Source organism: Onychomys torridus, chromosome 23, assembly GCF_903995425.1.
Source record: "Onychomys torridus chromosome 23, mOncTor1.1, whole genome shotgun sequence".
NCBI classification, from domain to species: Eukaryota; Metazoa; Chordata; class Mammalia; order Rodentia; family Cricetidae; genus Onychomys; species Onychomys torridus.
In genome coordinates, this window is record NC_050465.1 from 13,674,396 (window position 1) to 13,818,574 (window position 144,179).

A 144,179-nucleotide genomic window follows, 5' to 3' on the forward strand; every position below is an offset into this window, starting at 1 on the left:
CACCCAGCCTGGATCTCTGTATCTGCTTCCATCAGTTACTGGATGAAGGCTCCATGATGACAGTTAGGGTATTCACTAATCTTATTACTGGAGTAGGCTAGTTCAGGCACCCTCTCAACTCTTGCTAGTAGTTTGAAGTGGGGTCATCCTTGTGGATTCCTGGGAACTTCCCTAGCACCTTGTTTCTCCTTATTCCCATGATGTCTCCCTCTATCATGGTATCTCTTTCCTTGCGTTCCCACTCTGTCCCTGTTCCAGCTCGAACCTCTTGTTCCCTTATGTTCTCATCCCCTATTCCTTGCCCTTCATTACCAACTTCACCCCCCAGTTTGCTCATGTAGATCTCATCTATTTCTCCTTCACTGGGCTATCCATGCATCCTTCTTAGGGCCCTCCTTGTTATCTAGCTCCTCTGGAGCTGTGGGTTGTAGTCTGGTTATCCTTTGCTTTATATCTAGTATCCACTTATGAGTGAGTACATACTGTGTTTGTCCTTCTGAGTCTGGGTTACCTCATTCAGGATGATATAGAAACAGCATTCTTTATGAAAGGACAGACTTGCTTTCACCTTCTGTCATGTGGATATGAGTTACTTCAGGGTATTTTAATCTTACAGCTGAACATGCAAGAAATCTGTGGTCTATGTCCAGGATATGGGGCTTCCAAAATGCGTTACAATCTCCTCAATACAACATAGGGGTCATTACACCAAGAAATACAGCCAAAACTTTTTCTTGCTTTCTTCAGATTTTGCTCTCCAGGTCTAGAGTGGTTCATTTTAGTTTTGTAGAAATTCACATGGTGAGTCAGATCCATGTCTTTGAGATTTATCACTTAGATTCAGTATATTACCTTATTTTATTTTAATTTTTAAAAATAGCTTCTAGAAATTCTTGAGGAGAACTCTACCTGAGCAATCCTGGGGCAGTGCTTAGGACTGTTCATCATAAGAGAGCCTAAGTAAGATGACTTCCTTTGGTTGAAACACTCACTCATACTCAGTTGCTCCAACTTTTAACACATAAGGAGTTGATCCATTTGAAAACTGTACTTCAGAAATGTTTCCTTTCTTTCTTCAAGTTGGGGACACCCTCGTGGAAACTGTCTTTTTATTTACAGTTTCTTTCACATTCTGGTCTCCTCTAGAGGTCGATTCATGAACTCTTGAATGGCCTGGTCCAAAGGAAGCCATTTTTTGATGGATGTTTTCAAAGCTGTAATCCAGCTGCAAGAGAAAGAAAAACAGAACAGATCATTAAACCTGTCAGGCCCTGGGGAGGTAAAACATGACAGAACTCTTTAATTTATTTTCTAATTGTTTCTCTTGGTTATTTAGTTTGGAATTAATGGGAAAAACATACTCTATAGATTTCAGGTTGAATGAGAAGGCAAAATGTAGAGATGGCTCAATAATAAAAGTAAGGGGCATAAGTAGAAGAGAGGAAGATGTTCATAAATAGTGATCAATGGAACCATATCATCTGAAAAATTGTTAATAGTATTTTGTTAATTGTTAATTTCATTAGTAATTGTTAATAGTATTTTATTTTCATTTAACCTTAAGCGTTGTTGATCAAACATGAAATAAATATTGTTGTATTGGCAAAAATATTTCTTTGTTTAATTCCAGAAACCCTACATACCTTCTATCTAATTAATGCTCCTTTTCTTTGTCTTGCTTTCATTTTCTTGGACATGTTTTATGAATCATTGTTTCTAAGGGTAGGAGCTGTATTACTAGCCAAACAGGAATAACAACCAGAAACAGTTCCCCAAGAATATTTCTAACAGGCTATTTTAGGAACACTAATAAATGAATTTGTGGGTCTCTCTAGGTGTGGACTCTTAACTTCTATTACTTTCTAAACTTACTTAAGTGGAATATAATGAGCTCTAAATTCTATCCAGTTTTTGATTTTCCACTGTTACTCTTTGAAATATTTCTCCAATGGTTCAATATTTTTGTTTGTTTGTTTTTTACTGTCAAAGAATGGCCTATGAATCTAACAGCCAGCCCCAACTATTGAGCATGCTGTAACAGAGAAACTAGTAGGTTTTATCAGATGGGACTTAGATCAGTTTCAGTGACCCTTGCTCTGGTGTGCTAGTTGAAGCCCTATCATTTGTATCTGCTGGCCAGATGTGCAGAAGAGAGCCATGGCAGCATACCTAGCAGCAACACACCTGCCTCTGACTCCAGTGCCTCCTTCAAAGGAGAGGCAAAGGAATGTTTACATAGTGGGAAAAGACAGATGAGGTCCTCAATCTCTTGTCTACGTGGCTATTTGAGGACGATCCCTAAAGTCCTACCTTTGGAATTTTGTGTTTAAAACATAATTTCTTATAAATGTCCCTAGAAAAGTGATATCAGGTCATCAACTGGCTTTAGTAAGGAATTTCTTTATGGGATCCTTGTAGTTGTAATAAAAGGCCTGGGACAGGTGGGAGATTATTGTGATGCAGGTGAGGGTAGGCATGGAGTGCAGAGGGCATGGGCATCTTGGGGAGGCTGGAGAGGTGGAGGAGGATGCTGAGTAACTTGCTCTCTACAGTGTTGTGTCTCATAACTTCACCTCTCTTGTATTTCAGAAGCATTTGAGCTCAATGTTCACTTGTGAATGACAGCCTGAGATTGAACACACCACCAATTAAATCTGTTTTATTTCCTTCAATGGCTTACAATAAAACAATCAACCAAATATAAATGGACAAATCCATGTAAGTTACGTGAAGAAGTCAAATGACAGATCTATTTTTTACACAATTAAAATGTACTAATAAATATAATTAAAAAATGTATGGAGTATTTCATTGGTGAAATTACAGTATTTACAAATTGTAAACAGTGGAGGTGTGTTTGTTCCTTTGTTTTTCTTAATGTTGAAGCCTGAGGTACCCACTGTCTTGGCAGGAATTCTGGTTACTCTATCTTCATTTGGGGCAAAAAAGTATTTCTAGAGAAGTCACTGAAAAAGGGAAGAAAGAAAAATAATCCGGGAGAACAGTCAGTATGAAACCTACAGAGAAAGGATGGATTTCCCTTAAGGAGTGGAACTGGAAAATGAGGGGGTGAGTCTACAAAGGTGACCTTGTCAAGGTTGACACAGAGGGAGGATGGGGAGATCTTGGCTGACCACTTGTGGAGACTAACACACAGAGAAAGAGGACAGGAGGTCTTGGCTTACCGCTGATTTTCTGTTTTATTTTCTGCACAGAAATAGAAAGTCTTGAACTCTTCTGATGGAGGTTTGAGTTCAATTACTGATTGTTCGAAGCCATGGGTCTGTTCAGTTACCCTATATCCTTGGAGATACAGGCCGCCTACACAGGGTGAAATCAAAGATGCGAGGAGAGAACAGGGAAAGTAAGGAGGAGAGAGCATCAGAAAAGGTGTTAAAATTCTGTGTATGAAAGGACTGCTTTTCTCTCTCTGTCATCACAAGTAAGGAAAGTAACTTCAAAAGAGGCCACACACTGAGTAGTGCCCAGCAACAAGAGTGGCAGCAGAATTTGAACTTCTCAGTTCCATTTGTAAGCGATCAAACTCTGTGCATGGATAAGCTTCTTCACCAAAAGGATATAGTTTTGAAATAAAATTTCCATTGTCAAAGAGGAATAGCTGGAATACCATTAGAAGAAAATTAAATAGTATTTCTTGGGGTGGAGTCATTAAAACATACTTCCTGAAGTATGATGAAGGCTGCAGGCAGTTTCTACAACCAACACAGATTCTCACCCTCTTTGTGTACTGCAAATCCCACCTAAAATATGTATCCACGGGGTGACAACTAAAGTACCAACTTGAATTGGTAATGAGAATAGATAGATTTACTGGTGGTAAAAAGTGAATTTCCTCTCATGGTCCTTTAAATCTAAGAGTATTGCTTGGTCTGAATTTTGTTCCCTTTTTGTTTGAGGTTTGTAAGGATCATGGTCTAGGAGAAGATTCTAAAGGGTCAAAACTCTTGTCAGTTTCTTCTGCTCTGAGGTAGCCCAGATCTCGTCCAGAGACTCGGCCATTATTAGTAATAGTAGTGCTAGGATGTTTAGAGGTTCACCACTCCCATGTCACCTTGTTGTCATCCCCTAGCACCTCCAACAGTGACCACAGTGTACTTCATTACAAATGCAAACAAAAAAATGCCACCGTCTACTTGATAGCCTCAGCAATGATGATGTGCAAGTATGAAAGGGAAGCTTGAGTAGGGTTGACTCTGGCTTCCTTTAAGTCACTCACTATCCGCTTACTGTGCGAGGAAGACAGGCATTTTCACAGAATGAAAGGTTACGCAGAATGAAGGGTTTTATACTTTAGAAGTTAGGGAAGGGTTGTTTATTTTTATGGGGGATGCAAAAGGTGATATTAAATTCCCTTTTTAAATTTTTAGTTGAAAAGAGTCCATTTTGGAACTCTTGGAAAAATATTGAATTCAGAAATGGATAGATATTTTCTTCTACCTTAGTTGACCTCAGGGATATGGTGCTCATTCTCTGGGATAGGGATAGGGTAATACCATTCTCTGAGATAGGCTGAGAGATGAGGAGTGGATGGATGGAAAAACTTACTGCAGCACCACTGACTTGCTGTGGGATGTTCTGTATGTCAAATATGTTGCTCTGATTGGTTAATAAATAAAACACCAATTGGCCAGTAGCCAGGCAGGAAGTATAAGCGGGACAAGCAGAGAAGATAATTCTGGGAAGTGGGAGGCGCTACTCTGCCAGCCACCGCCATGATAAGTGAGGTGTAAGGTACCGGTAAGCCATGAGCCCTGTGGCAACTTATAAATTAATACAAATGGGTTAATTTAAGATATAAGAATTAGATAACAAGAAGCCTGAGCCATTAGGCCAAACAGTTTAAATAATATAAGCATCTGAGTGATTATTTTATAAGTGGGCTATTGGACAGGGCTTGGTGGGGGCTGGAGAGCTTCTCTCCAGCCACACTGACTCTTCATATGGAGGGTACAGATCAATGGTCTTACTTTACTTACAGCATTTGTATAATTGTCAGCTTAACTTTCCTCGTGTCAGACAGAAATACCACCCATAAACAGTCACTCATTATCTGAGGTGCCACCCCCAGCTGTTGATAATCTCTACCTACAATCCTCTCTACGTAGTTGCTCGTTTTCCTGCAGAGCCTAATAGAAAATCCATCTCACAGCACACACTTCTCTGTGTTTGCTTGCTTTCACTTAGCAGAGTGTTTCCAGGGTTCACCCGTGTTAGACATCAGTTCTTGATTTATTTCTATTGTAGCATGATGCTCCATTGTGTAGACATAGCACATCTTTTGTCTCTGTGCTCACAAATTGATGGCAGCTGAGACTTGCTCAGAGAGGAGAAGTCACTGTCTTCAGTGGTGTAACTATTCATGCTAGAGTGGATGGCTCCACACCCGGGCTGATGAAGACATCAGTGGGTCACCAAAGCAAAAGACAGGAAAGTGTGATGGGTATTTGGAGGAAAGGTGCGTGGGTTGGTGTGCAGGGAGGAGGGTATGAGAGGATGGAACTGTGTATTGGTTATTATTCTATCGCTGTGATAAAGTGCATGACCAAGGCCACTCATAGAACTAAGAGTTTAGGGCTCGGGTTCCAGAGGGATATGACACATCACAGTTGGGGAGAGCAGACTGACATGCGGCTAGAGCAGAAAGCTAAGAGCATATAGCTTGAACCACAAGCAGGAAACAAAGAGAGCTAATTGGGGATGGCAGTAGTTTCTGGAACCTTAAAGCCCACCCCCAGTGATGCACTTCCTCTAGCAAGGCACACTTCCTAACCACACTCAAACAGAACTAACAACTGGAAACCAAGGATTCAAATGCCCGAGACATAGGGGAGACATCTCATCCAGACCACCACAAGGTGTATGACCAGAATGTATTATATTCATGTATGAAATAGTAAAAACAAACGGATATTAATAAATAAAAGAGTGCAAAAAAAACGTTTGTTGCTACAAACAACAAAGCCTTGTATTCATTCATCTTCCTAGTCACTTGCAGGGCTTGCACGACAGCAAAGCTTGTCCTGTCAAGCCCAGGAGCTCACTTAAGGAAATTTCTCTGGGTCTACGCATCTTCGTTAGTAACAGTAGTTATCAGTCCAGTCCCATGTTAGCTGAAAGAACTGTGTGAGCATGGTTTGCCCTGTTTACTGTAACAGGGCAAAATAATCTTTCTGAGAACTGCACACAGACCTTGATGTGATTTAGTGACAAACAACAGTCAACCATCATGATTTGCTACTTCTAGCTCTGGCTGGAGGGAGACAAAAGGGAATATGGGCACAGCTTCATGTAAAGGCCCTTGACCAAGGGACTTTTGAAATAGTCTTAATATTAGCAGGCACATAGAGCCAGAGGTACATTTTGCTAAAGGACAAATACCTCTCTTGAGACTTAGGCAAAGAAAGCCTTCCGGGAACAGAATTCTCTCCAATTCACCCACTGTACCCTAGAGGCATATATACCTAGCTGAAAGAGAAAATGTGGGTTTAGTGCCTAATATAGTTCTTACAGGAAACCAGGGCTACACTGTTTTCCACAGCTCACTCCCCCCTCCTTTCTACTTTTATTTTTTCCCCCTCACTTCTTATTATCCTCAGTACTTTCTCGGCACTGCAGATAAAAAGAAATAGCATGCCAATATAACTACAGCTACATTCAGGAACAGGTAGTATTACATGAGGTCTCCCAGCTCTACAGGAGGGTCAGTGGACTGAAAACTATTTAGAATATAGAAAACAGTGAAGAAACTCAGATGGACAGGATTTGACCACAGGAGTCTAGTGTCAAGCTGGAAGCAACAAATGACAGGTGTATTACAGTGTAACCCAAAAGCAATGGCTAGCTTTATATCTCTTCTTCTAAGATTCTGACATAAAGCTCACCATTGGAGCTGGGTAGTGGTAGCACACATATACTTAATCCCAGCACTCAGGAGGCAGACTTGGGTAGATCTCTGTGAGTTCGAGGCCAGCCTGGTCTACAGAGTGAGTACTAGGACAAGCTCCAAAGCTACACAGAGAAACCCTATCTTGAAACAAACATACAAACAAACAAACAAAAACATTACCCACTGGAGTAGGCATGTACTCAGAGACTAGAGGCTTTTGCATATCAGTGTTTTTCTAATTATTTTGGTTGTGATCCAAAGGTCTTACAAATGAGTATTATTCTATGTTTTAATATAATTGATGAAAAGTTTTGAGAAGCATTACAATATACAATGTTTTTTCATTTAAAGAATTTTATTTATTAAGTAGTATGTGTGTGTGTGTGTGTGTGTGTGTGTGTGTGTGTGTGTGTGTGTGAGTGAGAGAGAGAGAGAGAGAGAGAGAGAGAGAGAGAGAGAGAGGCAGAGAGGCAGAGAGACAGAAACAGAGACAGAGAGAGACAGAGAGACACAGAGAGAGAGTATCAGGCATGTAGAGGTCAGAGGGTAACTGTCATGAGTGTTTTCTTCTATCAGGGTTTCTGGGGGTGGAACTCAGGGCATCAGGCTTGCAGCCTTATTCACTGAGTCATCTCATTGGTGTGTACCATGTTTCTAATTCAGTTGTTTTAAAAATAACCACAACTGACCACACTGTTTCTATGACTTAGAAACTGACGAAGAGCCCTTAGTATGAGAAGCCCTGTAGTAGTAAACAGTAATCATGCTCTGGTTCAGGATTATGTCTGCCTGGGGAACGAAGACACGGAGAGTTGTAACTTGTATTGAAGCTATGCAGAGCTCTTCGTGAGCACAGATAAAACAATTATTATAGATTACAGCATGTCAAGTGTTACTTCTTTGGCATCTCTGGCAAGAACTAAATATGAGTACTGGACCTCCGGTGTGTGTGTGTGTGTGTGTGTGTGTGTGTGTGTGTGTGTGATAGTTCATATTGCCAACTTGAAGGACCCATTTATGAGCCAAGCCTCTGGGCATACCTGTGAAAGGTTATCTAGCTTAGGTTAGGATTTTCTTGATTAGGGCTGAGCTGAGAAGACCCCTGCATATATATATGAGAGGCACTTTCTGGCAATAGCCCAGATATGAGGAAGCCCAAGGGAAGGTTTCTGCCTTTGTGCCTGCTTGCTGTCACTTCTTGCTGGTGAGTTGTTGCTGCTGCTACCGCTGCTTCTGTGGCTGCCATCTTCATTGACAACAAAACACAGTTTCTTCAGCTTTCCAGTGTGGACTGAAGACCAGTGGCCTTCAGAAATCTTCCAGGCCTCCAGCAGCTGACTGGGACTGAGGAGGGATCCAGCCTTATTGCCTGAGCAGCTGCTGGGTTCCCAGTCTCCCCAGTAAGAGACAGCTACCACTGGACTCTTTAGACTGTACTGTGCAAGCCAGGCTAATAAATCCCTTTATTATAGAATATATATATGAATTATATATATGAATGAATCAGTCCCCCAGGAAAAGAACTAAGACCTGCTGAAGTGCTTGCTGAGGGTGGAAGAAATACAGAATGAGTAGTAGAAGAAGGTAGTTATAAATACCAACCAAGGCCATATGACCAAGTGAAGAAATGAAGATTATAATCGACATGAGTGTTTCTGTCATATTTTGTTAAAAATATGTTTGCACAGATATTTGTGTTTTCTTTCCTATTTATATATTGTAACATCAATTATGAGACTATCAGTGGTTATTTATATATTTAAGTTTTGAGATACTAACAAAATGTTACATTATATCAGCTATAGTTACTGTCACTGTTTTCATTTGTAAATTAAGCACAACATAAGGAGATATGACTATGTGATGACTATACTTAGTTGTCAACCTGACTACATATAGATTTAAATAAAATCAAGAGGCTGGATACACTTATGAAGGATTTTTCTTAATTAAGTCCTTTGAAGTCAGAAAACCCATTTTTAAGCCAGATCTCTTGATTTTGCCTTCATGGTGCATACTTATAATAATTCTCAGCCCATTAAGGATATCAGTATAAAGTTCTCCCACATGGGATGTTAAACAACCCCATCCTGTGCAATAGCCTTTGGAAATGATTCACAGTTTCCTCAATTTATAATTTATAGTATATTATATGGATGATATCTCACTAGCTCATAGTATGCTGTCCAAATTGGACAAGCAAGACACAGAAGAAAATGACTGCCGAACTTTGCCAAGACCAAGTAAGATAGCCCTTCAGAAAATCCTGCTTCATAGATAAGTCTGTCAGATATTCTAGGCCCGTAGACCAAAGATGGATGCCCCAATGTTACAGAGGAACCTAGGGTGTTTGTCCAGTCAGCCAGCCATTTCTGTCATTTCTTAGTTTTGAAAGTTGTTTACTTTGCACTTCCTGTTTACTCAGGTAATATTATTTTTGAAGAAATAAAGAAAATTTTGCCTTATTGGGGATTGTAAATTGCTCCTGAAAAAATACAAAGAGGAAACTATTAATTACCTAGGATATAAAATGGTTTTCAACCTTAAGTGATAAGGACATGAACAGTCCAAGATTAATTAGATTAACGCTTCAGGTGTAGGCTCCATATGAAAAGCCTGCTCTATCAGTTCTGAAAGAGGCTGTTTATCAATTCCCAGTTGCTGCATGTTCATCTGGGTCATGTCAAAAACAACTTCTGTGTGATTAAGAGGAGAGTCATCACGCTGTTCATCCTGATTGATAGAAAATGGGCCATGGAGTGATGTGAGCTTTTCCATCTCTTTAAATACCCAAGAGAGTCAGAGTTGTCACTAGAGTCTTCCTTCCCATTTGGCATGTCGACAAGTATTAGCTAAACATGAGTACTAATGCTAAACGTAGAAATCAAACAGCTCAGGTTTCAGATGTCCACTATTGCTAATTATTAAATGATCATTCAAATAGCAGAAATTTCAACCAGCAATATGACAACTGATTTTCTTAAAAAAATCACAAGACAATGGGAAAATGGGGCCAATTTAATTGTTGGGTAGGGGAGAGGTCAATATAGAAAGAGAGGGAGGAAGGATAAATAACACCGAGGATGTGTAAAATGGCCTTAAAGAGTCATATTATTGGATGTTTGTCTCAAATTACTTATAATACATATATGGTATACATACTTTTGTTCAATGAATGTGCTGGATAGTTTTATGTCAATTTGACACAAGTTTAAGTCATCTGAATGGAGGGATTCTCAATTTAAAAAAATGCCTCCATAGACAGCCCCTGTCCCCACTGTTAGGAATCCCACAAAAGGACCAAACTATGCAACTGTAACATATATGCAAAGTCACAGACTCATGCAGGCTTCCTGCTTGTTGGCCCCATCTCTGTGAATCCCTATGAGCCCAGGTTAGTTGATTCTGTGTGTTTTCTTGTGGTTTCCTTGACTCTTAAGGCTCCTACAATCCTTTCTCCCCCTTTTCTGCAGGATTCCCCAAACTCCACCTAATGTTTGGCTGTGGTCTACATCTATTTCCATCAGTTGCTGGTTTTTGAGACCTTATTCCTCATACTGGGTTACCTTCTCCAGCCTTAATACATGGGGAGGTGATTAGTCTTGCTGGAAATTGATATGCCACGTTTTATTAATACTCATGGAAGGCCAGCCCTTTCCAAAACAGAAAAGGAGGAGGAGTAGATTGGGGGTGGGGACAGAGGGGGTTGGGGAGGGACTAGGAGGAGAGGAGGAAGGGGAAACTGTGGCCAAGATATAGAATAAATAAATTTATTTTAAAGAAAGAAAAGAAAATGCCTCCATAAAACTGGACTACAGGCAAGTCTGTAGGGCATTTTCCTAATTATAGATAGATGGGAGAGCCCAGGCCATTGTAGGTGGTGCTATACCTGAGCTAGTAGTCCTCAGTTCTGTAAGAAGGCAGGCTGAGCAAGCCATGATGAATAAACCAGTAAGCAGTAAGACATCTGCATCAGCTTCTGCCTCTAGGTTCCAGCCCTGTTTAAGATCCTGTTCTGACTTCCTTCAAAGGTGAACATCAATATGGAAGAGTAACCCAAATAAACCCTTTACTCCTCAAGTTCCTTCAGTCATGGCGTTTCATCATAGCAATAGTAATCCTAACTAAGACGATGGAGTTAAGCCACTTTAGGTGATAATGCTATGATTGAGAACCATGGAGTGCCTAGCAAAAAACCCAGCACGAGGTGATAAACCTCCTTTTGAATTGTTGGTTAGAAGATTCAAGGAGACTCCCCAAACAATATAGGTTACTGCTGTTGCCCATGATTGCCTTCCAGAAATTGAAAGTAGGTCCTTATTGCTGAAAACACCAGGAGCTTTGGAAACAGGGTTTGATCTGGATCTGTCCTGAAAGCCTGCTTCTCTGGAATTAGCTTCTAATTAGTACCAGAAGATGCTATGCAAGATGCCAGTGGAGGGAAGTAATCAACAGTCCTACCCAGATGTGACACCTATGAAGCACAGCAATGACTGAACATGTCAAGCTCTCCCTAAATTTACAGTAGTGGCACTCATTTCACAGCACTGTAACTGGGCTTAAGGCCTGCACAACTCAGGGATAGTGAGGGCATAGATCGCAGAAGAACCTACCTCTGCCACTTTAGTAAACAAGTATAATTATGGATTGCATTCTAAAGCCCATACTTACATCTGCAGGTAAGTGCAGCTCTCATCCTTTATCAAAGAAGACCCTCTTGGCAGCAAAGTGAAACCAACCGTAGCTAAAATGTACAGAATAATTATTCCTGGGTGCCCAGTGCCAATAGAGCTATCTACAATGTAAGCCCTACATCTTTGGCTCAGGGAACATCATGAAGGAGAGAGCCGCAAGGTTTTAAGAGCTGGAGGAGCAGGAATTCTGTTGTGAGAGCATATGTCCTAGAAATGAAAGGGCTGCTTTGCCCGTGATACCTTGACGAGATGGTTGCCTAAATAGGGCCTGCCTGGTGGTAACACCAAGAGACACACTGACATGGAAGGGGGACTCTCACTGCTAGACAAAGAACTAGAGCCTTCGCTAAACTAAACAACACTAAACTAAAACAACTAAAGACTGAGAGGGAGAAGTCGTCCTCATCATTTAGTCTTCACCATGGATGAAATCCTAATTGGTTATTCAACACCAAGTGGTCAGCCCTGAAACCACACACACATGCACACACACACACACACACACACACACACACACACACACGCACAGCACTAGACAAGCTTAGCTTATATATGTGCTTATATCTATGTAACAATAGTAATTAAAGAAAAAAGGGCCATTAGTTTGAGAGAACACAACAGGGACATGGGAGAGGTTGAAGGAAAGAAAAGGAAACAGGGGACTGACATATTTGAATTTCAATTAAAAATTTGAAATAAATAACTTAGATAATATTTTTTTAATGCGAGAGAGTTCTTTTGTAGATTTCAGGTATATTTATTTTATTATCGATATGATATTTTTATATCTATATCTTTTAAATACACATATTCTATATGTATATTCTATTTCAAATACATATGTATGCTGTGGGATATTTGTACATTATGTGAAGGTGTATTGCTGTGATTGGAGTAATAAAAAGCTAAATGGCCAATAACTAGGCAGAAGGCAGAAGAGAAAAGAGGAGGAGGAATCTAGGTATGCAAGAGATGCCAAGAGATTTAGAGAGGAAACAAGAAGTACAATATGGAAGAGCAGTAATGCCACATGATAAAATATAGATTAATATAAATGGGGTAATTTAAGTTATAAGAGCTAGTTAGCCACAAGCCTAAGCTATAGGCTGAGCTTTCACAATTAATGAGAAGTCTCTGTGTCATTATTTGTGAGCTAGTGGCCCAAACAAAAATCCAACTACATATATAACTTCATAAGAATGTAAAGTAATGCTATGATAAATGCATGTAATATATATGGCAGTAGCTTCTTACATTCAGACCACTAAATGCAGAACTAATGCTATTTCAGTGACAATGGTTCAGTCTTCACAGCATTCTTGTACAATAGACAGCTGCTATTTCCATTACTTCCATTTTATAAGTAAGAAAAGTAAATTGTGGGAAGTTGAGCAAACTGACCACAAACAAACAAGCAAACATACAAACAAACATACAGCCAGCATCCAAGTTAGGAATACTTTGGGGGAAAAGATGATGTTTCTACCTAGGAAAATGACTAGGATTCCCTTTGAAGGTCATCAGTGACCAAAGGAATGAGGAGCTGGTCTTTTAACTTCTAAACATCAAACATGAGGCATTAAGGCTCCAGGCTCCAGGGTTAGCCTGGCTGTTAAGACCTCAGTAGATTGGTTACAGTAGCAGTGCAACAGTGCCTCTTCTGTGGAGCATCTACGGGCTATCTTGGGTGAAGCACTTGTACAGGGCCTTACAAAAGTTCGATAAAGCTAAGGTGTCCTCTCTAGTACTGTAATTACAATAATTTCAAGGGACGTTGATTCCTTACCTGATGCCTGAGTGGAGCGAATGCTAGCATAGAAATACAAGCAGCCATCCTTCAGAATGCAATAGTGTTGGAGCCACTCCCTTGTGCTTCTCTCCAGCTGGTGCAGAAGGCCCAGACATTCAGGATGTTTGATAGCAAGAGGTGGGAGCCTACTGTTGTGCAGTGTAACATCTTCCCAGACATGGTTCTGCAGGTGTGGTACAGCAATATATAAGTAGTCATCTTGCACCAGATGCCTTTGACCCACAGAGCAGTGACCTGGGGCTAAGTCTGTTTGACTTTAGGGAGCCACTGCTCTAAAAGAATTCTATTGCTAATAAAATCTCACTGCTCAAGTCACAGCCATTTTATCCTTTGCCTAATAGAGAATTCCCTCTTCTCTTTGGTTCTTTGGTTTCTATTGCATTCTAAAGAGATCAAGAGCATCAACCCCCCCTCCAAAAACAAACAAACAAACAAACAAACAAACAAAAACCCAGGAGATTGGGAATAGAGAGCCAATGGGAATAGGTACCTCAGCAAAGAGTTGCTGATGTGCCTGCTTGCAAAGCTCTGGCCTGCCATGGGGCTTCTCACATCACACTACCCTCCAAGGCTGGATCCTGGTATGTCCACTATGAATAATAGCAGCCCCTGGCTCATGCCTTTCTTTATCTGAACCCCCACTTGTGCAAATTAAATGCTCCAGGCCAGCCCCAGCCTTGGGCTCTCACGGTCACTGATGTGGAAGGCTGATGATAAATGGAGCCCCTCTAACCTGGAGGGCAGCCCTCAGTCCACAGGCCTGGGAAACAGGCTCTTTCTGAGAACTCTGACCCGCGGCCAGGAGCACTGCGCTTTATCTCTTCATCAGTACTGCCCTGCGCTTGCCAGTTTCTCTTTGTTCCGTTTTGGTTTTGCCCTTCAGTTTTAGTAAGGCGGTGAAAAGATATCAGAATGCAGAGCTTGCTGTATTCTGTGCTGTGAAGTGGGAGCCTGCTGGGAGTTTGGCTGTTCATTTTTTTTCACTTGCTGCTGACACTCTGAGTGCATTAGCAGAATAGATAGCTCTTAAAAGTATTCAGGCTCGTTAGGGTGGTGCACTAGAGAGACGGGTGAGACTACTTAGTGCTGTGTTCCAGGTAAAATGAAACAAAAGCCCTGCTGTTCATTATATGACAATGCTTATGATTGTTCTGAATGGACACTTATAAGGCAAGGACTTCCAAACTCCACCCTGAACTTCTGCCAATGCATAAACTCAAAGTGCGCGCGTACAGACAGTACTAAGTGAATGCCATCTTATGAAGGAATGATCTTATTAAGTGCAGTTAATAACTTCATTACAAACCATATCCACAGTGTAAAAATGAAACAGCTGGGCTTTAGACAGTGGCCCTCACAATGTGTTATGGCACAAACTCAGAAAGGGGGTACTCAGTGCCTTAGGCTCTCAAGTGATGGCTTAGCTGATTATGTAACTAAATCACTTAACATTTTGTAGGTATATATATATCAGAATGATATTGCTCAAAAGTTGGAGATCATGAGTGTGGAAAAATAGTTCAAGGTGACTAACACATCTATATAACAGAAACGAACATGTCTCTCCTGGCACTGAGAATCTGAATACAGCGCACACTCTCTCACAAGCTGCTTAGACAGCCACAGCAGCCCAAGACATCCTGGAGATCTTGAGAGCACAAAGACCCAGCAGCATTTGTTTGCCACCATGGTGGACTACTGTAAGGCTCTGTGTGCATCAGAAATTACACTCCACTTTGTGACTCCATCCTGATTCTTCCTGCAAGGGATGTCATACAAACTTCGGAAAATAAAAAAGAGCAGCAAGACCAAATGCTCCCCTCTTGGATCCAAGCAGAACCCCTGTTGACTCCGAGTCCCTTCCCCAGCATTTAGAACAGACCTAAGATGTCCCAGACTGGGCAGCACAACATCTACCTTGCTCCCTTCTGTACAGAAACACAAACCTCAAACAGAGACCAGGGCTGACGAGGAAACCTTACCTGGCAGACAGGATGGGCTGCTCTGTGCATTGCTTCAAGCCACCTGAAAGACAATAAAATGAGAGGGACTACCCATGGGGACTGTGTAGTGTCCCATAGAGGAGCTTGCTCTTGCTTAACCTGTCCTTCAGGCAGAGCAGTCCAGAGCCTCAGATGTGTTTCCTCACTGCTGGCAACAAATTCTTGCAAATGTAAGGTTAGTTTGTGGCAAAGCCTTATACTGTTAGGCATATCTAAAGCAAGATTCATGGTATACCCCACTACTGTCATTTAATCAGTGCCTAAGAGAGAATTCATTCACTATTTCTGAGGTTTGGAATTTATTTACAAAAGCATGAATGCTAATAATTGCTATACTAACCATAAGGCACAGTCTACTAAAATATGGAAATACTGGTGAATGGCTAGTGCCTAGACTCCCTTCAAGTGTCCTTCAAACATAGTGGCTTTGTTGGTATGCCTTAGTGGTGTTCCATCTGGAGGCCTGAACTCTTCCAGGCTTGCTTCTTAGCCTAGGATCGGCAGATGGACCCTAACCCACTTGCCAACCTTTTTCAGTTTCGTTTCAAACTCCCCAACTTCCAAACATTGCTCGCTGATATCCCCACAGTCCAGTATATTTCCCCAGATCCCCTCTGCTCCATTTCTTCTTCCGTATGTGTATCTCTTCCATAAATAACTCCTTCATTCCCACATTTACAAGCCCCTGCTTCCTGTTCTCAGTTGGTATGTCATATAACTTCTCTTAGGATACTTCTCAACTTTTATTTTGTATTCAAAAGAACAAATGCCCTACCACTTTAGTTCTGACTTGGCATTTTGTTTTGTTTATTTTTTTTTCATTTTTTGAGATTATAATTTAATTACAACATTTCTCTCTTCCCTCTCTTCCTACTAAACCCTCCTATATACCACTTTCTGCTCTCTTTCAAATTCACGGCCTCTTTTTCCCCACTAATTATTATTAGATGTACTATATAGACATATATATATATATATATATATATATATATATATGTATATATATATTCCTAAATCTAACAGGTTCAGTCCATATAATGTTACTTGTGTGTCTATTTTCAGCACTTACTGTTGGACACTGGATGACCGATGGGTGTGCTTTTCTCGGGGAAGACTGTTTCTGCTACTCTCAGCCCTCCTTAGCTGCCTGTTGTGTTTTTGGGGTAGAGATGAGACCTCTTGGTCCTTCTTCTGTCTGCTTTGCCATGTCTATCAGTGTCCTCCCTGTTCAGCTTACATTTAGGCAGTCACGTTGATGAGGTTTCATGACTGTAGCCTCTAATGTTACCAGGGGATACACTCTCACAGCGAACTCCCTGATCTGCTGGCTCTGACATTTCCACTTCCTCTTCCACAGTTTTCCCCATTTATTTACTTTTGGGGCCAAAGATGGCTCCTCATTATGCAGATAATCCACAAAATCTTTAAAACGGTGTCTTAGGCATGTTTGGTGTGCACAAATACTGTGAGATAGGGCAAAGTTGTTATCATATTATCCTGGTTGTCCTTTACCATATGTTTATTCAAACATGCAATATTCCACAAATAGGGACAGAATACTTTTGCCCAAGATGTTACTTATCTAGTGCCTCCTTTAAGGTTGGAAGGAGGTATTTGTTAAGACTAGACACATTGATGTGCTGCTTTTCCCCATTCACTTTCTGTTCTGTAGCCTGTTCACCCCTTACCTTAGCTTGTCAGGTCCTTCCTTACAGTTTTCATTTGGCTCACTGAAATGGCCAATGAACTGCATTCCCTCAGTGGAATGGAATGCATATCTAATGGCCGGGAACTTTTGCTACATTTTAGAATGCCAAAACATTCTCCCTCTTTGTGGAATATATGCTTATACAATGTCAGTGGAGTCTCTGTTTATTTACCTCATCTGACTCAACTGTATTGTTCCTTCATTATTTTATACTGATAACTATCCATCTTATCATGTATACATCTAGTAATTTGTTAGGAATGAGAGATATAAACAGGGAGCTACAGCTTTATTGAGCTTTTGTCTTTTAAAGAAAAAAAGGAGAGTTACAGTAGTGATGTTAACAGAGTATGCTCATGTTCTTTGGAAATTCTTTTTAAAAATGAAATAATGACATCTTAAACTTCTTGAACTTAATAAAACATATGCTACCATATTTTGTTCTCTGTTTATTTCTGCTTCCAAGAATATGAAAGTCTACTGCTCATGAAACATTCTTCTGACTGAAAGTAAAACCAGAGAGCCAGGAGATTAATGTATTACCTTTTCATCTCTTGGTTTGAAGTTGCACAGAGGCAAAATATTCTACTTCCAGACTGAGGCATACAGTTAAACACAAATGGTTTTCCCAAGCTATTGTCAACATCAATTTCTGCTCCTTCTAATTTTATTATGTCTAGAGGTGGCCACTTCTCTTCATCCTGTAATTGATAAAGAAGATGGTCAGTTAGTGGAGAAAATGAAGAAAGCAAGGAAGACTATGATGATTATGTTTTCCTTAACATGAAAACAAAGTAAAACACACTTTGAAAATGATATCTTCCTTAGCATATATTATAATATTTCAAATTATGTTTGTAATTTTTAAACTCCTTTGAATAGCTGTTATTAATATGAGCTTTATTTATGCTCATTTGGGAAAGTATTACCAGTGCCAGCTTCCCCATAACCAAAAAGGACAACAAAAGAAATCTGTATCACGTGATATACACTGTAATGATGTGATACCTCTACACAGCACCAACACTATGAGTTCCAGCACCAACACTATGAGTTCCATGCTTACTGTATGCCAGGCCAGCTTTTAATATCATTTCCATCAACCAGTTGGCTTGACAAATTTTCATAAGATTTATGAATCTGCATATAATAGATCAAACACAGTCATACAAAAGAATAAAGAATATTTTTCTATAAAGGACAACACTTTAACATATAATGATATTCATGTAAAACTAAAGTAATTTAGTAAAGTAAATGGTCTTTATTTTTGTTTATTTTATAGCTATTTTTCAAAATTTCCTTTTCATTATTAATATCTGTTTTTACCACCTCTGCATTGAGCTATAACTTACTTACTTAGCATGAAGTCCCTCACTGCACAGTTACATATCATTGATGTTTACTAAATTTATGGAGTTAAGACACTACCACTGCAATCTAGATTGGAAATATGCCCATTAACTTCTAAATTTACTTTGAGTACATTTACAGTCAATTGCTACCATTTCCCAAATCACAGATGAACAGGCACATTTTTGTGTCCTTATGCATTTAGCATTCTTGGATGCTTAATAGAAGTGGAACCATATAACTTGTGGTCTCTTTACTTAGTGTGGTATCTTTAAACTTCTAAGTTGCAGCAGGAATTAGCACTTCATTCTTTTTTAAGACAGAGTGATATTCTATTGTAGGAGATGTGACAATTTGTTTCTTCATGGGTAAGCTGACAAACTTTTTTTTTTCTGGTGTAGGGCTATTTTGAGTAATACCTCTATGAATACTTGTGTTCACGTCTTTGGCACATAGGTGAATGGATGCAAGGAAATTCTTTAACTATAAGTATTATCTTATACATTTTCATGAACTATATCTTAATATTCACCTTTTTAGAGAAGACTATTAGATCCAGTGATATGCTCCAGTACTACACAGATGACACAATGGCAGAACATGAACCCTGTCTTCCAGAAGTGTCTTTTCACACTGCATCTATCAAATGTCTGGCTTCTTGGATCACTGGGATATAAGGGCCATTGGTTTTTGGAATCGATGATAAATGCTTGTATTATTCAACATTTTGGCTACTTAGTTACATTTTCAGGGACATCTTAAAAATGAATTAGAAACAGAAATAAAATGTAATGAACTTATTCCATTGGGAAGCAACTGATGTGTTCACTGAAAGCAAATACCCACTGAGTCTGCCTTGTGAGGGCCCATTATACAGATCAGGTGATGCTGGCCTGAGTGTCAGAACTCTTTGGTCACTCTTGGAATGTCAGGGTCCTTCCACATTCTTGGATGTAGGCGAATTCAGCAAAGTTTAGTCATGGCACACTCTACAACCAGGAATACGGCCTTTAGTCACTTAAGAGGCTCTTCCCTTAGAAAGCTGTGGAGCCCCCAGCTGGATCAGGCCCTCTGGATAAGTGAGATAACTGAATATCTTGAACTGTTTGGGAGGCACCCAGGCAATGGGACCTGGACCTGTCCTTAGTGCATGAGCTGGGCGTTTGGAACCTTGGGCTTACACAGGGACACTTTGCTCAGCCTGGAAGGAGGGGACTGGACCTGCCTGTACTGAATCCTCCAGGTTTAAATGAATCCCCAGGGGAGTCTTGTCCCTGGAGGAGATGGGAATGGAGGGGAGGGGATGGGGGGAAGGTGGGTGTGGGGGCGGGAGGGGGGAGGACAAGGGAACCCATGGGTGATGTGTAAAATTAAAACACAAATATAATAAATAAATATGTGATGTCACATAAGAAAACTTAAAACAAAAAAACAACAACAAAAAACAAACCAAGAGGCTCTTCCCTAAAGTGACGTGTGTGAGAAAAATGGATTGGATTTAAAAGGGATACTTTCTCTTACAAGCTCTGCACCACGGCCAAGACGGCCTTTTAACTAATCTCAGCTGCTGCCTCATGTTCCCTCCCAATGAGCCTTCTGTAGCCCTGGTAGCAGCTGCAGTGACACTTTGGTCATGGGGCATTGTAGCGCATGTGGATTCCCCTGCAGCTGTGCTTTCTAGTGTATTCTTTTATCTAGGTTTCCCTGGTACAAGAACCTTTAAACCTGCCTCTTGGTGAGATCCAGATGTTGAAAAGAGACTCCACTCGATCTCATCTTAATACTGCCAGCACTGGGGTGCCATGCTCATCAATGAATGTTTTCTAGAGATAAAGGACAATTAAAACCTGGCTTCTATTTTACTGTCATGACTTAAAAATCAAAAAACAAAAAGCCAAAACAACAATAACAACAAAAAAAGCCTATTTCCTTCAGAAAAATTCAGGCATTTAGCTTGGCGATGATCATAAAATTGACTCTGTTTGATCCCTTCCCTAAAGTGCTGCCAAAAGTCTTTCTTCGCTGGCTGTAATGGAACAATGAACATTTCTTCAAGGCTGCATTCCCCACAACTTTATATTCTTTTGTCCAAGGCACAGAAATCCTCTCCACTGCTGTCTATTCTGGAGCCAGTTCACAGGTCCAGCTGCTGCCTGTGTGCAGGATTGATTAACATAGCACGGATGCTGAGGGGATTTAACTAGGAATTGTTTAGTGACGTCCAGAAGCTATAGACTGAGAATAAAGGAACCCGGGCTGCTTGTGCCAGAAGACCTTGGGTGATGTTGGGGTTGTCTATCATGGAAATGGTATTTTTTTATAGAATGAATTCCAAAGGTCAGAGTGTTCCAAGACGGGAAACATCAACCCAACCTAGAGTGAATGCACTTCTAAAATAGATTGTCTTTATGAAGAAGGAGAAAGACAAGGGCATTTGTGTGTTTGTGAGGCTTTCTGTTAAAATAAAACTACCCATGGATGCCTTTGAAATCTTGCTTTGGTCAAAATTTTGGTTTGAACATGACAGAAATTTGTTGTTGCCACGTCTCCTAGTCTTTGAAAAGGAGAAAAAAAAAAAAACACTGAGAACACTGTGTGTAATTTTCACTTTATCTGGGAGTACAATCCTGAAAATTCACAGACTTTTAAGGAGGCAGGGAAAGACATCTTTACCATGAGAAAGAGATCATTCTGAGTGAAGAAAAACAGAGACAAGACAAATCTAGACAGAAAAAGACTGTCTTAAAGGGGAGCACCCCATGAAAAGATGAATACAATGCAGAGCTGAGAAGCTATGAAACTGGAGGATTGGAGCAAAATTGAGAAGTGTCCATCAGAGCTTTGTTAATGACACTGGGCACCCTTTATCTCTAGGTGGTCGTTTGGAGCACCTTCTCTCTGTCAGCAACTAAAACCACCATTCTTTGATGGTTGTGATAAGAAGCATATGGCTGACCAGGCCCTAGGGTCAGAAGGGCATGAGTGAGAAGGAAGGAGAGAAGAGAAAGGTTTTCACTGCCTTGCCTTTTGCCCTCTTTGTATTGTGGAAAAAATAGAAATCATGACTCTTGAGGAGCTACAAGCACCTCCCTAGATTGTTTCAGGTCATTTATGTATGCATTTATTTATTTGTTCATTTGTGTTTAATTTTTCTCCTCCAAGCAGGTAAGATAGGATGAAAATGACAGAAAATCGAAAGTCAAATGAACATGAAAATCATACCCCTCGTTGACGAGTAATAATAGTTTCCCAGTTAAAGCTTCATGATTTTTGACATTCCCTTTTACTTTGATCAAAGAAAAAAAGAGATGAAGACAATTTCATAAATTTCTAAATTTATAACCACTTACGCTTCCAAGCAGGAGTATGCCCATAAGGTCTTTCATCTTTCCATAGAGCTATGGCTCCTTCCTTGCTTTTATAAAAATCCCTGGCTGCAGATGTGACATCAACAGAGGTAACTGGCTGCCAACTGAGAGTTTTGTGCTTTCTTTTTCAGTTTGCCTGAAGTGAGGAATCAGGTTTTCAGTGTGATAAATACAGGCTGACTGCATCATGTTGTTTCCTGGCAGCGGCAAGATTCCAGGCTCCAGGAGGCCCTGGGAGCCCTTGCAGCTAAAGGAACTACTTGTCATTGGACAAATCCTGATGTTCTGGCCAGAAAAACAGGTATCTTCATGAAAGTTAGCCCAGGGGAGGGTTTCCAACAGTATTTGAGTTTGGGCTACCCAACTCTACAGCTTTGAAGAGAAATTTATGTTCTCAATTGAATGGCTCAGCTGTTATGTTTTTTCCTTGGCTCCTAACTTACTCTTAGATGTGTATGCACAATCATGCAATACTTACCATTACAAAAGGGGACTGAAGGACTGAAGGACTGGATATGGTGGTATATGCCTTAAATAGCAGTACTCAGGGCATAAAGACAAGATTATCATGAGATGGAGGCCAGTCTAGACTAGACAGAGAGTAGAAGGAAAACCTGAGGTGTATAACAAGACCTTGTCTCAGCACTTATGCTTTAAAAAAAGAAAAGGCTGTGAAGTAGTGAAACTGAGTGAACAGCCTGAAAGCTGTGAGTCCAACAAGGGCATTCTGTACCATGTGACCTTTGACAAAAATGCTTGTTTTAAAGTGTCCTTCCTGTCTAAATGCACAATAGGGCTCACATATCCTCAGAGGGTCTATTCTGAGGACTCCAGTGGATGTGTGAAGCAGAGAGTGCTGGACCCTGATTATAGATGTTTTTCTGCATGCCTTGAAATGTTGCCATGTAGTACAAGACTTGGTTGGTCCTTCTGGGTTTTGTGTCACTCATTTGGATCAATACTTCTATACATTATGAACATAATTAACTAAAGCAATAAGCACAAAAACCATGACACTAAGACAGGTGATCTGATAATTGAAATGGCCAATAAGTGACAAATATGGAATGTAGATACAATACAAAAAGTCATGCTTTATGTCAAGAGTGGGATGCAGTGGGATGATAAGATATATCACATTACTCAGAAAGAGTTGCAATACGAGATGAATTGTTTGTTTCTGGACTTTTCCATTTAGATTTTTTTAAACACAGTTGACCATAGGTAATGGAAACACTAAATCCTCAGAAGGTAAAATCATAGGGAAAAGGCACTATGCGCTCTCTCTCTCTCTCTCTCTCTCTCTCTCTCTCTCTCTCTGTCTCTCTCTCTAAATATATATACATACTCTACACCCAGAGAAGTGGAGGTGGAGTTTGGATCCCCATTATACTACTTAGTGAGTCACTTAAATGATTTGCTATTGACATCATAATCACCCTGTGCCTCAATTTCTTTTTTGCAAAATAGGGTTGTTTTGAGTTAATCAGATGTATAGTGTTTAAGATAATGCCTGACATTGCATAAATGGTGTATAAATGTTTGGGCTAAGATGTTCCTGCCACTCCTAGACAGAGGCCTGCTCCACTACAGAGGACCAGGCTCTTATTGCTGAGTTGCCTAGAGGGGATAAGTTCTGGATCTTTGTCAAGCCCTGCCTCTCCCATGCCTGGGTTAACAACCTGAGCATTGATGAGGTTCTTTGTGTTTTCCTTCTTCCACCATTCTGTGGTTCTTGTATCATCAGCTGGACATTACATTGGACACTCAAGTCCTACCTAGAGTCAGACTGGTTTTCTGATTAGACATCTTTCTTTCTCACAGTTTAGGAGACTGAACACAGGGCTTTGCAAAGACTAGGCAAGTTCTCTGCCACTGAGCTACAAGTCTTTTCTTACTCTCATCAGCTTTCCTGCTCTTTTGGTCATTTTCTCTGATGGCTGGATATTTCCAAGTCTAATGTTTCAATTATTTGTCGTCACTGGTTAATCGCGGTGCCATTGCTGTGAAAGAATTGCCCCAGTTGAGAGTTCTAGTTCACAGATTTTGTCTACAGACACGATGGCTTACCCTACCCTTGGCGCATAGGACATACGGCTCCATGCCTTCTTTTCAGATTCCCTCCTCTTCCTTCTTGTTCTGCTTTTGCTCTTTGTGAAATGAATTGATAATGTATGTAGAAATGAAAGAAAAAAAAACCTGCTTTTCTTCTGAAATCTTCACCTCAGTTTCATTATTTTCTCTTAATACTGAATTTGCTCAAGTCCTTGATATTTGGTACCAGTGTCTCAGATCATCCGGTGGTTAGTGTTGACTCTTTTGCCTTTCAAAGTATGGACTAGTATTACGTACCCAATAGGCTTTACCGCTCCATCTCAGGGATCTAGACAAAACAACCAACCACTTATATATAAAGACTGAGCTTCTCTGTGTTAGTCTTTTGATAATTTAATATAACAATCCTTCTGGATTTGGATGTTCAAAAGAACCTAAATAATGCTATTTCCTACCCCGGAGCCCTTGAGACTTTCTCTAGTGCTAAGTACAGCTTGTCTATGGCTTTCCCTGGTTCTCACCTTGGACAAAAATGACATAGTAGGGATTCCCAGGCAATTCCGACCCAGGGGCTAGTCCAGATTTCTTCTCTGTATGCTGTTCTATGATCTGTGAGGATGGGCATTTGAGGATGTGATTTTCCTCCACTAAGCGTTACTCAAAACACTGGCCTCCTGAAGAAGAAGGTTTCACCAGCTGCCAGATCAAATAGAATACCACCATCCCTCATATGTCTTACTGCATTGGACTTCCTCCTGGGCCCAAGTACCATTCATGGCTTACTTAAGTGCTAAGAGTTCTGATGGCTGCCATGATGCAAGCTCCATGTTCTCTGGACTTCACACCTGTATCAGTAACCCGATGCCCTTCGTACACCTGACCTGCTGCATTCCTGCTTAGCACCCTTGGTTCACCTGAGCACTGTTACTTTGCTTTTTGTTTCATATGTGTTTCCTCAGAGACTATAGGTTTGTTCTGACTGGGCACCCCAGCATCCAGTGAGCCCAAACAAACCTTTTCAGTGATTTTTGAACTCTCACCTCCAAACGTGTCCTTTGTGAGCACTTTTCTTCTGTCCTAAGATACCTTTTAGGGATCCCTGTTTACAGATATAATTACTCTTTCATGTTCTTAGGCAATAGTTCTCTGCATTAAATTTCCTAGTCGTGTTACTTTGTGTGACAATTCGTTTCTTTTTGTTAACGTTGTAATAATTATTTGGTCAAACCATTCTAAGTGTTCTAAGGAAGCTATCTTTCAGACACGATTGATATTTGTATCAAGAGAATTTGAGTTAAGTAGCATAGCCTTCATAGTTTGGAAGAGTTTCATCCAGTCCATCGAAGGCCTCAAGAAAAAATACTAGAATACTGACATTCTAAAACAAAGAAATCAGTATTTTCAACCTTCCTTCCTCCCTCCCTCCCTTCTTTCCTTCTTCTTTCCTTTCTGTCTGTTGTCTGTGCCTGGGATCAGTTCCAGAGACTTAAGCGTGCTGCCCGACCACTAAGCTACATACCAAATTCCACTACATGCTGTCTCTCTACTGTATGTGCTCAGATTGATATACTATGAGAACATCAGAAACATACAGTTGAGGCTTTCTCATGGTTTCCCAGCCATCCTTTTTATGAATGTCACTAATAGAAGAGTGGGCAAGTGTCACAGGATCACACCATTCTTCTCTCTGCCTCTTTTCAAGTTTCCCATCACTTTTCCATTTCCTGTCTTCCATTCCAGTCCCAACCATCCTTCAAGGTCTCTGTTTAAATTCCCTTCTTCCTGAAGTCTTGCCTTTGTAGCCTCCATCAATCTCTGTCTTCTCACAAAGCATGCTTGTGTCACATAACTCAGTGCTGAATTATGTAGGCTGTATGTGGACCTTCTTCCAAGAAAAAAAAAAATGACGTGGAGCTCTTCTTGTGCACAGGGATTCTGCTAGGTACTTTTTTTCCCCCCATGGTGAATTTGAAGTAGGAAAAATGATGCTGATAGCATCAAATGTGAACTATTTGCTAGCTGTTTTTACACGATCCTGTTTAATTCTGTGACTTAGTAAAATACTCTCCATTTTTTATGTATGAGGAAAATGAAGCACAATGCCTTGTCTGTGGGCATGAAGTTGAAAAGATCCCCAGTAGACAGAAAACTCAACTCAAGTCAGCCTGATGTTCCCTTTTCAGGAGGTCTGAACACCTGAAGTTTGTTGAGATGGACCAGTTAAGGGGACAGAATTAAACTTTTAGTTTTAATTATTAAGGACAATGGTAAAAATAGATATTATGTAGAATTTACCACTTTAAAATTTTGAGTGAAGTTATCACCATCATTCTTCCTCGGAAATGCTCTTCGTCCTCACAAGCTGAAGCTCCAAGCTGCCTTAATTGAGTCCCCATTTCTCACCCCAGCTCCCAGCAGCCATCTTTGTATTTTCTCTCTCCATGACCTTGACCACTTGAGCAACTTATGCAAGGGCAGCGTACAATATTTGAACTTTTGTGACTAGCTTATTTCACTTAGCATAGTGGCTTTAAGGTTCATTCATGTTACAGAATGTGTTAAAATTTCCTTTCTTTTAAGAAAATGTGATAGGAGCTATATAGACGGCTTGGCAGTAAACATCACATATTGTTCTTTCAGAGGACCCATGTTTAGTTCTCAGCACCCATGTTAAGTGGTTCCCAACTGACTGACTGAAACTGTAGCTCCAAGGGAATCCACTATGCTATTCTGGCTTCCGGCACTCATGTGCATACATGCTCACACAGAGACACACATACACTTGCAAATAATTAAATAGGTGAATATGTTAAAAAAAGTAATAATACTCTACTGAATATATATGCACATCTATCTATCTATCTGTCTATCTGTCTATCTATCTATCTATCTATCTATCTATCTACCTGTATCTATCTATCTATCTATCTATCTATCTATCTATCATCTATCTATCTATCTATCTATCATCTATAATCTATCTTCTATTTATTTTACCTATCAGTCTGTCAATATATACTTAAGTTGCTTCTACCTCTTGATAATTAAGAATAATGCTGCCTTGTACATATATGTACAAGTAGTTGTCCAAGCCCCGGATTTTATTTCTTAGGCTATAATCCCAAGTGGAATGGCTAGGTCATTTGATAATTCTACATTTTATTGTTGAAGAACTGCCATCCTTTCCCCATAGTCATTATATCATATACCATTGTCACCAGCAGGGTACAAAGGTCCCAGTTCATCCTTATCCTTTCCAATAATCAATACTTGTTATTTCTTAGTTTTTAAATAATTGTTATTCTAATGGGTATGGAATTATCTATTGATTTGTTATTTATTTTTATTACTCTAATTATTGGAGATGAGACACTGAGTGGCTTCCCCCCATGCTTGTGGGCAATTTGTACATCGTTGGAGAAACTGCTACTAAATTTCTTTGATCATTTTTTAAAAATTAAGTTTTTATCAATTAATTTTAATAAACATGTGCCACATAAAAGGTATTACTGTGAAAATATGTATTTATTGTAAAGTGGCTACAAACACACACACACACACACACACACACACACACACGCACACAAACACTGTGGTGGTTTGAATAAGTATGGCCCTCATAGACTCTTGGGTTTGAATGCTTGGCCATAGGGAGTGGCACTGTTATGAGGTGTGGCCTCACTGGAGGAAGTGTGTGTGTGTGTGTGTGGGCTTTGAGATCTGATATGTTTAAGCTACACTCAGTAGGACACAGTTGCTTCTGATGCCCACATATCAAGATGTAGAACTCTCAGCTCCTTCTCCAGCACTATTTCTGCCTGTACGCCACTGTGAAGATAATGGACTAAACCTCTGAAACCGTAAACCAGCCTGAATTAAATGTTTTCCTTTATAAGAGTTGCTATGGTCAGGGTCTTTTCACAGCAATAGAAACCATAACTAAGATACACACACACACACACACACACACACACACACATGCACATCACTTTCTGTGAAAAGAATATTTAAACTCTATTATCAGTGATTTTTATTATTTAATCATCTCTTCTGAAACATTCTCCACCATAACTCTATGTTTGGGCTTGTGTACTCCCTTCACAACTACCATATAATTAAAGATTCTCTTTTTTCCCCCCTCTGAGGCATCAAATGAGATTAGCAAATTGGAAGTATGGTTTATTGTTCTCAAGTAAGAAATCATAAGATTAGCGTAACCCCTTAACACATAAATATAAACAAAGCAAGAGAAAATAATTCATGCTAAATTCCTATGGGAAATCTTAGTGCATCTGAAAATTATAGTGGCCTGCTGATTGATTCAGTATCTTTAGTAAATGACAGAGAACCCTTTTACAGATATCTCAGAAGAGAGATCCTATCTGTGACTTACAGCGAAGCCCCTGTAGGGAGGTTAGAAAAGGTCAGAGTACCTGTCTATCTTTACAGTGGTTGTTTTGTCATGGCCAAAGTCCTGGCTAGGAATTTCTACCAAATTCTTTTGTCTAATCTCAAGAAGTTACCGAAATGGTTCAGACACTATCAATTATGAAATTTTACTAGCCCAGTGATTAAAAATAGTGCAGATAGTTTCTGCATGGTATTTAGCTTTTCCTCCAGTGAAAAATTAACTCTTCTGCCCAGAACCTTCTTCCTGAAATATTTGTCCTAATATTTCTTAATGATTTTGACAACATTATAAAGGAATACTATGAGCACCACATTAACTGTGTTCTACAAACAAAGAAACAGGCCAGTGGAGTTAAATCATTTGGCCAAGGAAATGCTGCTAATAGATGGAAAAATCAGGATGTGAACCAAAATTTACTCAACCACTGTCTCCATGAAATGAGATTTCTTTTATAAATGCCTTACACAGTAAATGTCACATTCACATGAACCCTAGAGGCCAGAGATGGCATTGTCCTGATCTCTTAGCTGAGAGCACAGGTTGCATAAGCTCCTTAGGGACCCATGGCAGAGCTGGGGCTTGTAGCTCAGTCTTGACAACATATCACTGACTGCCTTAATCTTTTGTTATACAACCTGCTTCTTCTGGGTCTTGTGGATTCACATGTCCATAGGCCCATCAGAGTAGGATTGTGCTGCTCTCCCTACACTAGAGCTAAGGCAGTCCTAGGTCCTGAGGAAAGGCTTCGTTAGCAGTCGATGAACTGTGAAGGAGACTATACTCAAGGGAACCAGCATGCAGCTTTCTTATGAATAAGAGTGAAGAGATGCTGTCAGCCACCGCCAGAAAAAGCATGATGTAAGATACCGGTAAGCCACGAGCCATGTGGCAAGGTATAGATGTATAGAAATGGGTTAATTTAAGATAGAAGAACTAGATAGCAAGAAGCCTGCCAGGGCCATACAGTTTATAAGTAATGTAAGTCTCTGTGTGTTTACTTGGGGGACGCGAGTGGGAGAGATTTGTCTCAACTGCCGGCAGGCTGGGACACAGGAAAACTTCAGCTGCCCTGTGTTACTTGGCAATAGTGATTGTCACTCATTATGGAAGTATACAGGTGTAATTGTTAATCTCACCTCTGCCTGAAGCTCGGTGAGGGGTGTTTCTAGTAGTGCTTTACTACTCATTTTAATACTCAGGTCCCCACTAAGATGGAAGCCAAGTCTTGTAGGGCGTTCTGCTTACAGCAGGTTGTTGAGGATGGGAGACTTCCGAATTTGTGAAGATGTGGCCAGGGTGTTTCAATTACTGTGGGTAGACCAAGGCTTTGGGATATGTTATAGATTTAGTGTGTATTCTTTTCAACTTTGGTACAGACGCAGAAGAATTGACTGGTTCTAATTTTCCCTTCAATGAAAAACATGTTGAACCCCAGAACTAAGTGATACTCTTTTACAAAATACCTTTTAATTCTAATTTTAATGCGTTATACTTTTATTCTACTAGCAAAAAAATTAAAAGGAAAAAAATCAGGATTTCTGTGGCTGGCATCTGGGGAATATATAGTTTAGGATGGAAAAAATGTGATCTGGTGAAAATACTATCAAACTTATTAGCAATAAGAAGAGTTATTATTTAGTTTTCTACCTATTTTTCTCTCAATAATTGTACTACTTTACATATGTGGACTTAGATTGTCCCAATACCTTTAGGACTCCATAGTCACCTTTTATCCCAATCTGAATTATGCGAATTTGGAACAGTATTATGCAAACATCAGGCACAAAATTAGAAATAAGGTAAATAAATATTTACAAATTAGTTTAAAAAAATCAAGAAACTTACAACATGGGCTACAAGAACTTTGTTCACTCTGTGGTCTCAGATATTATTACTTTAATTTTTTAAACTGAAGTACTTACCATTCTTTTTGAAGATTAGTCTCAATTTTTTCAGCACTAAGGATTTTATGCCATGCATAAAATGCTATCACATGGGTAGGGCATTCCTTCTATAAGAGGGTAATAGGTAAATGATCACTTGGCAGATGTAAACAGAGTAAAAGGAAGGGTGGCCAGAAGAAAGCTGACCAGTCATTTACTTTTGGCATCCCTTCATGGCTTCAGGACAAGGTCTCTACTTCCAGCTGAGGTCACATGATACCTTGTGATGTCTGAGTGAATACAGCTGAGAGCTGTAAATTTTATCTTCTGAATCTTGCTCTTGCATTCTCTCCTTCCCCTGTGCTTCCCTCTGTCTTTTCTACCTTTTAAGAAGTATCATACCTTTATATATAAATTATATATAATGTTAGGCTCACAGGAAGCTGGATAACACACAGTCACCCTCCATATCGACAGGGAGTTATTTTATGGTCCACTTGTGGATAGCAAAATCCAAAGATTATTAAGTCCATCAAAAATGATGTAGAAATTGCATGTAACTTATGCAAACTCACCTGCATATTTCAAATCACCCTAAGATACCTAATACAGTGCAATATTGTATAGCAATCACTATGTTGTATTACTTAGATAATAATGAAAAGAAGAAAGTGTACATGGTGAGTAAAGACACATTTTTTTTCAAATACTTCTGATCTTGATTGGCTCCAGACAGAGGTATGGAGGGCCAACTGTAATGTAGAGGAGCTCCACATGTACACCCTCTACTCTGTCCCCCACAATGGTAACATTTTATTTATCTATAGCCTACTATGTTTTAGTACCTAGGGAAAAAGTCTAGACTGAGATGCAGTTTCTTTTCTTCTGGCCTAAACACAAAGCAAGTGTCACGGTTTGCTAACAATGCCACAGTACAAGGCCCAATAAGCAGAATGATGTAGTCTGTCTCCTAAAATGTTTTGATTATTGTATTTCTGAGTTTGTGTTTTAGAAGTAAGTTATTGTAGAGAGTAATTGGAGTGTGGTCCATTCCTGTGGTCCATTCCTCCATTAATGTGTGGTCCCAGCTCAAGTCACCTTTCTTGCCTTTGTGGGACAGTCTACCCTCTTGCTTCTTGGTCTCTGCCTCATGCCAAGCTACCCTCTCCCCTTGGTCATGGGTACAAGAGGGTTAAAGTATGGAGGAGGCAACAGGTACCCATGCAAGTGCAACACTAACTAATAAATATAAAACACAACAATACATCCAGACTGAGATAGTGGGTGGCAAAAAGAAAAGTTTTTAACCTTCACCTTAAGTGGAGAGCCTGACATTTTTTTATGTTGCACTAGATTGGAGACAGCATACTTTAAGCCAAACTTAGTTCTTTTATAGCCCATCTTCTTATGTCAGAGTTAGACATGAAGATGGGTAGTTATATCACTCAACAAGAATGTTTAGTGGCCTCCTTCTCAAAGATAACAATAGTTCCCACTATGGTCATGGAAATCTTCCTTAGGACTCTTTTTATAAAAAAAAAAAAGGACTTGACAAAATTAAGTTGCAGACTGTTCTAAACTGCAGTGGTCTGTGCTTAGAGCCTTTACCTAGCCAGAATCTGGCTTTAAGCTCCCCCTACCCAATGTAAATAATATAGCCTCTGATTTTTAGGTTTCACAAGATTTTGATTCAACCTTCAGCTTTCTGCTTTGTTATTCATTCCTTGTGGTTGAACTAGCATATCGCCTAGGAGATCCCTAGACTGTCACTTTGTGGCCTTCATAGTTTCTTCATTGTTCTGTGCTGGTCTTTCTCTAGGACTTGACTGGCTACCACTGTCCCATCGTTTAGGGAGATGGTCTCTCTCCAGAGAGATGTACCCAAATGGCTGTTCTTAGACAACATCCATCCAACACAATCCTGTTCTACTAACTGTGGTTATCACTAAGGTTAACATTCTATTTAACTTTCTACTGATGTAAAGATGATATTGCCCCATGAGAATGGGAAACTTTCTTTTCTTTATTACCTCTGTATCCTTGCTACCTTTAACTATGCCTAGCATACATTTGTTGAATTCAAGAAGACCCCTTTTTAAAAATAAACCCTTGGCATACTGGATGTCTTGTTTTGCTCACATGCTTTCCTCTTTATCCATGCTTCCAACTTCTTGAATGAGGGATGATTCCCTTTCATCTCCCACAATATCTAAGAAGGACAGGCTTCCATAAGACTTTCTGAGTGAATATGTAATAGCAAATGGTACTGAGGCAGAAAACTCCTTTTCTTTTATAAAACAACTAGGCACAGCATAAGCCAGAGAGATCAAAATTCATAACTGGAACAAAAATCACGTTACACTTAGCATTCACTTCATCTGAAATGTGGCATCCCATGTGACCTTCATGTTCATCAGAGTCATTCTCTTTAGGCCTTTGTGGCCAATGGGATGAAACAAACATCTCTTAAATTAGAAGCTAGGGATGAAGTGGGTTTTGTTTTTTTGTTATTTTTTTAAGAATGATTTATCTTTAGTTTATATGTGTGTTTTTCTGTATGTATGTAAGTGTATCATGTGCAAACAGTGCCTGAAGATGCCAGAAGAGGGAGTAGGACCCTGGGGAACTGGAATTACTGATGGTCAGGAGCCACTGTGTTGTTATTGAGCTACCCTTCTATCCTCTAAATCCCAAGTCTCATCCCTAGCTCTGCAACATAGCATCTGCTACAGCCTCCCATCTTCCCCTGCCCACATCTCCTGTGGATCCCATAGACCATACCCTCCTAACATCCCTCCTCCCACTTGGTGCTTTATGCCAGCCTCCAGTGCCATTCGGCACTCCCTACTAACCCACAGGCCACTGGTGAATTCTACCAGACTTTCAAAGAAGAGTTAATGCCAATACTCCTCAAATTATTCTACAAAATACAAACAGAAGGAATACTGCCCAAATCATTTCATGATGTCATAGCTTACCCTGATTCCCACAGTATATAAACACTCAACTGCTGGGGGATGGTGGCACATGCCTTTGATCCCAGCACTCGGGAGGCAGAGGCAGGCAGATCTCTATGAGTTCGAGGCCAGCCTGGTCTCCAAAGTGAGTTCCAAGAAAGGCACAAAGCTACACAGAGAAATCCTGTCTCCAAAAACAAAAACAACAACAATAAAAAAAATACTCAACAATGAAAGAGAATTACAGACCAATTTCCCTTCTGAACATAGATGCAAAACTGCTCAATAAAATACTTACAAACTGAATCCAAGGGGCCCACATAGCTTGCTGGTGCTGATAGAATTGGATGATACTATGAGGATGGGAACCTGGGGCACTTCAGGTAATCCTGTATGCAAGGTCCTGACAGGGCTTTTTAGGTGCAGTCTCTCTGAGAAGTCCATGTTTATCATATGGCTTGGCAGCACTGCTGGTCCTCTCTAGGGATTCCTGTCTGTTTCTCCTCTATCTTCCAGTTGGGATTTTAAAGACCACAGCCTGAAATCTTGCACACAGAAATGCCTCATTACAGTCAGCCAGGTGGGTCCCTCATTGACACAAAGCAATGAGTGGAAAATAGTGCCCAGAGAGGTCTGAGAAATGGCACTTCATATGAAAATTATTGCTTTTCGACTATGAAGAATATCATGCTCACTTCATACAAAGAAGTTCTATGCACCTGGAGTTATTTTTTACCCATACAGGCATCCACGTTTGTTCTAATTGCTATTCTTGGTCGTGTTTTTCTACTTGTTAGGAAGTGCAGAGCAAAGTTTGCTGTAGAGTGGCAGGTTCTGGGCTATGAGCAATGTTTCTCCAGTGGCTAGATGTTTCTGGCTGGGTAAGTAAGTTTCTTATTTGTCAAATCAGTCACCTAGTAAAGCATAAAGCAGCACTCACTGTTGAAGACTGATGGCAGCAGTCTGCCAAGTAGTACCCAGGGCTTCCTGCTTCTGCCAAAGCAAAGAGTGCTTTAGGAGCTAAGGGGATCTGGCAAGACCAGCCAGCCTTGCTTCCAAAATATACCTCTAAGCTGCTTTCCTTTCCTCAGTATGCATCACTGTTACTTAACAGAGGTCAACATTGTTAGGGTTGCTGGAGTCACAGGCCTACAGGCCTTGCAGTTTCTTTGATCCCTCTTCAAACCATCCTTACCCTGGAAACTATAGGAATTTTATTAGTTTCTGGTTGCTGCTGAAATAAATACACCACAAAACAATGGCTTAAAATGACAAAGATGGATTCTCTTATGGTTCTGGAGTCAACGTCTGAAATTAGTTTCAGTGGGCTAAAGTCAACATACTGATGAAGGATTGTGTATCTTCTGGAGATGGTGCAGGAGAAGCCACATCTTTACCTTTTCCAGTGGTAATGACTGCTTGAATGCCTAGGCTCCTAGGCTCATCAGTCAACCTCTGTGTCCCTCATCAGTCACACTCATCTTTCACCTTCCCTCTCATAAGGACCCTTACGATGACATTGAGTTTGTCTGGGAAATCCAGGATAGAGTCTCCATCTTGACACTCTTAACTAAATTGATCATATCCACAGACTCCCTTTTGCCCTAGTAGGTAACATACAAACACTCTAGACTAAGTTGTAGACATCCCTACTGGGCAGAGAACTGTTCTCCCACATAGACACCATAGTTCTTGTTTGGTTATGATCCACTGCTGACTTACTACTGTAAAGCAAAACCCATAGTCTTTCCCATAGCATGCCTGATTCAGCCCACTTTTCCAGAAATTTCTCAAACAAAATCCTGCATTCCTATGAACGCTTTCTTTGCTGAGTGCCTGTATCTCATGAAACTTCAGACACATTCTTGTTTAGGATGTTAAACACAACTTTTCCCTCTGTTGAGTTTCCCTGCCTCATGTGGTTGCCTGTTCACTTACTTTGGGTCTTTGGCCAAACTTCTAGAAGAACCTTCTTGAGAAATGCTGTATAAAGGAACCACTACATCGGTCATTTGAACTGCTCTGTCAGTAGGTTAGTTTGTTATCCACTTCTCTAGAATGTAGGCTCGGTAAGTGCAGGCACAACTTCTTTTATTAGCTGTATCCCCAGTGCCTACCATGTTTAGCAAACAGTTGGCATCCATCAAATTTCTGATTACTGACACAGGTAGTGTTAGCATCTTAGGAAGAAGCTCAGTATAAAAAGTATTTCTCATCTTTCTATGTTACTGACTTATGCCATGCAAACTAGCTTGCCGAAGTCATAGTGCTAGATTAGCTGGTGAGAAAGAGTGATGAATCCCAATAGTCACTATAGCAAATGAATCTTATGTTGGTTGAGTAGCTCCTCCAATGACTCTGGTAGTCAAAAATTCTGAGTCCCTCTTAAAGAAGAAATCAAGGCTCACCGTAACCAACTTTTCTAGATTTATGAAACTAGTGGAGTGAAATTCAAATACAGATTTTCTGAAACCCAATCCAGTACTATTGTTTTTTATAAGTCTCTACATGTAAGACATAATACAGCCAAGAGGAAAGCTCTAGGACAGTGACTTAGACCTAAGTCCTGACCATGCCACTTAGCATTTGTGTAACTCTGATTACTTCTATAGCACATATTATTCTTTTAAAGAACAATAAAATAAGCCAAGTGTCCAATACAATGCCTCATGATAAAGCAAATGCTTCTCATGTGTAGATCCAAGTAACCATTAATAGAAAGCTATGACCCAATGGGGGTTATTTTTACTTCTTAGCTATCCTCTAATTTATAGAAAAAAATTGAGGGAGGAACTTGATAGGTATACTTGGCCAACAACTTGTGATATTTTCATCATTACTTCTTGTTACATTTGTGCTCAAACTCGAACTTACTGAAACAGGTTTCCTCATCAGTAACGAACATTTTACAGCTCACTCAGAGCCTACAGGAAGAGACCAAGTTTACCAGCACCAAAATACTCTTTGGGTAAACAGCTCATGTGGATGGCAAGGAAGGGAGAAAAGATGCTGGGGAGCTTTCTAGGAGAAGGACAGAAAATTGCTTTTCATTTTCCTAAGACTGGCATCCTAGTGAGACACTTCCAAACGGCTACACATTCTCTGTGCACCAGTGGGTGAAGCATACACCTCAAGGCCCCATGCTAGTAAGTTCTTTCATGCTGCCAGGTTTAAGAGTCAAATCTGTAAATCGAGAAGCCCCAAAGAGTCTTCATGACTTTCAGAAGACTTCCATGCTTCCTTTTCAGATGGCCTTCAGAGCTCCATTTCTTGCCTCTAGTTCCCAATTCCTGTTTTCTTGATACACTTTGTTCTTCATGGAAAAGGTTCTGGTAGCAACTTCCTTACACTGGGGATTAAGTGCACCTTACACAGAAACCTCTATGTTCACAAGAACTTCATGAACAAGAGATGTCCATTTCAGCAGAACAGAATTCTTGAGACCTAGATTCCACCAGCATATGTTGTGGATTGATGACCTATAAGTATTTTTTTTTTTTTTTTTTTTGGTGGAGCTGAGGATCAAACCCAGAGCCTTGCACTTGCTAACACTCTACCACTGAGCTAAATCCCCAACCCTTGATGATCTATGAGTATTAAGAGCCTTTACAAGCTGTTGGCAGGTCTAGACTCTACAGAGAATGCCAGAAAAATAAGAGACCTTGGCAAGTTATACTTAAAGTTTTTACTCATTAGTAAATTACCAAATACTCAAAGAAGTCTTTCTTGGGGAAATTTCAATCATTTAAAATTGTTTTTATTCTTTTAAGAATTTCACGTAAGATATTTTGTTTATAATTCCCCTCTTCTAACTCCTCCAAGGTCATCCCTCAACCCTATACAACCAACTTCATGGTCTATCCCTCTCTATCTAAAACAAACAAACAAACAAACAAACAAACAAACAAACAAACAAAACTAGAGCAAACCAAAGCACAAAGACATGAAGGAATTAAACAATTTCAATCATTTTTGAGCAGGAGTTTAAAAAAAATCTCAATTTCCTATGTAGAACCTCCTGAGACCTGCCTAACTCCCAGATGCTCACAACTCTTTTCTTTCATAAACTTTCTTTATCTAACATTTGCCAAACAACTACTGTTGGTGTAAGCATTTTCTTGAGGACAAAGGTACAGAGACTAATGGGGTAGGAATATATATGACCTGATGATACTGAGGTCTCGTGCAGGAGGCTGTGTCTTAACAACTGTAGAAACTGAAGTTGAGAAGTACCAAGCAGAAGGAAATGGCCAGGATTTTTGTGTGCTGGAGTAGTACCATATGCAGTGGGATAAAAATTAGAATAGAGACATGCCTAAGGCAGGTTTCAAGGTTAGGTTCAAACTGTGGAAATTATAAACGCCAGATTGAAGAATTTGACTTTGTTTTATAAGTGAAAAGTTATTATTGAAACTTTTTAGACAAAGATGTGATACAATTTTCTGTTATTTGTAAAAACTCATAGAGAGGAGCCATTCAAACCCTTAAGGTACAACAAACCACATTTACCATTTATGTCCCTTAAAGAACACATTTTAAATTTTTTTCTGAGAAGGCATTGTAAACTCAAACAAATGGGTTCCTGAGGAAATACGATTAAAAATGGAGCATTATCTGCAAGGCAGAATTTTGTTCCTTTGAATCTCACAATCTAGAACAGTGTCAATGGTTGCTCAAGATCAATTTTATGTGAGTCTGAAGAAGGGACCAGCTGTCTTAAAGCCATAGCTGAGTTCTGCTCACACAATGGGATTACAGTAATATCAATTGATTTGTAAACAGAGCGAATTCTGTATTGCATAGAGTAGCAGGGCAGTCTGATTTTGCATCTAGATAGAGTCTGGGTTCAGTTAAGAAGCACATAAAAGAGTGGGGGTACGACTCCCTTTTAAAGCCTCGTTGTTCCCCAAATGGGGGAACAATGTTAACTATCCTGGTAGTTGTTAGAGTTAAATGTTTCTTAAATGCTTCCTGGGTTCCTATTTTGTGTATAATAAGCCCTTAACATGTTATTTTTACTATTGTATACCTCTTTTTAAATAAAATATGATGAAAAAACTTTTACATTTTTAGCTTTTTAATTTAGTACACAGTGGTTCATAAGGAGCAGTAGACGTTTGTTGTCTGGGGATTCCATGTTTATGAATCTGCCTACTTTCTAAAACTTATTTGTAAACTCCCCAGATCAATACTCATGCCAATGTCATGGTGGCTTTGTTTCTTGTTTATTTTTTTCTCTGCATTTTTCTTTGTTTGCTTGATTGGTAGTTTTACTAATTTAAAATGGTCCCCAAACTATGGTGCCAGTGTCCTGTCTAGGGTTCCCAACTATAAAAAGGTAGCACTGTTTCCTGTACACTGTCTATGTGAGGCATGCTTGACTCAGCCATGAGTTAGAGTACTGAAAGCTGTTATGTTCAGTATAAGAAACCCACATATGTAAATGGGGGCATCTTTGAAAAAAATGACCGTAAAACAAGGCTGGGTATCGATTAATTGATGAAAAAATGTGATCAGTGCCTTGCAGGAACCCAACATTGTGCCTTCTTGAGAAGCAGTGATTCTATTTTCTCAAACTGGCTTTTCAGAAGCCAGCTCCTGAAAAGAGTGAGAACATGGTATTTAAGACATTTTCCCTGGTCACAATGATTATACTATATGATATGTTAGCATTGTAAAGAAACAAGCATTATTAAGGACATATATTTTTAGACATATAAGAATATTCCTTGAAATTTTTGGCATTGTGGGGTTTTTTTTGTTTTTTTTGTTGTTTTACTTTATACAGTCCAATTACATTCATCTCATTTGATTTAGTTTGTCTGGCCATTTATTAGAGGTTCCTAATTTTATACTATCAACTTCATGGTAAAAAATCAAAACAAAATGTAAAAGGAGAGTGTTTTCAGTATATCATTTCTTGTATATTGCTTCAGACTGTTCATAAATGTCAGTAACAGTTAAGTTCATGCTTGTTTTTAAACTCAGTTGACAGAGCGATGATCATACACAGGCAAACCAAAACAGGAGGCAATGGTGGCCTTGATAGCCGTCAAACCCTTGCATTTAATTAGGCCATGTAGGACTGTGTGTCTGACCCAGGAAGTGCTGTGGAGCAATTCACCCTGTGGACACCCAGGACACATAAGCTCAGGGCTGTGTCTCAGTGAGTCAGCAGGAAAGCTGGTTCAACACTCTGTTGCAATGGCTGCTTTCTTTCATCTCCGGCAGCTAGGTATTTCAGAAACAGATCTCTAAAAGAACTTCCCCCACCCCCACAACTTAACAATGCTCTTATAAAACCGCATTTCCCCCCCTAGTCTTCAACTTTTGCTTTGTTTTTGATAGAACTGCAGAATCCAGGAACACACTGTCCATGAGAGTCCCTGTGTCCAGGAAGAAAACTGAAAACATTAATAAATGGATCGTGTCACGGACACCACTAGCCCTTGGCAATCATTTAGATTTTTAAACTATCCAGGTTAAGCCCACAGCATCCTTGCAATACATGCCCCAGAGCCTGAGAGATAAAAAAAAAAAAAAGATGCAACTTCCATTTTTATATCTAAAAGTATTTGCCTAAAACACATTAATTCATTAAACTTTAGGAATATTTCATACATGGCCTGTCTGTGTTATCATATAGTTTGTACTTCTGAGTCACAGATTCATTACTGTGTGCCTGTAACTCTACTGACTGAGAGCAGGTTATGAATTCCACAATGTGGAGGTGTGACTGTGTAGTCATAGGCAGATGTGTGCTCACTCTCCTCAGTAGAGTGTTAAATCAGTCTGTGGTTAAGTATATGGATGAATTACATTTCCTTATTTAAAAAATACAATGCATTTTATGGTGTGGAGCCATGATCATAGCAATGTTTTTTGCCTAACATAGAAGTGTTCTGTGGCATAACAGAAAGATTGCCAAACTTAAGGATGAATCATCCGTTTATCAGTTTCCTTATTAATGAGAAAAACTTAATAATAACCAGTCCTCCATGTTTACTGATGAATATGTACGTGTGTGTGTGTGTGTGTGTGTGTGTGTGTGTGTGTGTGTGTAATAAGTACTTATCAGTCATGTTGTACAATGAAGATATTTAAGGGAAAATGAGACTTGATCTGCCCATTGAAAGTAAAGGCTATCTTTTAATTACAGATGAGAAAAGAATTCCTTTTGAAGGAAATTCATGTTATGAAGAAAATATTATGGAATATTTTTAATGTTAATTGCTAAGTTGGCTTAAATACTGGGACTCATTCATGAAAAAAACATTTCTGCATAATAAAGGCATTTGGAGCTCTTAAATACGATTTTTTTTTTCCAAAATCATTCCAACTTCCCAGTTAGTTTGTATGACATCAGGGAGGGTGGAAATTTACTACCTAAATTTAACACAAAGACTATAAAACTTAAGAATGAATCATATGCATATCTCTTTCCTTACTACTAATGAAAATATGTATAACCACCAATCCTACACATTCCCTGCAGGAAAAAAAAATGTTTCATAAATGAATCAATGAAAAATGATTGAGACAAAGTGAAATAAAAAATTTTTTGTATCCTAAAAAAAAAATCTTGGGATAATTCAAACCAAGCAAGTGAAAGACATATAATAAAAATCTTAGGACATTGAAGAAAATATCATAAGATGGAAAGCTCTCCCACGCTTGTGGATCAGGAGGATAAATATTGTAAAAATAGCATCCTACCAAAAGCAATATACAGATTCCAGGCAATCCCCATGAAAATTCCAACACAATTCTTCACAGATCTTGAAAGCACAAGTCTCAGGGACACATAATAAAACAAAAACCTAGGCTAACTAAAACAATCCTTAAAAATAAAAGAACTGCTGGAACAAATGTGCTTTGTACTACAGAGCTATAGTAATAAAAACAGCATGGTATAGGCATAAAAGCAGACATGCTGATAAAACAGAATTGAAGATCCTGACATAGTTCACACACCTATGGATACATTATTTTTTTTTTAAAAAAAAGATGTAGACTATGATCTAGCAAAGCACTCCCTGTGTTTGGATGTCTGCTACCTCTGTGAATGTTTTAGTCAAGACATTTAAACAATTATGTAGAAAAATAAACTAAACTTTGAATTTGACCTTGAATTCCTATCTAACAAAGAGTTAAGATGTTTAAAAACAATCAGGCACATTCAATAAAGTACTTTTAATTATAACATTTTAAGACGAGAGAGAGCATAAGATATTTTAGTTGTGCTTTCTGGATGCTTAATAGCTACATTAGTCCTTTGCACTTCTGTCCTGTACAGATAATCATCTGTCCCTTTCCTCAGTATGAACCCCCACACATCTTCAAAGGCAAAAGTCATCGCAATGCTAACCCTACCTGAGGTGACCTGAGGCAACCTTCTATCTGTGGCTCTAATCTTCACATCAAACTTCTCTATCAATTTTCTTGGTTATGACCTAACAATGGTATGTTACAGACTTTCAGAACAACGTCAGAACCAATAATGCAAGAGAATATTCAGAAAGTTTTGTGTGTAACTTTGAGCTGTTTGTTCGTTAGTTACTTTATGTCTATATTTAAAAGAAAAGTAAAATGTCAAAGCAGTGAGTTCTCTAGTAAGTCCTAGAGTATGCACAGTGTTTTCTGCCACCAATGTCGTCTTACACAAACAGGAAATGAAATGAATGCATGAGAACTCCGTGAACACAAAATCTGTTGAAATTATCTTAATTTTCAGCACAAAGTCAAAAAAAGAGGATTTATCATGCTCTTCTTTTCAATTTCTTTGGCCTAAGCTGTGGCCTTTGGTAAGTTACATAGCAGAGGCCACCAGTTTGTGTCTGTGTGTCAGTATCTGCAACACACAGTTCATGCAGGAGAGCAGTCAACAGTCAGTCTGAGAGGAAATCTGGCACAGCCCCTGCCCTTCCCCCCAGATATCTTCTTCACAATTTTCTGTTCTGCCCCTCTCTCCACTCCACTGGATCATCAGCCATCTTCTTAAATTCCTTATGAAGCTTTATTGCCAGCAGGAAATTGCCAGTTCCCACCTATAAGGAAGTCAATCAATGGGGACTTGGCATTCACCTTTGAGAGAGGTTAGCTTCTGTCATGCAGTAACAACAAATGAACTTTGATCCAGGAAGAATGGAGCATATTATTTATTATGGAACAACTATCCAGAAGAAAATTAGAAAGACACAGAGGTTAAGATTGGGTTTAACTACAAAGTCAACAATATCCTAAATGCGTTTCAAAGACATGTTCATAAAACAGGGAAATTCAAAGAAAAAAAAGGAAGTAATGAAATTAGTAAATTGATGGTAAGAGATACCTCTGAGGGTGATGGGTAAAGGCAAGGCTGCCTTCAGAAAGTGTGAGTGATGTCACAATATTCTCCCACAAGTTTAAACCTAGACATTGGTGATACAGAATCTGAGCTCAGCCATTACTCAAACAATGACCTAGACCCTTGAGGAACCTACAGAGTCCTGATCTTTCCCATCCTGGGGATTTCAGACACACATTCTTAAATGTGTGAGTCAAATGATGTAAGATAGCAAAGCAAACCAATTGTAACTAAAATACCATTATGCAGACATTAGAGAGAATGTGGAAAATGTGATAGTATATCTACTTCATTGATAATGTACCATTGGTGCTGTGGGATGTTCTGTATGTCAAATGTGTTGCTCTGATTGCTTAAAATATATAAAGTGCTGATTGGCCAGTAGCCAGGCAGAAAGGATAGGGTAGGCGGGATGAGGAGGAGGAGGAGGATTCTTGGAAGTGAAAGCTGGGGAAGAGACGCTGCCAGCTACTGCCATGACAAGGGTACTGGTAAGGTACTGGTAAGCCACAAGCCATGTGGAAAAGTATAGATTAATAGAAATGGGTTAATTTAAGATAGAAGAACTAGATAACAAGAAGCCTGACATGGCCATACAGTTTGTAAACAATATAAGTCTTTGTGTGTTTACTTGGTTGGGACTGAGCGACTGTGGGACTGGCGGGTAAGAGAGATTTGTCCTGACTATAGGCCAGGCAGGGAAACTCTAGCTATACATTGGAACTGGTTCCTTGTAGTAGTCAAGGAATGATATAAAAGGGTATCTAAGTGCTAGAGATGATTTATGACAAGAAAAAGGAGCTAGAAAAGGAGGAAGAAGTTAGATGAACAGATACCAAAATGAACATAAGCTTGAGGTCAGTCTTCTAGCCTGAGTTCTTAGTCCTACAACTGACAGTCAGCCTCTTCTCTTTTGGATTATCTCTTGAATTATCTTATTTGACTTAATTAGAGGGTCCCTAGTTTACCCTACTCCCAGGCACCCAGAGTCACTCCATGGCACTAAAGAATCACTTCACTTATGCTTCTGGAGTCACAGCCAGCACTCAAGTACAGTGCAGCTCTTTAGTCTGCATTCAGCTTCTTCAAAACCTGGCTTTGGTCTGTCCTCCCTCATAATGCAACCAAAAGAACCCATTTATGCCTCTCTGGTTGGTCGCAACACAAGCCTGTCTAGCTTTTCCTCATTCTGTTCTATCTATTTATTGTTCTTTTTGGCCCATTTCCTGATACCCTTGCAAATCCTACTCACATTAGAAGTTTAAGATCAATTACCTCTGATTATGAGAGGACAAACTTTTATCTTATTTAACCTTATTTCTAAAATAATGATTAGTTGTATCCTTCACAAATAAAAGATGATCAATAAAAACATTTAAAAATTAATGAATGAGAAGATTAAACATGGTGTTTTGGAGAAGACCTAATACCATAAATTCATAAATTGAGGAGAGAAAGTTAAATATACTGTGTTTCAGCAGACTAAAACTCATATTTTAGGTTCATATGCTCTTATTTATTAGCCCTTGTTTCTACATCATAATTTTCCAATTACCATTATCTCCTCACTCAGTGATGATATTCTGATGAAAAGATCCAATATATTGGTCATAGTCAATTTCACAGTGGTGAAATGAATATCATTCCTTTTCATTTATATTTTTATATTTTATTTATGTATATTTATATTTTATTTATATTTTTTTAGAGTGAGGGCATTTTAAAGGTTATTACTACATAGTTTCAACTTGGGATTTTCTTTTCTAAAATATTGCCTACCTGTATCTGGCATGAGATTCTGGATTGGAATTCTCATACTCACCAACTTGAGCTTTGCTGTTCCCATAGCACCCATTATAGAACAATGCAATCTCACGGCTGCTGATAGCATCAGATCTGATGAATTCACTGTTCCCCATAAATTATTCAAAAGCAATTTCAACTTAGCAGAAATGAATTTCCCTTTCCATGAAAAGGCAAGTTTAGGTCATTTTCACTTTAAAATAACCTAATGATATTGAAGACTAAATAGACAGATACAGAATATTTATCAAGACATTTCTGCTTTGAAGGCTAAGCTGACCTACATTCATAACCCTTTGCCAGATTCAAATGCAACTTGATATCTAGATGAAAGAACTGGGGGAGAATTAATATTAAACTGACCTTGAGCTCCCTCTATTTCTGATAAAAAGTTTCAAATGACAGATGTTCTCCTGGTGGTTTTTGAACACAGTTTTCATAGCTAGATTAGGCACTTCTTTTGCAACATTTTTACTTAAAGATTTCTTGAGTAGCATTTTGTGTTACTCATTCAATACTATAATTTCTCACAATATAATAAATTCATCTGGCCACCACACACAATGGCAGTGTCCAAAGAGATTTTGGACTCTCAGCCTGGTTTGCCTTGTCATTGTATTTGGCCGAGGCAAACGGGAGATGGCAGACTGCGCCATTATGCAATATTTAGGACAAAGATGACTCAGTTGAAATGGAAATATTATCTTAGTTCTGAAGTAAAAGGGCAGATCTGCAAGCAGATACTCTTCATGTCAACAATGAGGACAAAACCTATCCCAAAGGGGAAAATGCAAAGGACACTTGTACCTCATGGATAATTTATCTTAATAGTCCACTCCTGAGTGTTTCCCCCAAGATTTTTTTTTTTTGATGACAAATAAAGGCATTTTAATGGACTGATTTTACCTTCCATTGAAGTAGCAAATATTTTCCTTAAGTGAGAGAAGGGCATCCTCACAAGAAGTAGAGTCATAAAATACTTTCTATCCTGATGACTTTGGGGGTTGAAACCTCTGAAGAAGTATGCATAGTGGTTTAATAGTCTTTGAAAAGTGGCTTTGGGGTATCTGGACCAAGATTTGCAAAGGCACTACTGTGGCTGCTGTCAGTTATAAAACTCTAGAAAGTTCAGTCCAAGAAAGAAGCCAGGGCCTTTCCCTTTATGCTTCTGAGGATGTAGAAATGAGAAAGAAAATAGTCATAGAGTTTGTCTGATGACAACATACAAAGCAGGCAGATAACCCTGACCTCTTCTTTGATTATTGGGGTTGGGTAGAAGGGTTAGCAAACATCCCGATACTTAATTAAGAATAGGAGGTAGGTAAACAATCCAAATTTACATTAGCTTATTTTGCTCAGAGCCTGCCTTCCAAGTCAAATATGAAGACACCAGGGCACACAGAGAATATGGCAATTTTCTTTATTATCCTGAAAGCATCTGCTACGTCATCAGTGTTGCCCGCAGCCAAAGGGGACAGTGCAGCTGCTCTATGCAGCGTGTCACCGTCAGCAGCATCAGAACGTCTCCTCAGTGTGCCCCAAGAGCAGGCTGATGTGAAGACTTAATGCTCTGAAGATTTAGGCATGGGACATTACTGACCTCAAAGAGTGCCTAGTACCCCAACCTTGTTCAAGTATGGAAAGAAAACTGCTCCTTTGCAGGACTAGAAAACCACAAATCACCAAGAACACCTGTCCTTTAAAACAGGAACATTCAGATTCTCTTAATATCACTAGTATTTTTGAAGTTTTTCATGAACTTACCCCCCCCTCTCAGAATTGTACTATGAGGAAGAAGGCGATTTTCTCCTTCCTTCCTTCCTTCCTTCCTTCCTTCCTTCCTTCCTTCCTTCCTTCCTTCCTTCCTTCCTTCCTTCCTTCCTTCCTTCCTTCCTTCCTTCCTTCCTTCCTTCCTTCCTTCCTTCCTTCCTTCCTTCCTAAGAGCTGAAGGACTGGTAAAAACATAAGGATTCAATGAAGCTTCAGTAGTCTTTGGGCAGACCTGAAGTGACCCTTGAGATGTCTGATAAGCACCTGGTTGGGTCTAATTGTAACTTTCAACCAGCATTTCAAGACATACTGAGGTAGAGAGGAGATGGAGCAGGCTGTTTTTGAAGGCTCTCTCACACATCTGAGCACCACAGTTGTTGTTGTTGTTTTTTGTTTTTTGGGTTTTTTTTGTTTTTGTTTTTTTGTGATGTTGCCCTTTCCTTCCAGTGTGTCATTATGTTTTGACACTACAAAGCTCGTGTCAATTGCTTGCTTCTGCCACAGTTGGAAAAGAGACATCGTCACTGGGTTTCGGAAGAATGCGTCTCTCCACTTGATTTCTTTGTGCCAGGTGATAACACTTGAGAAGTAACTTGGTGAACTTTCAATACTTATTAAGAAAATAATGACTGAAATAGTTCCAGGTTCTACCAGTTTCTTCCAACTACATCCTTTTCTCGGATCTTTATGAGACCCACACATTCTTGTCTGAGCAGACGGCTTCTTGGATACCCGAGGAAGCCCACTTCCGCTGTTATGCCCCATCCCCCAGTGCTCTGTGTCTCTAACGTTCGCGTGTTTCTCTTCTGTATCTTCCTATAGAGATGGTTCGTGAGACCTGGGAGCCCTTCCTATCATCTTCACAGTTCTATCCCAGGAGTAAAGTAAGCTCTCAGTGAGTATTTGGTGAATAACTAAGCAAATGTCAATTTCTTCAAAGAATAAATCTCTTAAATATAAACAGGGAGTGAGTCGTGGGCTTGTTTTTGTTCCCGGAATTCCAGGCACTGGTCAGTCTGGGAAGAAAGTCATTTAAGAAAATATCCTTCTTATAACTTGTAGAAGCATACATTTTGTAAAAGGAATACTGTAAAGGAAAAGGCAGAAGGTAGTGGAAGAATGTACTGAAGACCAGGAGGGAAGGTTTATTCCTAACCCGAAATGTCCGCTTGCGGGGAAGAGCCCTCTTAATATTGTATAAGTACCCCTAAGCGAGCATCACCACAGATACGTGCTTATCCCATCACCCACCACCTGACACCCTCTCCTACCAGAACTGGCTGCCTGTGTTACTGCCAACAGGGGATTCACAGCAGAAGGCACCTGAAGCTATAAGCTTGTATCAGCAAGGGGGCTCGAGCGGGCAACTGCCTAACTTACTTAACAGGTTTTATGTCGTAAATCCTATCATCTTTAGTCTTCATTTCCTTCGTTTGTTGGTAATTTCTCATTTTTTCTTGCAGCATTTACAAGGCGTTTGTTTCTAACTGCTGTGTACCGGTAACTTTGAAAACTGTGGGTAAGCTACTCCACCTACTGGGCATCTCTTAAATTACACCAAAGGTTCTAAGGAAGGAGGATAGATAGACTTGGAGATGGTCTTCAAGATTCTTGGGCACACACATAATATTCGAATCTACTTGCTCCCTTCGTTCTGAATGCTGCAAGTTTTTCTCCACTGTGTGCTTCTCTCGTTTATTACTATGAGCTCAGCAAATGACGAGCTTAACTTTTACTTAGCAGTTTTCTAACTTCCCTTCTTGCAGTCTAACTTAAACTACCCGAATGTGGGAACTGAAAACCAAAGGCAGGAGGAAAAGGCTTCCAACTGCACAAAAACAAAATTTTATAGGAAAATCAAGCATGGCATGCATCTGGGTGTCTCAAGTAGGGTCTGCCCACATCTGCAACTTCGTGGTGATTTGGTTCTGAACACAGATGAGCACTTCGTTCTGCACACACCTTCACGGTATGTGCAGAACATTGCCCCAAACACATTAGCCTCACATTTGAGACTTTTGCATATTTTGATTTACAGTGTATTTACTATAAGCACAGAGTTTTCTGCTCTCACAGAAATAAAAAGATTTAATTAAAAAATGTAATTTTTTAAACCATCATTCCTCAGGTAGAAAGTATCATATGTTATCTTTTGTATTGTATTAGAATATCTGATTATTAATTTTTTTGCTTTAGTTACTGACTTGACTTTCATTTTTAAAATGTTATCTCAGTGTTGGTTTATGATTAAGATAGAATTTCCAATAATTCTGAATGGTCCTAACTATACTTTAGCCATTTTGAACTTTGCATTTTTATGAAGCAACAATCTCTCCATTCATCATTATAAACTCAAAATATCAGTCAACCCTGAAAAAATTAAGGTGTTCTATACACTGGAGCTCCATACATTCAATTCTTTTTTCTCTTTTCCTTCCTTCCTTTCTTCCTTCCCTCTTTTTTCTTTCTTTTTTTTTTCCCCAGAGTCTCAATTTGTAAACTTGGTTGGCCTGGAACTCACAATTTAGATCAGGCTCGTTCTCACTCACAAAGATCCAGTTGCTTCTGCCTCCCAAGAGCTGAGATTAAAGGAGTATATCACCCACCTGCCTCTGTAAGATTAGATATTTTATGTAAAAATAAAGGATCACATCTATCTTATTGGTATCAAAATTTGCTTTCATCTTTAGTAAACAGTAAAATTATATGTATACGAGAAATAGTTTTAGAATGAATTTCTTTAAGATTTATTATCATTAAGTGTTTGGTTGTGTATTTATTTTTATATATTTCCAAATCCAGGGTCACACAAAAATTTGGGGGGTAAAATTGAGTCCTGGTTGGAAAAAGTTTAAGAAGCCCTGTTCTAAAGGATGCCATCAGGGTACGCAAGCATGTGGGATAGGCAACCGGAGAAAGCTGAGATCTGGAGTAGAGGCATATACAGAAACAGAGTGATGGTAAAGTCTTGGAATGTGACCTTGGAGGGTTTCACGTCAGGGCTTGGAGTCTGCAACTACAATTTATTTCCATGTAGGCCCAAAATTGGAACAAAAGTTCTAGGTGGATGCTTGGCACTGTGAGAAGAAATCCACAATGATACATCCTCTGTAGACTGCTGGCAATGGTCGAGAGAAAGCCTGATCTGACCTAGTCTGGTGATCAGATGGCCAAACACCCTAACGTTCATGCTGGAACTCTCATCCAATAACTGATGGAAGTGGATGCAGAGATCCTCAGCCAGGCCCCAGGTGGAACTCCAGGAGTCCAGTTTTCGAGAAAGAGGAGGGACTGCAAGAGCATGAATTGTTGAATCCAAGATTGCAAAAAGCACAGGGACAAATAGCCAAACAAATGGAAGCACATGAATTATGAACCAAAGGCTGTGGAGCCCCCAGCTGGATCAGGCCCTCTGGATAAGTGAGACAACTGAATAGCTTGAACTGTTTGGGAGGCATCCAGACAGTGGGACCTGGACCTGTCCTTAGTGCATGGGCTGGCTATTTGGAACCTGGGGCTTACACAGGGACACTTTGCTCAGCCTGGAAAGAGGGGACTGGACCTGCCTGAATCCACCAGGTTTAAATGAATCCCCAGGGGAGTCTTGGCCCTGGAGGAGATAGGAATGGAGGGGAGGGGATGGGGGGAAGGTGGGGGCGGGGGCGGGAGAAGGGAGGACAGGGGAACCCATGGCTGCTGTGTAAAATTAAAACACAAATATAATAAATTTTAAAAAAGGAAAAAAAGAAAAAGAAATTCCTAGGCCTTCTTAGAAAAGCAAATCTAAAGTTATTTCAACCTGGCATTTATCTGTAACAAAAACACAGGCCACGCGTGTTTTGAGAATGGGGTCAAATGGAGAGAGAAGATGAAGTCTAGTCTGTATTTGGAGTCATGCCCCCTGCCCTGTAATAATTGGTTTACCTGCTAACTTAGTCCACCTGGAACACTTCCCAGGTCAGCATGATTTCCTGTTACACACTGGCTTTTCTTACTCTCTACTCTTTCTGGACAATTTGAGCATGCTTGTAACTTCAACAGCTGCCTGCCCTCCTCAAGTATTTGATTGCAGGTGTGGAAAGGCAGTAGGGAAAAAAAGGTGTTAGATGGCTCTTTGGAAAGTTTTTGCCTTAGAAGAAAAGATAAATAAAACAACTAATTAATTATAAGAAGTGTTTACTCAAGGGAATTTACTCCTTTCCCTGGGGGATGATAGAGATGACCATGTTTTCAGACTGGAAGGAAAAAAAAAAAAAGAAATTAAACACAGAGAAGGCAAGGCAAGAAAAGGCCGGTCAGAAGGACAGATCCACACCTTACTGAGCTTGTCTCACAGAGAGCTGGATCACAGCAGCGACCACTCTGCTGACCTGTGAACTCTACATTGCTCCCGTTTCACTCAGAGACTGCTGATGCAGCCTTCTCCCATCGCCAGAGACTTCCAACTGGCTTTGGTCTTTGGCTCTTTGCTCTCGTAACCCACACACATACATTGTTTCTAGGTGACCTTGTGGCATGTAACATATTTTTCTGGTAACTGTTAATTAACCTGGTATTATGACACAAATTCTTCATTGTAAGATGGTGGGCTGCAAAGCTAGACTGACCTTTAGGGCCCACACTAATCTGTTTCTCTACTCTGCCCATCTGTAGTCTTCTAAGTTGATGGACTTGGAAAGTATTACACAGAAATGTAGTTTATTGGCAGAGTACTTGCCCAGCAGTCACAAGGCCCTGGATTGGATCCCCGGAACCGGAGCAATAAGTGAATTGCATCACTCTGTGATTCACTTTGCTTGGATAAAAGAAAATACAAATGAGTAAGTCTAAGTTACAAGAGACATCTAAACTACACGGATGAACTGGTCCTATTTCTGAACTTTAATTCCTGTTCAGAATAAACTCTCCTCTCACTGTGTGCTGTGACACCATCCGACTGCTCCCCCAACGGAGCGAACAAAACAGCTTTTGAAACAGAGACTAGCATTTGAAGTAAAACAGTGTTTTTCTCTCTAAGTATCCGCAAAGCCTCATGTACGCCATGCCTCCCAGTCCTACACACACGCCCACATTCGGTTTTGAGCATAGAGATTCATAAGACACAACAGTGGCTTGTTCTGTGTAATGCACAAGGAACGCCTCCTTTTGTTTTGAGCCTGTTTGAAAATTCAGTCATATCTTTCATGTAACCTAATCTTCTGCTGTCAGTGAGGGGCTAGCTACAACCTACTGTTTTGATAGATGGCAAATACATCTACTTGCTATCCTTCTTCTTTGGTACCTCCATTTTTTTTTTTTCTTCTGCTAGATTTTAGTACTCTCTGACAGCACTCCTTTTTAAAGGAATATCTCACAATTTAAAAGCCATTACAAAAACAGCTCTGTCCTCACACCACCTCCCCTCTCAGCTGTCACTCAAGTTCTCTTTTTAATTATGCCAGACTAGATGAGGATCAGTACGGCTGCTAGAAAAGAAACGTGGGAAAGCTTGAGTATATAAATACTCCTCAAACATCTCACTGAGTTAGGAAGCCAAAGTCTAGCAGAAATTAGCTTAATATGAGCATTACTTCCATCTGAAAAGGCTAAGAAATGATTAGAGCATTCAACAGACTCATAAAGTTGAGAGACTATCCAAGAGGTGGTCCTGCAGACCCTTCAACTTGGACAACACAAACATGACTCCATGGGGGGGGTACTCAAAGGTGACTGGGTAGGAAGGTGAGGGGGCTATGGGAAGACTGGATGTAAGGAGGACATTATGAAATTCTCAAAAGAATTAATAAAAACATTTCTTAATGGTAACTTAAAAAGTAGGTGGTCCTGGTAAACAAGGCTCTAATGAATAGCCCCCGGAAGTAAGGGTACTGGGGCAAAGATCAACGCTCACAGGGACTGAAGGTTGACTTTTACATGCTTTCTTACTGATAAGATTGAGGGGAACAGAAATCGCCAGCACTCTTATCTTTTACAACTGGAACAGATTTGCCAAGAATACAGAAGAAGAAAGAAAGACTTCTGGAGACTCTAGATAAAGGAATGTTAGAAATAGACTTTAATGCGACTATGATAAGTGTGCTCAAAGAACTAAAAAGGCCAGATTGATAATTGCAGCATAAACAAGAGGCTGTAAAGGAGAATCAAATGTGGAATGAAGTAAAAATGTAAGGTTTAAACTAAGAGCTTTGTGGAGCAAATTAGCTATTAACTATAGCTTGGAAGCAAGCCAAAGACACACAGCACATGGAGGAGGCTGCTCTTTTGGATTTCCTTGTTTCTATGGATGAGTTAGCTTCTTAGTGTCATAGAAAGAGACGCATTCAAGATATTCTGGAAAGAAATAACTACCAAATCAAGGATCCTGTAACCACTCCAAAAATCAGACAGTACTAAGGAAAGATAGAGTAACTGATGGTTACTCACTAAATAGTGCTATATCAGAAGAAAAATGATCCAAGGTCAAATTGTTTGAAGATCGAGCAAAGAAGGAATTATCATAGAATGTGGTAAAAATATAGTTAAAAATGAAGTGCATATAGTGTTATGAAAGAATATTAACAATCTCTCATAGGTTTATAATCTATATAAAACTAAAATACATGACATTATGAACATATTGTGTAAGATATGGTTAAATTAAATGCCAGAATACCCATAAAATACTCTATGTAGCCAGGTGGTGGTGGCACATGCCTTTAATCCCAGTACTCAGGAGGCAGAGACAAGCAGATCTCTGTGAATTTGTGGCCAGCCTGGTCTACAAAGTGAGTTCCAGAAAAGGCACAAAGTTACACAGAGAAACCCTGTCTCAAAAAAACAAACAAACAAACAAAAAAAAAAAAAAACCAAAACCAAAGCAAAACAAAACAAAAAACCAAAAAAAAAAAAAAACCCCACAAAACTATATTTAGTATTACAAAATACAATACTATTTTTGTATTGGCTTACATTGTTTAAACACTGTACAGTAATCTTTTAGACCGGCATTCAAATAATACAATGAAAACTAATTTGCTGAAAGGAAGAAAAGGAAAAGAAATAAAGAGCAGAAGAACAACGTGGAAAGCAAAATGGTAATAGCATTTTAAAATTCAATTGTGTTGGTAATTACACTAACTGTAAATGGAATAAATACTCTCCAGTGACCCTATTATTCCTATCTCTTTCATTGTCAAAAATTTTCAAAAGTCTGGACTTTGAAGGTTGTTTTCAACTTTTAACTCATGTTAATGAATTGCTTCCTTCCAAACTCACTTTATATTCCCTAGACAACTTTTGGCAAAATGATTGATGTATGCTATGTTGTATAGTGAAACAGATGTTTTTTAAATTTTCACCTAGTGGGGCCTCCAGGTAGACTGGGAACTCACCACTTTCCTTCCTAAAACTTCAATCTTGTCTTATTTTAGAATACATTCCCTCTGGATTTTTCTTATGCTTCTCTGGTTGCCTTACCTACCTCCTTCTCTGCAGACTCTCAAAGCCCAAGTTAAAGAAATGCTCCCTTAGGACTTTGATTAACTTCTATTGCTGAATATATTTACCATCTACCATATCATAACATATTCATTGAATATATATGTAATTTTTTCCTACCTCTAACCTTGAATACCCTACAGAGACATGCCAGTCACAATAATACATTAGTTTAACCTAAACTTCAGATCACATACTCATTTCATCTACTGTTATTTCAGCAAATCATTAGAATTTTACTTCATCAATCATTCTTTCCAGGAAACTCCATACTACTTCACCTAGGCTATGAACTAAACATGTATGTTTCTGTATTCACATGCTAAAATCTAGTCCTCAGTGCATAGGAATTTGGAGGTGGGATTCTTGGAAGATTAGATCACAAGAGTGATACTCAGGAAGGAGATTAGGACCTATTAAGCTACCAAGAATCTCTTTTCCCTTTCTTCATGTGAAGACACAGTGAAAAGATGGCACCCCCAAAAAGCAGGAAGTGAGCCCTCACCAGCTGTTGAGTCTGCTGGTGATTTTCTCTAGAACTTAGTCCACCCCTACCCCAGCACTGTGAGAAATACATGTCTTCTGCTTGTGAGATGCCTAGTTTGTGGTATTTGGTAAAAATGACTTACCATATTCTGTCAATTGTAATCGGATATTTCTCTCCTGCCTACCAGTTCCCAAATACCCAGCAACCACTTCCTAAATTACCACACAGAGGCTTAATTTAAATTATAAATGCTTGCCCAATAGCTCAGGCTTATTACTAACTAGCTCTTACATTTTAAGTTAACCCATATTCCTTATTTATGCTCTGCCATGCAGCACTACCTTTATTAGCATGCTACATTCATTACCATTACCTTCTCCCTCTGTGTTTGGCTGACTCTGCCCTTCTTCCCATCATCCTTAGTTTGGTCACCCCACCTATTCTTCCTACCTGGCTACTGGCCAATCAGCGTTTTATTAAACCAATTCAAGTGACAAATCTTTACGGTGCACAAGAGGATTATTATTATTATTATTATTATTATTATTATTATTATTATCAATGATATTGATTCTTGTCCGGAAATATCTTTGGAGAGCATTCTGTCTAGCCTGTTGCCTCGGCTGCAGCCCTGGCTTTCTCAGGGCTGCTCCCATCCGACTTTTGTCACCCTCTAATTCATTTTCAGCAAAATGGTCAGAATAAACTTTAGAAAATCCTGTGACCTAGGGCATTTTCTGTTGTAGTCAAAAGAACATCACAAAGCAGCTTTTTTTTTTTTTTTTTTTAATCTTGGGCCCCTGTGAGGCTGCATCCTGCTTCTTTTCCAGACTAACTTTCCTTCTCCATTCTCCCCCTTGGGCCACAGTAGAGAGTTTTAAGTTCCTTAAACACACCATGCCTTTTATTCCTTCCTTCTTTCCTTCCTTAGTTCTTCCCTCCCTCCCTCCTTTTCTTTCTTCAGCTTAGAGATCCCATATATCTTGTTTTCCTCGCCTGGATAATGTTTATCCACATTTTCTGTCTAGCTCACTTCTACTAAATTCTTTGTTCTCCATTGAAATGTTATATTCTTCCCCTACACACACACACACACACACACACACACACACACACACACACACACACACACACTGCAGAATTAATTATATATTCACATCTCTTCCTAATTTATCCAAGCTTTTCACTCTTTTCCCAGGTGTCAACCTGGCGCTCTCGGTGTGTCTCAGCTTCTGATCACCCCTCACTGTCCGCTTTTGTTTCTTTTTGAATGAACTCATTTCACGAGCCAGTTCTGTACACAAGCATTGCGGTGCTAAGACTTCTCAGCAGAGGGCGCTAGAGGAACACCGCAAGGGAAGGGAGGCGCTTGCTCTGCCCAGTTGCTGCCGGGTGGATGAGGATTGTGGGTTTGTGACCAGCAGAAGGGGCTTTATTCCGGCCATGGGCCTAGCACATGCTGTCGCTCTGTGACCCTGCTGCTTTAGCAGGGTCTGGTGGTCACCTTTCTGTGACCCTTACCCTAGGGACAAACTGTGCAGGTCCGGTACACTCTGATGCCCTGCTTTTTCCGGGCTTACTTCCCTCTTTCCCAAGGTGTGTTTCCTACAGTCCTTCTGAAACTTTATCTTTTGACAGAGGCTTTGCGACAAGGACTTCTCATGTTCCAGGCCTTTCAGCAGCACACCACGCATCCTCACTCCTCCGGTATAACTCCGCACCAACCACCAACTGAAGGTTTCCTGCCTCGTGGGGTCCGGAAGGGTTGCTTCCTGTTTATACCTGGACTGTAGACTTCTCCGGCCTGGGAAGCCAGTGAGCTGCAGGCCATCCAGTTGCTTAACCTCATCTTTCCCTTGAACCCTAGCTTTGGAAAGGGAAAACTGAGTTCGTCCTTCCTGGAATATGCCTTCTTTGAAAAATTCTGAGTCTTCTCATATCCTACAGCTACTCTTGTATCAAGGTTTAACAACTTGGCAGCTGAGAGCAGCGTGCTTGAACTTGATTCAGAATGCTGTAACTATTCTCTCTAGATACACTTTTATTTTTGATACTAATCAAAACTACATGTTTACTTGTGGTTTTACTTTCTTACATTTGTTTCCTACATGGAGCTATAAGCACAAACAGGGCCTGCTCCATATTTGTTTGCTTTCTCTCTGGTGCTTACATAAGGCGTGGTGTGTAAAAAGTATCCAATAAGCATTTGTTGCATGAATGACTTCTGAAGGGGTGAGTGCACTTTCTGCTAATTTATTCAGTTATGTTCTTTGTATGCCTCATTAGCTCTTCTCAGACATTGCTATCTGTTTTACCGATCAGACATGGTGGGTTCTGGAATGGGTAGCAGTATAAGGCACCTGATTTGGGCTCTTTAAAAATGAAATAATGTTATTTTTTTTTTATACTCTCCTATAGTTGCATCAAAAGCCGATGTAGCAATGATGGCCACAATTACATTCTTCAATAACAGCTTTTTGTTACCTGTGTGCTGATCACGAGACCCACATCCCCACCCCCAAAGAAGACTAGAAATAGATAAAAGTATTCTAAATTTAAATAAAGTTACTAGCATAGTTTAAAAGTTGCACATACTTTCCACTCCCCTCATACTTTCAAATGCCAAAGTTTGGGAGGTGATAAAAATAAGTAGATAGGCAATGAAGAATAGTGGGAATTGTGATAAACTGGGTTGCACATTCTTCATCTGAATGCATTTAAATCAAAGATTCACAAAAGCACCACATGAGCTAAACACAGCACCAGTCCCTGATTGCTACCTAGCACACCTTCAGCACCACCCACTGACGGCCACCTAGCAAAGCCCCAGTACCAGCCCCTGACTGCCACCTAGCAAACCTGGCTGGCCCTTCTGAATCTCAGCAATCAGAGATCTTAAAATAAGAGATGTTTGACTCAAAGATATTTCTTATACTAGTTTGCTGAAGAAGAGCATTAAAAACTAGCATCTGCTATGATCCCTATTTTATAAGGGGAGATAGAAATTGATTACCAATGCAGGGCAAGACAGACTATTTCAGGATTACAGTCTCCAGAGGACAGTACGCAAGGTCAGTTGTTGTTGTTGTTATTAATTTTAAGTTGGAATACACTTGACTGCAATATTTACTCAATTACAATTAGATTTACCTTAAAAAAAAAACTTTAAAAAAGAAACTATCAAATTTCCAGGGCTATACTCTTGCCCATTCAGGAGGTAAGGGGAAGGAGAACATGGGTGTGCTTCTAGGATTCCTACAGGTTTCTGAAACATAAATGTTCCTGTTTCCATAGATTGGAAATTGGTTTCTAGTGTTTCTGCAATGCTCTCTAGATTGAAAACTTCTTGTCTGTTCCACTTTAACTCAGAAGAATAGAAACCAAGGACAGATAATATCTTCTCATCCTGTTTAGAGGAAGTCCTATTTTCCCCGCACTGGAGGGAGACAGAGTTTCTCAGTGGAGCTGTACGGTTCTCTTTCCTATGAAAGACAGAGCAGTTCACAGAGCAAGTGGCTGAGACTGTCGGAATAGAAAGTCCCCTCCAATAATTCAGCATTGGACCGTGTTTCACTTTCACATGCACTCATTTCTTTACTAGATATTTTCAGGAAGAAATTAAGTTTGTTTATACGTACACCCAAGTACACACACACACACACACACACACACACACACACACACACACACACACGAGAAATGTAAAATAAAGACAGAAGGAAAAAAAAAACAAGATTATGTCATGAATGAGGTAAATAGCCAAAATTCTTGCTTTGAACCCTGATTAGAGGTGGGTCATGACTGTCCCTGGAGGGAAGCCAGAAGATCACAAGGCTGTGGGACACAGTGCATCCTTTGTTGAGTGGGAGAGTGCATGTATTCTTTAGGATAGGGAGTCTGTTTGACTACTGACAGCTGTTGAGAATATTTCATGAGAAGTCAAAAAGTAGGACTTCTATATGAAATCTCTGTTGTTATTGTTAAGTATGTTTGCAGTCACTTAGCAAAATTAGGCACTGGATTGCATCTGGCTGTAAAAACACACATGATAACAAAATGTGAACCGTGTTTTATATTCATCTTAAGAAGGTCTCTCCAAGCGCATGGAGACTGACCCAGTCCCAAGCATCTGGGAGGAGGACAGCCTTAGCACACCTTTGGGGACATTTCCTATGTGGTCCCAGCCTTCACCCAGAGTTAGAAATCACCGTTCTCATGAAACCTGGAAAATGAAATAGGTATTCCAGGTGACTTGCTCAGCTCTCTGCCTCAGAAGCCTCAGCAACCCTGAGTTCTGCTGACCATGGAACAACGCTGCCTGCACTATGGCCTGGAGAGCTATGTGCTTCCGTGGGTCCATTTTGATTTACCCCTGGTACTAGAAACTGATCTTTGGTTCCTGTTCTCTTTACAGTGATAAGGAAATCTGCATAGAGGATGGAAACAGAAGTAAATGAGGAGAAATGTGTGCCTTGATTTTTGCAGCAGAAGAGAACATAAGTTCCGATTCTTTGACTTTGAAGGAAGACCAATTCCTGGGCAGTCAGAGGGGGAAATGACTGTTTCCAGAGTCCTGCCATATAGTTCTCTGAAGGACACCTCTTGGTCATGGAAGGTTTTAGTCCAAGGGGGTTTGACTTCCCAATGTTCTTTATTCTTACCCATGTCAGCCATTACCTTTCTGTGTTTGTAATAGAGGAGACAGCCGTCATGCTTCAACACAAACCACCTCTTCCTCCAGCCCTTCACAAAGCCTGAGTGAGTCCTCTTATGCAGGTAGCCACGACAGGTGGGCCATGGGGTGTTGGGACAGCGGCTGATGTCGGATCCCACCACGAGAGTCAAGATATCTGGACCTACAGGTGTGAATTTAGGATATATTGTTCAATGGATGAACGTTTTATAACCTTCCGGAGGTACTGTGACTATGCAGAAGTAATAGATGGAGAAACAGTTATAGTTTTTAAAACAGTGAAGTGGAGTTCTACCACTAGATTAAACCAAGTCTCTTTGAAATTCAAACCTATGTATTTAGGAAGACTAGAAGAACCGGGCAGTTACCTTGCTGTTGACTCACAGCTAAGTAATTGAACTGATGTGGGATCCAAGTTCCCTGAACTGTATAACATTCCATCATAGCCACGATGGTTGTGATTACAGTCAAGTCTGTGCAATGTCACTGGTTGTATTATCAACCTAATTCCTTAAACATCTTGATTTACTTCCTAGGAGGAGTGTGTGTGTGTGTGGGGGGGGTGTATGCCTCGATTTTCTACCTCACTTTTGTTTGCAATAATTAGCCTCTTTGATCTGGTTTAGCCAGAGGGAGAGTCTGTGCCAAGAGTTAACTCTCTTGCTCAAACTGTAGCTTATCAAAACCCTCAAGTTTGGAAATAGCAGTTCTGGGAGGTCTTGAGTACTGACCTTTTTCTGTTTCCATGTTAAGTATGACTTTACCCTAAGCTTCCAGTTCCTGTCTCTCTCAGAATGTCTTCTTGGCTGGACAGGACTTGGTAACACAGGGCTGGTATATAGTACAGCTTTGGGAAATTGTCTCTGTCCCTGTTAACATGAGGTCATTACTTACCTACTGTGCTTTGTTGCTGCCAGCGTGGACACCACACACCTACCTTTTGATGCTTTAAGGCAGCTCTCTGAATGCCATGCAGACAGACAGCAACCCTGACACACTTTGAAGCCTGCAAATGGGCTATGACTTCATTTACAATTCCTCTGAGAGGGAGGCCACATCCCTGAAGGAGGACATTTGGCCTTGGCAGCGCTGACTTCATCATGATGTCTGACATTGAGATTACCGATCTGTTTAGAGCTGTCTATGGAAATGGGGGTCAGCAAGGAGACTCATCTTCTATAACTGACAAGCTCCAACCCAGGGGATCATTCCTAGCTGAGCCACATGGCCCTGAAAATAAAGATTTGTCCCAGAAAGGCTGACACAGTCTTAACTTTAGCAGCACGTAAAGCACCTTGGTAATTAAATAACTCTCAGTATGTCAAGATAATTCTTCATTGCCATGTAAATACATTTTAATTTATTGAACTGCCCTTAAGCTCCTGTCAAAAACACATCCAGAAAAATTAAAAGAAATGCTCCAGATTGACCGGCAACCCACAAATGTCTTTGTCTTTGGACTGTAGTCCCCAAAGTACTGCACTCCTGGACTAATGCGCGCAGTTGACACATCTGCCAATTTATTTATGGACTGCTGCAGTGGGCTGCCCCCGAGGTCATTTTCCTCTTGCTTACACAGACTGCATGCGACTTTCTCTGATACCGATCAGACTAAGCTTGTGCTTCCGCCTGGTCAGAAGCATAACTTGGTGCACCATGAAAAATTCTCTCTGGGGCAAGGATGCAGCTGGCCCTGGTGCAGCATAGTTTCATCATGTTAGAAGGAAGTTTCTCATGCCCACAGTGAGGACATGAGCCTGATGCATGGGGAGTTCTTGAGCTCCAAACAGCTGTCGGGAGATGGTAGTTTTATACTCTTTACCACATGCTACTCTGGGCCCAGAGGACTTGGGCTTGACATTCACATTGAGTGAGAGTTTAGACTTTGGTATTATGTTTTGTTAAAAAGAAAATCTGCCTCTGTAGCTACTGTAGTTTGTACACTAAGAGAACTAAAATTCTACGTGTTAACATTCAAAACTTCCTGTATTTATTAATTTATTAAACCTAAAATTAGGAAATGTCTTAATTTGGTGCTTAAAAAACTAACACACATCAGCCAGTGGTTCATTGAACAGTGTACCTGTATCAGGAATCTTAAAGGTACTTATTAATTAAATCAAACCTGAGGCCAGTTATTGGGGTGAATGCTAGAAGATCAGAGAGACAGAACAGGCCACAGCTACCTCACCTGGCCAACTTCTCAGCTGATCCTTTTTCCTCAGACTGGAAGCCTCTGTGTCCTTATCTGAATAGGTCTCAGCTGAATTGCTGCTCCAAAGCCTAAAAGCTTAACCAGCCAAATGCTTTCTACCATCACTCCCTGGGACTAAAGGCGTGAGTCACCATGCTTGGCTGTATCCTTGAACAGTTGGATTTCTACTTCTGGAATGCTAGGATTAAAGGCGTGTGCTACCACTGCCTATCCTCATGTTTAATATTGTGTCTGTTCTGTCTCTGATCCCAGATAAGTTTATTAGTGTGCACAATATTTCAGGGAACACAATACCACCACATGTACCTTCATTCAGCAGGGCAGGTTGGGAATGCACCTTGACATGCTGTGTTTGTAGCAAGTTCTCAGATGATGTCCAAATACAATTTCAGTTTCAAGTCCCCAGACACTTTTGTTTCCATGTGGCCCTGCTGCTTGGTCTTTGCCACCAACTACAATATTTCTTCATTTCTTCAACTATGATTTAGTTTCTTTTGATCAAATTTATTTTTAACCCCAACATATCTCAGTTTAAAAGAAAAACAACTCTTAGTTCCCTCACCCCCATATTACTTTGGCTTATCAATTTCATGAGCCTGGGAATGGAAGTACACAACCTTTGCCTTTATCTACTGGGCCATCTTGCTTGCTTTGGGTGGTGGGTGGGATGAAGAACACAGATAGGAGATTGTCTACAGCCTGAGATGAAAGAGTCAGGCAAATGATCAGCTTCATGAGATAAAGAAGTTTTCAAACCACATCTCTACCCACCCCAGTTCTTTAGTGACAAAGTCCTTCAAAACAAAAGCTCCCCCAGAAAAACCTTTCCTCGCATGTTGGCCCATGTTTGGAAGTGTAGAATTCAGGGAGGTTATTTACAGCTGCAGAAAACAGAAAAAAAAAATGTCTTTTTCTAATTCACACTTTCTCCTTGGCTCACTGTCTTATTATGCCACCAATCTTAAACTGTGTCAGAGTCACACCTTTGCTGTCAGACAAGCTCTACCACCCTCACAAGTGCAGAAGAGAAATGTGCAAGATGTGTTCTGTCCCCCAGGGCTTGCACTGTGTTCAGCAGCTGAGAACCGGCCTCCAGAGGCACTTTTGTGTTTGATTTTTACTGACGTCTGCACTCAGTGAAACTAAGTCCTGATGGGGCAAAGACTTGCCGGGTCCGTGAGCTTCAGTGTGCCCTTTACTTTTTACATTGGTGATTAAATCTCCTCTTTGAGTCGGCCGGGATCCAGCCCTCTAAAAAGCCGAAACCACTGTATTGGGGCAAGCTAATGAAATAAGGACTCAGCAGAGAGTGGTGTTGTATACCTGCAATCCCTGTACAGGTGGCTGAGGGTAAAACAAGAGGATCCCAAGTTGAGGGTCACCCTAGGCCAAACAGTGAAAACTTGTCTCAAAAAAGCAAGCGAGCACACAAGGTTCACATACAGATAGCCATCTTCAGTATGGCATTGGATGCCTTTCAAAAACCAGTTTGGGTTTCTCATCGACAGACTAAAGCTCAGTTGTACAGGTGTGTGTAGTACTGAGACTAATAACGTCAATTACAAAACAAGAGATTTTTAGTGGTGTCTCCCCCCTTTTCATGCTACTGTGTTGAGATAAGATAAAAAAGTAAGACTTCCAGTCACAGGGCTGTAACTGTTGGGCTAAGTCTTTAAGGTTCTGGGCTGAAGAAGAGGGGTCAGAGGGAGAAAGGGGATGAAAACAACAAGGGTCATATATACATGTATGAGACTGTCAAGAAACAAAAACAAAAACTGAAAGATGCTGGCTGTGTCCTGATGCCAGGCTGGTGGTAAACGATTCAACACAGAGAGTTGATCTAAACTACAAATATGGAGGCATCACTGGACTTCCCACATTTAAAAGAGTTGTGCACTGAGTCCCGCACACAGCTAGACCTAGGACACAGTGTTCTCTGAAAAGTAATTTGATGTCCATAAATCTGAACCAGTATCACCGCCAGGTATGATCTTACAGAACCATTTTCTTGGTGACCCTGTTTGTTTTGCTCATCTTTCCTTTACCATTATTGCTGACGTATTTCAGAATAAGGTTCTAGCTGCATTTGTGTATGGTAGGATCCATTCAAGGGACATCTTTTGTTGCTGTTAAAGCAAGAACACGGTGCCCAACATAACACTCAGATCATGCCACAGGATTGTCTTTAGAGTTGTGAGTTTCTTGCTTTGTTTTTATTATTTCTTCAAGCACACCACTTTATTTTCTCTTTCACAACAGGGACTCACGAAATGGGCTTGATATAGGAACATGGTCATACTATCTTGTGTGTGTCTGTCTTCTTATGACACATAAATGATGTCATGGTGTTTTTCTGTATGTCTGCATGATTTTCTCCCCATGTCCCCTTTTGTTTATCCTTGTCTTTTCTTTTGTTTTCAACTTGAAACCATCTTTTAAAAATCTATTCATGATGCTTCAAAGTAGAAATGTGGAGTATGTATGCATTACAACATAGGTTTACATATTCTCTTAGTGATGGTTACCCAGGCTGACTCTAATTCCTTTCTACCACATAAAATACTGCTCAAATGCCCTTGTATTTGTCCCTTAAGTAGCTTTTGGGTTTATGTGTCCAGGAGTACAACTCTTAGGACATAAGATTTATAGGTACTTCACTAGAAAGTGCAAATTGCTCACTGAGCATCCTATATCTCAGGAAGAGTACATGAAGATTCTCATTTTTTTTAAACCATTATGCCTCTCTCAAAGCTGGCTATTATATGACACTTTAAAAATATTATTGAATCTGAAACATCATCTTGTTGACAATTTACATTGTTTTGATTAGTGGCAAACTGGTCCATAATTTCTTTTATTGATATTGCTTTTAACTTTAAAATTGAGGTCTGATACAGATGAAGTCTGCCTCTCTATATAGAATAATCTGTAAAGAGCAATGTATGACACCTTTGTCAAAGTTTGGATGAATGTTGGGGTATGTTTTTGAGGTTTCTAGTTCTTTGCAGATCACTAATCTATTCTGCATTCCTACAAAAGAACTCCATTCTTATCTGTTATTATGGGTTTGGAATATATCTTCATAGCTGATATAAAGTGTTCTTTTGCCATCATCTCATCATGTCCTATTTATGAATAGTGTATCCATTTAAAGTCATTTACTCTTTTGTATGTTTGTAGGTAAATTTTCCAAACTACCCAGACATTTAATTAAATTTTATTGTGATATCATTGAATTTTTATAGTGATTTTTGGAGAATTAGATATTTGTATAAATATATTATATATATATATATATATATATATTACCTATAAATGCATAAGAATAGTGTTTATTTCCAGACCTCTAGTCCTCCTCCATGATACTGGATTGAACCCAAGGCCTTAAACACAGCACACAGTACTTTATATTGAGCTGTATATCTATCCAGGTTCTTCTTTTACAGACCCTGAGAGAGTCATATTTTTCCATAAGTTCTTCATTATTTGGTAATTAATTCTAAACACTTAGAATTTTTGTTGTTATTGTTAATCACATGTAATTTCTCCCTTTCTTTTTTCTTGTTGTTAGCATAAGTACATCCTGCTGACTTTTAGAAAGTTATGTTAATTTTGAGATTATAATCACATCATTTCCCTCTTCCTGTTCACTGCCAAAACCCTCCCATACACCCATCTTCATCTCTTTCAAATCCATGGCATCTGTTTTTATTCTCAGTATATATTTGTGAACATATACATAACATGCTCAGTCTGCATAGTGTTAATTGTATATTACATGTTTTTAGGGTGGTCCATATCAGATTAGACAACCAATTTGTATAGAAGATCTTAGTTTTGTAGTGGATAGCCATCCCAGCATTGGCCTGGAAGTTCCAACCCCCATTGAGGCTTCAGTAATGGTCATGCCCACAAGGCAGGGCGGAAGAGGAAGCGGAAGACCAAGGATCGGGAAGAGGTCACTCTCTTGGTTCCCGGACTGGACTCTGGATGCTGGAGGTAGACCGAGCAGAGTTCTCCAGAAAACACGGCCGGACTGCACTATACCCTTGCCAGACCCTGTAACCTACCCCTTCATTTGTAAGTTACCCCACAAAATAAACCTCCCTTTTAACTCCGTGGAGTGGCCTTAATAATTTCACCAATATAGTTTAATAAGCCATTCTCTTTTAGTTGTAACTTTCTGTCCCTTGTAATCACATAATCTTCAGTAAGAATGGTAGCTTCTTTTTTCTCAGAATGTATACTACTGTTTCCCTTGCAGGTATTATATTGGCTTGGCCAGGCCTTTTGTTATTATGACGAGCAGGTCTGTTATAATCAGCATTATTCTCGTCAATTGCAAAAGAAATATTTCCAAGATTTCTCTGTTAACTGTTTCTGTTCATATGTATATGCCTTTCTTGTTTTAACGGTTGGGAGTTGGGTTATGTAATGGTTTAGAACTTAAATGTTCTTCAAATTCCTGTATGCTCAGAGATCAGTTGTTGCTCTGTGACACTGTTTATAGATGGACAATCTTAGGAAGCAGGTCCCAGTGGGAGGAAGGTAGTTCATTGATGGTGGATCTTTGAAACATTTACTGGGATTGCAGGCCTTTTTTCTCTTTGTGTGTTGCCTTCTGGCTATTACAGGGGGAGCATCCTCCTCTAGCATATGCTACTGACACAACTGATAGCCCCACAATTCAAAGCATCAACATCAAATAAGCATGGAGTGAAACCATGGGTCATAGTAAAGCTTTCCTCTTTATGGTCTGGCTATCTACAATGTTTTGTCACAGCAATAAAAAGCTACATAGTTAAGTAGACTTTATCAGAGATGAAAGGAAACTGATTTTTTTCTCTCTATGTTTGGGACATTAAAATTATACGAATGCATTTAACTCTATTAAGTAATTATTTTGGTCAATGTAGGACCAAAAGAGTTAATAGGGAACTTTAAACTATTTTCTTGCACCTATTTTTCATGCTTAATGTAAAGTGGTTGTGGTTTATATTTCTCCTTGGCAAAGTGCTTTATCTGAGATTCCTCGAGATAATCTCTCTAAGGTCATGAATGCCAATAACCCTTTGCCATAAATACTTACATCAAATTATCCTTTAAGTGGATATTGCATTTGAGTTTCTTTAGTATTTTGAGAATATTACTCTATACTGTTGTAGAACCTGCTATTTTTACAAAGTCTGATTGCATTTTGGTTCCTTTAAAGATGATACAATGCCTCCTTCCTAAAGTTTAAATATTTTCTCTTTCTCTTTACTATTCTTAAATTTCACTATAGTCTGCTTGCCTAAGAGTTTTCATGCCCATCTATCTGATAACCTTTTTTTCTGATTTCTTTTTCTTTCATTGATCCTCGAAATATCTTGTTTTGTTCTGTTTCTAATCATTTTCTTGGTTGACTAGGGCAATAGCCTGGTTGGTAAAGCGCTTGCTATACAAGCATAAGGACCTGAGTTGATCCCCAGAAATCGTATTTTAAAAGCCACACATGGGTAGCGTGTGCTTACAACTCCAACGCTGGAGAAGCAGAGATGAGCAAGTATCTTGGGCTTATTGACTAGCCAATAACTCACAGGCCGGTTTCCTGCTGCTAAAAGATCCTGTCTCACAAAATGAAGTGGAGAGCACCCTGGGAATGACAACTGACATTGATCTCTGGCTTCCCCACACACAATCACACAACAGTCCACATACATGTGCACCCCCACCACAAACACATGCATGGATGTACACACACATGCACTAATTTCTCCTTTTTATGTATTTAATTTTTTTCTCTCAGGAATTCTTAATTAGGATAGTTTTATGTTATTCCTCTGGTTTTATCCTTTGTGTATAACTATTTTTATGTCTGCCTGACTTTTATCTTCCTTTATTTCCTTCCTTTGTTCCTTTTTTTCTTTGTTCCTTCCTTCCTTCCTTCCCTCTCTCCCTCCCTCCTTTCTTTCCTTCCTTCCTTCCTTCCTTCCTTCCTTCCTTCCTTCCTTCCTTTCTCTCTTTCTCTTTCTGTGACAGTTTATACACTAGTTTGGATCACCTTGGTTCTTTCCATTTTATTTATTTTATTATTAAGGTCACATACTATTTCCCCCCCAACATTTGTCTTCTTTATACTTAGCACTGACACCTGGCTCTTCTTAACAACCACTCTTCTGTTTCATATCCTACAAATGTCCTCCATGACCAATTCAGTGATGTATATTGATCTTATTTTAAATTTTAAATGTCTGCTCTCCCAGATGTATTAATTCTACCTTGCTTCTTACAAATTGTTCCTACACTGACATTCTCTCCCTGCACTGTTTCCCAAATTCTGTAGTATTTTGACAAGATAACATCTTTTGCTTGTGGAGTGTGAAAAATATTTTGGGAAATATGCACTGGAACAAGCTTGAAGCTACACTTCTTCCCAGTGTTCCTCCTGGTGAGTTAGGTGGTACTCTTCATGACAGCACACCTCTTGGGCTGCTACCTTGGTCCAGCTGCTGTGTTTGTGTTGTTTGCTTTCATGGCAGGTGACCAAGAATCGCAGAGAATCTCTCAATTACTCTGTCAGAGATTTCACTGTTTCTGAGCTCAAAGCTATGCTATAGTCAGTTACCCCTAAGTATATGCAGGACATCATCTGTGAGTATGGAGAGATCTATCCCTCCATCCAGGTGGGCACATGTCATTGACTGTCCATAACAGGTGCTGTCAACGGTGTAGTATTCAATGATATTGAGGTAAAACAAGGCTTGCCAGGAGCACATGAATGACTAAGTCAATAATAAATATCCCACCCTCAGCCTATTTCTCACACAAGATACTGAGCCCTCATCTGCTATTTAGTGTAATTCCCACCCTATAACAAATACAAGCATGACATCATCTTTTCCTGTCTCTTTCCTTATTATTTTTTGATATCTCAGATCCACAAATCTTCTGCTTTGAAGGTGTCTCTAGTGTTGAGTCTGAGGATTGGCAAAGACAACTGGCAAAGACAAGGGGTTATGGGTTTTTTTGTTTGTTTGTTCTTTTTTGTTTTTTTGAGAGGAAAGTTAAGTTTGAACCAGGATTATAACAGAGTATAACCCACTCTTCCAAGTAACTCCCAGGAGCAATGAGCTCAAGCTAGGATGTACAAGTCACTTTTCTCCTACTGTCAATGTCATGTGACCATTTTATCAGGAGCCAGAGACTCCTGTATTCAAGTTTTATAGATGTTCTCTGTTTTCCTTTAATATCCAGGAATGGTTAAGTGTTATAAACAACATTAAGCTTTTTGGAACAAAATTTAAAAAAACCCCACTAGGAATAAAAGTATTACTGCTGGGCAGTGGTGGCGGACGCCTTTAATTCCAGCACTAGGGAGGCAGAGCCAGATGGATTTCTGTGAGTTCAAGGCCAGCCTGGGCTACCAAGTGAGTTCCAGGAAAGGCACAAAGCTACACAGAGAAACCCTGCCTCAAAAAAAAAAAAGTATTATCAAAATATTATTTAACACAAAAATGTAAATTACAAGGAATCATCTTTGAGAACAGCTAAGTACAAAAGTAATGCATAACATTGCCTTACTGTCCTCCACTATCAACTCATTAGTGTAATTATCATAACAAAGCTGCATTCTAAGCCGTGCTTCAGAAAGGGTAACAATTAGGGTAAGACCTTTGAGAGTTATTGCACATGCTAACTGATAATGACCTTGCATTCCTGGCAGACCCAGTACACATCTCACAGAGCAATAAAGCACCAAGCCAAATTCTACCTGAAAACAATTCGGAATAGTTAAGTAGAACACACTTGTAGGTGGTTTTCAAATGTTAGCCTGTATGGGAGAATTCTTAGCTCTGGGTAACCCCAAAGCATGAAAGAAGGCTATTGACACAAGCCGGGGCACCTGAGGCTTATTCCCAATGCACATTTTAAGTAACATCTCATTGTCTAACAATGATTCAGGAGCATCATAGCATCTGTATAACTTTCAGGAATAAGATACCACATCAGATAATTCTGTGACAGAACAAAGCATTTTCTAGTTGAATGTGTTTATCTTTGAGACTTGAAGCACTTCTAACATGGTGATGAAGAAAACTGTTTTTCAGAAAGAACAATGGCATTAATCTCTCCACAAGTTTACTGTGAATGGATGCAAAGGTTCAGGGAATGCGCCACTCCTGTGGTGGTTCCATTTGTGATGGAACTGCTTGACACACAGTTCTCAGGTGGTCCTATGAGAATCTCTAAAAGCTTTAGTCCCGTGATATCTCTCTCTCTCTCTCTCTCTCTCTCTCTCTCTCTCTCTCTCTCTCTCACACACACACACACACACACACACACACACACACACACCCCACAGTAAAACCCTGAGATTTTTACCTCTACAAACTTTCTTTGTTAAGAAATGGAAAAAAAATGAAGGGAAGGAGCATGTATAAAAAGAAATGAAAATAAATAGTAAACAAATTCTTATGATGAAAATATCTTTGTTTCTTAATTAAAGACATGTTTTAGTAGTAGAGTGTATTTTGTCTTCTGACAAAATATTTTATGGGTGATAATCAATACAAAGTGTGTATGGCTTCGAAGTGAGATTTAATTACTAGGATAAAACATCATGTTGATCGCAGCGCAGCAAAGGCATCCCTCCACATCTGCCCTCTTCTCACATTCAAACTTGCTGTGTACTGAGCTCTCAGCATTTCCGTGAACTCTGGAGTCTGTAACAGGCCCACTTACCTTTCTTTGCAAGGTGCACAGCTTCTGCATGCTCAACACTGGTGACCTCAGTGCCATTGACAGACAGCACCACGTCTCCAATCTGGAGTCCAGCTTCCTCAGCAGCACTGTCTGTAAGGAGACAGATGACAACAGTCTCCTTGACAGAGGGTCCCAAATTGAGTGTCCTGCTGTTTGTACTTTTTTAAAAAAGGCTCTTTTTCTACAGGGCCTTTCCCCTCTCCCCAACTTTAGACAATTGCTTGTGTCATTAATGAGAAAGAAAATGTGCTCCTTGCAGCCTCCCTTTCATTTCTAGGACTTAGACATTCAGCCAGGCATTTGAGCGGCTCCTTTGCAATACAATAAGAGCAAAGCTGCTCTGAAACTCAATCTATTCATCCGCAAGAAGGTTGGACTAGTGCTTCTCATTCCCCATTGCTGTGAGGTCTCTTTGTAACCCTGAGAAAATCACTTAACCTCAATATCTTCATCTAGAAAAAGGGGGCTGGGGGCAGAGCCTCTCTGCAGGACCGTTCAGGGAACAAGTAATTGAAATACTTAGGAAGTTGTGGCAAAAACAGATCTTGGAGTAGTTGGGAGGCGGGTGAGGAAAGAGCGAGGGAAAGAGCTGCTTTTACTTGCATTGTTTAGGCTCCTTCCTGAGTCTTTTCAGATAGAAAACAGAAAACAGCCTCAGCTTTATGGTCCTTAGCTATAGAAGACTAGAGGCCCTGTCCAGTGGACATTTTGTTCCTTGAATGTCTATCACGTTCATTTTGCAGGACACCCATAAAAGTCAATATGCTATTTTAAGGTTAATTTATTTTAAACAATATGGTCTCCTATAGATTTGGCCAAAATTCTTCCGACAGCAAGCGGTTGCATTCTACTTTTTTTTTTTTTTCATTCATTTTAAACTTCTTTTCCCTCTCTTTGATGTGTAAGCTGAGCAATAGCAAGTTTTAAATATGTAGAACATCACTGACCTCCTCAAAGAGTATTCATTTTAAATATTACTTTTCAAGTTTCATTTTATTTTACTATGTTCTATTTTATTTTGCTGTAATTTTATGTATGTGGATGTTTTGTCTGCATGCATGTCTGTGCACCAAAGTGGATGTTTGATGTCTGCAGAGGCAGAAGAGAGTATCAGATCCCTGGAACTGGAGTTACAGATGGTTGTGAGCCAGCACGTGTGTGCTGAGAATCAACCAGCATCATCTGAAAGAGCAGCCAGTGTTGTTAAGCACTAATCCATCTCTCCAGCCCCAAAGAATATTAATTTAATTTTTTACTTTTTTTATATGTTGGTTCTTTAAAATGGGGTTTCTCTGTGTACCCCTCGCTGTCCCAGAACTCCCTCTGTAGATCAAACTGGCCTTGAACTCACAAAGATCTGCCTGCCTCTGCCTCCAGAGTGTTGGGGTTAAAGGTATGCATGCACCACAATGCCTGGTCAAGAATGTTATTTTTACAATATGACTCAGTTGCTGAGGGCCAACATGATGTAGAATATTTTCATTAACGAGTACAGTTTGCCTGAATCTGTTTTAGTGGTGGGGAAGTCTCAGAAAGCAATCTTTGACACTCCCATTCATTTATATACTATTCTGCTTGGAGTAACATTACATCGCACGGCATAGTTGATCATTTGACTCTACTACAGTAAATACATCATTCTGCTTAGAGAATCTGTTTATGGCATTGCCAATAACAACTTAGATCCACTGAAGTTTCTTATTATTTTCTATGTTCCCCATAACACCAGCTACTGTCTTACAGGATAACAGTCATTCAACAAACACACATTGGATGAATAAGTGAATCACTCCAAATCATACGCTATTGTTCTTTTCACCGAGCACCTTCAGTCCGACTGGTACTGACAAGAGAAGCAGAACTAAAAAAGAAAACCACACTAGTAGAATAGCAAGTGACAGATAGTAAACACCCTACAGAGACCGTGTGCGCTGCGATCTGGGGAAAAGGAGTTCTCACTCCAATTTGGAGTATTTATAAAGTGTTTTCGGAAAAAGGAGAATCTGGTCTGATGTTAATGAATAAGTGAATTACGTTTCATGAGTATTGGGTAGACCAGAGTGGTGATGGCTGCTAGGTTTACATGAGCCTAACTCCTCTGCTGTCTGGGCTCACAGTTGGCCAGTTTTTGTTTTTGTTTTGTTTTGTTTTGTTTTGTTTTTTTTTCAGATTCCTATGCAGTTGGGCATGCAATCTGGAAAAAGGCCTACCCCCTGGAATGTGAACAGAAGTGGTGTTTCTAGGCCTAAACCCTGACGACACAGGAAGGCCACCCTTTCCTACTCCTTTTTCATCTGTCTGGTAGGTGCCAGTGACTTTGGGCTTCCAGGGTTGCTAGATTCATAAGGAAAATGGAACCCAGATTATGCAACATTGTGTGGGGTAAAACTATCTCCAATTAAGAACATCTACATAAGACTACTACCACGACTAATAACTTTTTATTTTGTTTGTCTTGATGAAGGCATATTTTATTGCTAAAGTTAGCATCATTTCAAAATACCAACATACCCCAAACAGTAAGTATTCTGAGCAAAGGTATGCATAACTTTCCAAAAGTTAGTGACTCAAGTCAGCTGATGTGGAGGCTGTGGGTCAGTGGGCATTTACCTTGGTGATAATATAAGGGATATGGCCAAAGGAGAAAGGGTGTTTTAGGTGAAGAATCAGAATTGTACTGGATCCTCTGACATTATAGAGATATGAAATATCATAAGCATAAAACATGTAAATTGTTTTATACTTTAGGCTTTAGGAAGATTAATATAGGATAGAGAGATTAAGTTAAACAGATCAGCATGGATATTATTACTAGAATTTATATAAGCCTGTAACATAACTCTAGAGATTAGTGGAATCATAACAATCTTTCACATGACCTGAAATACTCTGCAGAATTCATTTGGATACCTGTCAATCTATCCTTAATGAAACATAAACGTATAACCAGCAAGTAAAATTTCTCATTTGTTTATTGTGGCATTTTCTATATTGAGAATAACTTCCAATATATGGAGGGAAAAAAAAAAAACCACTGGTTAAACGTGTGTTTGCCTTTAGATACACTGAAATAATCATGGAGTATATAATCTTAAAGGTTTATTGGGATGAATTAAAAATATTTTGGGGAATGGAGGGGAAGCACAGTGGTAGATTGCTTGTCCAGCATGAGTGAGCCTCAGGCTTCAGTCCGGGTAGAATAGAAAAGAGAGAGGATTTAATGCACAGATATTGAAGAAGCATAGGGATTAAGATTGAAGAGAACAAGGAATAACAGAGCATGATAAATGAAGACCACATGAGAACAGGAAGAAGCAAAGTGCTAGAGAGGTCCCCAGAAATCCACAATGATACCTCCACTTTAGACTACTGGCAATGGTCAAGAGAAAGCTGGAACTGACCTAGTCTGGTAATCGGATGGCCAAACACCCTAGCTGTCATGCTGGAACTCTCATCCAATTACTGATGGAAGTGGATGCAGAGATCCTCAGCCAGGCCCCAGATGGAGCTCCAGGAGTCCAATTGTCGAGAAAGAGGAGGGACTGTAAGAGTGTGAATTGTTGAGACCAAGATTGGAAAAAGCACAGGGACAAATAGCCAAACTAATGGAAACACATGAATTATGAACCAAAGGCTGTGTAGACCCCAGCTGGATCAGGCCCTCTGGATAAGTGAGACAATTGACTAGCTTGAACTGTTTGGGAGGCACCCAGGCTGTGGGACCAGTACCTGTCCTTAGTGGATGAGCTGGCTGTTTGGAACCTTGGGCTTATACAGGGACACTTTGCTCAGCCTGGAAGGAGGGAACTGGACCTGCCTGTACTGAATCTACCAGGTTGAACTGAATCCTCAGGGGAGTCTTGGCCCTGGAGGACATGGGAATGGAGGGAAGGGGCTGGGGGGAAGGTGGGGGAGAGGTGGGAGGGGGGAGGACAGGGGAACCCATGGCTGATATGTAAAATTAAAACACAAATATCCATATAAAAAATAAAATAAATATATTTTTAAAAAAAGATAGAACCAAGAAATAGATTCGACACTCAGACAATGTTAGTAGAAAAATATAGAGCACTGAAGATAAAGTTAAAGAATAGTTACTATTAGTAAGAGAGAGAAAGGGGACTGGACAGAGAAAAACAAAACACAAAGCAGATAGATCTTTTAAAAAAAAATGGTCAATAGAGATCGCAATGCAGACAGGGTTTAGCTGGTAAAATACAGACTGCAGACCTGATTTTGGATCCCCAGCATCTGCGTAAAAAGCTAGGCATGGCAGTTTACAGCTGTAATCTCAGTGTTGGGGACAGATACACAGGAAATATCTCAGGGGCTCCAAGCCAGTCAGTCTGCCCAAGCCATTCAGTCTATCCAAGCCAGTGAACTCAAGGTTCAGTGAAAGACTTGTCTCAAAAAGTGAGGTAGAAAAGCAAGTGAGGAAGACATGTGATACTGACATATGTGCTTGCACAATTATACACACACACATGTATGCAAGTGGACACATATGGGGGGGAGAGAGAGAGAGAGAGAGAGAGAGAGAGAGAGAAAGAGAAAGAGAGAGAGAGAGAGGCAGAGTGACACAGAGAAAAGGAAAAAATCCAAGATGAAGAAAATGTCATTGGTTCTATATTGAGGCCATAAAGGTAACTCTAACATCATCATTGATCTTAGTCTGTTCAAGACATTAAGAAAATGAGGACCAACTAAAGCTTATGGGAGAATAAGGATAGCAGAAGGAATTTGAGAATTTGTACTAATCAATATGTTAAATGATTGACTAGGTAAGTCATTCAACACTACAAAATCTAAATCCAAGTACATGTCTAATTGGATATTTTCTAAGTAACATTTGCTTTAAAATAATTTTTTACTTAAAGACTCCATTACTATGAAGATTGCTCTATTCTGATTATACAATTTGAAGTTTTTACTGTATTTTTGCATGGGTATTCTGGATTCCTTTGTAATCTTGGCAGCATTTTTTATCTGGCCTTTTATTATAATCATACTTGTGAGAAAAATTAGTAAGTCTGCGGTTTTCCTTTCTCTGGTGAGTACTGATGCTGAGCACTGTCAATTTGCTTATTGATTATTTGTTTATCTTATTCAGGTAAATATCTACATAACTCCTCTGTTCATTTTAAATTGTGTTGCCTCTATATTATTGGTTATGATACTGGTATAATAATTGTTGACAGGGGATTATCATGGTTTGCCACTCTTGTGGGTGGTTTATACAACTGCTTTTAATTTTGAATAACGGGTACTGGTGGTGGTAGTCTGGACAGTCATGCATCTTACAGAGTTCCCCTCTATCTATTATTGATGCTGGAGTTGTAGTACAAGGGCTTCATTGAGGCCAAAGAGAGTTCAAAACAACCAGGAATGCTTGTACTATTTGACTCTGGTCTTGGTACGGAAGTGTTCAACATAAACTGCTCGGGAAGGTATGAAGTAGTAGGAAACAAGAGTCTGACTTTCTAAATTTGCACTTCCCTCCAAATAGATACACTTCTAAGTTTATTAGGAAAAGCTTGATGAGAAGTTACTTCATGAAGTCATGCATATTTACATATAATGCAAATTCTGAAAGCCTTGTACTTAAAAAAAAAAAAAAAAGAGCTTGTACTTTTCATGTTGAAATTTGTAGTCTAATGGTAGCACTTTCAATTCTGGAGCTGCAGAAACATGGGCCTCCTCATCATTTCCTCCCTTGCTTAGCCTGTCTTAAATGTATAGTTTTCTTTCTGAGTTTGCTTGCTATCAAAGTTGAAACATCTGTTTCTTTTGTTTATGCCAACAGATCTCACAGGCACTTAGGCTTTCAAGAAACCGTTCATGCAGATGCCAGCCGGGTGTGGGCAATTAGTTGCATAAGTGCCAAGCGAGCTCACACTCTGTATACTTATGGATAATCATTTCCACCCCACCTACAGGTCTCTTCTCTTTATCTTTTTTATCTTTAGTGTGTAATTAAGCCTCTCTACTGCATCCAGAACAATGTTTTGTAGTATGAATAAGATTCTCAGAAGGGCTGAAAATATGTGTAATTTTAAAGTCCCTCAACCCCTCATTTAGTAGATTTGAGTAGACAATGGATTTCAGAGGGATTCTCAGCACTGAGAAATACATTTAAGAAAAAAAATGAGAGAGCTACACTCAGCAGCTAGGCGAATCCCTGCCAGGGCAGTACTTTCTGATGTTGAATAAAATCCTGGGTTAACTGTGTATTGTCAAATCTCTGTGACAGAAAAGACACTTCAGCCTTCTTATTGCAAAACACCTTAGGGCCCCCTGATTTAAAAGTTAAAAGAGTTATTTGTTTTGTATTAGAATAACAAGGATACAATTAACCATTACAATTGAATAGTTAAAAAGATTTCAGAAATTAACTCTGTGATGTTGAATGTTCATGATGAAATTGACTGGAATCACCAAGGAGACACAGCACTGGGGTTTTGATGAATGTGTGCATACTATTCCATCCATTGGTTTGGATCTCAAATTGAATAAAGTGGAGAAGGGGGAGGAAGGAAGGGAGAAGGAAGGAAGGAAAGAAGGAAGGAAGGAAGGAAGGAAGGAAGGAAGGAAGGAAGGAAGGAAGGAAGGAAGGGGAGTGAGAGGGACAGAGGCAGACAGAGATAGACAGACACAGAAAGAGTCAGACAGAGAGAGACACGTCAAGCAGCTAAGCATCAACTCTCATCTTTCATTGCTTACTGATCTGCCCAGACATGAGGAGTCTTAGTCCCATACTCCTGCCTCTGTGGCCTGAATCAAAACTTCCCAGCCACCACAGTCACTATCATGCCTTCCCAGCTACCTTGGCCTGTAGCATGGCCTTCCCAGCTACCTTGGCCTGTAGCCTTCTCTGCCACCGTGGACTGTACCATGCCCTCCCTACCACCATGGACTGTACCATGCCCTCCCTACCACCATGGGCTGTATCAAGCTTTCCTGGCTACTATGGCCTATGTGTTGGTCAGAATTCTCTAGGGGAATATAGGGGAATAGAACATACAAAAAGAATATGGGTTTTAGATGAATGTGCGTAGTACTAGTCCATCCATTGGGTCTCAAGTTGAGTGAAAAGAGAAGGGAGAGGAGGGAGAAGGGAAGGGGAGAGAGAGAGAGGAGAGAGAGAGAGAGAGAGAGAGAGAGAGAGAGAGAGAGAGAGATATCAAGCAGCTAAACATCAACTCTCATCTGTCATTGCTTTCTGGTCTGCCCCGATACCAGAAGTCCTAGGCCTACTCTCATACACATACATGTACATTTATATGGCTATGTGTGTGTTCATTTATTATATACAACATATTACTCATTCAGTACATGTATATATTCATTTATTTATTGGTTGTATTTTGATTTTCTTTTTATTTGAGATCTGCAGGTTGTCACTCTTCTCACTTGCCAGAAAATGTGTTTTGTTCAACTGCTGTTCTAGCATCTAGAGAATATCATTTATTTTGAGATGAATAATTTTGCCCTGAGATTGAGTAAACTCTAGTTCTTTCTCTTATATATATGGTAGAGAAAGCACAAGCAGACAAAAAAAGCAAGCTTCCTTCTTCTGTTTCCTTTATATAGATTGTCAGTAGAAGATTACAAGTACATCTTCCGACCTCAAAAGATCCAGATTAAAAGTGGTTTTTCCCACTTCAAATGATTTAGTTAGAAAAAAAAAAAAAACAAAAAAACAAAAAACTCTCTCACAGGGATATCCAGCTATTTGGGTTTTAATTAATTCCAGATGTAGTCAAATTGACGACCAAGAATAGCCATCACAATTCCACCCCTTGTCAACTTTACACACAGTCATATCTCCTTATGTCATGCTTAATTTCTAAATGAAACCAATAAACAAGTCATAGTTATGTCAAACAGGATATAAGTATCCCTTGTATAAAATACAAACACACTATAAATTCTAGAGTAGGTGGCAATGCCCTGTGAGAGACATTCTTTTAGTATGTCAAACTTAAGTATGATAACCACTGATACTCTCTTGCTTGTCGTTATATTGTATGATAAAGATTCAAGGACAGAAAACATAAATATCTGTGCAAAACATATTCTCAACTAAATATAAAAGAAACAATCATGTCAATTATAACCTTTTTGCGACTGGTCACATGGACAGCTGGTATTTATAACTACCTTCTTCTACTACCCATTCCGTATTTCTTCCACCCTCAGCAAGCACTTCAGCTGGCCTTGGTTCTTTTCTTGGAGGAATGACCTATACCGTCAATTCTGAAAGGTCTGTAACATTGCCATTCTGGATTAGGCTGTTGTAGTTTCTTAATGACTTTAATCAAATGATATGAGAACACAAAGAGATACCCTAAAGAATTTCCTCTACCCCAGTCATAATCTTTCTTACATCAATTGTGGAGGAGAAATCCAATTTCATCTTGGTAATATGGATCAATCACACACCTCAACTCTGTTGTTCCTTTCTTGGCCTGTTGGTTTGCGGGCATCAGAAGCCCAAGGTGGTTAGGGGAACATGTGAGCTTCCAGTTCAATGGATGTTTGTTGTATCTCCTGGCAGGAGCACTGCCTCCCTCTGGAACCAAAATTTCTAGGTCAGCAGAGCTTAAGGTCACAGAAACAGGGAGTAAAAACTTGGTAGTGATCATGAGTGGAACTATTCCCCTTTCCACTCCTTGACCAGTGGATCCTTGCTGTGGAGAAATTTTCCCATATCTTAGATGCTGATTCAAAGAATATACCACCTTCTGGAGAACCCTACCCAATCCTTCCAGGCTGCTGCCACCTAATCAGCATTATAACTGTGTCACTGTGTCTCACAAAGACCACTACATCTTTGTATCATGGCAGCTCCTTCAGGAGGATGGGCAACATGGAAAGACCAGTAGATTCTGTAAATCATGGGCCCACTAAATCACTCTTCTGTCTGTGAAGTGAGTTCCTTGGTCAGAAGCAGTAGTGTATGGAATATCATAGATGGTGTATAAAGCATTCTGTTAAGTCCACAGATGGTGGTTTTGGCATAAGCAGTACATGCAAGAAAGGCAAACCCATATCCAGACTAAGTATCTACTCCAGGAAGGACAAAGTGTTGTCATTTTCATGGACGAAGTGGTCCAATGTAGTCAACTTGTCACCATATCACTGGCTGGTCATTAGGAGAAATGGTGCCATATCTGGGGCTCAATGTTGGCTTCTGATGTTAGTAGATCTGGCACTTAGCAGCAGCTGTATCTATATCAACCTTGGTGGTAGCAGTACATTTTGTTGAGCCCATGGCTCAATCTCTGCTACCATTGCCACTTTGCTCATGAACCCATTGGGTTGAGCAATGGTAGGGATAGCTGGGAAAAGAGGTTGATTGTTCATAGAACAGGTCACCCTATCTATATGATTACTGAACTGCTCTTCCGCTGAAGTCACCTTTTGATGAGCATTTACATGGAACATAAGTATCTTCACATCCTTTGCCCATTTGGAGAGATCAGATCTATCTGCATACTTCTTAGCCAGATGTATTTCTCAACAATTTTCCAATAATGCTCTTTCAAAGTCCCTGACTATCCAGCCAATCCAGTGGTTACAGTCCATGAATTAGTGAACAATCTCACATCTGGCCATTTCTCCTTCCAAAGAAAATATATGATCATGTAAATGGCCTGAAGTTTTGCCCACTGTGAAGATATCCATGTGCTGGTATCTTTCAGGGTTTTCCCAGAAAGGACTTGTAATTCCGTAGCTTTCCACTTTTGGATGGAGACTGCTAAATATTCAGAACAATAAGTAAACCCACCCTCGCCTTCTCTTTTTCAGTCAAAAGGTTACAGGGAATACCCCATGAAGCTATAGATGCATGCTTCACAGCAGACGACATTGTAATGGGAGTAGAAACCATAGGCATTTGGGCAACTTCAAGTAACTTGTATGCCTTTAAGTCATGCTTGCACCTGACCATCTATAAAACAATTCCATTTGCTAATGGACTGCTGCTGTGTCCATTCTACTTTATGTCTTGATGGTTCAGAAAACACCCAGATCATGATGAGCAGCTCAGGTTGTTTGCTAACTTGGAGGCTCATTGTCAAACAATCAGTTTCCACTAAGACCTATACCAGACCAAGAGCTAACTCTCAAAGTGGGAATAGTGGACTGCAGATGATGATGGAGTCCTTCTCTAAAATCCCCAAAGTCTCTTCTGTGATTCACCTATAGGGCCTTCCAAAGGCTCCAAACAGCATCCCTAGCTGCCATTGCCACTTCAAATACCATTGGGTCTGCTGGATCATATGAGTCAAGTAGTAGAGCCTTTTGTTGTTCCTGGGCCCCACTCAAAGCTAGCAGCTTTCTGAGTAATTTGGTATATATGGCCAGACTTAAACACCCAAGTGGGGAATGTGCTGTCCCCAGAATCCAAATAGGCCCACTAAATGTGCTTCTTTTTTGGTGGTGGTAGCAGCCAGGTATAATAACTTATCCTTTACGTTAGAAGGAATATCTCTGCATGTCCACATCCCTGGACTCCTAAAAGTTCCGCTGAGGTAGAAGGTTCTTGAAAGTTGGCTGGATTTATTTGCCATCCTCTGATGCACATATGTGTTACCAACAAGTTACCAAAGTGATTGTTCTTACTCATTTGACCCAATTAGTTAAATGTCATTAATATAGTACATTTAATGTGATTTTTATGGAAGAACAGATGATCAAGATCCCTTTGAACTAAGCTATGACACAGGGATAGAGTTACTATATCCTTGATGTAACAGTGTGAAGGTAGACTGTTGGCCTTGTCAACTGAAAGCAAATTGCTTCTGGCAGTCCTTATGGACAGGTACCAAGAAAAAGCCGTTTGTTAAATCAATAGCTGCATACCATGTACCAGGAAATATGTTAATCTGCACAAGTAAGGACATCACATCTGGTACAGCAGCTGCAATCAGAGTCACTACTTGACTGAGCTTTTGATAACCATCTGTCATTCTCCACAATCCATCTGTCATCTGCACTAGCCAGGTAATAGAGTTAAAGGGAGATGTGGTAGAAACCATCACCCTTGAATCTTTCAAGTCCTTCATAGTGGCACTAATTTCTGCAGTTCCTCCAGGAATTCAATACTGTTTTTGATTCACTATTTGGCAGCAGCAACTCTAAGGGTGTCCAGTAAAAGCCCTCACTCCACAGGTCAGGGAATCAATGTGAAAATTCTACCAACTTCTGGAATATATCTATATCAACTATATATTCTAGAACTGGGGGAATAACCATAGCATGAGTTTGGAGACCCACTCAATCTCCTGTGAGTCAGATGTGAGCTAAAACTCCATGAATCACCTGACCTCCATAAGTCCCTACTTTAACTGGAGGGCCACAATGTTTCTTGGGGTCTCCCCGAATCAGCATCAAGTCAGAACCAGTGTCCAATAGACCCTGGGAAATATGATTGTTTCCTTTCTACCAGTGTCCATATACTTTTGTAAAAGGTCATAGGTCCCTCTGGGAAGCACTGGAGAAAGGCTAACAGTAAACTTAGTTTGGCAAGGTCCATTCTCAGGGGAATCTAGCCCTCCTTTTATTCAAGGTGTTCTGGTTTGCAAATTAGCTCAAGCCAGGAACCTAGCCCACAGGCTAAGATTCCCTTTTGCCACAATCCAATACAGGCCTTCTTCCATTTGTTTGAGAATTTTTCTGCTTATACATATCAAACCAAAATATAGCAGGCTTCTTATCTGTCCCGTGCCTGGAAATACCATGATTGATAATCTAGTACCAAAGGTGCATATAAGTCATGCCACCATTACATTTGCTGTGCCTGTGCTGACCATGATAGGTTAGGCCATTATAGACATTGCTTTGTTCACACTGTCCACTACAATAACTAGGACTGCCTTGCCCTTTGTGACTCAGTGCTAGTCTCTGCTGCTTTGGAGGCTCAATAAAACCCATTGCACTTAATTCATTCAACTGCCCAGCACCATCTCCAACCCTAAGGTCTAGCACAAGGAAAGGGGAGACAACAAAGCTCTTCAAATGTGCTGGTGCCCCTCTCACCATTTTGTGTTTTATAGGATTAATGAAGGGTATGTCTTCTGGCCCTATTGCAGAGGATTAGATTTTACAGAGTGTACTAACTCCAGCATTGCAATTCCCTGAGCCTTAAAATCTCATCATCAACACTAAGTCAAGGGAAATCAGGCATCTCCAACTCCTTTTCAGTAGGCCATCTTTTGACAAAGGCTTTAGACAACCATTCAAATACACCTTGACCCATTTCTTGTAAACTGTGAGCTTCTATATTAAACCTAGATTCTTCACTCTGTGGGATCATATCAATAAACTCAGTCTGATCCACATTTATGTTTCTTTCATCATTATCCCACACCCTTAAATTCCATTCTCCAGACTGCTGTTTGAATGAATGAGCAAACTAATTAAGCTCTTAACTGTAACACATCTCCTCATGGACTACACTTTGTATCTCCCCTCTAGAAGCCTGATTAGCCTTAAGTATGATTATAGGACTAGAGGCAACTACATCAGTATTGTCTTGCTTGGCATTTCCTTCAGAGAAAGTTACTGCTGGTTTAGCAGACAATGAAGGATTAATTTCCTCAGTCAAAGGCAGAAAGCCCAATATATCAGTGGTCGGAATGGGAGCACACCTGCTGAGTATGTTTTCTTCCAGAAAGTATTTCTTCAAGTGAGATAAACCCTTGAGAATCTGAGGGTTCAAAGTTCTCAGTTTCAATAGGGTCCTCTAACATATCCAAGTTACACATCCCATTCTTTACCAATTAATGACTTTAACCACTGATACCCTCCAAGTCAGGGACTTGAATTTTCACTGTATTTTATAGCAAAACTTAGGATGAAGCCTCCAGTTAAATTCTTCTGCAACTTGAGCTCTGTGGCTGCTAGAGAGAATATTCCATTTCAGGGTACACTTAGAAACCTTGAGACTGTTTATGAGCATCTGGAGCTGGATAATTTTATCATTGAGTTTATTGTCATCCTTCACTGTGTTCTGAGATGTTAGAAGTTGGTTAATTTTACCATAGAGCCCATTCTTTTCCTTTGTCAATTTGTCCAGAGATGCTGGGAACAACCAACTACCATCATCATTTTCCTTATTTTTCCACAAATTGTCAAAAGTTTTATATACAGAGTTGGTAATTCCATTGCTTCTAACCATTGGTGAATCAAGACAATCAAATGCGTTTTGTCTCCTTAAGTTTGTAAAATAGTCTACACCATGAATTTTTCAGTATTCTTTGATCTGCTAGGAGATACTTTAGTAACTGGAGAGGCTTTAGCAGCTGTAGATGTTGGCAATTGGAAAGTCTATTAAAGATTATTAAGAAATCCATGCTTATACTACTACTCCTGATACTAAAATCTTTATAAGTCATTGTTCTTGAGATCAACAGAATTTATAGAATCTATCTATCTATCTATCTATCTATCTATCTATCTATTATCTATTATCTATCTATCTATCTATCATCTGTCCATCTATTATTTATAAATCATCTGTCTATCTATGTATCTACCTACCTATCATCATCATTATTATTATCTACCCAGAATGTAATAAGGACTTATTAGAATGGCTTACTGGTCTAGCTAGTCCAACGATGACTGTCTACCAATGGAAGCTCCAGAATACAGTAGTTGTTCAGTCCATGATGCTGGATATTTCAGCTGGTCATTAGGGACCTGCAAAACTAGGCTCTAATGCCAATGGAAGGATGGACTTCCCAGTGAGAGCATTTAGGCAAAAAGAGCAAGCTTCCTTTTTCCACATCCTTTATATAGGCTGCCAGAAGTAAGTGTGGCCCAGATTAAAGCTGAATCTCAGCCAGGCAGTGGTGGTGCACACCTTTAATCCCAGCACTTGGGAGGCAGAGCCAGATAGATCTCTGTGAGTTTGAGGCCAGCCTGGACTACAGAGTAAGTTCCAGGAAAGGCCCAAAGCTACACAGAGAAACCCTGTCTCAAAAAACTAACAAAGAAACAAACGAATGAATGAATGAATGAATGAATGAATGAATAAAAGATGAATCTCCCCACCTCAAAAGACCCACACTAAATTTGTATCTGCTCACCTCTAAGGATCTGGGTTAATATTGGGTCTTACCACTTCAAATGATTTAATTAAGAAAATCCCTTCACTGGTGTACCTAGACACTTTGGTTTTAGTTAGTTTCAGTAGTGAAGTTGACAATCAAGAATGGCCATCAGAGCCTATATCAGCATGGCTTCCCAGCCACCATGGCCTGTATCATCCCCTTCCTGCTACCATGGCCGGCATCATGTCTTCCCTGCCACAATGGCCTGTATCATGCCTTCCTTGTTATGAAGATTATATGCCTATAATCCAGGAGCTAGAATAAACCCTTTCTTTTGCTTTTGTCTGGCATTCAGCCACAGCAAAATTAACAATAGCAAATGCAGAAAGTGATGCTAACAAATGAGCTCAGTGCTGTGAGCAACCTTGTCTGCAACTCTAACAATCACCTATACTCATTTTCTCAATAAACTGCCCATCCTGTGTGTCCTGGGGCTCCACCTGCTGCTCTGTCTCTCTCAGTGTAAAGCCTGGGAAAGAAGCATGTGAAGTGACCCACCCCGTGACGGGCTGGAAACTCTGGTTTCTTCAAATTTTCTCTGCCGAACACCTGAGTCCATTGCTTTTGAACTTGGCCTCACTTGAATTCTTAGGACCCTTCACATTCCTCACTCAGGCCAGGCTCTGTGTGGCTGCTTCAGAGAGTAAATGAACTTTGTTGGGATTGACAAAATCAGGCTATTGACCACCAATGCAGGATTCCTCAATGGATACTCAGTTCTGGCTAATATTTGATTACTATTAGCCTGTTTCAGGATTTGTCATTATTACCCTAAGTTTAGAGGTTTCTCCAATCCAGTCCTGCTTTTTTTCTCCTCTCAGCTTATGGGCTTACATCATGGGCTGGAGTCTCTCTGCGTACTCACCCTCTTCCTTTGGTCAGGCATAACAACTGCCTTCAAACTATTGGATATTTGATTTCACTCTGTTCTCAGGTGGTAGGATCTGGGCAAAAGGAACTTCTTTTATTATTTTAAAGATTTTCTCTGCTTTTTACTTATCAATAGTTTGTAAATAAAGAGAAGGGGAGAGAAAATAGACCAAGGCCACAGGTGAAAAGATTGTCTTTAAATTGGAGGAGACAGGAGGAAAAGGTACAATTTGGAGGTGTCCATAAATATAAATTAGAAACAGAGAAAATAGGAAGATGACATATGTTTGCATGCCTAAGCCAGTTTCAAGCTGAAGGAGGAGGAAAAGAAACTGGAAAAGAATTCTGAAATATCTGTCACTTTATTAAATTGATTTGTAGTTCTGGGATTATGAGTTTAGTCTGGATTTTTAATCACAAAACAGAGGAACAAAGTCATTTATTGCCTAGGAGAGAAGACAAAAATTTAGATTCATTTTAGACCTCACAGGATGGGAAAATATGTTGGTAAGTAAACTGGATAAAGAATATAAAGAAAGCTATTTTATAATAAACAGATTGATCTATGTTAATTCCATAAGAATTTATATATTAGAGACATTGTTAATATTTCTGTATGGCTAGTAACAGATGATAAAATGCTTAATGTACTTATTACTCCCAATAGCTGAAAATAAATTAGGTCAGTATCTAGCCAAGAAAGATTCAAGTTAATTATTTAATAATAGGATTATTGTTTGTTTGAAACATTGGTCATATATAGTGCAAGTCAGCCTTGAACTTGAACTTTCCTGCCTCATTCTTCAGAGTGCTGGGATTACAGAAATGTACCATTATGCCTTGGATACAATCAATTTTTTTTAAAATGAAAATGATCATATACCAAATACTAGTATGTTAAGAAGAGGCAAAAACTCATGTTTGAATAAACTGTGTGATGCTATTTGGGTGGTTCTTTTTGACAACTCATTGGGTACCAAGTGCCCCTGTGCCAGTATGTCCTGAACTGCAACTTACATTTCACAAGACCACCTCTTTCTGTTTTCTAGTCTGTGGAAACTTGTTCAAGGTGAAGGGCATCACTCCATCTTCTGGTCTATGGAGGACTTGGATTTCTAATAATTCAGTCCAAACAAACTCATTTGACCCAACCAAGCCAGTTCAGTGTGGTCCCCCAGGAGTTATTTGAGGCTGCAAGCTTGTCCTCTTCCTCTGACTCTGTAATTAGTGGTGGGAAAGCCAGAGTTGCTGAGATTATTTAGGTTTGAGTGGAAACTTGCAACAGCAATGAAAAGAATAGAACAAGTCATGCTTCGGATGAAATGACTGCATCATTGAAACAAACCCAACATCTGTGCTATCTCAGACCCTCAGCTTTGTGAGTCAGATTCTCTGCTCCATTGTGTAAACCACTTTGGGTCAGGTGTTTGATTGTGTACTACCTGAAGAAACTCTGTTTCAGTAGCTTGAAATTCTAAGACTTGAATTCTGGTGCTTATAGACATAATAATTGAGACAAGTAGTCTAGTGATGTTGATCATTCATACAGCCATTTGTAAAATGATCATGGTAATATCAAGTTTTAAGTTCATATATATATACATATATGGAGAACAAATATAAAATACTTTGTTCAGAATAGTTATCTATAATGAATATGATTTCTTTCATCCCTGGTGTACAACATGGTTTTTATACATAAATGCCAGTTCATCAATTTATACTCTGAAATCATGAGAAATTTAAATTATTTTTTTCTAAAACAACCATGAACATGAATGGAATCAATATCCAAACACATGTCACCCCCTTAGGTTTATAATAAAGATACTTGTGGTGGTCAGCCCTGCCTGACACTTCTACAACACGACTCCGACATACAAGGCTCAGGAAACAGTGAAGAAGGGGTGGAGAGATTGTAAGAGTTGGATATCAGGAAGTCTGCTGGGAGCGTGTGTCTTCTAGATACGACAAGTTATGACATTATGGTTGCCTCAACAAGATCTGGAAAATTCCAGCTCCAGTAGACATCACAGCATGGATGGAAGAAATTTCACAAGGCTCCCACCCATCGATGAAGAGCTATAGGCAATTAATGACTGTTGAGAAATAAAGAATTAGTCTTCTGCAGAAATGAGCCCCTGACTTCATTATCTGATACAAATTACTAGTCCTCAAAACGTGTAAAAACAACACAAAGTGGAATCAGCAGATTGTATTTACATATGTATTAACACATTTGTAGCAATAATAATAATAATAATAATAATAATAATAATAATAATAATAAAGAATACTAGAAATTAGAGAGGGAGGGCCTGGGAGTTCAATGGAGGAAAGGGATGATTTAATACTTAAATTAAGAATAAAACAGAACTCCCAGAATCCTTTGCATACTGACAAACAGTCAGCATCTGTGTGTGTGTTTATCAGAAGAGTGCATTGCATAATAAAGCCTGGACTTTAAAATAATATGTGGTTATGGTACAAGCACTTCTCAATATTGTTTGGTAACCACTCTTAGAATTTGTTTCTACTGCTCATGAGTACGTTACAAGATGGAGACAGGGTTGGTTATCTTGTACATGTTGACAGGGTTGAGAGGACTGCTCTGGGATGAATTAAACTTGTTATGAGAGCACTTACTGGTATCCACTTCGGTCACCACAATTGGTTTGGAGAACTGAATCCGGAATCCCCAGGGGTAATCTCCAGTTCCTTTGAATAGTCTCACAGTTCGCTCACGAACTGCAAGGAAAGCAAAGCATACATTGCTTTGAGTTGACATTAAATACTACACACTGTTACAGTACTGTAAAAGTGGTGTGTTTGCTTGTTGAGATTACATGTCAAGCCTAATAGAAAGGTTCCAAGACATACTAGGCAACAGAATGCATAAATTATACAAAATTCTGGGTTTCTTTGTTACGTTTTTATACAATGTGGTCTAATTGCATCTTTACAACAGATGATGATGATGATGATGATGATGATGATGATGATGATGAATATTTAGAGAAGCTAATATTGAGATATAGAGAGGTTAAGTACTCATGTCAAGAAAATAAAGCTTACTCCTGTTAGGCAGCAGTATATCTTTGGATTCATCCTTAACCACTCTGTCATAGCTACCCAAACAGCATACAGATCTTGCAACCCTGAGTTGCTTAGATCTGTACATAAGAGACTTTATCACAATATTATTCGTTGGAGCATATTTGGGCTTTACCCAGCAGGTCTGCATAGAGAGGATGATTGGACCATGGGCCGGAGTGCAGGTGTCCGGGATGGTCTGCACTTGGCTGTGCTAGAGGGAGGTCTTTTGCTCCACCCCTTGGCATTTCTATAAATACCCTAGGGCAGAGACATTTGAAGCTCGATGGAGTAGGATCCAGACCCTCCCATGTCTATCCTGTATTTTCTATCTTTTTCTCTCCCATCTTCACTTCTAACTAAGTCTTTTATCCCTCATTCCTCAAGAGTCCCTGGGGTAAATAAATATGAGGATTGGTCCTCCATAATTATTCATGGGAATAAGAAAACTGAAACACATTCCACAAACTGATGTTTTACAAGAAGCCAAGAAAAGTAACAGACCTGGCTCACTCAGAAAAATACAAGATCAGTTGGTTTTGAAGACATTGGAAGTGTTAGGTTTGGCTGTACTGTCACTGGAGAGTCCTAAGATCTTCACAGTCAGGTTGCACAGACTGTCATCAAGATAACTTTCATTACTGTAGCCCAGTTATTAATCCACTTTCCATCCTGCTGCCTTCAGACCTTCTTTTCTGTATCATACTCATTGCAGTGTGTGTGTGTGTGTGTGTGTGTGTGTGTGTGTGTGTGTGTGTGTGTGTGTGTATGTATGTATGTGTGTTCCTCATAATTACTGCTTGTTAATCAGTTTAACTTATTCATAACATTAATCAATTCAGTGACCCTTTTGACTCCTCTCTACCTCAAGGCACTTTCCCCCTATATCTACTACAAAGAACAGCCTCATAGATCACAATCGTCTGTGTTCAAAACGATTAAGGGTTGTTACTCCTCAGAGATGGGGGAAAAACATGATTCCAGATTGTGAACATCATGGGCATTTTGCCTTGGAGACTTGTAAACAGTAAGGAAAAATAAAGTATAATTGGTAACATTCCTGAGCTTCAGAAGTAGGTTCTAAATAGCAGTTTGGCTCCCAGGTACTTGTGAAAATGCTAGGCAATTATAAGGATTTCAAGCTATTAAAAAGAATAGGGTAACCTAACACCTTAAGATGGAAATTTAATAGGATTCCCTTTCATAAAAAGTATAAATGTGTTAGAATTTCTAAGTAATAGATTTTGCTGCTTTTTTTCAACCTGCTGCTTCCTTTTCTTCTGTGGATGTTACTTGTTGCTTCTTAGATTAAAATCTTTCTCCAGGTTACAGTGGAAAGATGTGTCTTTTTTGTAGAGTTGCCTTATCTTCAAGTCCACATCCAAAGGCTCATTTGGAGTACACATGTGTAGGCAATATATAGGCAGATTTAAAAGCACATAGGAAGCCACAGGAACTCATGAGACTTTGAAGTGAGAGATAACACTGCTCTCGAAGGTGGTGTAAGACCTTAGTTTTCAGCTTTTCACTTGCTGTGGAGTCTCTTCCTCAATATGGCTGACAGATGGCATTAGCAAAAGTATCATTATTATATATTATTTTGCAGAGCTTGTAAGATGATTTACGTGATTTTTCTTTCAGATATTTTGAGAGGAATGATTATATTTCACACTAAATTTCTTGTGAGATGTAACAAATATAGGAGAAGGCAACGCATTCTGCCCAGGCATGCTCTGTTGTGAACACCTGTTTGGTCAGATAAGGAAGCCAAGCATCTGATAGAAACAAGGAGACATCCATCCTTTTTCGCAGGTTCATTGCAGTCCAAAGAAGGAGTTGTTAATTTACAAACACTTGCTGCACACTGCCTTTCTCATAGGCAGTATCTTGTGTAATAGGATTGTACTAGAAAAGTCAAAGAAGCATCATTTCCTTTTGACACTTAAGTGTTTGATACTTGTTGCATGGGGGGGCGGGGAAGATGGAAGGATACAATTTCTTCATGTGGATTCCAGAAGGGATGTTTGCTTTTGTAAAATGCCTGAAGAAAACATGTTGTTCTTTTCTTTTTAAAAAAAAAAAAATCAGGAAAATCAAAGCAATATTGCTGAGAAGGTGTTCTGTGGATTCTAGCTCTAAAGTTCTGTGTTCTGCAATGCTTTGTGCCTCTGGGAAAGTTTGTTACTCATTAAGGGAATTCTCTCTTGGCATAACTATTTGGAAAGTGTCTTACTGGATCTCATAATTTAAGAGGCAGAACTGGGAAATTCAAGGACTTAGGAATTAATATTTCAACACTCTGAGATGGGCTGGTAGCTAATCAGGATGAAAAGGAAAAGCAGAAATCCATTTCTGACTGCTGTAACAATAATTTCTAACATCTCTACTTGTCAAGGTCTCTTGTTCCCTCTAGGTTACTCTCTTGGAACTATCTTCTGCTTTTGACGGATCGATTTACCCAACACATATTTGATTAATGGAAGATTTTTATGTGTTGAATCAAATCAAATCACATTTGTTGTTTTGTTTTTACATTTCATGAGACTAATAAAATACCTATTGCTTTCAAGGCCATGTTTCTGTGGTTTTGGTTTTTCAATCAAGCAAATTGAATGTCAACAACATGTATGAAAGAATAAACATTTCAATAAAGTCTTTAAATGGTGAGCTCAGCTATAGAACTCTCCTGTGGGAGGACACAATCAACATGTTTGTAACATGTTCCTTCCCCATTCTGAAGACAATTTTCTCATATTTTAAGATTTATAGCCTTACTTTCCCATGTCTATTGAATAATCTGTAAGTGCCACGCAGCTGCTGAGAAGCCACAAATGAATGTCATTGTTGTTTTGCAGAGTGTGGATGCATCGTCAAGTAATTTATCCCTCTAGACAACACTTCCTTAGCATCATATTGTTGGTTGTAAAAATCCAAATAAAGGTCAAACATTTCCATAAAAATAACAAAACCCACACACCAAAACACTCTACATCCTTAACATAGCTACAGCAATGTGGCTTTGCAGGGAGAGCTCCCTTTGTTTGACTATTTTCCAACTCAGAATGTCTAGGAAAACAAGGATTGAGTTTTGTTATTTAAGTGTAAAATTTATTTATCATAAAAGACATTGCAAGACATGTAAATTAGCATTACAGTATTTTGGAAGTATTATTGGATTATTAAAATATTTTAGTTAAAAATTGCCCGTTTGCTGTGGCTCACTTTCCTAATTAATGTCTACATTCGTTCCTCGCTATCTCAGTGCTACTCAGTCAGGAAGACATGCATCCCAGCAAGAGAAGTAGGACAGTTTCAGGTGGAGGTTAAGTTTGATGAAAGGCCGCCTGGTGCTCACTTGCAAAATGTAAACAGATTTCATGCACGTTCATATATGCACATGCATACAAGCCTATATATTCATGTGCATGTGTGTGCAAGAAGATATATATATATTATTGTATTTTATATATATATGCGAAAGAGGTTCAATTCTTTCTTTTACCAATACAAGAAATTGCACATTAAGGAAAACTCTTGTTCTTTGATGACTGGGAACATAGTAAACAGTAATTGCACTTTTCTTTTAGACCTCATATATCATGGTTTACACTACACATATGAGAGGAGTAGTTGTGTTTCATTTATTGTTATGTAGCAGATTCCAGGGGGAAAAAGATAGTCAAAAATATTTGTTCATTTAGTAAGTGTATTATGTAATTAAATTGTATGTAATTTACACATGAATATACAAATATATTTATAATTCTGCACAAAACAAAGTGAGAGATAGAAACGGCTAAGATGTATAAAAATAGCTCATTTTAAATTTCATGTCCATAATTTCAAGTTTCATAATGTTATAAACCAGGGAGAAAAATATCAATGAGTATTTTTTATATAGTAACGTGGCTGGTGAGTTACTCAGTACTCACTCAGCAGTACTTTTGATTTTCCCTACTTACGGTGTTTTATTTATCCATTCAAAAACATGAATTGCTTTTCTAAGATGAGACAGGTCCATTGTAGGTGCCTGGAATCCATCAGTGAGTTGGCCAGATTCCTGGTCCTGACATTCCTACTTTTAATCTGGGGTTCTCCCATTATGCCACAACTCAAGTAAAAATTATACATAAAGACTATTATGTTTTTAATATTAAAAATTTAATACTAAAATTTGATGATTTATTTTATGTCCTTCTTGTAAGAAAAGTCACTTTAAGATTTGTCACACTTAGTGTTCTTTTGTGAAGCAGGTTTTATGGACCCCAGGCTCAGCTGACACTCTTGTAATCAAGGCTGACTTGGGATTCTTTTTAATAAAAATTATTTTTACTATTTATAATCATGTGTATACCTGTGTATTTGGGTGGGGTGTGTGCATGTGTACATAGATGCCTACAGAGGTCAGCGGCTTTTGGGTCTCCTGCATCTGGAGTTTCAGGGGAGCCATCTGACCAGGCTGCTGGGACCCTAACTCCAGTCCTCTGTAAAAGCAGTGTGCACTCTCCTGAGTCATTTCTCTGCCCACAACCCTGCTTCCACTTGCTGCAAGCAGGATTTCAGGTTTCCCCTGCTTATATTAATTTTTACTCCAAATCTGGAATTACCACTCTGCAGTAATAGCTCTTTTAGTTTTTGAGAATTTTATATGAAATATATTTATGTAATTTCTCCTCTCCCTCTCCTCCATTCAACTTGTGCCTACTTCTCTAACTCCCTTTCAAGTTCATGGCCTTTAATTATTATTATTTAATTATTATTGTTGCACATATATACACATACAGATTTATAAATACAATCTGCTAGGTTCTTTCATTTAGTGCTGTTCATATGTATGAATGTTTAGGTCTATCTACTTGGAATTATATGACCGATCAGTGGGCTTGTCCCTGAAGAAGATTGATTCTCCCTCTTTCAGCAACCATTAATTACCTGTAATTCTTCATCGGGGATGGAGGCCCTTGAGAATTCCTCCATCCACGTTGGCATGTTAATCCCTGGTGCCGTAGTTAGGGTGTCTATTGCTGTGACAGAATATCATGACCATAAAGCAAGTTGGGGAGGAAAGGGTTTATCCAGTTTACATTTCCACATTGCTGTTCACCACTGAAGAAAGTCAGGGCAGGATCCTGGAGACACAAGCTGATGCTGAGGCCGTGGAGGAGTGCTGCTTACTAGCTTGCATCCTATAGCTTGCTCAGCCTGCTTTCTTATGGCTGGTTATCATGGAGGCATTTCCTCCTGTGAGGCTCCTTCCTCTGTGATGACTCTAGCTTGTGTCAAGCTGACACATAAAACCAGCCAGTACCACTGAGTCTTCTGTCTAAGTTAGGATTCCTATTGCCATGAGGATATACCATGACCACGGCAACTCTTACAAAGGAAAACATTTAATTGAGGTGGTGGCTTACAGTTTCAGAGGTTTAGTCCATTATCATCATGGTGAGGTGTGGTGGCATGCAGGCAGACATGGTACTGGAGAGGTAGCTGAGAGTTCTACATCTTGCAGGCAACAGGAATGGCTTGAGCATATATGAGACCCAAAAGCCTGCCTCTACAGTGACACACTTCCTCCAGGAGACAAGGCCACATTTCCTAATAGTGCCACTCCCTTTGGGGGGTCATTCTCTTTCAAACCACCACACCTGGTATCATTTTTTGTTCCCCCAGGAATAGCTCTTAAAATATTTTTTATTTTAGTTATTCCAGATTCTTAAACTCATGTCAACTATCCATATTTTTCAATATTCAGGGCTGGCAACTTCAGAGCTCTAGCGATGAGTTTTCTAAGGCACATGCATCTTGCTATAATTTGGAAGTCCTTACCAGCTACTGGTCTTGGCTTTTTACTAAGGCACCTGGGGCTGTCTTCAGGATTTCCATCATCACCTCGGAAAACCCATGCTGTTGAGTGAAAATTCTCTGTGTAGAATCCTTTCTCTTCAATATCAACTCGAGAGCCAAAATCTGGAGAATGAGCATCATCTGAGGTAACTGAGGAACAGAAAAGGTGAGAAATTGAGTTATATTCTGGCAAGAAAGAAGATCCAGTGCTCTTGTGGTCAAGGTGAGAAAGCTTCCAGATATGAAGAGGTGAGGTCCCAATGAATATAGCACATTATCCTTAGATATAAGTAGCTAAGTTTGCTGTGCATTTTTCTTGGGAATAATTTATATATATTTAAAATATCATAATCAAAACAAATATTCCAGGGAATTGTAGAAAGGGTCAGCAATTAAGAGTGCTTACTGCTTATCCAGAGGACCCAAGTTCAGTTCCCAGCACCTACATCTGATGGCTCAAAACTGCTTGCAACTTTAGCTCCTAGAGATCTTTTGCCCTCTGCTGGCCTTCACAGGCACTGCACTGGTGTGCAAAGAGATACAGACACATGAACAAAAATAAAATGATTCTTAAAAAACAAAAACAAACATTGCTTCAGGTTCTGGGTTGTGGGAGTCTGGGTACAGGACAAAGTATGGAAATATTTCAGTTAAAGAAAAATGTTTGCTTTGAAAAACAATATATTACTATTTAGAGGTCAAGTTGAAACCAGGGAAGATTAGGAATTAACTTTCAGAATCCATTTCAAAAGGATTATCAAGTACAAAATCATGTCACTGTCTTTGTGCTTGAAGGAGGCACTAGAAAGTGTATTTCTAGAAATCTCACCATGGGCTTACATGAAGAGACAAGGAAATGTATAAATAGCTTCATCTACCAGTTCTTCTATAGAAGTTTAGTGTTTTCTCTGTGTGTACAAGTGTCTTAGACCTTGTGGAAAGCTGTGTCCATAAAAGAAGTGAGCTTGTCTTCCCACATTATCTTCCATGTTTCTTTGTGCCCTGGTTAGAAAGTTCAAAGCTAAATAAAATCCTGCTCCAAGCCTTTCAGTCTTTCAAGCAGGCAGAGTTTAAAAAAAAAAAATCACACTTTAGCATCAAAAGTTATTTTCAAGAAAACTCCATCATTTATTTGCATTTCTTAAATAGCATCAGGAGTGGGAGGGGGATATAAAGAACACAATGATTCTCTCTATTTTGTAAAATACCAAAGCACAGGCTGATCTCCCAGTGTCCTGATCATCCTGTCTCATCTCCCCAAGTCCTAGGACTGTCCTGGGATTACAGGTAAACACCTCAACAATACTTAAAACACAATAGAACATCTTACTTTTCTCTCTCTGATTCTCCTCAGACACTGTGGTTGTTCCTATGCCTTTCTCAGAAAGTCTCTGGGTGAAATCTCTTATTCCCATCCTCACTCAACAAAGCAAGGCAGACTTCTGCTGTGAGTTAGGTATATAAATATTCCATCCCACCCCCTCCCCCGCCCCAGCCGAGGATTGGTGCTCTCTCTGAGTTTTCTCTGGAGAATCATTCTTAATGGTTCTCGTTCATTTCCACTTTCACTTTTGTAGTACTAGACTGAAAAGAATAATTATTAGTCATTGTCCTGACACATAGACAAATGAACAATAGATTTCCAACTTCTCCATTTGCTTAAGTTATGTAAGACTGCACTAGACATTTGATGGCTTGGGTGGTTTCAGGTACATTCATTCACTCGCTGAATTGATTTGAAATAAGTGCTCTTCTTGCCTGAGCCAGGTGCGATGTTATGGACATTGGAGGTAGAATGATGAGTAAGACAGGAATCCTGGTGCAGTGTGAGAGTTCAGAGAAAGGGCAGCTAGCTGTGAGCAGGGGCATGTCTAGGAAGTCTATCATATAAATCCATCCAGTGGGTTCCATGGGGCAGAGGAGGTGACAGTGAGCAGGGGAGCACTCCTATTATAAAACTTTAAATCTAAACCGACAAACTTGACCCGTTTTGAGTGTTAATATAACACCCAAAGAATGAAAATACCACATCAGACAGGTCCCAGTCAGAATGTAGGTGCACTACAAGTGGTGTATAAAATTATCTACAGGTTAAATAGATATTTAGCCTAAAAGAATTTTGCTTTTATATTTGGACCCTATCTCCAGATACCTTATAATGTCTATACCAATAATATAAAACCCCATAAAAACTGAAATCTGAAATACTTGTGGCTATAAGCATTCCAGCTCAGGAATAGTCTACTTATACTTCCATAGGTGATGTTGACTGAGTAGTTTTACTATTCTACATTTGGATGTAAAAACAGACGACATATGGCAATATAATACAGTTATAAAGTTGGAATGTAAATAATATGAGAACTTTATGGGACATGATTCTTATTAGATTAAAATTATGAAAAGTTTAGGACAAAATAATATAAATAGTATAAATCAGAATATGACACTTTCACATAGCATATTCCAAGCACTTCAAGATTGTTTTAAGTAAATCCAAGTGTGACATTTGATTGCAAAAGGAAAAGTACACTAAAAATTTATAATAATTTATTGAAGTGCCTTTCTGATCTCTAAAGCTAAATTAAAGATTTTTCTTTTTTAAGCTATAATAGGGCTTTCTAAAGTTTTAGGTTCATTTTCTACATTCTCTACCTTAAAAATTCAGTTGTTGAATGTTCATTGATGTAGGTCACAGAGATTTATGGGACCACTGGTTTACCTTATGATACCTTCCCTTCAGCAGTAAATGCCAGTATTGGATATGCAGTGGGTCTGAGGGCAGGTCTTTATATGGGTCTTTGCTTTTATCAATATGTATGAGGCTGATCTAACAGCTCACTTATTTACCAACAGATGTGATTCTGTGGATGAATGGCTCTGTATTCATTCAGTTAGCAAGACATAGCTAATGAACATACCCTTACATAAGCTGAGACATAAAATTTGTGTTAAACTCCAATGAAGCAGCAAGCCACACACCTGCTGAAAATTTATAGCTGCTAGAGTTCTCAGCATCTGCTCCACGTTGAACCTTGACATAAGCAGGCAAGTCCAAATAACTTTGTCAAAAAAAGTTTGTTACCAAACTAGATTTGCTAACTTAAACACGTCATAAATGAGCATTTCAAACATGAGCTATTAAATGTTTTGATATTATTGAAATCGCATTTTAACTCTTTCTTTCTCAAAAAATACCAGCATGTTCTTTTCCTTTTCATTTGTAGTTTCTCATAATAATAATACTAATGATTAGTAATAATAATAATAATAGTTTTTAAAAAGGACTAGAACATGCACAAGTTAGCTCTGAGCACCTTAGGTATCCTTACATTTCTTTCAACCTAGTGTATCATTTGAAGAAAATGAAGAGATGGTATGCAAAGATGCAAGGCCCTGTTTGATTGTCCCAGAGGGACCAGGATTTTATTTGAGTTCAAACAGATGTAGTAATTTTCTATTTTATGAAAGAGTGTGAGTTCCAGTTAGACTGTCTGTAGTCGAAACTCAGCTCTAAAACTAATTATATATAACTGAATGGCTTTGGACCCATCACTTATCCTCTACATGAGGCCCTGAAATGACTTTGGAAATACAGTAACATAACTCATAATTCTACTGGTAATATCAACAAGAAAACACACTTTAAGAGGTTTAGCATAGAATCTGGCATCAAGTAGGCACATCACAATCTTTAGGTCTTACTCTGAAATTTTATGTATATATATTAGATAGATTTTTATTTTACTTTATGTGTATGAGTATTTTTTATGCATTATGTCTGTGCACTATGTGCATGCCTGGTGCCCACAGAAATAGAAGAGGGCAGAGAATCTCAGGGGAGTTTCAGATGATTGTGAAACATCTTGTGGGTACTTGGAACTAAATCTGGGTCCCTTGAACTAACTCTTAACCTCTCAGCTACTCTTCAGTCCACTTAGCTCTTATTCTTAGGAATTACAATTAATTCCCTTCCTTCCTCCTTCTTTCCCTCCCTCCCTCCCTCCCTCCCTCCCTTCCTCTCTCTCTTCCATTCTTTCTTTCCTTCTATCTTTCTTTCTCAATGGCAACTAATATTTAAAAAGTACATTTCCATAATAATTTTATTTACTGAGTGAAATATGAGAAATGCTATGAGTTATTCTCACATGTTTAACCCCAAATTCCTGCCACATCTGTTTATGATACAGGGACCATTTAAGATGATAAAATTCAGAGCCTCCTTTTGCAGTCCCTCCCCATGCCTGTTACTAGTCTTCAAGTTACTTACAGAGTATACCTTAGTCAGCATTGCCCACAGTCAGATGGATTGATCAACTGTGTCAACACACATAAACATGCCATTCTTAATGTCTTTTCCAGTTATTACATAGGAAGTCAGAGATGAGTGAGATTAACAGAGAGTAAACGCTAGCTGTAATGATGGTCTATAAAGCTGTCAGGTTTTACGTCATATATTAATAGCGTGTGCTGACTCTCTAAATAAGAAAAAAATTCAAACCACACATCAAACAATACTCATCTAAGCAACTCTGAGTGAATGGCAGGCTCTACCTAAAAGAGTTTCTCCAGAAATACAGTGTGTTTTCAATGTGTCTGTGGCTGGATAAGCTGAAAGAGAAGTGGCAGACACTTGTTCTCATGTCTAACAGGGACAAAACTGTTAGGATAAGTTTTCATTCAATACAACGTTTGCCTCAAAGAAAGCACAATCTTTGTTAAATTAAAATTATTATGCTTGGACATTAAATTTGAATTTACATTGAAATTACAGATAATCTTGTGTTATTTCAAGTGGAGTATTGGTAAATGTTTTAAATAGCTTTCAAAATTGGAAAAAAAAATATCTAGGCAGTTTTCATTGCATAAAGATTCCCAACATGACCAGTATAAAGCTAACAACCTGCTGTCACTGAGCTGCGGTATAGAAAACACACATAGCCGGCTTTGTGAACTACCGTGTGACGGATCCAGCACACATGTGATTGTTTCTTATTTCAAGAAGTGCAAAGCAGACATGAATGTCTAAGAGCATTCATGTCTAGTATGGAAGGATTCGCCATTACAGTGAAAGAAAAAGACCCTTGCTATGATTTCAAGTCACAATGAACTAGAAAGAATCAGACCTAATCTCTATGACACTTGGAGGGCATTTTCAGTTAATGAAACCAGTGAAGTTCCCACTAGGTTTGTTTGATACATAGATGGTTGATTACAGAGAAGGACTGTCTTATAAAGCAAGAAAAAAAGGATTTTGAATATTTTCACTGCAAAGAATTCATAAACTCATGAGGAGATAGATAAGCTCAACTTGATTTAAAAATTATATCACTATTGGGATTTATAAATATATTTTTATGTCAATGTTAAGAGTAAATTTAACTGAAAGTTTTTCCATATGCAGTAGAAGCTTTACTATATGTAATCAACTTATTACAGTTAGTTACTACATGTAAATTTTTGCCTCTTCTTTTCACAAGTATAATATAATTATTCCTCCCCCCTATTTTATTAAGATGGATAGATGCTGGTTACTGTCTTGGTGGACCAATGTAGAGCTTGATGGTTTTTGATACAGGTTGCAGGTACAAATTGCAGATGAATATTGCTGACACCCTCCTCCCAGGACACACACACAATTTATTTCAAGGTCCAAGAAAATCTCAGAAAGAAGAAAACAGCAATAAATAAGTATGGGTTTTACAAGGGAAGCCCTGCTGTAAATGGGATGCTGCTGGTAGCTACAAGGCAACACGGTGCCTCATAAAATTCACAAATAAATGATGGAACTAGAAAAATTATTATGATTGAGGTATCCCAGACCTAGAACGACAAATATAGTATGTATTCACTTACATGTGGGTATTAGCTGTTAAGTCAATGGCATCCAAACTACAATCTATAGAGCCACAGTGGTTAGATATAGAGCAAGGTCCTATGGGGGTGCAGATAGATCCTCTTAAGAAAAAGAAATAGGATAGATAATTATAAACAGATGGTGGTGGGGCTGGAATGGGAGGAGAGACAGCTGAAATTAGGGTCATTTGATGGGCAGTATGGAGATTTTATACAGTAGAAGCTTCCTAACGCATATACATATATGAAAGCGACCTAAGTAAAATTGCAAAGTTATGGGGTTGACAGAGCCTAACTGGACATGTTTGTCACCAAATGAAGCTTTCTGACCCAGGACTGGGTTATATTTAATTGAGTTATTAGCCATAGGAGTCCTGTGGAAACCCCCAACAATTCAGGCCATTGTTAAGACTATAGGTTCATCTCCACAAACAAAGGCAAGGTCCCATGGCTGAAGACAACATCAGTACAATTCCTTGAACATGAAGAAGCCAAGCTGGTGTCTATATGGAGCTTTTACCCCTGTGTTCTAGCATTTTGGTACAAGAACATAACCTCTATTCTACCAAAAGAGAAATATAAATCTAAGCCACCCCCCCAAAAAAAATCTTTGATCTACAATGGTATCCTGCCTGAAAAATATGTTTCACAGTAGCACAAAGCTCCTGGGAGTAACCAACCAATATCTGATTTGACTTAAGAACCACTATCACACAGGCTGTGCCTGTGTTGACTACCCAAGGGAGACCTTATTCTCTATGAGGAGGGGATGGGGGTAGGTGAGCAGGAGAAGAGGAGGGAGGGGGAATGGGCTGGTATGTAAAAGGAAAGAAAATATTTTTTTTTAAATAAAAAAATTATATACATACATATATATATATATATAGAGAGAGAGAGAGAGAGAGAGAAGAGAGAGAGAGAGAGAGAGAGAGAGAGAGAGAGTGTGTGTGTGTGTGTGTGTGTGTGTGTGTGTGTGTGAAACCACTTTCATAAGATGGAACCCATGACTGACACTGCTTGGCAGACCAAGAACTTGAGTTCGGATATCCCAGAGACCTAAGGTAAAACCAAATACAAACCCAAACCAAAACAACAACAGCAATAACAAAACTGTAGCAGTAAATGACCACTAATGACATGCTGCTGTACTCATAGATCAGTGCCTTGCTTAGTCATCACGAGAGAAGCTTCCTTCTGCAGCAGATGGGAACAAATACAGAGACCCACAGTAAGACATTACACAAAAAGTGAAAGACCTTGGAGCATTCAGCCCTAAATGGAATACCTCCATCAAATCCTTCCCTTTAGTGCTTGGGGAACCCTGAGGAAGAGAAGGCAGAAAGAGTGTACAAGCCAGAGGAGATGGAGGACACCAAGGAAAACAAGCCCTCGAAATCAGCATCAGCATAGCTCATATAAACTCATAGAAAATGCAGCAACATGAGCAGGGCCTGCAGGGGTCTGCACCAGGTCCTCTGTGTATATTTTATGGCTTCCAGTTTAGTGTTTTTATGGGATTACTGAGTGTGCAAGTGAGCCTCTGTTTCTTGTGCCTTCTCTTGGTGTCTTTTCCTTCTGTTTCTTAGTCTTGTCCAAATCTGATGTGTTCATTTTGTTTTATCTTATTTTACTTTATTATCATCTCTTAGAAGCCTATTTGTTTTCTTTTGTTTTTTTTTTTGTTTGTTTGTTTTGTTTTGTTTTGTTTTGTTTTGAGACAAGGTTTCTCTGTGTAGCTTTGGAGCCTGTCCTGGAACTCGCTCTGTAGACCAGACTGGCCTCAAACTCATAGAGATCTGCCTGCCTCTGCCTCCCAATTGCTGGGATTAAAGGTGCGTGCCATCACTGCTCAGCACCTATTTCTTTTCTTTTTTTTAATTAAACTTTTCATTCATTTTACATACCAACCATAGATTTCCCCCAGTTTTCCCTCCTCCTATTTAGGAAGCTCCCTAACCCACCCACCACCATTCCCTCCTCCTACAAGGTAAGGCCTCCCATGGTGAAGGAGAGCCTGGTACATTCAGTTGAGGCAGGTCCAAGCTCCTCCCCCTGCATCAAGGATGTACAAAATCTCCCACCATAGGTAGTGGGCTCCAAAAAGCCCCCTCATGAACCAGCGATGGATCCTAATCCTACTGTGAGGGGGCCCCTTATGCAGATCAAGCTACATAACTGTCTCTCTTATGCAGAGGGCCTAGTCCAGTCACATGGAGGCTCCACAGCTGTTGGTCCAAAGTTCATGAGTTCCCACTAGTTTGGTTTGGTTTTCTCTATAGGTTTCCCCATCATGATCTTGATGCCCCATGTTCATAGAATCCCTCTTCTCTCTTTTGGACTGGACTCCTGGAGTTCAGCCAAGTGCTTGGCTCATTCTATTTGTTTTCTAATGAGAGATAAAGGGAGTGAGTCTGGATGGGAGGGGTAGTAGGGAAGAACTGAGAGTACTAGAGGGAGAGGAAACTGTAATCAGGGTATATTATATGAGGAAAAAAACTATTTCTAGAAGAAGGAAAAGAAGAAGAGGAAGAAGGAGAAGGAGGAGAAGAAAGTTTCTTATTTGATCTGAAAATACTCCCTCCAAAAACTGAAAACCACCTAACTAACACCCTAATATGAGGCATGTGTGGCCATCTTTTGAGTTGTTGGTTAAATTTGTCCAAGGTAATACCCAAACATTATGGTTGACTACTATTAACCTTGGTTGCCTCCTAGGGGTGACAGGTAAATCCCTAATGCTTTAGAGAGAGGTCCCAGAACTGGAACTGATCTGAATGCCTCCTCCCTGATAAATGGCTTTCATGGTTCCAGAAAGTACCATGAACATTTCCAAAGGAAGGAAGCAACAAATAATCTTTCCCAGATGTGATGCCTATGGAGCACAAACAATGACCTGCATGCCATGATAATTTAAGGTACAAAAGTGAGTGGGACATTTACCGTGATGGTAACCAACAGGTCTCTAATCATACTTTAAACTCACTTGACATGAACAAAACTTTGCCTGGTACTGGAAACCTACCAAACTACCCAGAGGTAGTGAAATCACGGACCTCGGAAGAGAACCTACAGCCACCACTTTACTAAACCCAAATAATCCCAACTACGTTTTTAATATTTGTCCTTATATTTATAGATAGGTGTAGTCCTCACCCTTCATCAAGGAAACTTGTCTTTTGTAATAGATAGAGACCATTACTGAAGACCATGACCAGTCAAATGTAGAGTTGTGGAGCCCAGTCTCAAATGAATACATCTATAAAAAAAAAAAAAAACTCCTGCACCTAAAAAGGTTCTGAGAACATTGCAGAAGACAGGATGAGAAGATTGTAAGAGTCAGAAAAATCAGGAAGCTTTCTGTGAGATTGTATATTCTAGGAGTGTCAGGAGCTACATTCATTCACAAAGTCTCACCGACATGACTGCCTAAACATAAGCTGAAGAACAACAAACATGCTATAGTGGATGAAGGAAAGTCCAGGAGGACTCAACCCTTCACAAAGAATGACAGACAACTAAAATAATGCTGAATAGGGAAGAGCACACCAATTGGTTATTCCATTACAAAAAGCTAGTCCTGAAAACATACACAGAAATAACATTAACATAGTCTAAGCAAGTTGTATAGGGAGAATATACATGAGTAGAAATAGGCAAATATGCATGTAACAACAATCAATGAAAAAAAGAAGCCATGCATTTGAAAGAGAGCAAGGAGTATATCAGTGGATCTGGAGGGAGCAAGGTTAAGAGGGAAATGATGTTATTGTATTATAATTTCAAAAATAAAAGAAATTATCAAAAAATTAAAAAATAGAATAAACAAACAAAACCAAACCAACAAAACTAAATAAAGTAAAACAGCCTAACAATTCCTCAAGAGAAACCAACAGCAGACAATATATTTCTTTAGACATTTTTAACCTTTAAAATCCTTACACTGGCGTTCCTATTGCTTCTAAAATGTTAAAACATAACTCTTCCCCATTGTAACCAAGATCTCACACTGACAAATCTTAAATCAAATTTCAAATTTCAATAATTTTCAACTTTTTTCTTCTACTGCTGAGTAACTATAAAAGCTATGTTGAGGGAGGAAATTCCTTATTCTTATAGGCATAATAACTCAGGGCTGGCTTACTCATAGGTGGCTTACAACAGCCTCAGAAGGTAAAGTGCTGGTACACTATAGGATTATGACACAAAAAAAGATGGTTCCCTCTAATGGTTAACTTAAAGTTAATTAATAAGGACACTAGTAACACAATTTGGACAGGCTTTAAGGAAACAAAGTATGCTAGATTCTAATTGAGAATAGCTTATCTAAGGACAAAAGGAAGTGGGTGCCTTCAGGCCCAAGAACTTTGCATCATAGAAAGCAGTATGGCGTGGGTCACTGTGTGGGACTGTGCCCAGAGACACAGCCAGCCCTTGGCTTCCCACACAGAAGGACCAGGAGCAATATGATTTAGACCTTGTCCCCACCAGCGGTCTCTTGATATTACTACCAACCAAACCTAATAAAAGTCCAGAGAGCCCCTTGACATAGGCCAAAGACGAGAGACTCTTGTGCTAGAGAAAAGGAGTTAGAAGAGTAGAAAGGGGACCCAAGGGGCAAATGAAAGACGTTTTCAGAGATGATTTCAAGAGCGTGAAGTAAGCACAGACTATTGCCTCTCAGTTTGATAGAAACATGAATGAGATTATGTCCTAATTTCTGTAGGGTTTATATTAGGCACACTGGTATGTTCAGTTCTATATGTTTAGAAGCAGGATTTACAATTGAACTTTATGCATGATAAAAGACTTGGGTGTTTCAAAGTCCAGATAAATATTAGAAAGAGGATAATCTGTCCTCTCTCTCCCCACTCAGTATGTGTGTGTGTTTGTGTGTGTGTGTGTGTGTGTGTATGTGTGTGTGTGTTTTGTGTGTGTTGTGTGTGTATGTGTGTGTGTGTGTGTGTGTTTGTGTGTGTTGTGTGTGTTTGTGTGTGTTTGTGTGTGTGTTTGTGTGTGTATGTGTGTGTGTATGTTTGTGTGTGTGTTTGTGTGTGTGTGAATTTGTGTGTGTGTGTGTTTGTGTGTATGTGTATGTGTGTGTGTGTTTGTGTGGTGTGTTATAAGATGTATAGATGAGTTTATGAACAGGAAAAGAATTCACATTATGCCATGAGCTATGTAACACCTGAAACCCAGATGCAACACATAAACCATGATGTGAAACCACAGCATAGAATATATTTGAGGGTTTTGATACAGGATTATATGAATATCACCAAGAATGAAAGTGTGGAAAGACAAGAGCGACCCAAGATACAAACACAGTAGTGATAATTGGGAGAAACTGCAAGGTATTTTATGCTTACACTATCCCCACTTTAAAGTCCACCATGATACAAACAGCAGTAATAGCAACCCCTAAGCTGGAAATGCAAAATGGTTGATATTGAGGACAGGAGACACTGGATGGGATATGGCATCTCCTGGATCAGAGCTCAGCCAGTCACTGCAACAGAAGAATCATTGTTGTGGATAAAGCAGAATCAATCCAGGATGTTTCACTACCTGCCCACATAGTTTGCCAAGTGGAGGAAGACACGGAATGAGCTAAATAATTAATACCCAACTGAAACCCAAAGAAACTCAGCCCACGTGAAATGTGCATTAGCAGAAGTAGTTTAGTAGTTTATCAATAATCAGCTTAAAACTTCATACAAATCAGTTAATATTCTCAAAGGCATAAAAATGAGACTTATCCAAAAAGTAGTTAGTCTATAAAAATTGAAAACGGAACTGTGGCAGGAGGATCTCTGTGAGTTCTAGGCCAGCCTGGTATACACAGAGAGACCCTGTCTCAGAAGACTAACCGGCCCAACAAATAATTTTAAAAATATGGAGCTGTGAAAAAGGAGACAAACATTTTAAAACAATAGGCTAAAAACCAAGAAGGACTTAGATGGGGGCTGAATTGCTATGGTAACAGAACATCGGAATTGTCAGGGACTGTGGCAAGGGCAGATGAGGATAAACATTGTAGAAAGGTGTTAATGTGTGCAGCGAATGGATCCAAAAGTTTGACTGTCCATACACAATATGCCAGTAGGACACAGACAAGAAGAGAAAGGGAAGAAAGCAGTAGAAAAACTAATAGCTGAGAATCTATAAGTTGAAGACTGTTATGAATGAGGAAATATGAATGAGCTCATGGGGCCAAGCATGAACATATATTTAAAATACATGTTCTGAAATTCATAAGTGAAGATAAACAAAATAATAAAGATGAAGAGAAAAATCCTTAATTTACCTAAAACAAAACTGTATTAACGACTGAAGTCATGAAAATCATATTGAACTGAAATTTCTCGCTAGCATCACGGTTAATAGGGCAATGACCCAGTTTCTTCCATGCTTTGAATCTAGAATTCTATACCAAATTGTCACTAAAAATTAAGAGAGCAATAATATCTTAAGATATATAATAAATCAATTTTTATTTCTACATGATTTTTTCCTGAATGTTATTAGGCTTTTACTAAAGAAAGAAAACTAATAAATTCTGTTAGAAGTAAAAAAAAAAAAAATGATGAGGGAGAGCTTTGAAACATATTAAGCATTAACAATATATTTTTTAAAACATGTGTAAGATTGAATAATATATAAATAAAACAGTTGATAAAGTAAAAGTGGAGCAGAAGGTGGAAGAAAATAAACATTAGAACAAATTAGTGATGTGTTAAGATCAGAGCTTTGGGAGTCTAATAAAAGATGTGCATTCTCGGGAAGATATTTCAAGTGTTACAAACAATAACGGAGATTAGAAGGCTCAAATGCAGCAGCATATTCAGAGTATAAATGCTACAATTCTAATTTTAGTTCCTTCCTGCCCAGCACAAAGAGAGACCTGGAGAATTAGGTACAGATCAAAAGAATAAAGTCTCTCACCACAAAATAAAACATCTACAATTTCATCCTTTGTGGCCACATGAATATGAAGTTTTGTGCTGGAAATAACATAGTATTTGATTTTTTACATTACTTATAATCTCTTCCCAAAGATATATGGCTTCTTTCAACCCTTAGACTTTGTCAGGCTTCTGTTTTGTTCTGGGAAATGAATGACAGCTACCTATGTTGACATGTGGGACATTCCATCCGCTTCTCTACAGGGCACAACCCACTATTCCCACTACTATCTATTCATAACAACATTTGCTGTAGCACAACAATGTACCTTTTTATTTTCTTCCTTTTAAAAAAATCAATCATAGTTCCCTGAAATTTTGGTACAAATGTTTTCTCAAAAGCACTTTGCTTTTGTAAATAATTTGCAAGTAGCACATACCTACTAGTTAGCCAAGCCTCCTTTAATATCGATGGTTGCAATCTCAGATCCATATTAGTTGTAGTAGCTACAAAATGTACTACACCCCCATGTATGTATGCATGTTTTACTCTAGTCAGTTTTCATCAATAATAGCTTATCATCCATTCTCAGCTGCCATTGTTTGTGAGGCTGCTTAAGTAACACATTATAGCCTGAAGAAACTCTATCTCACAAAAATATAGATCTGTTTGAAGACATTTCATTTACGTAATATTAAAATGAGAAGACGTTTTTCACTTATAGTCAACAATGTTGATCTTATCATTTTATGTTATGCATATTTCATATACAAATGTAGATTTTGTTAAAAGTAAAGCACAAATTTAACTCTATAAACAGCCCCATAGCTACCTATTCTAGTGTTTAAGGAGAAAGGAAGCCTTAGCAGTCTGCTGCAGGTGTGTTTTCTGAAGGCCACTTACCAAGTAGAAATTACTTAATGGGTAATAAAGAGTTGATTATTTTAAGAAGTATCTTTCATAAATAAAAAGCATATAACTGCCACATCACCATGTTCTAGCAATCAGAATGTATGTCCTAGAGACGAAGGGAAAGGAATTCAATTAAGACAGTGAGCTGCTGCCTTGGCGGTTGCTTAGGAACACAGGGTACTACTACTCACCAGAGCCTTCAGTGAAGTTGCTGAAGACAGAACTGCCCCCAGCTGAGCTGCATCTCTTGCCGTCCTTGAACTGCTGCCTCCTCCTGGCCCACTGGTCTATTGCTTCTTCCTGGGAACCGTCACTGGCCCTCTCACCTCTTCGAGTCAGTTCCTGCGATAGCTTGCGGGGCTTATTGTTTGCCACATTCTGGTCTGGATTAAAATATATTAATATATCAAAGTAGGACATGAAATCATCTTTGACACACAGAGAGGAAAAAAAATTCATTCAGATCCTTCACGTTCCACTTGCTAAGTTGGAGAGAGACACAGAGATGTAAATTAAGACATAGGTTTATATCACCCCAAAGTATTGCTTTCTGTCATTGCAATCAAAGTAATTAAATAATTAGGTGAACAATATTACCAATAAAATATCACAATGCAATTAAACTGAAATATTTTAAAAAAAATCCTGAAGTACATAAACATAAAACATAAAATCTAGAAAGTAATTTCATTATTTAGAGTAGTTTAAAATTTTACATTTTGATACTATGCAAAAGGCAAGCAACATAGACTTGAAAACTTGACTTTTTATTTACTCTGCTCCTAGGAAAAATGAGTTTTTATAATTTAGTGTTTGTTTCCCTTTAGAATCTTCTTGTATATTCAAATTGGTAGGATTTGCACTATATATATATATATATATATATATATATATATATATATATATATATATATATGAAAGGAAATACTGAATTCCACCATTTATAAAGCTTTACACCTGTTCTGTTGTTTAGTGTTGTTCTTAGATTTGGAAAAAACACAGAGGAAATCTGTTCCAACTTCACTCTACACCATCCATAGTCACATGGGAAGAGGGGACATCATCTGAGGCATTGCCTCCATTAGACTGGATGGCAGTGTGCCTGTAGGGTATTTTCTTGATCAATGATTGATGTGGGAGATCTCAGCCCCCCTGTAGGCAGTACTACCCCTAGTTGGTCCTGGGTTGTTAAGAAGGAAGCTCAGAAAGCCATGAGACAAGCCAGTAAGCAGCGTTCTTCCACCATCTCCACCTAAGTTGACACATCCAGGTGTGTCTTGAGTTCCTGCCCTGATTTCCTCAGAGACTGCCCATAACATATAAGCCATGCAAACCATTTACGGCCAAAGTTGGTTTTAGTCAGTACTTACTGCAGCAATAGGGAAGCAAAAAACCAGGACAATAATTAAATCACTTTTACTAATGTTGTGCAGAGCCATCATTTAATCTGAGTTTAAATATAAAATATCTTCTGATATTCCAGTGTACTGCTTGCAATCCTAATATACCCTGACTCAATAGATAGTTTTGGCATGGTGTTTTTAATTTAGGTCACAATAATCTCTATTCACATGTGAGCCTCTCTCCAGTCCATGATTATCCAGAATATGCCATTGAGCTTTTCTCTGAATCAGGCGATGTGCTGGAGCTGGGGTGCAGACAAAGAAAGTTCCTGGAGGCTGAACAGTGGTGGTGCACACCTTTAATCCCAGCACTCGGGAGGCAGAGCCAGGGGGATCTCTGTGAGTTCGAGGCTAGCCTGGTCTATAGAGTGAGATCCAGGACAGGCACTGAAACTATACAGAGAAACAGAAACCCTGTCTCAAAAAACAAAACAAAAAAAGTTTCAGGAGGACCTTTGTCAAAATATCTACTCTCATTTTAATAGAATAGTGTATTAATTCATGAAACACAGAGGTTTTAACAAATGTTAAGGTTTGAACGTATGTGTCCCTTGGAAATTCATATTTTGGAAACCAACATCTAATGTAATCATATTGAGAAGTGGAGACTTTAGCAAGTAACAAAATCTTGCCTGCTTTGCCCTCATGGATAGGATAGTGTCCCTGATAGTTCTTGAAGAAGACTAGCTGGGCCACTTTGCCCTTCCATCTTAAACAGCATACACAGCAGAGTCGACATCTTAGTAACAGGAAGACAGCACACCACTGTATTAAATGCAATTCCTTGACTCAGACTTTTCCAGCCTTCACATACTTCTTCTTTCAAAATGATCTCATTACCGATATTTTGTTACAGAGCTGTGTGACTGGATGGGGACCCTAAGCATGGGTGTGAAAGTGGTCCCTTTAAGAGTATGGGGGATCCAGGAAGTGAAGGAGGAGAGAAGATGCAGATCTGGAGAAGCACCTCTGGAGGAAAGCACAGAGTTTCAGTGGAAACTGGGACAGGCTGGGCCTGTGCACATCAGCGGACATGTTAATAATCCCATACGTAGGAAGTCCCAGCTTCACCATAAATCATGTTGTTGGAAATTATCTCAGTAGTTGTTGCTTTGTTCAAGAGAATGGATGTCTTCTCATTCATCTTTTCATTCCCAGCTATTGGTAAATACCTTAGATCTCAACCTTTCTCAAATCTCTAGTGTTTGCCTGGTCTCTTAGAATCACTCAGTTTTTTAGAGCGATGGGAAACTAAACTATTGTATATACTGTATGTAAATTTTGTGTCATATTACATATAAATCATTGTATAATTGTAAATATGTCTATAGCATATAAAACATCACTGAATTCTTATTGTCTGTTGTTTCTTCAGGTTGACCTGGTTTTAGTTTTATCGTTAATGTTTTTATGATGTAGACTTTCTGGTTCAATGGCATAGATCTTATACATATATTTCAGATAATTTTTAGCTGAAAAAATTCTACCCCAAGAAAACTCAGACTTATCTGGTAAAGAACTTAGTATTTTATTCTTAAAGGGGTAAGGCTTATACCCTCCCCTTACATTGTCCTAGCTTTCTTACTTGTAGACACACTCAGTCTTAGGACAAAGTTTCTTAATTTCATGTGCACTGACAGACTTTGAGTGGGGAAGGATCATTTGCAAAATGCAAATACCAGTTGGTGCTTACAAAGACTTTTTTTTTCACTTCAGGTGACACAACCCAAGTTTTTCAAAGCACTTCATACCCTGAAATTTTGTGCAATCTTGGCCTGAGATGCCAGGACAATAGTGTTGATAACGTATAAAAGTACTCCTAGTTCTAAGAAAATCACAATCATGAAGACATTTACAAATTTAAATATAGTATCTGTAACTATTTTAATCACTGAACTGTTTTCTGTATATGAGTACATGTGTCTTTGAACAAGACATTTCACAGAGCAACCTGGTATGACTTCCCTGTATTTGATCAACAAATACTCATTGAGTCTTTATACTACAGGTCAGGTAATATATAATGCTGTAGAGACATAAATTATCAGAGAAGAAAAATAAACCTTCATGAAATCTACATTTTAGTAAAGAAAGAGAACATAAATAAACAAGTGAAATATGTAGCATTGAAAGAAAAATGTTATATATGAGAGTAAAATGTGGAAAAACGGTGAACTTGGGCAACTCAGATTGCAATTTTAAATTTTGTTTCTGAGATGTTCTTACTATGATTACTATGTGCTGAAGATAACCTAAAAAGACAAGCTAAGAATAACCGTGTTGCTATATGGAGAAAGACTGGTCCAAATAGTAGAAGCAGCCCATGTTAAGGGCCTGAAGAAGCATGGTGGAGCAAGGGTCTAGAAGTTCACACAGGTCAAAAATGCCTGGAACTGATTTGTCAAGGGGAAAAGAAGCAAAAGATTGTAGGACAGACTTTTGATGAGCTGCAGAAAGGTGGGGAGCAGTGGTTGCAGTTGTTCCCCAAGTGAGGACAATTTCAGGTTACTGAGGTAATCTCATTTGTGGTTGGATTCTTATTTGGATTTTTAATTGTATACAGTGTTGGGAGAAACAGTACAGGGTGCAACACACTTCTGGGGATAGGAAAAGCAGCTTGTGGGGGACATTCATCCAGATGAGCATTTATCACCCCCACAGGAAGTGTAAGTGCTTGTACTATAGGTTCCCTTGCAGTTCTAAAACCCTATGTATTGACACAAAATTTGAAATTTATGTGGCTGGTCTGGTTTCTGAAGCTACACAGGTTCTAGCAAGAAGTCACTGCGATCAGCAGATTTTGAATTAGGGTTTTCATACAAAGTAGGGGATTATACAGTTTATTTGTTTTTTTAGAGGATTAATTTTCCATGAATCAAATTCATGTTCTATGGCAGCATTTATGTAATAGATTGTGCTTCTTGTGTTATAGTTCTACTCCTAAAATTTCAAAAACTTTTGAGTAATTAATTTTGCTCCTGCTTTAAAAATTTTCCATTAAAAGCCTAGAGAGAAGTTTCTTTATTCTCAGACTCCTTTCTGAGCATAATCAGTATACTATCTGCAATGTTGGAGGCAGTTTTTACTTAGTCATTTAAATTTATACTATGGAATAATGCTAACACGAAGGACCATATAATTTGGACTCATTGAGAAACACAAAGACCTTTTATGAAGCGACCAGAATGATGTTTTGCAGTACCAAGATTGAAACCAGACAGACAGCATTATGGACTTAGGAAAGAGCTTCCACCTTAGCCCTTCTTGAGGTCTCAAGAGTGCCTGGGTTCTATCACTTGTTTGAGTAAGACCAGGCAACACAAAACGGAGGTCAGAGGGCTGTTGGAGTTCAAGGTCCTACGGATGCTTCAGTCAGGATTAGTTAAGGGTGTTTCTGGGTTTTGTCTTTTGCTTTAATGGCTATTCCACATGGCCTGGAGACATGAATGACCCCGCCCATGCAACCCTACAGCAAGGTTTGAGAACACGTTTTATTACAAGCATATTCTTCCTATTCTTTTAAACATGCTTACCTTGCAAGATTGGAAGAAATAGTGGATTATTTATGAGTGGCACCGGCTAACATTTTCAACAAAATTGATTTGCCAATACATGGATCTTTTAAAGAGAAAAATTTTATTTTATATTAAAGCTGCAGCTATGGTGATTTGTCTACATACTACTTGTGGGTAGATTTGGTTCTAATGCAAAGAGACAGGCTGATAGATATATTCTTGTTCATTTTTTTTTTTTTGTCTAAGTCTGAAATACTCAACACAGCTTGTCAATAAGGAAAAAAAAATCCTAAGCTGTAAAAAGTACTTCACCCAATACTGTTCAAGGCTCACACATATAACGATATTAAAAGCTTAAAATTCTGTTTAACCCACTGTACCTTTCAGAGCCTTCTGGCTCTGTGGCGACAGCAATATGTCCACAGGGTGACAGGAAGTTTCTGTGGGGTCACTTTTGTTCTCATTTTCTTCAGGGTGTCCTCTTGACGCAGTCCTTTGGCACTCTGCTGGTTCCTGTTCGAAGTTGTTCAGTCCAAGGCTTTTGTCACCTTCACTGCTATGTGGATCTGTATCATCGGTTAGTATCTTATCCATAAGAAACAGCTTTTCTGTAGCATGTTCTGTACAGGCAGACCCAGTCGAGTCTGGTGGAAAGTCCATTTGAAAACAGATTTCATTCTGGTTCTCACCAGTTAGGTCTTCAAAACCTCTGTGGTGCATACTGTTCACCACTGGACATTTGTCATTTTCAACATTTTCCTGATAGCCTGTTGACTCTTTAGGGTTTCTTATTGCCATGAGGCAGTTAGAATCAACTGTGTCTTCTCTGCAGTTTTGAGTAGCAACTCTCTGCTCAAACTCATCAGTTATGGAGGCCAGGTCTGGCACTTCTGTCTCTACATGATTTGCAGGGTCCTCTGTTTGATCCCATACCACAGAGCTGTATGTATCGCCATGATGTGGGCTCTTCGAAGCTAGGCTGCTGCAGGGTGGAAGCCTGACAGTTGGAGTCTGTGTGCTCTTCCTTTCCAATAGCTGGGAGTTTGCAGAAGAGTTACTGTGTAACATCGTCTCATTAAAGTCTCTGTAAGTCACATCACCATATACTTTCTCCTGCTCTGTCTCAACCCCAACATATTGGCTAAAGGAAAATGTGTTCTCAGGAGTCTCTACAAGTTCTGAATGTCTTGTGACCTGGTGAGGTGGACTGGGCAAAAGAGAAGGCTTCAGAACACATTCACAGTAAGGGAAAGAAGAATTTGACTTGTCACAGTCTTCTGCTGGGAGAGTTTTGTCGCCTCTGCAGCTGGGGTTGGCTGCTTCTTTTCCCAAGAGTTGCATGGTTAGAAAAGACAAAGGACAAAATTCAGAGTCTGCGGCATCCTGGACGGGAATTACACCACCCATAGTACTTAGGGGACCATTTGTTCCTGCCGTGCATGGCTGTACTTGAGAAGCTGAGGTGATACTTTCCTTGACATGAGAGCTGTTTTTTCTCTCTTCATCCACATCCCTGGAATCCTCAAAAGACATTTTATTTAAATCCATATTATTTAAACTTGTGGTCCTTAAGGTTTCAGATGAGGTAGGAAGACAAGAGTCAGCTGTGAAGAAATATTGCTTTGGGGGATTGTCTTGAATAATTTGAAGGACCTTCTGCTGAGATGTGGCAGAATCTCTCTCTTCTGAATCATCTGAGGCAGAAAGCAGGGTGTTGGGTATCTTTTTCTCTCTCCTGAGAGGAGAGCTTAGAGAAACCACAATTTTGTCTGAATCCTCTTTCTGGACAATATTCACACTACAGGGAGCATCATGCAAACCATATGAACTCTGGTTCTGGTTTTCAAACCTCCAGTTTTCAGGGAGATTTATGGCAGGCTGTGAAGGAGACCGCCAAGGTTCTTTCATGGTTTGATTCAAGGAACTTTTTCTATGTTTTGTCGATCTTCCTATTATTCTTTTAGAATGAGATACATTGATGAGTATGTTCTGTTTTTTACTTGCATATTCAACCGTTATTTCTTTTCCTGCAGTGTTTATATTTATTGAAGGGATCTCACTTCTAGAAACATCTCTTTTGCATGAAGATGGAACCTTGTGCTTGAACTCTTCTGCTAATATAGTTCTGTATTTAGGGAAGTGGCCCCGAGCTGTGGAGCCTCTCTGTACTTGCTGGACAGAATAATGCTGGTGACATGTTGGGCATCGCTTTTTCATTGGAAACTGTGCTCCTGTTTTACACAAAACACTTTTTGTGGTTTCCACTTGAACATTGAAAGCTCCACATTTGACTTCTGTAATAAATTTGCCTTTTGTTGGCTTTAAGGCTTCTACTGTGTTTGGGAAATCCTTTGTTGTAATTTTCCCCGATAACGATTTCTCACAGTCATTAAACATGGCCACTGGTAAGACTTCCTCTAGCGGATAAGAGATGGCCAAAGGAAGGTCATCATTCTCCATCCTCTTGTGTATTTTGCTGTCAGATGGAGGTTGTTCCTCATCTTTGGGGAGAAAAGAGGAATTCTCTTTCCCATTTAGAGAAGCAGATACACACTCATCTCCATTTTCCTTCAATTTCCCCAATGCCCTAGTCTGATGAAACACAGCCTCCGAAGTGTGTCCCTTTATGTCCTTTTCAAAATCTTTCGCATTTTTTTGACATGCTTGACCAGATGGCTGAGACATACCTAAAAAGGAAGGAGAAAGGAAGGAAAAATGTTTTATGCCCACTAAGTGAGCAGATGTTCCAAATCATAGGATGAATATAAGAATATCATTTGTAAGTATTTTGGGTAACACAGTTTGCCTCAGTTTTCATGAAAATCCATTTCAAATGAATGTCTTATTTTAAATTAATTATCCTGGGATACATAAAATAACACCCATAGTTTAGAAAATAAACTTAATTAAGCTTTATTCAAAGACAAATTCTGAATTTGAGAGAAATGCATGCTTCAAAAAATGTATGCCACTAAAATTTAAATGCAACTTCCTAATAAGAAACAAATGGACATGTCCTGAAGTTTTAAAGTAATACTAATCTACAGGCTATGTCAGTCTCCATATAATTTCATAGATTTAAAAATCCTGGCAAAGAGCTTGGAAGAGAACTCAGTATGGCCTATAGAATGCCTTTCAAACACATCACATAGACTCTATTACTTTATACTTTTTAAAGGGTATCTTCACAAATACGAACTCCTGTGGTATGTAGGCAATGTTTACAAGTAAAATAGGCTTGGTACACATATTTGTTCTAGCCAAAAGTTGCTGTGGGGAAAAGAGATTGCTTACTGCCACATTCTCTTGTTTTCTAAGAAAGTACTAGAATCTCTGATCATATTTTTCAAAGTCACTTAATTCTTGAGGATTGACTCACACTGCTAAAAATTTCTCTAAAGTATGAGGCCAGTGCATGAAGAGACCATGTATGATCCAGGGAATGTCAACTGGTAACGTGTGTTCTTCTATTTCAGAGGGCTATTTTACTTTTACTCTATGAAGTTTGTTGACATGGACATGAGGCATCTGCTCTTATACAAACTACCATGGACAAAATATGAAGATGCCATATTGTATTTCAAAATAATACACGAGGAGGTTGTTAAAGAAAACAGAAGAATGACAATAGCCTTGGCAGTCAATGAAACAGATGTTCACAGGGATAGCTTAAATATATCTTGTCATTATTTTATTGATTGATTGGTTGGTTGATCTAGTGTGTTTGTGTGTGTGTATGTGTGTGTGTGTGTGTGTGTGTGTGTGTGTGTGTGTGTGTGCCATGACATGCATATGGAAGTCAGAGGTCAACTTGAGGGAATCAATTTGACACAGAGATTAGTCTCAGGTCGCAAACTTTGGTGGCAAACATATCCAACCATCTCACTGGTTCCTCAAAAGGTATATTTTCAACAAGCTGATGAAGTTAAAAATTGGCAATTTAAAAAAATGAATTTATCTTAAACATTACAGATTTAAACATAGTATACATATATTTACATAGCATATACAATATGCATCGTTACATAAATCCCTACATGGAGAGGAAATGCCCTTACCCAGGAAAAGGAGAAAAAGAATACTCCAGGACTTGAAGACTCTGACCACTCCATTTGACACGCTTCAGTCCTGAAGGAAGGGCTTTATTTACTCTTGGCAGTTACCAGGACAATTTCCATGAATCCACTTAAATTTGAAAACTGTAATGTGGGTGCCATGGGAGAGGAGATGGAAAGAACAATCTCTCTAAGCCTATTTACAATCAATCATGGACATGGTAACAGTTTATAGACTGACAGATTACCTTCCAGTACTGAAGATTATGATTAAATCTCAAAATAATGCATTATACCAAGGGCAGTTTGGTATGTAACCCTTAGCACTTGATAATTTCACACTTACAGTAATTTTTGAGTGACCCTATTTCTATGTTGAGACTGCAGAAGACTAATTGGGAAAGTTATACAGCAATGCTTTAACAGCAGATTTTAATAATGAGGTGGCAGCTTAACTGACTATGTCTAAATAAGTAAGTATTTTAATTAAATCTTTTTAGCCTATAGTAAATATGAATAATAATTAATGTATTAAATGAATTTATAGAAGTCAAAACTTGTGGTGGTTTGAATAAGAATGGGCCCTATAAACTCATGTGTTTGAATGCTTGGTCTTAGGGAGTGGCACTATTAAGAAGTATGACCTTGTAGTAGGTATGGCCTTGCTGGAGGAAGTGTGTCACTAGGGGTGGGCTTTAAAGTCTCAAATTTCAAGCTAGGCCTAGTGGGCCACTGTCTCTTCTTGTTGCCTGTGGATCCAAATGTAGAGCTCTTAGATACTTCTCCAGCACCAGGTCTGTCTGCGTGCCACCATGCTTCCTGCCATGATGATAATGAACTAAACTTCAGAACTCTAAGCCAGCCACAATTAAATATTTTCCTTTATAAGAGTTGCTGAGGCCATGGTGTCCCTTCACAGCAATAAAGTCCTAACTAAAACAAAAGTTGGTGCCAGGAGTGGTGTGTTGCTATGATAGGCCAGACAATGTTTTTGTTTGAGGGAATGTGGACTTTGGGAGTGCAGGTTAGAAAAGCCGGTGAATGCTAGCATGGAAGACAGTGGTGCTAGAGTCACATTGTCTCTTCACAGCAATAAAACCCTAACTTAGACAAAGCAATTAAAGTACCTTATAGCATTTCTTAGTACGTATCTTTCCCTTCTTACTGATATCTCTGATAATGAGCAAAGTATATACAGATGTAGTTAATTTGGACATATCCTTCACCAAAGCATCAAATTATACTTACATACTGTAGTATTCAAGAGTTTCCATTTCCTATAGGCTTTTCTTCTTTTCCTTCTCATTTTTGGGAGATGTATATCTCTTCATTTATCTGTACCTTTGGAAAGTACCAAACTTGAAATTATTTTCTGTCAGAATTTAGATTTCATCAAATTATGAATTAACTCATTTATCAACTTGCCACCATGCTATCTTTGTCTGGCTTCTCTGTAGTATTCTACTTCAACTATATGTTATTGTCCTAAGAATATTTTCTCTTCCTATTTAGTTATATCTCAAAAATTTATTGAAATAAGACATAGCATGTGGAAATTCAAGCATATACAACATACACAAATACAAGCACAAACACAGGATTTTAGGAATTTAGGGTGCAAATTGTAAAGTTATGTTGTTTAATGAATTGAATTATTTTTATTTTAGGAGTATAAGTGTTTGTCTTATATGCACCCCATAAATGGCTAGTGTCTGCTGAGGCAACAAAGGTTGTCAGATCTCCTGGAACTAGAGCTATGGACTGTTATTAGTTTCCATGTGGGTCCTGGGAACCAAACCTGGGTCCTCTGCAAGAGGATAATTCACTTTTCCCTCCACTGTTTAACTGATTAGTTTTGTATTCCATTTTTCTTATCCTAATAGAAGACTCTAACTTTTGTGACTTTTTACCTAAGTTTAAAGTCATTAGATCTTTAGCCTCATTGAATTAAGTGGTAAAAGGGAGTTGTTTTCTCTCCATTATGCTATTGTTCCATATACTATATTTAAATATCATGAGACCAGATCCACATGTTAGCAGAGTTGGCCTTTCTTCCTAGCAGACAAAATTCTTTACCTTTGTTGTAAACCAAAGGATTTTATTCGCTGTTGATGACGTCTTCAGTAACAGCGAACACTGGAAAGAGGAATTCAGGAGAAGGTGGTCTTCTAACTACTCAGGTAGTGCTGTTGGCAGGTATCTGTCTTTGTGTACAGCTATGTCTGATTTTCATTGCCTTTGTGTTTGACAATGATTAAGTGATCTGCACAACCCAAGGCAGGCAGCTTGCATGGATAGGAACAGGGCAGTTTTATGTGCTGGTTTGAGCAAGCTCTGCCTATGGATGAATCAACCAAGATGCTCATTACTCCAAATTAAATGGGGCTGGCTTATGGCTAGTTTTAGTAAAATGTACTTAGATTCCCCTCAACTTATTTTTCTCCTCATTCTTCACATCATGGTATCTATTGATTCCAAATCCTCCATATTCCAAAAAGTATGGCAGTGTTATAACTTTCTGCATTATGACTTTTTTCTTCCTTAGAGTACCTTTATTCTCTGGAAAAAATTGACATTCATTGGCACTTCCAGCTGTCTTTTCTATTCTCTCTCCCCCTATGAGCACGAATAAGTTCTTATAGCTGATAGAATAAGCAATATTTTCTCCTTAGAAAGACAATGTGGGAATTTAATTTGTTGTTATTGTCATATATGTATATTGGGTTTTCAAACTTTGAAAATGCTTCAAAAGAACTGTGTGGTTTATAAATTATTCCTTTATGGTTCTACACAGTGGGAGCAGAAAATGAAATGGTCCCACTATATTCAGTGGAGAACCCTTTGGATGTAGACTCAGGAAATCTGGGCTTGTCATCTGGCTCAAATCCCTATTCAGCACTTCTTACAATCTCTATGAAGCTGTTTTCTTTACCTCTGAGATAGAAATGGGAATATGTTCTTCTTTAAGGGGTTGTCTAGAAAAAAAAAAAAAACTATAGAAAATGCTATAAATCATTCTGGTCAAATGACTTCAGTTATTATTCTTTTTTTTTTTTTTTAAGCTGAGGATCGAACCCAAGGCCTTGTGCTTGCTAGGCAAGCGCTCTACCACTGAGCTAAATCCCCAGCCCCAGTTATTCTTTATGTAATACTGTATATACTGTATGCGCACATTTAATACATTACATTTAAAACTAGCACTGTACAGTGACTTCAAGGCCATCTGATACAAGGCTGTCATTTGGAAGATGAGAAACTAGGACTCAGATGAACTGGATCTAGACCCAGGTTATTAGGAATTAGCTGAACTTACTTTTTGAGCAGACACACATGGTTTAGATACTGTGGATTGCTTCTGCTCATACAGTGGAATTTTACAGTTGATTTGTGTTTTAGCTGTGAGAAAGCACAACTTAGTTACAGAAAATTTAATGTATTGTTCAGTGTGTACCCAGTGTTTTGTATAGTGTTTGGCACATAAATATGCATGCATATATGAATTTGATGGTCTGTGTCAATATGTGCCTAATTATGTTTTACTATAGTGCCTTTTCTTGTTTCTAAATGTATTTGATTTGTTGTCAGCTAATAAAAGTTCTAGTTTTATAACACAAATTGTTGAAAATTTCCCCTACATGAATCTCCCTTTTTATCTACTTCTACAAGAGGCACCAAAGTTAGCTTATGGCAGTGCCCAGAATAATTGGCTTATATGAGTCACATGAGCAGACTGAAGGGTATATTTAATCCTACAGTACTGGAAGCAAACTGTATCTCTATTTGTCTGTTTAGCACAGTATGCCGCGACCACATTGTCTATTGAACCTTAATAAAATGAGGGGTTGGAGGAGCTAGTTGTTCCCTAGTATCCCTGACTCCTGTTTCTATATTTTTGTCCCACGTGACCCCTTCTTCAAGGCTTTCAATTATTTGGATGCTTTCTCTATTCTCTCTCCTTTCTTTAGAAAAAGAAAAAAAAATCCTAACAAACCTATCATTGAATCCTCAAAGAAAATAATTAAGGGAGAGGAAGGATGCTTTTACAACCTTAAAGAATTCTACATTTTTCAAAAAGATTTAGAGTTGTTATCATTAGAAAAATCATAATAAAATCCTCATAAAAATCATAATAATTTTTTAACTTCATATGGAGATTCTATAGTCATCCCAAAGATTTCCTATAAAAATTGATAACACTTTCCTCTTTCTTCTCTTAAACAAGAGTTTTTATTTTTTCCTCATCCTCCTACCACCCTTTCCCCTACACAGGGAGGATGAACTCACACTTAGTTCATGCTAAATTGAGGCTGACTGTGAGTCTCTCTGCTTTCCAATCAACATGACAAATTTATTTGAATTGGTATCACACTCTAGCAAATTTCTTATTTTGTGGATGATGTAAGCATTTCCTGATGATGTAAGTATCTCTGGACCATTTTCTTTGCAATTATTATCTCCTTTGCCTTCGTGCCAATTCCTCTCCAGCTCGAGTTCTCCATCAGCTGTCATGTACCTAGACAACAACACATATCGAACAACTGGACTATTTTCTGACTCAGCACTCTTCACCTTTCATCTTTGTCTCAAGCTCCCTTCAAGCAGCCTATTACCTCCTTGGACTCCAATGACAGGACTCTTGTCTAGGGCACAGCTGATACCCAGATTGTTAAAACTCAGTCACTTCTTGGTTCTCAGTCCATTCATACACTAAGTATCATTTCACGCAGAAAAGAAGCACTTCATTCCTCTTGTATCTATTCCTATGGGATTTCAGCTTCATGAAGCCACACCGCCCTGACATTGTAATGGTCCACTAGTTCCTCCTGAAAAATTGGCTGATCATCTCTTGATCAGTCTAATCTTTGACATTCCTTTTATTTCTTCATCAACTCTCTTCTTGAGAAATTTTTTTCCATGTCTTCTTAGACAAATTTCTAAAATGGTCATATTAAATAAAAAACACGGAGCCAAATATAGAGGTGAAATCCTTAGTGAGATCAGGGAAACAGGGAAAGCCACCAGCCAACCTTACCTTCACCAACTCTGCAGCTTCCAAATACGAGTTACTTCCTGTCTACCCACGTCTATATGCCTTGCTGTTCTGCCATCTGATTTGCTCTTTCCCTTCAGCTACATCACTTCCTCTTCCTACACAGCTCTGTCACTTCCTGTCTGTTTGTACAAACCTCCAGACCTACATGGTTAACTAGTTTTGGAATTTAAGGCATGTACTACCATACCTAGCTCTGTTTCCAGTGTGGCCTTGGATCCACAGAGATCCTGCCTGCCAAGTGATAGGATTAAGGGCGTGTCCACTGTTGTTTCCTGACTTCTTTGTAAAATGGTTTGCTATTTCCTCTGATCTCCAGACAAGCTTTATTTATTAAAGCACAAATAAAATACTACCACATTTCAGCACCAAGTAAAGTATCACTGCATGTCTTTAACATCATTGTTTCAAATCTAAAGTTTTTAACTTTGTTCCTGAATTTCTTAATCTCATATGGTGAGAAGTTACACAAAGTTAAGTAGATATATCCTCCTGAAAATTAAGCTGGAATTTTACTCAAACCCATGTCCCCACCTGAGTCCTTGGTGACCTGTGCTTCAATTTTCTCCTATGATGCTGGCTAGTCTCCATCAGCAGCATCTCCATCCACTTAGACATAAACTTCTGTGCATCATCTTAGATGGTTCTCCTTAACCTGCTTTTCCTATTCACCAACAAGTTTGTCTTATTCTGTCTCCAAGTGCACACACAGCACACGTATTATATAAAAACAAATATTTTAAATCTGGATTATTGCAACAGCTTTTTAAATGCTTTTTCTCCTAAATTCATATCCTTTTATGATTTACAGAGAAGCCAGTTGACTTTTTAAGTAAAACAAAAGCTAAATCACGCCATGTCCCTGCTTAAGGATCTTTAAGGATTCCCATTTCATATTTAAGAATTTCTAATTTAGCTCTATCAACAAATAAATTGTATCACTACTAGGTCTTAGGATATTGAGGAATACATTCCATTACAGATTTCCTGGGTTTCCATTTTTCATGAATACTTATTTGCTGTATTGCAAGAATAAGTGGTAGAGCTCAGAAAAGTTGCAGTGACTGCTGCTGTATAAGCTGGTCCTATCATATATGGTGTGTTGTATTTTATGAGTTTCTTTCCCAATGGGCTTTGTCTCATTATGTTAATTTACAGAAGAATAAGGAAGAGTGTAAACAGGAAATGCTAGTACCGTGTTTCTACTGCAGAATTGAGACATGGTATCATTATGCTCAGAAAACAGAAAGGTATTCTTAAAATTTTTTACTGGTATAACAGTTCTGCCAAATTACTTAAAAATTCTTCTATTTTATTGCTAAGGTGGATCGTTTTCTTGAAACATTGAAATATAGTATTATACTACCAATAAAAGAAGGAATATTCATGAAGGGTAGATAATTACCACTTGTAAAATTCTAGGAGGCTAATTATGGAATAAATTCCTATGTTAAAAGCTCAAATTCCAAGGCAGGATATCATCCAGTCCCCTTTGTGAAGCACACTAGCTATAGTTTTCTACAAAATCAGTAAGGAATCAATGTTTTCATATCATATTTTCTAGATCTTAGCACAAAGACTATAAGTGCTTGTGTTTCTGTGTGCACATGCATACACACACACACACACACATACATACACACACACACACACACACACACACACACACACACATAGAGGCCAATGGTAGATGTTATATGTCTTCCCCAATTTCTGTCTATACTGTCCAGTTTTATATCGACTTGACACAAGCTTGAGTCATTTTGGAAGAGGGAATCTCAATTAAAAAATATTTCCACCAGAGGACCATGGGTAAGCCTGTGGTCCATTTTCTTGATTGATGATTGATGTGGGAGGGTCCAGTTCTCTGTGGGTGGAGCCATTTCTGGGCTGGTGGTGCTTTAAGAAAGCAGACTAAGGAAGCCATGGAGAACTAGACAGTAAGCAGCCCTTCTCTGTGGCTTTTGCTTCAGTTCCTGAATCCAGGTTCCTGCCCTCTAGGAGGCTTAGATGATGAGCTACAATCTGGAAGAGCAAATAAACCCTTTTCTTCCCAAATTGCTTATGATCACAGCAATAGAAACCCTAAATCATGTTCCATCTTAATATCTCGAAGAACCTGGAGCTCATTGATCTGCCTAGGCCAAAGGGCTGCAAGAATCCATGACTCCATTTTCCCAGCACTGGAATAAAAGACAAATGCTGTCTGTCACTCCTGGGTTTTCTGTGGATTTGGGGGAATCAAGCTAAGGTTCTCATGCTTTTGTGAAAAGCACTTTACTGACTGAGGTATTTTTCCAGTAAACGGTATTATTTTTTTTTTAAACCATACATGTAAAAAAAAAAAAATTCTGAAAGTCCAATTTGGATGTATTTGAGCTGAGCAACATAATAAATATGTAGATTTACAGCCCTATCTTCAAGATTTAGGATCCAAGCATATGCATTTTTATTATACACCCATTTTTCTGCTCCGCATGTACTAAGTGCTTTTGATTCCAGGGTTTTGAGTTGGCCCACCCCAACATCTACCCCATCTATGACCTGCTGCAGTATGTGAAGGGACCAGTCCTATAGAACCATAGCCACAGGATCTCCATGACTCAGGACAACAGCAGGATATCCGAGAGGAGTTTTGGTGAGGGTCGAGAATTGATCGTAAAGCAGAAGCCAGAGGCTTTGAACCAGACCAACAACTCATTTCAATGAACATTTGCAAGTACAACTGCTTGGGCGAAAGGGTATACTACGCGACACACTGCAACTTCCAATGCCTCTATGACAAATGAGTATGTGGTGGAGAGATGGCTAAGATGGAGGGGTAGAAATTTTGTTGTTGTTTCTGTTTCTTTTGTCAGGGAGGCTACTACAAGGGTGGAAAGCAGACACGGAAGGACTGGGGGGATGAATGGGATTGTAGTACATGTTGTGAAATTCCCAAAGAATTGATAAAAAAAAAAAAATGTTAGATTTAAAAAAAAAGAAAGGTTTGGGGATTTAGCTCAGTGGTAGAGAACTTGCCTAGCAATCACAAGGCCCTGGGTTCGATCCCCAGCACAAAAAACAAACAAACAAAAATACCAAAAAACAAAAGATATAATTGGACCGGGTGAGTGGAACATTATCTGGAGAATCTAAGCAACGTTAAGATGTCAGCGTCTGGAAGCCCTGGGCATACCTGCTATGGGTTCAGCTTGGCTGTGTTCCACCCTTTGTCCCTTCTGCCTATCGTTGCACACTAAAGCTTCTATATTTTTCAATGCTGTTTTGGTTGAACAGCAGACTCTATTTCCTCCTGTATCAACAAGTTTCTAGGAAGAAGACTCAGTGACAGATAATTAAATTCCCCCCTCAGTAGTCCTGTGGATGTTCACAGGCTGTAGCCAAACTGTGTTCTAATCTCAGGTGTTACCTCCCCAATATCCTTTCACCTCCTGCTAACCATGACTTGTGACAAAAATCTAGCAAGTCAAATTAGCAGGCCAGGGCTGCTGGAGTTAAGAAGACAAATCATGTTGACTTTTTGATTGCTTGCATTTCCTGTGACATTGTGTTGACATTCAGCTTCACAGAGTCAAGGGCTCCTGTGCTTTAAATCTAGCTGCCTACAGGAGCTGAAACTGTTGGTGAGTACATGGAGGATTACAACACACTGGAAGTGTTGGGATTGCTCAGTGCAAAACCCTGCAGTATCTTTCTTTTATCCTGCCGGAGACTCAAGGAATTATAACCTGATTTATAACCACACTGGTCAATTCTAAACTGTAATAAAAATCTTGCAGACCATTAATAAGTACCAAGCTATCTTCACAAAGCCCTGCTTTGCTTATTGGAAGCTAAGAAGTGTCTGTGAATTAATATTACATATTCAAGTCTTTTCGATGAACACGATGGATCTAATATTGCCAAAATTTATTGAGCCCAATATTGTAAACAATATTTAAATAACTGTGAACAATATCACACCTCATTGCTTGTTCATAATTTTAATATTAGGTACCTTGAAATTATTTCTCACACCAAAATAAATAATTTGGTAAGAGTGTTAATGTAAGAAATGTAAAAGTGCCCCAAAGAGGCTTGAACTAAAAATCCTAATAGAGAAATTTCTGATAAATATAGAATTACCACTTAAAATGTCTATGTTCAGTTTGCCCATTAATAATGTTCTGCAGTATAATCCAAACTAATATATTTGTTTATAAGCAAGAAGAAGGTATTTTTAAAAAATCATATGCTTGGTACTTTCTGCATACCTTTTTTGTTGGTGTTGTTTGCAAATTGACCAGCAGAAAAGCTCAGTGTGTAAAGGGCTTCTGCAGAGCCTGATGACCTGAGTTTGAGCCCTGAACCCACATGGTGGAATAAGAGAACAAACTTCTAAATGTTTTCTGACCTCCCTATACTGCTATGGGGTGTGTGTGCGTGCACACATACACACGCACACCAACACTAAATATAGTTTGAAAATTGCAATCTGGCCAATGGTGAAGGGAAATAAAAAGTTGCTTAGGATTGATTAATTTGCTGGGTTACTTGATTACTTGATTAATTTAGGACCGTTTATGTTAGACAAATAATCAGTGCTAACATTCCACCTCAGGATCACTGAAGTCTGGCTATTCTCATACGAATATCAGTGCACATTTACAACACATACACATTTCACAATTCAAATCACATTCAGAACTCTTATTCTGCACTTTGCAAAAATAACCAAAAACCAGACTGAAAGAGTTCTATTTTATGAAAGAGCTTAGAAGCCCATCCACCAGAGTTACATGCCTATTGTATTGTTTTAAAGAAATCTGCAAACTTAGTAATTGAACAAGTCTTCCCCAAAAGAGAAAGAAGCCAAGAGTATTTTATGAGCATCCTAATTGTAAGTTCATTCCCAGGTTACTAAAAACTTATTGAATAGTGAAAAGGCTTTCTATTAAAATTAATATAAAGGTCAACTCCTAGAAAGGAGGACAAATAAGGACAGATGGTAGAGATTTATTTTTTAGCTTAATTTCTAAATAAAAAGGTCTAGTCTACTTATTTGGTATTATAAACTTATACTGGTAGAAATGAGGTTAAAATTCTCAGGAAATTGAGATTAAAAATTATCTGATAGTTAAATTCTTTTCTGTTTTGTTTTTGTTTTTTGAGACAAGGCTTCTCTGTGTAGCTCTGGCTGTCCTGGAACTCACTCTGTAGACCAGGCTGGCCTTGAAATCACAGAGATCCATGTGCCTCTGCCTTGTTCTCAGATTAAAGATATGTATCACCATTGCCTGGATTAATAGTTAAATTCTTAATGAGAAAATGAGGATCTCTCTGAATCCTAAGTGATGAAAAAAACCTTGCAGAGAAAATGCATATTTTCATAAAAATCTTGGGGCACATCAGATCATCTGGCAGCTACATTAGTTTATTTTTATAATGTCTGATTAGAGATTACTTACTCCATATACAATGGCCAGAATATTCTGCTACAAAATGACATGAATCATATAGCAATTAACATTAGTATTAAAAATGTTATGTCCTTAACTTTTTCTTTCTTGAGCTCAGGTTAATATTTTAGATAATTAATACAAGGCACAAATGAACACTCAAGGAATATTAACTATACAATGAAGAAACATTCTGTGAACACAGAGGGAATCATTTTGATTCTCCTTAGTAAGTTTAATTTTGAAACAGAAACAAGACAGAGCATAGGAATTCAAAACAAGGTCTACAGCTTAGAAATGGAACTAACCCTTTCTGCATTTAGAGTGAATTTCAATTATGCTGAGAAGCTTTGCCTGTCATGTGCATTTTCCTTGCTTTTCAAATGCACAATTTATTTGGAATAACCAAATTAGGATATGGATAATGCCTCTTCAAATGAACATGTGATGTCTTTCTTAGCATAAATAAAGGCGGCCTACATACATTGTTTAGGCTAATTTTCTGGAAGTCTCCATCTTCTCTGTTCACAGAGTAGGTTCCAAACACTGTTGGATAGTTTGTCATTGGAAGGAAACATTGTTAAACTTGTCTTTGTACAAAGCATTCAAGTCATTTCCCTTGGCTATTATCCTCTGTCAAACCAACATTTCAGACCAGCAAATATTAAATAGACACAATTTCAAATCTGAAATATACACATACATATAATCATACATACATATCATAATATGCTTACCTGGCCAAGGCCTTCACATTGATAAAATTCAAGTATGTAGTTTGAAAGGCAAGATGATGAAGGAGTATTTGAGTGGTGAGTCTTATTTTGTTTTGGTTTCATCTGCGTTTTCTAGGTCCCAAATCTGATTAGCATATTTAATCTTATGCAGTGTCAGGAATGGTTTACCATCCCTTAATCAGTCTATTATTAGCTGTCTTAATAGTTCTTAATAGTTTATTTTTAAACACACCTTTAGTATACAATGATGCACTATGGGGTTTTATGGTTTAGAATTTTGGTAGGGGTGTATGAGAAACATAGGCATGGTATGCACATGGTACATACAAAGAAATCTAAAGCAACATGAAAATTGAAAGGATCTAATGTAGTTGGTTGTCTCACTCTTTGCTCTTTGGGGGGACCTGCCACCCAGCTCCCAAATAATCACACATGGAAACTTAATTCTTTCTTTTGAATGCCCAGTCTTAGCTTGGCTTGATTCTTGCCAGCTTTTCTTAACGTAAATTATCCTGTCTACCTTTGGCCTCTGGGCTTTTACCTTTCTCTATTTCTGATATCTTTTTTTCTTTTCCTTCTTATTCTGTGTCTGGATGTGTGGCTAGTGGCTGGCCCCGGGTGTCCTCTCCTTTTTTGTTCTATTTATTCTGTCTGCTTGCCAGCCCTGCCTACCCTTCCTTCTGCCTTGCTATTGGCTGTTCAATTCTTTATTAGACCAATCAGATGTTTTAGACAGGTCCAGTAACACGGCTTCACAGAGTTAAACAAATGCAATATAAAAGAATGCAACACATCTTTGCGATATTAAACCAGTGTTCCATAGCATAAACAAATGAACACATCTTAAAATAATATTGTACAACAGTCTAATTCATTGTTCATATGAGTTGGGTTAATTAATAAGAGGTTGTCATTTCTTTGTGTTGCTGTCAGGGATGGAAGCCACTTATGGCATAATGGTAATAGCTGATAGAGAATGTTATCTGGAAGTCTAGAACTACAGTCCCATATCCACATTCCATTATTCAGAGTTTCTGAAATTCCCTAAAAGGTGTGGTGTAGTTTAGGATTTTCGAATGAACGAGAAGCATGATTGCTATTTGTACTGTTATGGAAGAGAGGGAAAAATGGAATTGGAAGAGGAGACACATTTTCCAGAGGCATCTTAAAACTTCCAAACACCAAAACTTTAGCAACCCTCAAAGTGAAGCTTGGTGTCCTAGACTGGCCACAAAACTGAAGGCAAAATTGGTGACAACAGACAAGTGAGCTGTTCCTTTGTGTTCCAAAGCTAAGGAAAGCTAAATGGTGAACTCAGGTAAGAACTGTCAAACCCATCCTGAGTTTGTGGCTGCATGTCACAGCCTTTAACTGAAGGCAATGTTAAAGCTAACAGAAACGGAATGTGGTTAGTTCTTTCTCTGTTAGCTGGGAGTGGAACGTAGTTTTTGTGTCTAAAGTTCCTGTTGTTCTCACAAGCCCAGAGTTCATTCCCATTCCTGTAATACCCTGTGCAAAGCTCTGGGGCTCATGATTCTGTGTTCCCTCTGTTGTGCTCATCTGACCTTCCATGCAGAATGACCCCACTTAGACCTCTAAAAGCTACCTTGACCTGTCCTCTGTACTTGTGTTCATTCTTTAGTAAGACGTCATTGAGGGCCGATGTTCTTAACCTTAGATGTCTCACCCAAGCACCAAGGCGATGCTCCAGTTCTTCAGGAATAGTAGCATATGATGTTGGATGTAATTATTAAGGTTATTTTTATCTTTCTGGAAAAAAATTTGAGACAAGGAGAGAAAGTAGCCCAGGCTTGTCTGAAACTCAAGACACATGAAGCAGTTTCAGCCACCCAAAGGCTAGGATTACAGCATGCAACACCATACTGGGTCCCTAAGATTATCTTTATGAATGTTATTAATGTACAAAAATTAGCGATTTCTATTATTCTTTGCAAGATATTTTTTAAGATTTTCAATACACAAGTTTCAAAAAAAGTGCTGAGTTGAAGTTAGGGAGCTAAGTTATACTAATGAATAGGACTTTTTCCTTTTCCCCAAAGAGGCTTCTTTTAGAAGTGTTCTGTTTTTAGTATTTATTTTATTTTTATCATGAACATGCTCATGTGGGTGTGGGATGAGTATGTGGGTACAGGTGCCTGCAAGAGACCAGAGGAAGGCACTGAATCCCCTGAGCTGGATGGAGTTACAGACAGGTATGATCCTTGACCTGGGTGCTGGGAAATGAGTTTGGGTCCTCTAAAAGATATACTCTTAACCACTGAGCCCTTGAACTCCAGTCCCTTGAAGTTTTTGGTAAGGCTGAAGAATGAGATCAATTCCCTAGAGGACATCTTTGTGTGTATGATAAAGAATGGATTTGGAATAAAACTGTACGCAGTGAGACAAATTTTGGAAGCTGATGTAGAAAGCAGATGAGTGGTGGGAACAGATGGTCGCCTTGAAGGAAGGACAAAAGGGAGGAGTGAGGAGAGGGAGACAGAGAGAGGAGGAGGAAGAACGTATGGTTGAGGAGGCGAGGTAGATATGGAGATTCAAGCATTAAGGATGAAACAGTGCAGTGTCGTGAGGGGTTCAAGTGAGGAAGTTGAAGACCATGATGTCTGAACTCCCATGTTGGAAAGACTGCTGACAAAAGGCTACAGAAACAGGAACCTGCTGGAGAGAAAAGGGAACACAGAGGTACAGCATCAGGAGGCTGGCGTAGTGACAACCGAGTTGGTGCATCTGACATTGAAGACAGGCTTGGAAAACAAAGAAATAGTAAGGAACCAGGAGAAATGTGTAGAGTAACAGAGGTAGATGACCCACCCCCAAAGGACCCAAACTTTAGAGACATAAAGATGGTGAGACTGAAAATACCTTGATCTCTGCACTAATATAAGAAATTTTGACATACCTCTGCAAAGCACTAACTAACTAACTAACTAACTAACTAACTAACTAACTAACCTATAGTTTTGTTTCATCTTTAACTCTTTGGGGATCCGCCATCCAGCTACCAAATAAATACATGGAGACTTATTTTTACTTATGAATGCCCAGCCTTAGGTTGGCTTTTCTTTAGCTTGCTTTTCTAACTTAAATTATCCTGTTTCCCTTTAACTACATTTTTTCTCTGGGCTTTTTACCTTTCATTAGTCTATATATCTTTATTTCCTTCTTGCTGTGTGGCTGGCTGCTGGCATCCTCCTCTCCTCCTTTTCTTGTTCTTCTCTTGAGCCTAGATTTCTCCTCCTATTTATTCTCTCTGCCTGGCAGCCCTGCCTATCCCTCTCCTGCCTAGCTATTGGCCATTGAGTTCTTCATTAGACTAATCAGGTGTTTTAGGCAGGCAAAGTAACACAGCTTTACAAAGTTAAACAAATACAACATAAAGGAATGCAAGGCATCTTTGCATCATTAAAACAAATGTTCCACAGTATAAATGAATGTAACACATCTTAAACTAATTCCACAACTCTACCAAACCAACTAGCTAACTAAATTTGGAGTAGAATACTTGGTCTCAAGCTCTGGTTCACCTATTATAAGGAATGTGACTTTAGGAATGGAATCCTCTGTTTAGACTATTGTTAAATTTGGGATAATATCAACAAACATTTCATAAGATAGTTGCGAAGTCCAAGCTCCAAAGCCAAGAAAGAAGATGCAGAAATCATAAGCAAATGAGATACACATTACTTTCTGGGGGAAAGGCTACTCTAGATGCCAATAGGCATACAGGCAGGCACAAGGCAGTGGGCTGCACACAGGTGGGTAAAGTCACCAATGCAGACTTGCACATACATGACAAGTAGATACATACAGGCAAAGGCAGAGGCAAAGGCAAAGTCACTTGTTTTGGACCTCAAGGGCATGTGTCCAAAATCCTATGAAGTAACATTCTGCCAGAAATGCTTATTTAATAGGTTCCATGAAAATTTACTTCAGGTTCCCTGGCTGTCCAGTGTCAGACATGTTTTTACTGATTCGTACTGGGTATCCATAACAATGTCATAGTCTCAGCTTCAACAGGCCCCTGTGACCTTCTGTTCTCTACAGTTATGTCCTTGCTATTTTTCACATTACTGTAACACAGGACCTGACAAAACCACATTAGGAAGAGTATATTTATTTTATCTCAGTCCATAACTGTAGGGAAGGTGTGGCAGCTAGAGTGGAGACTTCTTGTCGCTTCGCCTTTGCAGTCAGGAGGCAGAACCTTTCACTTGCCTCCTCCTCCTTAGTTTGGAATTTCAGCCCATAGAATGTGGTTGCCCTTATGTAGGATGGGTCTTTGCACTTCCAATGAGGACTCGTCCAGAGGTCTGTCTTGTAGGGGATACTAGCTCCTGTCTAGCTGGCAGTAATAACCAGAACAGATTATTTAAAGGATAAAACTATTAGAACATCAGTTACATAATATTCTGTGTAAGTCTTACTATGAGTATAAGGTAACCGGAGAGCTTGGTCCTTAGTAGCTGGCTATAAATAGGGACCTGCTGTTGTCTGAGGTGAGAAGTTACTTACAGGTTCATGTGTCTAAACACTTGGTCTCTACATGATGGTGTTATTTGGGAAGTGCATGAATCATTAGGAGGGAGAGCCTTGCTAGGGGAAGTGTGTCACTAGGCAGAGATCATGAAGTTTTCTGGCTGTGCCTTTCTTTCCTGCTCCCTGACAGTGGATCAAATGAGACTACCATACCCCCATTTGGGTCTCCATGTCTCCTGTGCTATGATGGGTGGTTGTAGTTGGAGATCTCCTCTCCAGGTGCCACCAAGCCCCCGTGGTCCCACAACCCACATATAAAATAATCACTCAGATGCTTATATTACTTATAAACTGCATGGCCATGGCAGGCTTCTTGTTATCTACTTCTTTTATCTTAAATTAACCCATTTCTACTAATCTATACTTTGCCACGTGGCTTGTGGCTTACCGGTGTCTTTACATGTTGCTTGTCATGGCGGTGGTGGCTGGCAGTGTTCCTCTCCCCCAGCCTTCCACTTCCCAGAATTCTCTTCTCTCTTGTCCTGCCTATACTTCCTGCCTGACCATTGGCCAAACAGAATTTTAAAATTTATACAGAGCGATATCCACGGCAGGTGGTAGCCTCTTGAGTTAGAAGACAGAATAAACCTTTCTTCCCTTACCTTGCTTCTAATCAGGTACTTGGTCAAAGCAATGAGAGAGCAACTGATAGAAGACCCATAATGTAACACGTAGAAGCAACATGGAAAGGAAGGTGAAAATCACCTATAGAGCCCAGAAGACTGGGAAGAAAATGCACACTCTATCTATTAATATCAAAATGTTAATGATAGACAAAGTGCCTGGGACTTCAAAAGATTAGTGTGGCAAGCCTAGCAGTAGGTATAAAACAAATTAAAGGTCTCTCTGGAAGTGGTTATTAGATACCACTAGAGCCATGGTAACGTTGAGGCTTTCAGACATGTATTTTCTCAACACTGCACAGCACACAGAATTCCCACTGGCTTCACAATTACGGTTACACTTCCAGCGGAGCCCTTACCCAGGATGCAGAGGGGATGGCGGTGGTCAGGACCAACCAAGCCCCTGGGGTTTCAATTTGCACATGACTTTGGGGCATCTTTTTAAAATGATGCTCACAATTTTTCAAACAAAACAAAACAAAAGAACCCAAATGAAACAACAAAGGAATGAACTGGCATTGGCACCGACTAGAATTTTCAATCCTGTTCTACAGACACAAGGAAGTCTAACTAAGAAACTGCAGTAAGCTGCTGGGTAAATGGCATTTCAATCGCTGTTGTCTCCACTGACAGAGATGACTCCAGCCCTCTGCACCTTGAGTAAATAAATATTTATAAGGCTCTCTACTAAGTCTGCAGGACACCACACTGCTCCAATAGACGACAATTTCAGGCTAGACTGAAATAGGCCGGTTTAAAAACAAAACAAAACCTGTGCTGCATCCCATCAGTTGTTCCTTCTCTTCTCTAATACAGGGAAGAGTACCATTTTCAATTTCTACTCCTGCGTGGAAAGTCATCTTGAAATTGAAGCCACTTCCCAGGCTAAGTGGTTAGAAGAAAGTTAATCTGTCAGGACTGAGACAGTAAGTTGGACAAGTATAGCTCCCTTGAGCCACCAGGGGAAGCCAGGACAGTTGTTTATTCCTTCAGCTGCTTTTTTTCTATCAGACTTCTAGTTAGAAGAAAAAAAAAATCATTAGCAGATAGGTTTATTTTTTTTTAACTTAAATTTTATGATAAATTTCATAGCCACCCCCAATATTCTGGAGAGCATTCCTGGCTTGGGACTTGTGAAAAGGAGAGATGTCCATTGATTGTTGCTTTGGGTTTGCTGAGCAGTAAAATGGGAAACACAGTCAGGAAGGAAGAGAAAAAGGTTCACACTGCTCCTCTGACCGATGAATGGCTGTAGATTCCTTCAGTTGTCTGTATGACTAGAACAAGCATCCTACATACTGGTCCAGTTGACATGTCTAGATGTGTGTTCTACGGCTGAAAGTCAATGCTTTCCAAACACACATTCAGGTTGCTGATCGCACATTTTCCCACGTCGTCTTTGACCATTAGTACTTAAATGACAGCAAAGAATGACTTGAAAATCTGTTATGTGTGACAAAAGTCTGTACAAAATTGAGTCAACACTTCAGCATAGTTGGGAGTGGGCCAGGAGGCCTCACCTGGAGTCCCTCCAGGCGGTTAATGCCAGCTGGGGGCGGGGGTTGGTGGGTAGAGGGAAGGGAATGTAGTTTTCTTCTGTGGCGTCCTCACTGATATGGCGCCCATGCTCTAGTAAATAACCCCCTACTCAAGATCATATGAGCAAGTCTAATTGCCTCATGGGGGCAGCTACCCACCAACCCCAGAGTTCCCCAGAGTTTTCTTAAGTGCAAGCAGCAGGAAATATTAGATACAAGGATTTAGATTGTGGAGATACATAGACAAAAATTACAGGATATAAACTTGTTCCAATGGGCCATGACTGTCTCTGCCCCGGGGTATTTATAGAGACAACAAGGGGTGGAGCAACCCCCCACCCTCACCCCAGCACAGCCAAGTGCAGACCATCTCAGACACCTGCACTCAGGCCCGTGATCCAATCATCCTCTGGATGCAGACCTGCTGGGTAACGCCACTAGGAACCTGAAAACTGGCTCCCACAGTCACACACACACTGAATATGCAAAGAGAAGGAGGATTTGTTGCAAAGATGGGGGTGGTGAAGGAGAGGAATGGGGATAGAAAACAGCCAAAATCCAGTATGTACACACATGCATGAAACCATCAAGATTTTAAAACAAAACCAAATAAATCCATGTTTACTTTAGGAGCTGTTTTGATTTCTACTTTAGTATTTGGAGAAGAAGAATACCAAGAATGGTATAGAAGAAGGAAAGTTGCTTTTGGTATTTATTTTCACAATTACTTCCTGCAGTTCTTGCCTACTCAACAACTTTTGGAAAATACAGGCATTTACCGGCATTGCATAGAACCTCTGCCTCCTCACCGCAGCCCATCTCTCACATGTCCTTGTAGCATCAAAGCTTATACTTTTCCATCTCCTGGGCTCGCCTTTTTCATTCTGTCTTCTCTTCACTAGCTGTATCTTTAGCAGGCTGGCTAATTTTCACGACAATGCAAGCGTTGACTGCTCTCTGTGTGTCTGTTACAGTGAATTGAAGTACAGGGTCTGCGAGCGCCCTACCATTGAGCAATAGCCTCACCACTTTTCTTATTCCTTATTTTGAGACAGGGTTTCACTAAGGTGTCCAGCATGCTTTCAAATTCACTCTGTGGTGCAGGTGGGTCTTGAATTTGCAATCCTCCAGCCTCAGGCCTGATTGTCAGGAATTATAGGCTTGCTTTGCTGGGTCAGGCTATGAGCTTCGATTCATCACAAACTATATATAAGCAAAAATTTAAAAATGCAAATATTGACCACAGTAGACAATTAAGATCAACTGTGCTTCAAATCTGAAGATCTTAGTAATTAATGACATAAGTACATGCAAGCCCATGTGTTGGTACATTTTACCATAAACTACAAAATTTAAGATTCAAAGAGACTTTTTAAAAAAAATGCTTGTGTTCAGAGTGCCTTGGAAGAATTACACAAGTATATTACCACTGGGCAACAACCCTGCACCAAATCAAAATTTTAATGCTTTCATCAGGTAAAGTTAGAAACACCTGTAATCCAAAAACTCTATAGTTGAAGATCTCTGTATGTAAAGACTTGAGATATAACAAAATTGCAGCTCAAAAAAAAAAAAAGAAAAAGAAAAAGAAAAAGAAAGAAAAGGAAAGGAAAAAACAATCTTCCATGTACATGATACAGAATAAAATTTCTAGTTGTGTCAAAGAAATTCATCAAAACATTAGAAACACATAATACACAAACAGGGTATATTTTAATTCATTATTACACTGATTTCCATTGGAATACCTGTGTGACATTCACCCCTCTAGAACTGGTTAAGATAGCAATCATTACTATTTACATCTATCCTCATCTCTCCAAGGTCACAACTTAGGAATGGCTATTAAAAACAACCATTTATTAACTGATTTTCCACAAGTACGGAAGGAAACTGAAACTAAAATCTATACATTTTGACATTTGTATTTTACTTTGCTTTTTAACATTAAGGATATTGGAGTCCACAGGTACTAAAAAGCACATTTGAAACAAAAATGAGCTTCAATTGATCATATTTCATTATAATCAAAGTATATTAATATAGTTATATAGCTCCAACTTACCATGTATGTCAATGCCCTGTATAGGCTTTGATCTAAGGTTCTGATTCTACAATGCTTTCATTAACTCAGGAATAGTACTCATGAGTGAAATCAATTCTCTGAGACAGTTATGTTTAGGTTAAAAAAATTTTAAGTACTATACCTAAAATTTGAATTAACAGCACTTGATAGCTAAGTTAATTCTGTGGAGCTGTAGCTGTAGGTGGTTGTGAGCTGCCTGAGGAGGATCATGGGAACCAAACTATGGTCCTTTCCAAGAATGGAAAGTGCTCTTCATCACTGAGCCATATCCAGCCTTCCGCCTTGTGTTTTGAGACAGGGTCTCTCAGTGAGTTTACTGATGCGTTAGACTGACTGGACAAACCCCCAGGACACTCCTATCTCTGCCTCTTTAAACTGGGGACTCGATAATTATGTCTCTGAACGCAGTTTCTTAAATGGGTGCAGAGGATCTGAAGGAAGTCTGCATGCTTGCAGAGCAAACACCTTGATGCCTGAGCCATTTTTCTAGCCCCCATTTCACAGATGCTTTTGGTAATGGCTCCTGTTTCGTCTTCTAGGGAAAATCTAGTTCTTAGTTGCATACTACAAACTGCTACGATTATTATGTTCATCATTTATTGTGCCTAAAGTCTCAAGTTCGAACAGACCAGCAAAGAGGCAAAATACATACATTTATATAGTTAAAACAACTGCAGAAGAGCCAAGTAAAATAGATGTGTCTATATGGTAAAACTGGGAAATCCTGCAATTACTTTCTCTAGGGTCTTAGCAATTCAGTTCTAAAGTTTACTAATTAAGGGTGCTTAGGATGTGATGAAATTAGGTCAAAGCCAGGATATCATATTTCAGTGTAATGAAGATTGATGGTAATTATTATATATTCTTTGCCAAAAGAAATATATAATACACCCCTCATCACAAAATTAAATAAGCCAATGCTTTATTTAATATGTAAATATACTTGAGATTTAGTTTCTGACCTTCATAAAATGTTACTAACATCCAGTGGAAAATTGTGTGGTGATATTTTATCTGTGTCCCCCAATAAAGTTTATCTGAGGATCAGAGGAAAAAGCCGGCCTAAACATAGAGGTCAGGCAATGATAGCACACACCTTTAATCCTATCACTTAGGAGGCAGAGATCCATCTGGATCTCTGTGAGTTCAAGGCCACACTGGGAACAGAGCCAGGTGTGGTGGCACACACCTTAAATTCCAACACTAGTTAACCATAAAGGTCTGGAGGTTTGTACAGACAGACAGGAAGTGACAGAGCAGGGGTGGAACAGGAAGTGACATAGCTGGGCAGAGAGGAAATGAGATGGCAGAACAGAAAGGCACATAGGCGTGGGTATACAGGCAGTAGGTCTCTTTGGCAGAGGATCTCCAAGCGGGTAAGAACATGGCTGGCTTCTACTTTTCTGATCTTTTAGCTTTTCACCCTAATATCTGGCTTTGGTTTTATTTTTTTATTTATTGTTTTATTTTATTTTTTTTATTTAATAAGATTTTTTAAGATTCATGTTATAATATTGGAGAATCTTCACTTAATAACAGCTTTAGGTATAAGTAAAACAGATAGATGCAGCAGTTAGCTTTGGCTTAGGATTTAACAGTGAGGTCCCAGAGACAATCGTGTGCATGTGTTCTTTAGTTCTCTACCCGACTGTTGTAGTCTGAGATCAGTGATGGGTAAGTTGGTAAAAGAAAATCATTCTTCACACTGGTCAGATTAAACTCAAAGTGTTACTCTACAGTACCACCACTAGTACAAGGGGCAGGAGAACGGTAGAGAGAAGACCAAATATAGGCTGAAGCTCAACGTTCATTAACCTTATGTTGACGTATTTCTCCAATAATGAAGTTAGTTAGTCTTTACAAGGGATGGGTTTGCCTTCATCCCATTTCTGGAGCACACTTCATTCCAACATGATCTGTCTTGGTAGAAATATAGTTAGTCTCATGAGATAAAATTGTGAAGCACAACAAAAATGTTCACAGGCTGACTCTAAGTTTAAGAAAATCTAAGCCATCATTCTAATTTATAAAACTATGAATTTTGTAGTTAATAATGGAAAGAATACTTAAAATATTTTCAAGGTCCCCAAATTTTATGTTATAAGATTTAAAGATCAATAAATATATCTAATCTTACTTGAAAAATAAGTAGCATTATAATTAAATTATACTCCAACAGATGCTAGTAGTTTTCATTAGAGATTGGGGTTCATTCTAACCCAGTGTTTGATTAACTGATGTGCTATGGCGCGGCTTGGTGGTACAAAGAATGCTTGCTGCTTCCCTTTGGTAAGGACATCCATAACCTAAAACACAACCAGAAGACAACACATTAGTGAGGCAGCTAATGTCACATCCCAATTGCTTTGGTGAATCAGTGCTTCCGTTTTTAAATGTTCCAGGAAGGCATATCAAAACAAGGCCATGAATAAAAGCAAAATTCAACTTCTGCATTTAACATCAAGGTGAAGTTAACTTTTTGGTATAGATTCCTTTTCCACAATTCCTACAAAATACTACATTGTGTCCTTTTTTTTTTTCCTATACAAAATCTGGACTTTGTAAAACAAAACAAAACAACAATAAAAAGAAAAAAGAAATCCCAAACCAGTCCATTAATGTATCTCTTTTACTTAGGGATGTAATTTGAAAAAGTTCTCATGAATATATAGTATAACATATTTGTACATTTAATAACATCTATGTCTTTCTTGTCCTTCAGTATATTTCTTTCTTCCTTTCTTTCTACTTCTTTTCTTTAATAGATGCATTTTTAAAGATGGAGTCTCACTATACAGTCCAGGCTGGCTTGGGACTCATTATATGTTGTACTCAGACTCATGGCTATCCATACACTTCGGCATCATTTTTCAAAATATCTAAGAACTTCAAAAACTTCAAGGATTTTTACTGATTTTTGAGAGCTATTTGCTTTAATGTAAATATCTGAGATTAATATTTGTTATGTCTGAATTAATATAAAAACTTTGAGTTCACTAACAGAGATTTGTCAGCCAGTATAAAATGTGAATTTTGAAAATGGCACAGAATCGTCATTCTAGGAGAATCTCTCAGAATGAGTCAATCAGGACACATCAGCAGCATACAATATCTATATGGAATTATCAATTACATTATAATCCATTCATAATGAGAGGGCTGCAGCCACTCATTCAACTTGCTGGAATATGCATTCTTGCTGCATGCCCAAACCAATACTATCAGGGAACGATCAATATAATAAGGAAATGAGATTGAACTTTACCTGTTCTCTGGTGAACCATCGGGCATCCTCTATTTCATTCTTGTCAACTTTAATTTCTGTAGACACTGCCACAGCTAAACAACCAATCATTAAGGAGGAGGGCATTGGCCATGGCTGACAAGAGACATACTGAACATGGCCCACTTTGACTCCGCTTTCCTCTTCCACTTCTCTCCGCACGGCATCTTCTATTGTCTCCCCTAATCAGAAGAGGCAAAAGAACAGCGGCAGCTCAACATGACTTGGACACTGGGAGCTGCAAACAGGGCAGACACTTGGAAACTGCTCTGGAGAGATCCCCCATTCAATGAGTGCCAATTCTAGACTGGAAGTGACAAAAGCCTTACATTTGGAAGTCTGTGGCCACAAAGAGATTAGCCAAATGCCAACAATCAACTTCTGTTTCTTAAGAGCCCCAGTTTGCCAGTTTTGTGAAAAAAAAATTACAAAATCTGCAACTATCTATCACATACTCCTGATTGAACATTATTAAAAATGTTATTACCTCATATATCACTATTCATAAGCCATTATTATTTCATGAGTTTTATAAATGGTTGGTTTTGCCCTCCATTGAAAATCATCTTTTATTTTATTCTGAGATGGGGTCTTATGAAGCTCATGCTGGCTTTGAACCTGCTATGTAGCTGAGGTTGTCCTTCATCCACAGACTCTAGTGCCTCCACTTCCCAAGAGTTGGGGTTGTAGATAAGCATCTACTGTGGCACCCAGCTTCCATCAAACCTTGAAATTCAAACCACAGTGAATTCTTCCTAAACATTGTTTTACTTGTGAATAAACATTCTGGGTTTGTTGGAACTTCAAATAATAAAAAGATAGTAAGTAAAATTAATTGGGATGTTTAGAACTTTTACAATTTATAACAGTGTTTAATGAAACATATTTTTAAATATAGCTTTTTTTTTTTTTTTTTTTGCTTTTTCGAGACAGGTTTTTCTGTATAGTTTTGGTGCCTGTCTTGGATCTCATTCTGTAGACCAGGCTGGCCTTGAACTCACAGAGATCCGCCTGCCTCTGCCTCCCGAGTGCTGGGATTAAAGGCGTACACCACCGCTGCCCAGCTTAAATACAGCTTTTATTTCAAATAAATTGATGCATTCTCTCTACATAAGTTCTTGTACTTACTACACAAAATACACAGTTAAAATAAGCCATAGACTAGTTGAAGAGATTTGCCAGACCATAATAACAATAAATGCCTAAAATCAATTTTAACAAAGGCTAAGAAACGGAAACAAAACAGACAAAGAACACAACCATCTACAATGAAAAGGAATACCGGACGTGTAATATGCATTTGACAATGATGTTCCATCAGCAGAGCAACAGAAACACATACAGTAATGACACACCGCTTCTTACCTCTCTGAAGGACACCTGTAATCTGAAATCCCATGCTGGGCCTGGCGGCACTCGCCTATAACCCCAGGATGTGGTAAGCCAAGGCAAGAGGATACATTGGGAGCTTAAATGGGCTATAGAGCAAACATTCTTTCAAAGTGTGAAGATTCCAAATTGTGTAAAATCCAAGGTGGTAAGGATATGGACTAATGTAACATTCATATATTGTTGGTGGGGGTGTGAGTTATCAGGGAATACTTAGAGGCACTTGGCAATATTTCGTAAAGTTTAATATGCTAATATATGCAGTGATAATTCTACTCTCTATATACACACCTGAAATAGCTCTTGCAAATGTACATAAAGAGGGGGACAAAAATATTACATAAGTAATGTTTTCAATAGTCAAAATCCCAAAATAAATTAAATATCCACAGAACAGATGAATATACACTAGAAAATTAATGTGTGAAATACTACTTAGTAGGGTTTTTTTGTTTGGTTGGGTTTTTTTGTTGTTGTTTTTTTGTTTTTTTTTTTTTGTTTTGTTTTTTTGAGACAGGGTTTCTCTGTGTAGCTTTGGAGCCTGTCCTGGAACTCACTCTGTAGACCAGGCTGGCCTCAAACTCACAAAGATCCGCCTGTCTCTGCCTCCCAATGCTGGGATTAAAGGCATGTGCCACCACCGCCCAGCTACTATACTTAGTAGTTTAAAAATGGCTTACACTTTAAAAAAAATCATTCAATTTTCATATATTATGATTTGATGATATTCTTTCTTCTTCTCCATTCTTCCCAGATCCTCATCATCTATTTACTCACCTAATTTCATGTCCTCCCTCTCTTGAAAAAGCAAAAAACAAAGCAATAACAAAAAATAAACGAACAAGGTTGGGGGAGAAGAAAGAGGGGGAGCAGGAGGAGGAGGAGGAGCAGGAGGAGGAGGAAGAGGAGGAGGAGGAGCAGGAGGAGGAGGAGCAGGAGGAAGAGGAGCAGGAGGAGGAGGAGCAGAAGGAGGAGGAGCAGAAGGAGGAGGAGCAGCAGGAGGAGGAGGAAGAGGAGCAGGAGGAGGAGGAGCAGAAGGAGGAGGAAGAGGAGGAGGAGGAGCAGGAGGAGAAGGAGCAGGAGAAGGAGGAGCAGGAGAAAGAGGAGGAGGAAGAGGAGGAGGAGCAGGAGGAGGAGGAGGAGCAGGAGGAGGAGCAGGAGGAGGAGGAGGAGCAGGAGGAGGAGCAGGAGGAGGAGGAGCAGGAGGAGGAGCAGGAGGAGGAGGAGGAGCAGGAGGAGGAGGAGCAGGAGGAGGAGCAGGAGGAGAAAAGAAATACCCAAACAAAACAAAAACAGGGAGTCAATTTTGTGTTGGCCAATTATTCCTGGGAATGGGACTTGTCCTGGATTGTGGTTGATAGTCTCAGTGACACTCCACTGGAGAAAACTGATTTTCCCTTTCACAGAAGGTATCTATGGCAAATAACTTTTTTGTTAGAGGTGGTACTTTGTGTCCACATTCCCTTCTCAGCGCAACATGGTGATTAGGAGCAAGGACTCAGAAGCCTGGTTTGAATCCCTTCTCTATCACTGTAATTTGGGACAAGTTATGCAGTCCTTGTGCCGTACTGCCCTCACCTGTGAAAGCCTTGTAAAAGTGCCCACTTTATAAGGCTGTAAAAGGATCACAAGTTTTAATATGGGCAAGCTTCCAGCTGAGTGCCAGGTGATACATGCTTACTATTATAATTACCCAGCAGTGCAAACTAACACTATATTGAGATTAAACTTTACTAATCCAGATATTCATTTACTTACTCTGGGATACCTAATAAAATCCTATTACACGTGAGGCACTGACTCTGACTGTTTGATGTGTAAAAATGGATGGAAGAGATCATTTTATCTCACAGAACTGATGTGCTACTAAAGTCGATAATCTATATATTATATATGTATTATAAGGTGGTGTTGATCATTGCAGGGAGAAGTCAGACAGGATGCCTAGGATTGTACATGCAGGTATGGGGGCTAAGGACAATGATACAACCCTTAGAAAGGGTGGCACTTACATCTAGCACTGAAGAGAGGTATAAGCCCCCCCTGGATTGCTGGTCAAAAAGCAATGTATGACAAAGCGTATACAAAAAAAAAAAAAAAAAAAAAACCTTACTTGTAAAATTTTGAAAAGATACAATGCTTAACCTTTGTGATTAAAATATTATTTAAAACATTTTGGGGTTGGCCAGATGGTTCAGCGGGCAAAGGCATTTGCCACCAATCTGGATGACTCAAATCTGGGCCACATGTGGTGAAGAAAGAGAAAATTGATGGAGTTGCAGTCTGTCTTTAACAGTGCACACCCACATATATGCATACATACATTCACACACTAAAGACAATGTAGTAAAACATTTAAATGTGTCCGTTTTATAGCATCACATTTATTGGAGACTATATCTCATATGTGATCTGATTCAAAATTCTAAAAATTATTCAGAAAAGGCTTACCAGGTTCAATAAATCCAGCGAGACAAGTAAACATGCCTGGGGGAAATCGCTTTTGCCTGCCTAAAAGACATTTGGTTCCATCTGGATGGATAACCTGCATGATTACTACTGGGTCTGTTGAAAAAAAACAAAAACAAAAACCAAAAACAACAACAAAAAAACCAGACACACAAGTAACAGGAAATATAATTAGACTCATGCAATAATAATATTCAGGTATATCTTACAAGAAGACAATTCCTAATTATATGACACCTCCTTTCTGCTCTGTACTTGACAAATATCTGAGAAATTGCATAGAATACTTTTAGTAAGTGAAAGGAAGATGGGTTTTGCCATTCGTACTTCCAATCTGAGCAACATTTACTCTGTACTTAGGGTACACTAGGCACATTGAAAAATTCAAATTTTACTAAAAAAAAAAAAAAAACCAGTAAATTGCTTTTGCCATTTCATACCAATCCTCAATAAAATGCTTTTAAAAGTGAGCATGGCTCCTTAGCTTTGAATCACTAAAATAATAACACTTAGGTAACAGTTAATCTTTCTGGCAGTCAGTAACTTAAAACACCTTCCTCACTAGATCCTGAGGAGAGCCAGGAACTAAGTTCCTTAGCAAAGAAACAGACAGCCATTAAGTCGCCACTTCCTCCCTGAGACTCCATTGGGGATTGCCAAGTCAATCTACTTCCCTTGCAATTTTAAGGGCCAGATTATGGGATTTCTCCAGCTAGAGCAGAAGCACAGCAGCAACTAGGAGGAGAGTTATAAC

The 144,179-nt window shown here is 39.1% G+C and overlaps 2 protein-coding genes across 6 annotated transcripts in view; both read right to left on the minus strand.

Moving 5' to 3' along the window:
* Window positions 1-574: 574 nt before the first annotated feature.
* Window positions 575-120,764, minus strand: LOC118573395. Its single transcript, XM_036173691.1, has 12 exons — window positions 120,623-120,764; window positions 112,581-114,887; window positions 107,474-107,665; window positions 93,594-93,761; window positions 87,321-87,422; window positions 69,664-69,774; window positions 58,709-58,887; window positions 17,666-17,823; window positions 15,394-15,436; window positions 13,388-13,574; window positions 3,186-3,321; window positions 575-1,225 (listed from the first exon to the last, which is right to left on the minus strand). Exons 1-12 carry the CDS (start codon window positions 120,762-120,764, stop codon window positions 1,126-1,128), a joined length of 3,825 nt encoding a protein of 1,274 aa, XP_036029584.1. The 3' UTR covers window positions 575-1,125.
* Window positions 120,765-134,633: 13,869 nt separating this feature from the next.
* Window positions 134,634-144,179, minus strand: part of Nudt12 (nudix hydrolase 12) — a 15,655-nt gene continuing 6,109 nt past the window's right edge. For 4 of the 5 annotated variants that reach the window (XM_036173470.1, XM_036173469.1, XM_036173468.1 and 1 more), the window contains 3 exons: window positions 143,408-143,521; window positions 139,550-139,749; window positions 137,744-138,590 (listed from right to left, as the gene is read on the minus strand). In XM_036173470.1, the coding sequence (XP_036029363.1) occupies window positions 138,480-138,590; window positions 139,550-139,749; window positions 143,408-143,521 (425 nt within the window). In that variant the 3' untranslated portion in view covers window positions 137,744-138,479. Of the gene's footprint in view, window positions 135,402-137,743; window positions 138,591-139,549; window positions 139,750-143,407; window positions 143,522-144,179 lie in introns of those variants that run through there. The other variant, XR_004943601.1, reaches the window with a different exon arrangement.

Bases quoted from the DNA above. Each gene is read 5' to 3' on its own strand.
- LOC118573395 (XM_036173691.1), bottom strand. From the start codon at position 120,764: ATGACAGCTGATGGAGAACTCGAGCTGGAGAGGAATTGGCACGAAGGC. The intron at 87,423-93,593 runs GTAAGGACTTCC...CTTTCCTTGCAG, and splicing joins AAAGCCAAGACCAGTAGCTG to TTCGTGAGCGAACTGTGAGA. The intron at 13,575-15,393 runs GTAAGGTTTCCT...CCACACCTGCAG, and splicing joins CAGCCCATCCTGTCTGCCAG to AACCATGTCTGGGAAGATGT.